Consider the following 144,179-nt stretch of genomic DNA (forward strand, 5'->3'; position numbering starts at 1 on the left):
AACAAATGTACTGTATAGATAATTTGTTGGTCAAGCAAAGATCTCAGGGGAAATGGAAGTCAACTTCAACATGCTTGGTGCGAGCATGGAACACTGGATGTGCATCAAGATATGTAGCACCTAGGTTGAAACACCACATTGCTGGCTTCGAGACAGGGAAGCCTAAATCAGCCAAAATAGACTGAATCCATAAAACTTCTGTTATGGTGTTAGCAAGAGACCTGAATTCTGATTCCATACTGGTGCGAGCAACAGTTTGTTGCTTTTTGGAGCTCCAACTGATGAGATGTCTGCCTAAGTAAACTACAAAACCTCTCGTAAACCGACGGTCATCCGGACAAATGGCCCAATCGGCATCTGTGAAGGCATTCAGATGTAGAGAAGTAGAGGAGGAAGAGAAATATAGACTGTGATCAAGCGTGCCTTTCAGATAACGCATGATGTGTTTGATAGCGAACTAGTGTTCATCGGTTGGTGACTGAAGGAACTAACAAACCATGTTAACTGAGAAGGAAATATCTGGTCTAGCGAGAGTGACATATTGCAGGGCACCAACAACACTCCAATATTCAGATGGATCGGAGAGAGGTGTACTAGATGCTCGACTTAATCATGCTAATGCCGCCATCGGAGAGCTACAAGGCTTGGCTCCTTCTAGTTTAGTGTGATGCAGTAAAACAAGGATGTACCATTTCTGAGATAGATGAAGACCATCAGAATTAAATTAAGCTTTGATCCCAAGGAGATAGTGTAAGAAGCCAAGATCTTTGATAGGAAAAACAATAGAGAGCTTCTAAAGCAGAGAAGTAATAGCAAAAGGAGAGTTCCCGGTAATGATGAAGTCATCAACATACACCAATATGTACAAGTGAGTGGAGTTACTCTTGTAAAAAAATAATGAGGGATCAGCTACAGAGTTTTGAAAACCCAAATTAAGAAAAGATGAAGTCAATCGAGAACACCAAGCACGAGGGGCTTGCCGAAGCCCATATAGTGCTTTCCATAATTTGCAGACATAATCCAGGTAGTCAGGGTGTTCAAACCCCTTGGGTTGACGAACATAGATATCTTCAATGATAAGACCATGGAGAAACGTATTATTGATATCCAATTGTCGAATAGGCCACCGTTGAGCTGTTGCAAGAGCTAAAATGGTATGGACTGTGACTGGCTTCACCATCGGACTAAATGTATTAAAGAAATCTACACCGGAAACCTGATGAAAACCTTGAGAGACAAGTTTGGCTTTGTCTCGTCCCATAGAACCATCTGACTTTCTTTTAATCTTGAACACCCTACTGTTGATATGTAAATTTTGGTCCCAAAATATGAAATTGAATGAAAATGAGCTATTGGCCCACTACGAAAATGATAACAGAATTTGGGCCCAAAAAAAGATATTGGGTAGGGCCCACTACAAATCAAAGTGAATAGCAATAAGCACCTACCACGTGGAGGCTTGAATTTTGAGACAAATCCCACCGGTGAGTGGCAATTACAAAGGTTTTCTTAAACTCTCAAAGAGATCCCCTTTAATCATCATGGTGGGACCTAATGTAAAGGCCCACTAATCCAACTCATCAATCAATGAATGAGATCCTTCGCCACATGTTGAGCCCCATTAATTAGCATACTACATCCTACAAGATTAATTAACAAATTCAGCCCAGTAGGGCCAATTAAATGGCAATCAAACTTGAATGAAAATTTATAGAAAAGGTAAGGTGGCTGGCCATAAATATCAAGAGGGATAGCTTGACCGAACTAATAAAATCTTGGGGTCAAACTCTTCCTAATTAGCCATTTCAGAAAGTTTCGCCAATCAATGTTGATTGGATTATACCAAAATTGGTTGAGGAAATCTTGCCAACAGCTATTTAAAGCTAATCTTGTGGGTCCCCCCAAATTAAATGCTTGATTCAGATCTGAATTGGGTGGACTTTTCACTAAAAAAGGGGATGGGGGACCTTTCTTGTTTGGATGGTCTTTCTTCCATTCGGCTTCTCCTTCAACTTCTCATTAGAAACATTTCTTGCAAGAAGAAGAAGAAGAAGAAGAAGAAGAAGAAGAAGAAAAAGAAAAAGAAGAAGAAACGGGCTGCATCAAGATCAAGGGAAGAAAAGTCAGAATTTTGGCTCCTCAACCATTGAAGCATTGAAACCATTACAACTCCGTACAACGTCGACAAAAGGATTCCAGCCTTTGAGTTGCTACAACCAAAAGCTCCATCAAATCACTACAACCAAAAAAAAGAAAGAAAATTCTCCTATCTTGCGCACATACAATTGATCATTGCAAGTTCTTTCTACAATTACAAGTTGTCAAGCTTTTCAGATCGTGTTTATAACAAGCTACAAGTACAAGTTTGGGTTGTGTTCGTGACAAGAGAATCAGAGGGTTCCCTTTGCCAGAAAAAGAAAAAAAAAGAGTTTGTATCCCACTTAAATTTCTGCAAAACAAAAAAGTTAATTAAATTTCTTTGAATTTGTCTGCATTTTTTGTGACCCAAATTTAGCACGAAATTTGTGCCGACAAATTTTTGCCACGCCTGGTGGGACATCTATCAGTTCCATTGGCAATAGAATTAAATTGTTATTGGCATTGTCACTTAATTTCATTACGAGTCAGATCACTAAGTAAAAGGTCATCCATTTCCTTAGCTATTTTTCTATTCAATCATCCATTATTCTCATTAACATTTGTTTGGTAGTTGTAGGTACATGTTGATCACCACAACCATAATAGCACAGAAGGTGCTAAACCGATGTCATAAAGGTACCCATGACGAGTTCAGGACTCGGCACAAACATGTGATGAGCTCTAAGTCTACACAGGCTTGTGATGAACTCAGAGCCTAAAACGAGCTTGCGATGAGCTTAGGGCCACTATAGGCATGCAATAGACCCATAGCTACAACACCGAAAACAAACTCTAAGCCATCACGAGCCTACAATGATCATAAAGCCACAGTGAGGATGCAATGAGCTCAGATCCATCACAAATCCCCGATGAGCGTGAGGTCATCATGAACCTACAATGAGTTCAGAGCCATTGTGATTTTTCAATGAGCTCAGAGCCATCACAAACCTACGATGAGCTCATGTCCATTGTAAATCAGAGACAAGCAAAGAAACACGTGATTCACCAACGCCGCGCATGACAGAACGCCCAATAAAATTAGAAAAGACGCGTGAGATTAGTATTGATGTCATCCATGCCACATTAGTCTAGGAGACTCACAAAAGGAAGTAGCATATGTGTATTATGAGAATCCTCAGACGAAAGGAAACCTCATCCATGAAATATTTCATAAGACACATGGTGAAACCCTAGCAGTGTTCCTTGACAACCAACACCGAATCAAATATTCCCTTCCCTAGTGAGAATCAAACACTTTTAGCTCCTTCCTTTTAAGACCTCAGGATTTCTCCCTATAAAAGGAGGTCTGACTCGTAACAAGAATAACATTCTGTCAATTATAGCCTTTAGCCTACCCTTTGCCCTCAGCCTTCCTTCGTCCTTCAAGGAGACCCCCTATATGTAGCCTTACCACACCACTCACAGTAGTATTATGTTCTTGTTCTTAGATAGTTTATATTTAGTCTAGCCCATTTCTAAAATAATCTTTGGCATTGTTTCTTCAGTTCAAACATTTACCCAGGCTAAACCCATTTGTTTACATTTTGTTCTTTGGCTTTCATAGTTTATCGGTCTCTTTTGTTTATCATGGTTTATTTCACAATTTTCATACTTTTATCTAATTCCATGTTTCTTTCCACATATGTGCTGCTTCATATATGTTCTTTTAGCCCATCAATTATTAAATTTTCCTTGAAATTTAGTGAAGTAGAGGCCGGTTAAACTACGCATGTACGGGGTGCCTAACACCTTCTTGCACTGTACCTTGGTCCCCAAACCCATTAAGAATCTCACCCCCATTGGGTCAACAGTCACCAAGAAAATGAGTTTTCTTGAAAATCTGACTTTTCCTAAGTTCCCAATTCTAAAAATTTTAATGGCGACTCCATGCAAAAAAAAAAGGTGAACCGGTCCAATTTGACCCCTTCCAAGTGGTGACCCTACAAAGGATATTTGGAGACTTTGATAAAATTTCACAAGTCTTGAATTGGGATTAAGGAGTTAGATCTTGGATTTGATGGTTTCAATTGTCGATGAGTATTAAAATAGAATCTAGGATTGATAAAGGATGAAATGATAGTAAGGGGATATGAGATTTGGAAAATGCATATCTAAGGGCGATTTTGGTCCAAGGAATGAGATGGTTATTCAATCTTATGGATGCGATATGAGATCTAATGGCCCAATGCATTTGAAACTAAGTGGATTGCCTAATCATGGATTTTAGATTGGAATCTTGGTCATTCCATGGGATAAATGAGGGAATTTCAAATGAAATTTTGGTAGAGTGGTAAGGATTCGAGTCACAAGGTTAGTAGAAGAGTTTGATTGCATTAAGGATATGTAGATCCCAAGTTTTAGGCTCGAGAAGTGTCGAAGTGTTAAATTCATTAAAATGGAATCTATGGTGGATAGATAGTGAAATTTCGGAGTTTAAAGGTGAAATTTGGTGTGATTAGGTACTCAAGGATCTTGTTTCATATGACGAAGTATGATTGTGTGATGAATGTGGCGATTGGGCACAATTCAAACCATTTAAAGAGAATCTTGTAGATTCAACGATGGATTTAGATGTAATTGAGTTTGTATTTCGTGCTCTTTGGGTTTTTTGGTGTTTAAGAGGGATTGAAATGGTATGATCAAGTGTTCAGTAATGAGTCGGGGTGTAGGCAAAGGACCATACAAAAATTAGATGTTGACAAAGGGCTTTGCAGGATATCTATTGCGACTGAGTATTCTTTAATGCAGCCATGGATGGTGCTAACAATAGGAGTTGTATTACTTGAACACTTTTTATTCTTTTTGTTTAACCACCTGTATACTCTTACCACTACTCATGGATGGTGGTTCTGGTTCTATTTGTATGGAGGCAATGGGTATGTAGTAACAAATTACCACAAATTATTTTTTGGCAATGATCTTATTCAAGTACTTTGGGCATAATGGGCCTATTTCTTGTGAAGTCATTTTTTCTAATTATCTCCTCACAATTTCTTTTTTATTTTTTAATATATGCCTTGTTTTGAAGTGTGATTAGTGCCAAAAACTTGTCCATTGGATTAATATACCATATTTTTTGTGCGTTAGTGTGTATAGATACCATATTTTGCAAGGTGTTAACTGGTTTGTTGGTAAGGCCTTCTATGGATTATAGCAAAGGCTTGGGATTGAATCCTGCCTACACCAAGGTTGGGGGTCATGGGCTAAGGGATGGGGTACCCCCATTGTGTTGCTCCATGGAACCAAAAAAAAAAGGTGGTACTAAATAAGATTTTTAGTCAAAACAAAGTAAAAGTTCTTAGTTAGCATGAGTATTCAACCAAACACCTTCAAGCCACTCCACCATCTCACCAAAGTTGTACGCACAACCCACTATCTCAAACCATCTTCCCTTCAGTATTTTGTATCACTAACCCTAGATTCAACCACACATTTATCACTACCTGCAAGAAAATTGCAGTTAGACCTTCAAAAGCTTAACGTACTCTTTGAGGAGGGGTGGTCAACCTCCTTAATTGGCTGCCTGACCTTGTGGGGCAGCCTTGTTTAATCCCTATCACAGTTACCAGGGTTCCTCATGGACACGCACACGCTCATGGGGACAATGCATGGATTGGCACTGCACAACACACTTCAATGGAAGGCCTTGTATGTGAGCATGGCCTAAGCATGACCCTACACCACACCAGCCTTGTGTCTAAGCTAATTGAGCTACCCCTTTTCCCATAGCATATGGGTGTGTTCAAGGCCCAGGGAGTGCCTCATACATCACCGGAAAAATGGTTGCCTCACACCATCAGCATTCCCCCTTTGGCACTTAAGCGGTTGCACCCATGGCCCATCAAGAGCCAACACAGAACCATACATAATGAGGTCATGATCCAGTGCCACTGACGTTGGTGGAGCAATCATCAAGCCAACACATGGCCCTTTCAGCACATTAGGCTTGTCATAGTCGCACATGGCCCAAACGACGCATGGGTTTCTTCCGCTGCAAACCTAACCTGTGACAACATGTTAATTTTGGCATTTAAGAAATTAAAAAATGTGGCATCAGCCTTTTTTTGTTATGATTTAAGGGTGTAAATGCAACGTGTCATAAACTTCAGGTGAGGTATTTTCTAGTAAGACTACTTTTGGTTTGGAAGAAAAGGTGGGGAAAGGAAGGAAAAAGTAGGGAAACGCAACCTTATTTTCCTTTCCCTACCCTTTCTTTCAAACCAAATACAGTTTTAGCAAAAAGCAGGATAGGTATCAACAACTATTTTTCTTTTCCCGGCAGCTATATCAACAACTGTTAGAAACTTCAAAGTAGGTTTCAGCAATTCACCCTTGGTTTAAATTTTTAATAACTTATATGTCCCTATTTGACAGTAGTTTCTTCATTTTCATACTAAGTTTTCTTTTTCTTTTAATTGCATGGTGATAACTACATTGCTTTAAGTAATATATGAGTGCTTTGTCTCCATTGAAATGTCTTGAATGCTCGATATGGAAGGAGTGCAAATACAAATCTGTAGTGCAAAACCTTGTATTTTATATTATTTTTCATGTGTTTATATTGTATATATTTGTATTTATATTCTTTCCAAACTGAGTTAGAGGTGCAATTTGGGAAGAGTATAAATACAAATATAGAGAGTGCAAATACATACAAATTAATACAAAATTCAATGTTTTGCACTAAATATTTGTATAAACGTAAAAAATTTCTCAACTCTTCAGGCTCTGTGTTGCATGTTAACCAAGACTAGTGCTGTGTCAATGGGTCATTCCTAGTCCAGGTCAAGATAGACCCACCGGGACCTAACCCATCTAGTAAATGTGCAGAACCGGTTCCATACCAGATCTTATTGGGACTGTTATTGGGATATGGAATCTGATTCAATAAGATCCGATTAAAATTGGCAATTATACTTTTAACCTATAAATTGAAAATAAACTTATGAAAAAATCTATGCTGCCAAAAGCCCAGAAAGAAATGATACCATGTGTTGGTGCTCGGAATGGCCGAGCACAACAAAGTAATTCCGCCCCTGGACTCCGAAGGCTGGCCAAAGGCTTTGAGGACTCAGAGAGGTCACCACAGAGGATGAGGTGTGGTGGACCCCGAGTACGGTAGAAGCCGAGGGTAGATGGCCGAAGTGCTGCAAGGCAGAAACTCGTCAGAGGCCCAAGGTGAGAACTCGAGGCAGAGTCTCCAACGGTCAAGTTAGTATAGAGTACGAAGGGAGAGTACCAGGATGGGATCCTAGTAGATAGTTATAGACTGAAGTCACTACCGCAGTTATTGCAATAGCGATTATGACAATAGCTATAAGTCTTGAGCTTTTGTAACACCCTTTACCTGGAGGGGGGTAACCCTATTTATACTTGAGTTGACTAGAGGTAGGTGGAGATGAACGCCTGAGATGGGAGTCGTATGAGCGCATCGTGGTTGGCTTCGTACGATGGGGGCAGGGTAACCCGTGCTGTAGTGGATCTCGCTCCCTAATCTAGCGCCTGTGGGCTGGGCCTCCCAGCCTCAAATGGGCTGGGTTGGGTCACCCCACATCACTTGCCCCCCACTCCCGAGGCCAAAGAGGAAAATTCGGCTTTGGCTGATGGGAGTAATAATGGTGAGCATCAGTGGGCCCGGCAGTCGAGGTGTACCCTGTGGTGGCATCCCCTTTCATGTCTCTGCCTGGTTCGTCTTTATGAGTTGAGCCGAGGATGCGAGTGGTTTATGGAAATGCGGCTTTGGACAAGTGATTCGGGAGGCACACTCAGTGCGGATGTTCTAGTGTCGTCATTTGGGCTGAGAGCATGGGGGGCCAAAGGTTGTTTAGGCCGAAGACCTATGGAGTCGAAGACTGTTTAGGCCTAAGACCTGTGGAGTCAAAGGCTGTTTTAGGCCAAAGACTTGTGAAGCCGAAGGCTGTTTTAGGTTGAAGGCCTGTGAAGCCCGAGGACCTGTGCCCAGGAGGGCTTTCCAGTCTGACCGGTGCATGCATTCGTGTGGCCGGGTCGCATAAGCCAGTGGTCCATAGTGGGTGGACATGTCGGTTCACTCAGAGCGTTGTTTCGCCTTCTGAGGGTGAGTGTCGTTTTATCTTCCGAGGGTGAGCATTTAGGGATGCAATGCAGTTGGATCGCAGGTGAGGAGGCGTTTCGCATCCGTTGGATAAGGGACGATCCGAGCGGTCGCTAGCGCATCGTTTTGCCTTTTGAGGTTGAGCATCACGGGATGCGCCATGATTGGATAGTGGAGGTAGTGGCTTCTTAGCCGATGGATCTCGAGAAATCAGGGTCATTCGTTCCTCTTTAATTAGGGCCCTTAGCAGCAGCATTCTTGTCATTTGCCTATAAGCGCCTTTGCCATCAAGTGAACTCAGCTTCCAGACTCTCCAAGCTTCAACACTTTACTCTCACTTTTTCTTCCTCCACATTTCTTAGGTAACTTTAAACAATGTCTTTCTCAAATTCTGGTCGTGAGTGCTATGATCTTCCACGTGAGTCGGAAGGGAGCTCTTCCCATACCCCTTCTCCCCCTTTCCCCCTTGAGTCCTTCTACTCTTGTCCCCCTTCGGCAAGAGATCATGGTGCTCTAGGGAAGGGTAGCCCCTGAGGGTGCCGAAGGCAGCCGTCGAGGTGAGGACCCTCCCTGTGAGAGTGTCGCTTCTATGACACCAAGGGAGGTCGAAGGGGCCTGCCTAGCCAAGGGGGATGGAACCCTAGACCATGTTCCCGGAACGAGGGCTGCCTAGGTAGTAGCTGAGACTGATGTCCTCCACCAGGGTTTTGAGAACTATATGGATGGGGACCAGGTCAAAGCTCTAGCGATGCAGTACTTCATTCCCTCGTCCTATGGTATGAGGGTGCCCGAAGTAGGCGAACGGCTGTCGACTCCTAAGGAGGGGGAGATCTACGTCTACAAACATTTCCTCCAATTCGGTCTCTGATTTCCCCTTCATCCATTGATTTTCGAATTGTTGAGGGCGTATGGGATTACTCTCAGTCAGCTAGTGCCCAACGCCATTAGGACCATAGTGGCCATGCTGGTGGTGGCTTGGTTCTAGCAGTGGAGCTGACACTAAGGCTTTTTCGAGCGTTGTTTGTGCCAAGGAGGCATTCTTCTGAAAATGGCATGTACTACCTCCAACCCCGTCAGACCAAGCTGATAGACAACCCTTCTTCCATGTATAACTGGAAGGGAAAATTCTTCTTTCTATCATGCCCAGAGGGTTGGTCCTTCAAGTCGGGGTGGGGAGAGGTTAGCCAGGCTACAGAGAAGAGTGTCCCCGTGCTCACAAGTGAGGAGAGCGATGATCTCGCATAGTTGCTCAACCTGGGGATAGTCCGAGCTCAGCCCTTGGTGAAGGAGGAGGTCCCACTAGTTTTTGTGGGGCTCAACCCTGCTCCCCTCGGTAGGAAAGACCCTGCAGTCCTTTAACACGACCTTTTTCCCCCTCCCTTTTTCTTCTCTCTTCTCCTTTCTTTTGGTTGCCTAACTGATGGCTTTACTTTGTTTACAGAGGTGCCAATGGAATGGATGCCCGCAAGGCTGCTCTGGAACGTGCTCGCACCATGTAGAAGGAACGGGCCAAGATGCCTCAGAGGCCTTCCATGGGCAAAAGGAGAAGGTCTTTGCCCCTGCAAAGGGGGGGGGGGGTCTTCCCACCAGGTCCCTACCAAGGGGGCGAACGCACAGGTCCCTACCAAAGGGACTTCCTCCATCGAGGAGGGCCAACCGGAGCGCGAGGAGCAAGCACCGCAGAAACCTGCTGAGTTGCCGAGAGAACCTGCCGACGAGGTTGAGGCAGGGAGGAAGAGGCCGGTCGAGGGGGCCATGGGGGATCAACCGCAGCAGAAGGTGACTCACACCAGGAGCTCTATTGGTGATGCCTCGAGGGGGTCCCACACGGAGCAGATGGGGTCATTTCTGCTCCCATGTCGTTGGAGGAGCCCAGCGATTTGATTAAATCTTTTGCCCTCAGTGGGAGGTCTGCGAGGGGGACTCGATCCACAACGTGGGAGTTGGCCCAGTGCTGGTAAGCGAGTCCCTGCTATCTCAAGACGACTTCCAGATGTTGGGGATGACCCCTTACAAGCTGTACGACAAAGGGTTGCAGAGCCTGGCCGAGGTAACAGTTTATTCCTCTTTGCTTTTCTTTTTTCTTTCGTTCTTTTTGCTGGGTACTGACTGTTTTCTTGTTGCAGGTCTGCCTTCATTTGGTTGGTCTAGGGGATCGGCTGAAGTTGACCCTGGCTAATATGAATAACCTAGAGGCTGAGAAAGACAAGCTTCAACAGACTACCGCCAACGCCGTGGAGAAGTGCTGCGAGATGCAACAGTTCTTCGCTGATGAACAAAAGTTTTGCAAGGAGGCCGAGGAGAACCTGAAGAAGATGCAGGATCTTCTTGCCAAGGAGCAGATTGAGAGGGCCCAGGTCGAGAGCCTCATCTCCGAGGCTGAGTGGCGACTCCATCAAGCCGAGGAGAGCATGTCTGAGGTGAACAGGTGGGTGGTCGTGGCAGAACGGAGGGCCGAGGAGGCAGTAAAGAAGGCTGCCGAGGCTGAGTAGAAGGCGGCTGGTGCTGAGAAGAGGGCCCAGGAAGTAGAGAAGTGAGCTGATGAGCAGGCCGACGTCACTTCTGGGGCTTATTTGGATGGGATCGAGGACACCAAGAAGGCACTCTTGGCGGTGCTTCTGGACTTCAATGTTGAATCTCTAAAGGTGATTCCCTATACTCTCAATGAGGCTGCTGGCTCCGCACTTCCTCTTCTAGCTGGTGGCAAGGCTTAAGCCAGGCTTCTTTCTCTCTTTTTTTTTTGTATATGTATTCAGCCTGAGGGGCCATAATTTTTTGTAAAGTCAAAATTTTTGTAATGAGTGAATATCAATGGGCATTTTTTGACTTCTGATTTTCCTGTTGTGTACTTGTGTTTGCTACATTATTTTTCCTTGTGTTTTTTGCGTTTTTGTTGTACTTATGCTTTTGCTTTGTTGTCGAAGGGTCCTTGCCCCTCCGAAAGGGAAATCACAACATGGGGCCATGGGGCCCCAATAGAACTGAGGCTCCCTTGGCTCTTGTATCCCTGCACGTTTGTTTCGACAAGGTCGAGCACAATGCTCCAAGGAGGCTGGCTTCTTTTGTTGGTAACGCTAAGTATGAAAGTCCAAGAGGTTAGCCTCTACCGAGATGGGGCGTTGAGGCCCGTGAGGCCTCAGCTGTCCTAGCATATTCTTGACGCATTAAGTTTTTAGCTAGGGTGTTCGCTACTTACTCATCAAATCCTAACGTTGGTCCAACGAGGGGGTATGGTCCTCAAAGGAGGCTATGCGACCTTGCCAGTCACGAAGCCGAAGAGTTGTAAGAGCTTAGTAGGTACATGCACTGAGCACTGAGGTGAAGAGGAACTTTGCTTCATCCGGTCGTTTTCCGAGTTCCATGTCCTAGGTACAGGTCTTCCATCTAGGTGCTCCAGGTGAAAAGTGCTAGGGTCGACGACTCTCTTGATTCTGTAGGGGCCTTCCCAATTGGGGCTCAACTTCCCTACTCCGGGTTCGGGGACCATGACTTTTCTAAGGACAAGGTCTCCCTCTTGATAGTGTCTTTCTTTGACCCTGTAGTTGTAGTAGCGGGCCACTCACTGCTGGTAAGTAGCTACCCTTATCTGTGCTTCCTCTCGGGTTTCTTACAGTAGGTCTAAGTTTTCTCTGAGACCTTCATCATTCTCGGCTTCATCGTATGCTTCAACTCGGAGTGTCGGCTGGCCAATCTCTACTATGATTACTGCTTTTGTTCTGTAGGTTAAGCCGAATGGAGTTTCTCCCATTGTTTTCTGAGGCATAGTTCGGTAAGCCCAGAGTACACTGTTCAGTTCTTCAGCCCATAGGCCTTTAGCTCGGTCCAATCTAGCCTTCAGTCCATCCAGTATTGTCTTGTTGGTGACCTCGGCTAGGCCATTGGTTTGGGGATATCCTATCGAGGTGTACTATTGCCTGATGTCGAGGGAGGCACACCACTCCTGGAACTTGGCGTCATCAAATTGCTTCCCGTTGTCAGTGACTAGCATATAGGGTAGGCCGAAGTGGCAGGTGATGTTTTTCCAAAAGAAGTTTTGGATGGCTCGCGCCGTGATGGTGACCAAAGGCTCGGCTTCTACCCACTTGGTCAACTAGTCTACTACAACAACGAGGTACTTTATGCCTCCCGTGGCCGGAGGAAAGGGGCCAAGGAGGTCCATGCCCTATTCGGCAAAGGGCCATGGGCTGCTGAGGGCTAAGAGAGTGGTGGCCGGCCTATGGCATAAGTTGACGTGCCTCTGGCAAGGGTCACACCTTTGCACCAATCTAGTTGTGTGCTTGTGGAGGGTAGGCCAGAAGTAGCCCTGCCTTAGAGCTTTTTGGGCTAGGGCTCTCCCGCCGAGGTGGTTACCACAAATTCCTTAATGAATTTCTTGTAGCACATAATTGCCCTCCTCCGGGTGGAGGCATCAGAGGCAAGGCAAGGTGAAGGATCTTTGGTATTGCTTTTCCTCCAACAGGGTATAGTGGGTTGCCTATCATCTGAGTCGCTTTGCCTCATTTCTGTCTTCGGGTAGTCATCCAGTTGATAGGAAGTTGACGATGGGATCCATCCATGAAGGTTCGACCTCTATGGGGAGCACTTGGACTTCTTTGATGGAGGGCCAAAGTAAATTATCAATGTGCGTGGTTTGGTCGAGGGATCTGCTCGAGGTACTTGCTAACTTGGAGAGAGCGTCGGCTCATGTGTTCTCGGCTCGCGGGACCTGTTGTAGGGAGAAGCATTGAAAGTGGCGGGCTAGATCTTGGACTTTAGCGAGGTACTTGGACATGCCTTGTTCTCTGGCCTCGTACTCACCATTCACCTGATTCACCACCAATTAAGAGTCGCTAAAGACTTCGACATGCGAGGAGCTGAGGTCCCTAGCAAGCTGGAGACCAACAAGGACGGACTTGTACTCGGCTTCGTTGTTCGATGCTTGAAAGTTGAAAACCTTAGCGCATACACCAGGGCAATATCATCTGGGGTGAGGAGGATGAGGCCCGCTCCACTTCCTTTAGCATTGGAGGAACCATTGACAAAGAGCTTCCATCGAGGTTGAGCCTCGTCATCCACATGATCCCCCTCAACGTCTTCTAGGGGCTGGCGAAGGGCTCGGCTGAAGGTGCACTCTACTATGAAATCTTCCAGGGCTTGTGCTTTGATCACTGGCCTCGGCTGGTACTAGATGTGAAACTCCAACAGCTCGATGGCCCACTTCGTCAGGTGTCCTGAGGTCTCAAGTTTGGCAATGACAGCCTTGAGGGGCTGGTTAGTCAGGACCACTACAATGTGAGCCTAGAAATACGGTCGGAGTTTCCTTGCTGAAATCACAAGGGAGAAAGCTAACTTTTCTATCTCAGGGTACCTAGTCTCGGTGTCGTAGAGGACCTTGCTGGCATAGTACACCGACTTTTGCACGTCGTATTCCCTGATAAGGACTGAACTGACTGCTTCATCCCAGGCCGAGAGGTATAAGTACAAGGTTTCCCCCTCGATCGGTCGGGCGAGAAGGGGAGGCAAAGTAACTTATGCCTTGAGCTCGTCAAAGGCACGTCGGCACTCCTCCATCAACTGGAACTCTTTCAACTTTATGATGGCACAGAAGAAGGGTAGGCAGCAGTCGGCTGACTTTGACATGAAGCGAATAAGGGCTACTATTCTGCCGGTGAGTTTTTTGGGTCTCCTTCACTATCCACGGGGGTGCCATACATAGTATGGCCGGTATCTTCTCAGGATTAGCCTCAATGCCTCGCTAAGTGACGATGAAACCTAGGAATTTGCCTGATGTAACACCGAAGGCACACTTGTTGGGGTTGAGTTTCATGTTGTACTTCCGCAAGGTGTTGAAGGTCTCGGCTAGGTCTGAGACGTGGGTCTCGGCCTTTAGGCTCTTTACTTCCACGTCATCCACATAGGCTTCAACGTTCCTCCCCATCTGCTTTTTGAACACCATGTTGACACAACGCTGGTAGGTGGCCCCCACATTCTTCAGGCTGAAGGAAATCACACGGTAGTAGTATGTGCCATGCTCGGTGATGAATGAGGTTTTCTCTTCATCATCTAGGTGCATCTTTATTTGATTGTATCCGGAGAAGGCATCCATGAAGATAAGCAGCTCGTACCCTATAGTGGCGTCAACAAGGTGGTCTATCCTCGGCAAAGGAAAACTGTCATTAGGGCAGGCTCGGTTAAGTTCTGTAAAATCAATACAGATCCGCCATTTCCCGTTATCTTTCTTTACCATAACCACGTTTGACAACCAGTTAGGGTAGTGTACCTCTCAGATGAAGCCGACATTGAATAGCTTTTCAACTTCCACCTCTACGGCCTTCCAACGTTCCGGTGCAAAGTTCATCTTCTTTTGCCGAAGTAGCCTAGAGCTTAGCTCCACGCTTAGCCAATTCAGATAGGCTCTCAGGGGGAAGGTTGGACCGACACAAACTGTTTTGTCGGGTTCATCCTCGTCTAGGGGGACCGAGACAAGGTCCTCAGCCGACTGGCCTCGACATGTTGGTTGCTCCCTAAGGTCAAGACCCTCTAGTGGCAGAGCTTCATTATTCTTTCCCTTCAGCGCTGCCACATAGCACTGGCGGGCAGCATGTTGGTCCCCACAAACAACCCCGACGCCACGCTCGGTGGGGAACTTCAAGGCAAGGTGGTAGGAAGAAATGGCTGCCCGGAGTGCGTGAAGGGTTGGCCTCCCCAAATGAAGGGATGAGAGATCCATCCTATGGACGCCCAAAGATTGCGGAATAAGAGGCGAATTTCAAAAATTTTATCTCTCCCTTCAACTGGGAATCGTATTCCCTATTTAGAAAATCATATTTTCAAGGATCAATCTTGAACCATAAACTGAACCAGATCTGAACCAAAAGGAGTGGGAGAGGATTATACCTGATACGGAGAAATACTATCTCCCAATGGAGGTGTTCACGCCCAAGGAAGGATCCAAAATCTGCTCCCACTGAAGATGGCGTAGTGAAGGATGGAGCAGAATCAGCAATGTTCTTCAAAAGAACTTGACCCTTCGCAAGAATCAACTGGACGGCTTGTGAGTACAGCTCCAACCAATCTTTTCCCAAAAGATTGAGATCAAGATCAAATCTTGATTGCTCCCAAGAACTGGAGATCAAACTGAAGGAATGGCAATGGCAGGAAGGTGGCGGCAGGAGAGAATTCACAATATGCAGGAAATTTCTCAATCTCTCTTTCTTTAAGAGAAGAATGCTGTTGATGATTTTGTGTGATTCAAGGCTGCCGCCCACTACCCCTTTTATAATCTTAAAGGGATCAGCTCCTAATCAGATTAGGAGTTGCTAATCCAAATCATATTTGGGTTAGAAGTCCCTTAATGATAAGGGATAATCCTTATCTTATCTGCAGATCAGATCAGCTGTCTCCTAATCTAATTAGGAGGTTACCATATCTAAATCTTATTTAGATCTTGGACTCTCTTAGTGGATAGGGTCTAAGCCCAATCCTTTTAGCTGACCCACTTCAGAATTCGCCCCCTTTAAATGACTGATCAAATCAGCCCAGTTCGGAATGGGCTTAAGGCCCATTTAAGGTTATGTACTCAAAAAGCCTTCCAAACTGCTGCCCAGTTGGACTTCCTTGTATGGCGTGGGACCCAAGCATTGATCTACACATCAGCCACATGGGTTCAGCCCAGCCTTTGTTACAAGGCCTGGCCGAATGCACTGCTGAAGACAGTGTACCCCCTGAAACCCATCAAATGAGCTCTATGGGCCCAACACTTACACTAAGTGGTCCCTGGGCCAAGCCACCTTGTAACACCCAGGGACTGTGGGCAGATGCAAGATTAGCCCATCAGGTATTATCCTCAATGGTCTTACACTTAACCTCTCAGCCCATAATGATCATACACTGCCCGACAAGAGAGGACCTCTCCCTCGGCTGCAAGGAACAGTGTTGCACTCTCCACTTATATGGATCCCGGGAATTAAAACCTTCTTGCAAACAACTTAGAAACCATACATATATACTTTTATATCTTATATAAAATATATTTTGCAAAACAAATCTCAACGGTTGAAATCGGCTACCGGCAGTCTTGGTTTCCATCAGTGAGAGTGCATCCCCGATCATTACCTTTGTCCGACAAAGGGGCCGATCCTGTCACTATGATCACCCACTCAGATGAATTCTCGGACTGTCCCAACATACCCAGGTTTTGACCCCCGCTAAGGATCTCACTGATTGGTACATCAAAGACAGCCCAATCCGACACCTAGTGTTCTATCATAATCGAGTCTAGGGGTCGGGTGTAACTTTCCAGTTTTGCCCATCAATCTCCAAGGTCCAGGGCAATACTGGAAATCTGGTCCAGTTCAAGGATTCAATTAATTCTACACTGTATGTGCCTAGGGTCTCACCCTGGCAGTTGAGACAGGCCACCCCAACCGACTTGGTGGCACCACAGTGTCAGCCTTGTCAGGATAGGTCTCCCCAGACCGACCCCCTGGCTGTGAACATTCTAAACTAACACGAGTCTCATTAAGTGTCCTGTTTAAGGGTATTACACAGAAACATACCAAGGGAACATGAATCAAATATGTATCTTTATTCATTTACAATAAACTCATAAAGTACATCATTCTGATTGAAGCTAAGGGCATACAAAACTGTCTAACAGATCCCACTTGCACTTAGGTCCAATCAGGTACTTGCCGGAGTCCCATGCCTTCCACGTGTTTCTCAAACACTTTCTGTGATAGTGGCTTAGTCAATGGGTCAACCACATTCTCCGCTGATGCTACCTCTTTACACTATCCTCCTGTAGGTCCAGCGTTGTCATACAACAGTGCAATGGGTGATGTGCTGAATTCCAAATTCAGGAATGAATACCTTCATTCATAAGGCAGCCTCACTTACGGCAATGCTTTCGGCTTGGGTTGTGGACTATTAATTTGCTACTTAGGACCCCTGTTTGCTGACATTCAGGAAACAACACACGATCCTATCGTGAAACCATATCCAGATGTAGACTTTCTATCATCTGGGTCTGACTGGAAATCGGTATCTGTATACCCTTGGATCTGTAGTAAGCTACCGTCGAACACCAGACAAAACTCTTTTGTCCTTCGAAGGTACTTAAGTATGTTTTTCACAGCAGTCCAATGCTCCTGCCCTGGGTTGGCCTGAAATCTGCTTACTACACTCACTGCCTGAGCTATGTCAGGACGAGTGCACAGCATGGCATACATGATGCTCCCTACGGCTGAGGCATAAGGAATGTCTTTCATGCCATCAATCTCCTCAGAAGTCTTGGGAGACATCTTCTTGGAGAGAGTGACTCCGTACCTGAAAGGAAAATTTCCTTTCTTGGAGTTTTCCATGCTGTATCTTTTGACTATTTTGTCAATGTAAGCAGATTGGGATAATCCTATTATCCGCTTCGATCTATCTCTATAGAGTCGAAGACCCAGTATATAGGAGGCTTCTCCAAGATCTTTCATGGAGAATTGCTGCGAAAGCCATACTTTCACCGTACTTAACATTCCTACATCATTCCCAATGAGTAGAATGTCATCTACATACAGAACCAAGAAGGTAACCTTATCCCCACTGTACTTCCTGTAGACACAGGGTTCATCCGGATTCTGCTCGAAGTCAAACGATTTGACAGCAGAGTTAAAACGGATGTTCCAACTTCTAGAAGCTTGCTTAAGCCCATAACTGGATCTGTTAAGTTTACATACCATGTTTTCCTGACCTGCAGCAATGAAGCCTTGCGGCTGCTGCATATAGATATCTTCAGTAAGATCTCCATTCAGGAATGCAGTTTTGACATCCATTTGCCAAATCTCATAATCATGGTATGCTGCTACAGCTAGCAGGATCCTAATGGATTTAAGCATGGCCACAGGCGAAAAGGTTTCCTCATAATCGATGCCCTCTTTCTAAGTGTACCCTTTCGCCACCAGACGAGCCCTGAATTCGTCAGAGAGATATTCGCCACCTCGATCGGATCGAAGGGCTTTAATTTCTCTCCCTAACTGTTTCTCGACCTCTTGTCTAAACTCTTTGAACTTTTCAAAGGATTCGGACTTGTGTCTCATTAGGTACACGTAACCATATCGTGAAAAATCATCTATGAAGGTGATGAAATACACGTGTTGATTTCGTGTCCTAACACTCAGGGGACCACATACATCAGTATGTATTAGGTCAAGTGTGCCTGTACATCTTTCAGGCTTACCATTAAATGGCCGTCTCGTCATCTTGCCTTGTAGGCAAGGCTCATAGGTGGGAAGATCTTCTACAGCTAGAAAATCCAAAGGACAATCCTTTACCAACCTTGTGATTCGGTCAACACCGATGTGGCCAAGTCGGTAATGCCACAGACACGTGGGATTAAGTGTATCACGGGCTCTCTTCTTGGGGTTTTCAACCGACGTAGTTTCGGTTATGTTAGTTTCTAGAGAAGGACGTAGAACATAGAGACCATTCTCCAGGTCCCCGTATGCGATGAATCGGTTATTTCTTTTAATAGTAATCGTATTACTAAAGAAGACAGAATAACCATCTGCACACAGTTTTGAGACAGAAATCAAATTTCTTCTTAAATTTTGTACGTAAAGACAATCTTTCAGTACAATTATTCCTTCTCTAAAAAATAGTTCCACGGTTCCTATGGCCGCGGCTGCAACAGTTGCAGTAGTCCCCAAGTAGAGTGTGACTTCTCCTTCACTCCGCCTTCTGCTGACCTTGAACCCCTGCAGTGAGTTACACGCATGAGTTGAAGCCCCGGAGTCAATACACCAGGACGCAGAAGCTACCAACAAATTGGTTTCTATAACACAAGTTTCGAAATTACCTTTCTTGGATTCCAGGTAGGCAGGACAATTCCTTTTCCAGTGGCCAGTCTTCTTGCAAAAATGACAGGCATCTAATGCCTTGTCCTTCCTCTGTTTCTTGGGTTTGGCAGACTTTTTCTGGGGCTTTCTCTTTGCCTTCCTTTTCTTGCCCGATTTGCCAGTTTCAACAAACATGGCAATGGGCTCATCCTTTTTAATCAATTCTTCGGCCCTCTGCAACATATTGCTGAGTTCCTGCAAGCTGACGTTCAGCTTGTTCATGTTGTAATTCATAATGAATGGATTAAAGGATGGAGGCAGAGAGTTGAGAATAGCATCGATCTGAGTTACCAGATCCAGCCCGGATCCAAGAGCCTCCAGTTCGTTGATATAGCCCATCATCCGGAGACAATGGTCGTGAACTTGTTGGCCCTTGGTTATCTGCGCGGTCATGAACTGTTTCAAGACCTTCTGCCGAGTAGAACGATTCTGCTTTTCGTACATTGTCCTAAGACTGTCCAATACGTCCTTAGTAAGTTCGATCTGATCGAACTGCCTCTGAATTGGATTGTCTAAGGAGGCAATGATGTAGCAGCGGGCAAAGGAGTTTTTCTCCTCCCATTCTTGGTATTCTCTTCTTCGGGCCTCAGAAGCCCTATCCCCCGGACGATCCGGGGCAGGATTCTTGGCTACCTTGTCCAATTTCTCAGAGGTTAAGACCAACATAAGGTTTCTATACCAGTCAGCATAGTTTGGGCCCTTCAACTTGTTGTCATCAAGTAGCTTTGCAAATGATCCGTTTGCCATTTTCTGATAAAAGAGCAAACATCAGTCCACGACCTAATTCGATTCATGTTCATTTCATAGATATGGATTTTAATCTATAATCCATTTCCATTTATTCATCTCTGAGATTTCCCTCCTTTCTCAGTGACGGAGACTACGGGTTGTCTCTGGAAATGTGGGAAATCACATAGGGTGCATGAAGCCAACTGTTTCAACTGCATAACCCCACCACCTTTCTGTGAAGGATCATATCCACTCATCATATGAGTTTTCCCTATGGCCTCTGTCAGACAAGGTTCAGAGCCGTTTTCAGGTAAACCTTTCTGTCCAGTGAGTGCTTACCCATCTGAAGGGATGAGAGATCCATCCTATGGACGCCCAAAGATTGCGGAATAAGGGGTGAATTTCCAAAAATTTTTCTCTCCCTTCAACTGGGAATCGTATTCCCTATTTAGAAAATCATATTTTCAAGGATCAATCTTGAACCATAAACTGAACCAAATCTGAACCAAAAGGAGTGGGAGAGGATTATACCTGATACGGAGAAATACTATCTCCCAATGGAGGTGTTCACGCCCAAGGAAGGATCCAAAATCTGCTCCCACTGAAGATGGCGCAGTGCAGGGTGGAGCAGAATCAGCAACGTTCTTCAAAAGAACTTGATCCTTCGTAAGGATCAACTGGACGACTTGAGTACAGCTCCAACCAATCTTTTCCCTAAAAGATTGAAATCAAGATCCAATCTTGATTGCTCCCAAGAACTGGAGATCGAACTGAAGGAATGGCAAAAGCAGGAAGGTGGCGGCAGGAGAGAATTCGCAGTATGCAGGAAATCTCTCAATCTCTCTTTCTTTTAAGAGAAGAATGTTGTTGATGATGTAAAAGGCTGCCGCCCCCTTCCCCTTTTATAATCTCAAAGGGATCAGCTCCTAATCTGGTTAGGAGCTGCTAATCCAAATCATATTTGGGTTAGAAGTCCCTTAGTGATAAGGGATAATCCTTATCTTATCTGCAAATCAGATCAGCTGTCTCCTAATCTAATTAGGAGGTTTCCAGATCTAAATCTTATTTAGATCTTGGACTCTCTGAGTGGATAGGGTCTAAGCCCAATCCTTTTAGCTGACCCACTTCAGAATTCGCCCCCTTTAAATGACTGATCAAATCAGCCTAGTTCGAAATGGGCTTAAGGCCCATTTAAGGTTATGTACTCAAAAGGCTTCCAAATTGCTGCCCAGTTGGGCTTCCTTGTATGGCATGGGACCCAAGCATTGATCTACACATCAGCCACATGGGTTCGGCCCAGCCTTTGCTACAAGGCCTGGCCGAATACACTGTTAATGACAGTGCACCCCCTGAAACCCATCAAATGAGCTCTATGGGCCCAACACTTACACTAAGTGGTCCCTGGGCCAAGCCACCTTGTAACACCCAGGGACTGTGGGCAGATGCAAGATTAGCCCATCAGGTGTTATCCTCAATGGTCTTACACTTAACCTCTCAGCCCATAATGATCATACACTGCCCGACAAGAGAGGACCTCTCCCTCGGCTGCAAGGAACAGTGTTGCACTCTCCACTTATATGGATCCCGGGAATTAAAACCTTCTTGCAAACAATTTAGAATCCATACATATATACTTTTATATCTTATATAAAATATATTTTGCAAAACAAATCTCAACGGTTGAAATCGGCTGCCGGCAGTCTTGGTTTCCATCAGTGAGAGTGCATCCCCGATCATTACCTTTGTCCGACAAAGGGGCTGATCCTGTCACTATGATCACCCACTCAGATGAATTCTCGGACTGTCCCAACATACCCAGGTTTTGACCCCCGCTAAGGATCTCACTGATTGGTACATCAAAGACAGCCCAATCCGACACCTAGTGTAGTATCATAATCGAGTCTAGGGGTCGGGTGTAACTTTCCAGTTTTGCCCATCAATCTCCAAGGTCCAGGGCAATACTGGAAATCTGGTCCAGTTCAAAGATTCAATTAATCCTACACTGTATGTGCCTTGGGTCTCACCCTGGCAGCTGAGACAGGCCACCCCAACCGACTTGGTGGCACCACAGTGTCAGCCTTGTCAGGATAGGTCTCCCCAAACCGACCCACTGGCTGTGAACATTCTAAACTAACACGAGTCTCATTAAGTGTCCAGTTTAAGGGTATTACACAGAAACATACCAAGGGAACATGAATCAAATATGTATCTTTTTTCATTTACAATAAACTCATAAAGTACATCATTCTGATTGAAGCTAAGGGCATACAAAACTGTCTAACAGCTCCCACTTGCACTTAGGTCCAATCAGGTACTAGCCGGAGTCCCATGCTTTCCACGTGTTTCTCAAACACTTTCTGTGAAAGTGGCTTTGTCAATGGGTCTACTACATTTTCCACTGACGCTACCTTCTGAATCAGGACGTCCCCTCTACCAACAATCTCCCGCAGTACGTGGTACTTCCTCTCGATGTGCTTCGACTTCGAGTGGGCTCGTGGCTCCTTAGCCTGAGCAATGGCTCCATTGTTGTCACACAACAATGGGATGGGTGATGTGCTGGACGGAACAACTCCCAACTCGTGAACGAACTTCTTCATCCACACAGCTTCTTTGGCAGCCTCACTTGCGGCAATGTATTCGGCCTCGGTCGTGGAGTCTGCAGTGGACCCCTGTTTGCTGCTTTTCCAGCAAACAGCACACGATCCTATCGTGAGAACATATCCAGATGCAGACTTTCTATCATCTGGGTCTGACTGGAAATCGGCATCTGTAAACCCCTGGATTTGTAGTGAGCTACCGTCGAACACCAGACAAAACTCTTTTGTCCTTCGAAGGTACTTAAGTATGTTTTTCACAGCTGTCCAATGCTCCTGCCCTGGGTTGGCCTGAAATCTGCTTACTACACTCACTGCCTGAGCTATGTCAGGACGAGTGCACAGCATGGCATATATGATGCTCCCTACGGCTGAGGCATAAGGAATGTCTTTCATGCCATCAATCTCCTCAGAAGTCTTAAGAGACATCTTCTTGGAGAGAGTGACTCCGTGCCTGAAAGGAACATTTCCTTTCTTGGAGTTTTCCATGCTGTATCTTTTGACTATTTTGTCAATGTAAGCAAATTGGGATAATCCTATTATCCGCTTCGATCTATCTCTATAGAGTCGAAGACCCAGTATATAGGAGGCTTCTCCAAGGTCTTTCATGGAGAATTGCTGCGAAAGCCATACTTTTACCGTAGTTAACATTCCCACATCATTCCCAATGAGTAGAATGTCATCTACATACAGAACCAAGAAGGTAACCTTATCCCCACTGTACTTCCTGTAGACACAGGGTTCATCCGGATTCTACTCGAAGTCAAACGATTTGACAGCAGAGTTAAAACGGATGTTCCAACTTCAAGAAGCTTGCTTAAGCCCATAAATGGATCTGTTAAGTTTACATACCATGGTTTCCTGACCTGCAGCAACGAAGCCTTGCGGCTGCTGCATATAGATATCTTCAGCAAGATCTCCATTCAGGAATGCAGTTTTGACATCCATCTGCCAAATCTCATAATCATGGTATGCTGCTACAGCTAGCAGGATCCTAATGGATTTAAGCATGGCCACAGGCGAAAAGGTTTCCTCATAATTGATGCCCTCTTTCTGAATGTACCCTTTCGCCACCAGACGAGCCTTGAAGGTCTCAACTTTACCATCGGGGCCCTTCTTCCTCTTGTAAATCCATTTGCAACCGATTGCCTTAACCCCGGAGGGCGGATCTACTAGAGTCCAGACTCCATTGGTCTCCATTGACTCCATCTCTACCCTCATGGCCTCCACCCACTTCTGGGAATCTATGTCCAACATAGCTTCCGCGTAAGTCACGGGATCCTCCTCTCTAGTCAAGGTTTCCACCAGGTAACTATCCTGGTCATAACCATAACGGACTGGTGGCCTGGATGCCCGAGTGGATCTTCTAAGTTGGTCACTACCTGGAACTTGTGGGACATCTCCCACTGCTCCTGAGCTCTCCTCATCAAGAACAACTTCCTGACGATGGGTGTCCAGGATATAGTCGGTTTTCAAGAATTGTGCATTTCGACTGCAGAACACTTTCTGCTCACTTGGGTCATAGAAAAGGTAACCTACAGAGCCTTTTGGGTAGCCCACAAATAGGCAACGGCTGGTCTTGGATTCCAACTTGTCTGCACTCGTTCTTTTAACGTGTGCTGGACAACCCCAAATCTTCATGTGTCTGACACTTGGTTTCTTTCCGGTCCAAAGTTCATATGGAGTATTCGGAACCGATTTGGTTGGAACCCGATTCAGCACATAAATCGCAGTCTCTAATGCGTAACCCCAAAAGGATGTGGGTAACTCTGAGTGTATGAGAAGCGACCGGACCATATCTAATAAGGTCATATTTCTCCTCTCTGAAACACCGTTAAGTTGTGGTGTAGCAGGAGGAGCTAATTGTGATACTATCCCATTGTCCTTTAAGTAGTCCCTGAATTCGTCAGAGAGATATTCGCCACCTCGATCGGATCGAAGGGCTTTAATTTCTCTCCCTAACTGTTTCTCGACCTCTTGTCTAAACTCTTTGAACTTTTCAAAGGATTCGGACTTGTGTCTCATTAGGTACACGTAACCATATCGTGAAAAATCATCTATGAAGGTGATGAAATACACGTGTTGATTTCGTGTCCTAACACTCAGGGGACCACATACATCAGTATGTATTAGGTCAAGTGTGCCTGTACATCTTTCAGGCTTACCATTAAATGGCCGTCTCGTCATCTTGCCTTGTAGGCAAGGCTCATAGGTGGGAAGATCTTCTACAGCTAGAAAATCCAAAGGACAATCCTTTACCAACCTTGTGATTCGGTCAACACCGATGTGGCCAAGTCGGTAATGCCACAGACACGTGGGATTAAGTGTATCACGGGCTCTCTTCTTGGGGTTTTCAACCGACGTAGTTTCGGTTATGTTAGTTTCTAGAGAAGGACGTAGAACATAGAGACCATTCTCCAGGTCCCCGTATGCGATGAATCGGTTATTTCTTTTAATAGTAATCGTATTACTAAAGAAGACAGAATAACCATCTGCACACAGTTTTGAGACAGAAATCAAATTTCTTCTTAAATTTTGTACGTAAAGACAATCTTTCAGTACAATTATTCCTTCTCTAAAAAATAGTTCCACGGTTCCTATGGCCGCGGCTGCAACAGTTGCAGTAGTCCCCAAGTAGAGTGTGACTTCTCCTTCACTCCGCCTTCTGCTGACCTTGAACCCCTGCAGTGAGTTACACGCATGAGTTGAAGCCCCGGAGTCAATACACCAGGACGCAGAAGCTACCAATAAATTGGTTTCTATAACACAAGTTTCGAAGTTACCTTTCTTGGATTCCAGGTAGGCTGGACAATTCCTTTTCCAGTGGCCAGTCTTCTTGCAGAAGTGACAGGCATCCGATGCTTTGTCTTTCTTCTGCTTCTTGCTTTTAGTGGCTTTCTTCTGAGGCTTCTTTGCCTTCCTCTTTCTCTTGCCTGTCTTGCCAGCTTCAACAAGCATGGCTACAGGCTCATCCTTTTTAATCAGTTCTTCAGCTCTTTGCAACATATTGCTGAGCTCTTGTAAGCTGACATTCAGCTTGTTCATGTTATAGTTCATGATGAACGGATTAAAGGAAGGAGGCAAAGAGTTAAGGATAGCATCTATCTGGGTTGCAAGGTCCAGCCCGGATCCAAGAGCCTCTAGTTCATTGATGTATCCCATCATCCGAAGACAATGGTCGTGAACTTGTTGGCCCTTGGAAATTTGTGTGGTCATGAACTGTTTCAAGACCTTTTGTCGAGTAGAACGATTCTGCTCTTCATACATCGTCTTGAGACTGTCCAATATGTCCTTGGCAAGTTCGATCTGATCGAACTGCCTCTGTATCGGATTGTCTAGCGAGGCAATGATGTAACACCGGGCAAGGGAGTTTTTCTCCTCCCATTCTTGATAGTCTCTCCTTCGGGCCTCAGAAGCCCTATCTCCCAGCCGCTCCGGGGCTGGATTCTTTGCCACTTTATCAAGTTTTTCAGAAGCAAGGACCAGCATAAGGTTTCTATACCAGTCAGCATAGTTTTGGCCCTTCAACTTGTTGTCATCAAGTAGCTTTGCAAAAGATCCGTTTGCCATTTTCTGATAAAAGAGCAAACATCAGTCCACGACCTAATTTGATTCATGTTCATTTCATAGATATGGATTTTAATCTACGATCCATTTCCATTTATTCGTCTCTAAGATTTCCCTCCTTTCTCAGTGACGGAGACTACGGGTTGTCTCTGGAAATGTGGGAAATCACATAGGGTGCATGAAGCCAACTGTTTCAGCTGCATAACCCCACCACCTTTCTGTGAAGGATCATATCCACTCATCATATGAGTTTTCCCTTTGGCCTCTGTCAGACAAGGTTCAGAGCCGTTTTCTGGTAAACCTTTCTGTCCAGTGAGTGCTTACCCATCATATTCGTGAACGCCAAGGTACCGTGAGAGAGTTCCCATTTTCTGGTGAAGCCCCTCCCACATCGGTCTATGACGCCCCTATCATCTTATGAAACACTTAGACAAGCCCAACAGCAAATGGATAGCCCATTTTCTGGTGCGTTACCTCATTATTGAAGGACCCATCTTCGTGCTAATGATGGAAGGCCTTTAGAGAGTTCATCATATGAATCTCCCTATCACATGCACTCATATTATCTGGAGGGAACAGATAATTACGCCCTAGTTTTATCTTTAGGTCAAACCAAAGTGGCTCCCACTGACTTTCATAAAGCCAAATTTTGGTGGGCCTAAATCGGCTAGGGTTCCGCACGAGACCTCATGATGAGGTGTGGGGCCCACCACGGAGGGAGGTCATCCAATGACCAAAAGGGACACCAAGGCAATGATGTGCATTCAGCCATGGTGTGCGCAAGAGCCACTGTCGATTGAGCATGGGCCAAGCACTTATGGCCCATGTACGTAGCACATCACACAACCATACATCACATGCAGGGATAAATTGATCCAATCAATTAATTATCTGTAAAGCCCATTTGAAGCCCATTTTAAATCCATAATATTAACCATTAACATTATCTAGGTATATGGGCCAAACGGTTCAACCCATATAGCTTTAAGGGTTAAGTGGGCTTTTAGCAGTTTTAACTGTTTAAAACTGGGTCTTTACAGGTTGGGCCGAATTAACCATTCAATTAAATATCAATCCTTAGGCCCATTAGTGGGAAAATTAGGGCTGACTTTCAGCCTTGATTAAACCCTAGATTTGCTCCAAACAGTTTGAACCAATCTTTGTTCGAATGGGTCTAGGGTTTGATTTTTAATTAAATCTTTAATTCAAGAAAATAATCTGAAATTAATTACTGATAAAAGAAAAACAACAATCAGTCAATCAGGGCTGTTCGTACAATCCATCCTGCAAAACAGAGGTTAGATCACAGAATGCAGTTTCACAAACTGCAAATCGCAGATAGCGATTCTCCCATCTGCGAAATCTTCTTCTCTGCGATTTCTCCCTTTCTGCGCCGCCATCTTCGATCCAAAATAAAATAGAAATCCTATTTCTATTAATTATTACATCAGATCGAATGCCTATACATTGAGTCTAAAATTAAAAAAAAATTATTTACAGACCAAATGTAATAAATAAATCAGGAAACTGCAAATCTTGCAGGTTCCCTGCGCAAACCAAGATTTCGATCTCCTCTTGTACGAACAGCCCATAAATCAAGAAAATCATAAAGAACAATTCTAAATAATAATCAGATTTATAAAATTAATTTCAGATTATTCGCCCATTAATTTTGGGAACAAAATTTCCCAATACCCATATCTGCGCAAATCGGGTAGAACACCTTCTGCCCATTTGCGCAGGTTCTGATCTGAAACAAACTGGTTCAAGATTTGAAACATGGCTCTGATACCACTGAAGGGATGAGAGATCCATCCTATGGATGCCCAAAGATTGCGGAATAAGGGGCGAATTTCCAAAAATTTTTCTCTCCCTTCAACTGGGAATCGTATTCCCTATTTAGAAAATCATATTTTCAAGGATCAATCTTGAACCATAAACTGAACCAGATCTGAACCAAAAGGAGTGGGAGAGGATTATACCTGATACGGAGAAATACTATCTCCCAATGGAGGTGTTCACGCCCAAGGAAGGATCCAAAATCAGCTCCCACTGAAGATGGCGCAGCGCAGGGTGGAGCAGAATCAGCAACGTTCTTCAAAAGAACTTGATCCTTCGTAAGGATCAACTGGACGACTTGAGTACAGCTCCAACCAATCTTTTCCCTAAAAGATTGAAATCAAGATCCAATCTTGATTGCTCCCAAGAACTGGAGATCGAACTGAAGGAATGGCAAAAGCAGGAAGGTGGCGGCAGGAGAAAATTCGCAGTATGCAGGAAATCTCTCTATCTCTCTTTCTTTTAAGAGAAGAATGCTGTTGATGATGTAAAAGGCTGCCGCCCCCTTCCCCTTTTATAATCTCAAAGGGATCAGCTCCTAATCAGGTTAGGAGCTGCTAATCCAAATCATATTTGGGTTAGAAGTCCCTTAGTGATAAGGGATAATCCTTATCTTATCTGCAAATCAGATCAGCTGTCTCCTAATCTAATTAGGAGGTTTCCAGATCTAAATCTTATTTAGATCTTGGACTCTCTGAGTGGATAGGGTCTAAGCCCAATCCTTTTAGCTGACCCACTTCAGAATTCGCCCCCTTTAAATGACTGATCAAATCAGCCTAGTTCGAAATGGGCTTAAGGCCCATTTAAGGTTATGTACTCAAAAGGCTTCCAAATTGCTGCCCAGTTGGGCTTCCTTATATGGTGTGGGACCCAAGCATTGATCTACACATCAGCCACATGGGTTCGGCCCAGCCTTTGCTACAAGGCCTGGCCGAATACACTGTTAATGACAGTGCACCCCCTGAAACCCATCAAATGAGCTCTATGGGCCCAACACTTACAGTAAGTGGTTGTTATCCTCAGGGACTGTGAGCAGATGCAAGATTAGCCCATCAGGTGTTATCCTCAATGGTCTTACACTTAACCTCTCAGCCCATAATGATCATACACTGCCCGACAAGAGAGGACCTCTCCCTCGGCTGCAAGGAACAGTGTTGCACTCTCCACTTATATGGATCCCGGGAATTAAAACCTTCTTGCAAACAATTTAGAAACCATACATATATACTTTTATATCTTATATAAAATATATTTTGCAAAACAAATCTCAACGGTTGAAATCGGCTGCCGGCAGTCTTGGTTTCCATCAGTGAGAGTGCATCCCCGATCATTACCTTTGTCCGACAAAGGGGCTGATCCTGTCACTATGATCACCCACTCAGATGAATTCTCGGACTGTCCCAACATACCCAGGTTTTGACCCCCGCTAAGGATCTCACTGATTGGTACATCAAAGACAGCCCAATCCGACACCTAGTGTAGTATCATAATCGAGTCTAGGGGTCGGGTGTAACTTTCCAGTTTTGCCCATCAATCTCCAAGATCCAGGGCAATACTGGAAATCTGGTCCAGTTCAAAGATTCAATTAATCCTACACTGTATGTGCCTAGGGTCTCACCCTGGCAGCTGAGACAGGCCACCCCAACCGACTTGGTGGCACCACAGTGTCAGCCTTGTCAGGATAGGTCTCCCCAGACCGACCCACTGGCTGTGAACATTCTAAACTAACACGAGTCTCATTAAGTGTCCAGTTTAAGGGTATTACACAGAAACATACCAAGGGAACATGAATCAAATATGTATCTTTATTCATTTACAATAAACTCATAAAGTACATCATTCTGATTGAAGCTAAGGGCATACAAAACTGTCTAACACCATCATATTCGTGAACGCCAAGGTACCGTGAGAGAGTTCCCATTTTCTGGTGAAGCCCCTCCCACATCGGTCTATGACGCCCCTATCATCTTATGAAACACTTAGACAAGCCCAACAGCAAATGGATAGCCCATTTTCTGGTGCGTTTCCCCATTACTGAAGGACCCATCCTCGTGCTAATGATGGAAGGCCTTTAGAGAGTTCATCATATGAATCTCCCTATCACATGCACTCATATTATCTGGAGGGAACAGATAATTACGCCCTAGTTCTATCTTTAGGTCAAACCAAAGTGGCTCCCACTGTCTTTCAAAAAGCCAGATTTTGGTGGGCCTAAATCGGCTAGGGTTCCGCACGAGACCTCATGATGAGGTGTGGGGCCCACCACTGAGGGAGGTCATCCAATGACCAAAAGGGACACCATGGCAATGATGTGCATTCAGCCATGGTGTGCGCAAGAGCCACTGTCGATTGAGCATGGGCCAAGGACTTATGGCCCATGTACGTAGCACATCACACATCCATACATCACATGCAGGGATAGATTGATCCAATCAATTAATTATTTGTAAAGCCCATTTGAAGCCCATTTTAAATCCATAATATTAACCATTAACATTTTCTAGGTATATGGGCCGAACGGTTCAACCCATATAGCTTTAATGGTTAAGTGGGCTTTTAGCAGTTTTAACTGTTTAAAACTGGGCCTTTACAGGTTGGGCCGAATTAACCATTCAATTAAATATCAATCCTTAGGCCCATTAGTGGGAAAATTAGGGCTGACTTTCAGCCTTGATTAAACCCTAGATTTGGTCCAAACAGTTTGAACCAATCTTGGTTCGAATGGGTCTAGGGTTTGATTTTTAATTAAATCTTTAATTCAAGAAAATAATCTGAAATTAATTACTGATAAAAGAAAAACAAAAATCAGTAAATCAGGGCTGTTTGCACAATCCATCCTGCAAAACAAAGGTTAGATCACAGAATGCAGTTTCACAAACTGCAAATCGCAGATGGCGATTCTCCCATCTGCGAAATCTTCTTCTCTGTGAAATCTCCCTTTCTGCGCCGCCATCTTCGATCCAAAATTAAAATAAATAAAAATCCTATTTCTATTAATAATTACAACAGATCGAATACCTATACATTGAGTCTAGAAAATAAAAAAAAATTATTTACAGACCGAATGTAATAAATAAATCAAGAAACTGCAAATCTTGCAGGTTCCCTGCGCAAACCAAGATTTCGATCTCCTCTTGTACGAACAACCTATAAATCAAGAAAATCATAAAGAACAATTCTAAATAATAATCAGATTTATATAAAATTAATTTCAGATTATTCGTCCATTAATTTTGGGAACAAAATTTCCCAAAACCCATATCTGCGCAAATCGGGTAGAACACCTTCTGCCCATTTGCGCAGGTTCAGATCTGAAACAAATTGGTTCAAGATTTGAACCATGGCTCTGATACCACTGAAGGGATGAGAGATCCATCCTATGGACGCCCAAAGATTGCGGAATAAGGGGCGAATTTCAAAAATTTTATCTCTCCCCTCAACTGGGAATCGTATTCCCTATTTAGAAAATCATATTTTCAAGGATCAATCTTGAACCATAAACTGAACCAGATCTGAACCAAAAGGAGTGGGTGAGGATAATACCTGATACGGAGAAATACTATCTCCCAATGGAGGTGTTCACGCCCAAGGAAGGATCCAAAATCTGCTCCCACTGAAGATGGCGTAGTGAAGGATGGAGCAGAATCTGCAATGTTCTTCAAAAGAACTTGACCCTTCGCAAGAATCAACTGGACGGCTTGTGAGTACAGCTCCAACCAATCTTTTCCCAAAAGATTGAGATCAAGATCAAATCTTGATTGCTCCCAAGAACTGGAGATCGAACTGAAGGAATGGCAATGGCAGGAAGGTGGCGGCAGGAGAGAATTCACAGTATGCAGGAAATCTCTCAATCTCTCTTTCTTTAAGAGAAGAATGCTGTTGATGATTTTGTGTGTTTCAAGGCTGCCGCCCCCTTCCCCTTTTATAATCTTAAAGGGATCAGCTCCTAATCAGATTAGGAGTTGCTAATCCAAATCATATTTGGGTTAGAAGTCCCTTAATGATAAGGGATAATCCTTATCTTATCTGCAGATCAGATCAGTTGTCTCCTAATCTAATTAGGAGGTTTCCTTATCTAAATCTTATTTAGATCTTGGACTCTCTGAGTGGATAGGGTCTAAGCCCAATCCTTTTAGCTGACCCACTTCAGAATTCGCCCCCTTTAAATGACTGATCAAATCAGCCCAGTTCGGAATGGGCTTAAGGCCCATTTAAGGTTATGTACTCAAAAAGCCTTCCAAACTGCTGCCCAGTTGGGCTTCCTTGTATGGCGTGGGACCCAAGCATTAATCTACACATCAGCCACATGGGCTCAGCCCAGCCTTTGTTACAAGGCCTGGCCGAATGCACTGCTGAAGACAGTGTACCCCCTGAAACCCATCAAATGAGCTCTATGGGCCCAACACTTACACTAAGTGGTCCCTGGGCCAAGCCACCTTGTAACACCCAGGGACTGTGGGCAGATGCAAGATTAGCCCATCAGGTATTATCCTCAATGGTCTTACACTTAACCTCTCAGCCCATAATGATCATACACTGCCCGACAAGAGAGGACCTCTCCCTCGGCTGCAAGGAACAGTGTTGCACTCTCCACTTATATGGATCCCGGGAATTAAAACCTTCTTGCAAACAACTTAGAAACCATACATATATACTTTTATATCTTATATAAAATATATTTTGCAAAACAAATCTCAACGGTTGAAATCGGCTGCCGGCAGTCTTGGTTTCCATCAGTGAGAGTGCATCCCTGATCATTACCTTTGTCCGACAAAGGGGCCAATCCTGTCACTATGATCACCCACTCAGATGAATTCTCGGACTGTCCCAACATACCCAGGTTTTGACCCCCGCTAAGGATCTCACTGATTGGTACATCAAAGACAGCCCAATCCAACACCTAGTGTTGTATCATAATCGAGTCTAGGGGTCGGGTGTAACTTTCCAGTTTTGCCCATCAATCTCCAAGGTCCAGGGCAATACTGGAAATCTGGTCCAGTTCAAGGATTCAATTAATCCTACACTGTATGTGCCTAGGGTCTCACCCTGGCAGCTGAGACAGGCCACCCCAACCGACTTGGTGGCACCACAGTGTCAGCCTTGTCAGGATAGGTCTCCCCAGACCGACCCATTGGCTGTGAACATTCTATACTAACACGAGTCTCATTAAGTGTCAAGTTTAATGGTATTACACAGAAACATACCAAGGGAACATGAATCAAATATGTATCTTTATTCATTTACAATAAACTCATAAAGTACATCATTCTGATTGAAGCTAAGGGCATACAAAACTGTCTAACACCATGATGGTGTTATAGGGTGAGCCAATCTTCACAACCAGGAACTCTGTCATCCTTGTCACTTTTGGGGCTCCGTCCCTACTGTGACCGGTAGGGAAATCTTGCCCTCTGGATTGATGATGCTGCTAGAGAAGCCGACTAGTGGGGAATCTACTGGTTGGAGGCGCTCTAGAGCTATCTTCATCTTTTCAAAAGTTTCGTAGAAAAGGATGTCGGTTGAGGAGCCACTATCAACAAAGATCCTTTTGACTACGAAGTTCGCAATGATGGCTGAAACCACCAATGCGTTGTTATGGGGGACTACTACCCCCTTCAAGTCCTAGTCCATGAAGGAGAGGGGTTCTTGCTTCTGTTTCTTGGGGGCCAGCCCCTAGATGTTGAGCTTCCTGATGTAGGCTTTGCGAGCCAAAGGTGAGGCTCCACTCAAGGGGTTGCCTCTCATTATGACATCGATGATGCCTGCTGCTAGCTAGTGCTGCTGCTATTGTTGCTGAGAGGACAAGGCGCCAACCTCGCCTCCGACGTACTACTTGAGGTGGCCCCAACAGATGAGGGACTCTATCTCATTTTTGAGATTGTAGCAGTCTTCAGTGTCATGGCCCGTACCAAGGTGAAACTTGCAGTACTTTTTGGGGTCTCCCCAATGGGGGTTCTTCTTCAACTTTCAGACCACTTCATAAATTTCTCTTGCCCGATCTGCATCAAGATCTGCGTGTGGGTGGAGTTGAGTGGCGTATATTGATTATAAGCCAAGGTTGGGGCCGAAGGCTTTCTGTTGTTGTTGTTGCTACGGCTCCGATTCCCATTTTTTCTCTTCTTCTCGGGGGTTCCATCCCGATGCTCAACACCCCTTTCATGGGCGTCCGTGGCCGAGGCCTCTTCAACCACAACATACTTCTGGGCCTTTTCTAGGAACTCCAGCTTCATCTTCAGTTGGCTTTTGGCCACGGAGCATTTGAGGGCAAAGCCCGGAGGAGCCCATTGATAGCGGCATGCATGGAGACCAGGGGGTCGAGGTCGCGGAGCTCAAGTTCTTCTTTCTTGAAACGGTGAATATATGACCGCAAGCTTATCCCCCACTTCTGCTTGATAGTCATCAGCAAGACGACACTCTTCTAAGGGCATTGGTTGTTGATGAAGCGTGCGTGGAACAAGCTGGAAAATTGGTCCCACGAGTTGATGAACCAAGGTGGAAGGCTTGAGAACCACCACCGAGCGGCTCCCTTGAAGGTTGCTTGGAAAGTTCGGCAAGACAAGACGTTGGAGTACCCATATAGGATCATGAGTGCCCCGAAGCTCTCCTGGTGGTCATTCGGGTCAGAGTTCCCGTCGTACATCTCCAAGGCAGGAGCCTTGAAGTTCGTGGGTAGAGGCTCGGGAATGATATCAATAGAGAAGGCATCCATTCTCCCTTGATAGGAGATTTGTCCGGATGAGGTGTTGGTTCAGCCCACTTTCACCTGTTTGAGCTCATCTTTGACAGCTCCGAGCTCGGCTTGGAGTTCGGCGAACATGGGGTCGGACATGGCCTGTGTGCCATCCCGATCTTCATGAACATGGTGGTGCTCGGCATGGACTCTAGAGTGCTCAGAGTTGAGACCGCATGCTTCGCGTTTAGCACGGCGGTCGTTAAGGACATCCCGGAGGTCCGAGACGTGAGGGGAAGAGGCTTGACATCGGCCCTTGGCCCTGGAATGGGTACTGGAATGATCGCAATGCCCGATCCACGTGGGTCGGCCGGGCGATTGCTGCTAGACTCTTGAGGGCTCGGCCCGCTCCACGTGGCCGAGGTTGGGGGCCGACTGGGTGGTAGACCCGCACTGGCCTAGCTGTGTTGACAACTCGGTGGGGTGGTCACCTTGGGGGTGATTGTTAGATAGTGTACGCCCTTAGCTCCAATCGGAATGATGTACATTATGACATTTATTGTAAATTAATAAAGTACATATTTGATTCATGTTACTGTGGTGTGTTTCTATGTAATACCTTTAAACTGGCCACTTATGAGACTCGTGTTAGTTCAGAATGTTCACAGCCATTGGGTAATTCTGGGGAGATTTATCCTACCAAGGCTAACACTGATATGCCGCCAAGTTGGTTGGGGTGGCTTGTCTCAACTGCCAAGGTGAGACCCGAGGTACATGCAGTGTAGGTTTACTTGAAACCATGAACCGGACCAGAATTCCAGTATTGCCCTGGACCTTGGTGATTGTTGGGCAAAACTGGAATGTTAATCCTGACCCCTAGACTCGATTATGATACTGCACTAGGTGTCGGATTGAGCTGTCTTTGATATGCCAATCAGTGAGATCCTTAGAGGGGGTCAAAACCTAAATATGTTGGGACATTTTGAGAATTCATCTAAGTGGGTGATCATAGTGACAGGATCAGCCCCTTTGTCGGACAAAGGTAATGATCGGGGATGCACCCTCTCTGATGGAAACCAAAGTTGCCAGCAGCCGATTTCAATCGTCGAAATTTTTTTTTGCAAAATATATTTATACAAAGATATACATATATGTTATGGTTTCAAAATGTTTGCAAAAGGTTTTAATTCCCGGGATCCATGTGAGTAGAGAGTGCAGCAATGTTCCTTGTAGCCGAGGGAGAGGTCTTCTCTTGTCGGGTAGTGTTTGATCATTATGGGCTGATAGGTTAAGTGTAAGACCATTGAGGGTAGTACCTGATGGGCTAATCTTGCATCTACCCACAGTCCCTGGGTTTTTATAAGGTGGCTTGGCCCAGGGACCACTTAGTGTAAGTGTTGGGCCCATTAAGAGCCCATGGTGATGGGCTTAGGGATTCACTGCCCATAACAGTGAATTCGGCTAGGCCTTGTAACAGAGGCTAGGTTGAACCCATGTGGCTGATGTGTAGATCAATGTTTTGGTCCCACGCCATACAAGGAAACCCAATTGGGCAGCAGTTTGGAAGGTTAGTGAGCACATAGACTTAATGGGCCTAAAGCCCAATTCGAACTAGTCTAATTTGATTAGTTAAAGAAGGGGCTGATCTAGGATTTTGATCAACAGATAGGATAGGGAGTTATCCCTATCCACTCAGAGAGTCCAGATCCAAATACAGATTTGGATTTGGAAACTCCTAATAAGATTAGGAGGGCTTATCTAATCTGCAAATAAGATAAGGGCTTATCCTTATCTCTTAAAGAGAACGAACCAAAAACAGATTTGGATTAGGAAACTCCTAATGAGATTATGAGCTCTCTTTAAGGCTATAAAAGGAGGAGGGGGCAAACCATTCTACACAACATCACAACTGATCTCAGATCACAGAAAGAGAGAAGACAACTACAATAAGACTGTGCCATCTTTTGCTCTTGCGCCCTCCTCCTACTGTCGCTACTGCCAGTTCGATCTCCACTGTAGGAGCGATCAAGAAGTGTTCTTGATATCAGTCTTTGGAGAAAGACTGATCTGAAGTCGTGCTCACACTCCCTCCATCGAATTCTTGCAGAAGGATTCGGTTCTTATGAAGAACTTGTTGATTCTACTCCACCCTACACTGTGTCATCTTCAGTGGGAGAAGTCTTTGGAGTTTTCCTTGGGTGTGAACACCTTCGTTGGGAGTTACTGCTACTCCATATCAGGTACATCCCTCTCCTACCTTTTTGTTTCAGATCTGGTTCGATTCTTGGTTCAAGATTGATCATTGAAAATGCAGATTTTCTAAAACAGGGAATGTGATTCCCATATGGGAGAGAGAAATTTTTGAAATTTCGCCCAGCCTACCTGTAGGGTTCGGCCATCCATATGATGGATCTCTCATCCCTTCAGTGGTATCAGAGCCATGGTTCAAATCTTGAAGCGAAATAGATCAGATCTGAACCTGCGCAAATGGGCAGAAGGCGTTCTACCCGATTTGCGTAGATTGTGGTTTTTTCTGGGAAATTGTTTCCCATATCAAGGGCGAATGATCTGAAATTAATTCTTTATAAATCTGAATTTTATTTAGAATTGTTCTTTATAATTTTCTTGATTTATGGGTTGTTCGTACAAAGGAGATCGAATTCTTTATTGGCGCAGGATATCTGCGATTTGCAGATTTTTACATTCTGGTTTGTAATTAATTCTTTTTTATTTTTTAGACTGAATGTATAGAAATTCGATCTGATGTAATATTAATAGAAAAATTAGGGTTTTCTATTTATTTTATTTCATGATCGAATATGGCTACACAAGAGAAGGAGAATTCGCAGATGGGGAAATCGCTATCTGCGATTTGTAGTTTATGAAACTGCAAACTATGATCTAACGTCTGTTTTGCAGATTTGAGATGTGCGAACAGCCCTGTTACTGATTTCTGATTGTCTTTGATCGGTAATTAATTTCATATTGTTTTCTTGAATTAATTCTTGAATTGAAAATCAAACCCTAGACCCATTCGAACCAGATTGGACCAAACTGGTTGGACCGAATCTGTGGTTCGATGGGGGCTGATCTCAGCCCTAATTTCCCACTTTTGGGTCAAGGGATTGATGTTTAATTGTGAGACTTAATTCGGACCACACCTATAAGGCCCAGTTTTAAGGAGTTAAAACTGCTAAAGCCCACCAACTGTAGAAAAGCTATATGGGCCGAACTGCTTAATGCTATTCAGCCCATGTACCTAGATAGTATTAATCAGTAATATTATATATTAAATTGGGCTTTAATAATGGGCTTTACAGATATTAATTTATTGGATCAATTCTATCCTTGCATGTGATGTATGGATGTGTGATGTGCAACGTACATGGGCCATAAGTACTTGGCCCATGCAGATACGATAGTGGCTCTTGCACACACCATGGCTGAATGCACATCATTGCCATGGTGTCCCTAAAGATCATTAGATGATCTCCCTTCGTGGTGGGCCCCACACACCTCCCTAAAGAGGATCCGTGCGGAACCCTAGTCGTTTAGGGCCCACCTAAATCTGGCTTTATGAAAGTCAGTGGGAGCCACTTTGGTTTGACCTAAATTAAACTAGGGAAGAACTTTGTTCCCTCCAGAAATATGAGTGCATGTGATAGGGAGATTCATATGATGAACTCTCTAAAGGCCTTCCATCATTAGCATGAAGATGGGTCCTTCAATAAAGAGGAAACGCACCATAATATTAGGCTATCCATTTGCTGTTGGATCTATTGGAATGTTTCATAAGATGATAGGGGCGTCATAGACCGATGTGGGAGGGGCCTATCATAAAATGGAAGACTCTCTCACGGTACCTTGGTGTTCACGAATATGATGGGTGAACACTCACTGGACAGAAAGGTTTAACCTAAAATGGCAATGAACCTTGTCTGACATAGGCCAAAGGGAAAGGTCATGTGATGAGTGGATATGATCCTTCACAAAAAGGTGGTGGGGTTATGCAACTGAAACAGTTGGCTCCATGCACCCTATGTGATTTCCCACATTTCCATAGACATAAGTCGCTGTCTCCGTCACTGATATGGAAGGGAAATCTCAGAGATGAATAAATGGAATTGGAACATAGATTAAAAGCCATATCTATGTAGACAACATGAATCAAATTAGGTTGTGGACTAATGTTTGTTTTTTACTAGAAACGGCAAACGGGAAATTTGCAAAGCCATTAGATGACAATAAACTTAAGGGCCCAAACTATGTTGACTGGTACCGTAACCTTATGCTGGTCCTGACTTCGAAGAAGTTGGACAATGTGGCTAAAAACCCTGCCCCGGAGCGTACGGGAGATAGGGCTTCTGAGGCCCGAAGGAGGGAATACCTTGAGTGGGAAGAGAAAAATTCCCTGGCCCGGTGCTATATCATTGCCTCCCTAGACAATCCGATACAGAGGTAGTTCGATCAGATCGATCTTGCCAAGGACATATTGGACAGTCTAAAGACAATGTATGAAGAGCATAACGTTCTACTCGGCAAAAGGTCCTGAAATAGTTCATGACCGCACAAATGTCTAAGGGCCAATAGGTTCATGACCATTGTCTTCGGATGATGGGCTACATCAATGAACTTGAGGCTCTTGGATCCGGGCTGGACCATGTCACTAAGGTAGACACCATCCTAAATTCTTTGCCTCATTCCTTCAATCCGTTCATCATGAATTACAACATAAACAAGCTAAATGTCAGCATTCAGGAACTCAACAATATGTTGCAAAGGGCCAAAGAACTAATTAAGAAGGATGAGCCTCTTGCTATGCTTGTTGAAGCTAGCAAGTCAGCCAAGAAAAAGAGGAAGGCAAAGAAGAAGCCCCAAAAGAAAGCCACCAAGTCCAAGAAGCGGAAGAATGACAAAGCATCGGATGCTTATCACTTCTGCAAATAGACCGGCCACTAGAAGAGGAACTGTCCTCAGTACCTGGAATCCAAGAAAGATAATTTCGAATCCTGTGTCATATAAACCAATTTATTGGTTACTTCTGCTTCCAAGTGTATTGACTCTGGGGCATCAACTCATGCGTGTAACTCATTGTAGGGGTTCAGGATAAGTAGAAGACTGAATGACGAAGAAGTAACTCTTTACTTGGGGACTTCTACAAGTGTTATAGCTATGGCTATAGGAACCGTAGAGTTATTTTTCAAAGAATGATCAGTTGTACTGAAAGATTGTCTTTATGTACAAAATTTGAGAAGAATTTTGATTTCTGTTTCAAAATTATGTGCAGATGGATATTTTATTGTTTTTGGTAATACGATTACTATTAAAAAAAATAACAAATTCATCGCATACGGAGAATTTGAGAATGGTCTCTATGTTCTCCATCCTTCTCTGGAAACTAACATAGCCGAAACTACGTCAGATGATATCCCAAGAAAAGAATCCATGATACAGTTAATCCCACGTGCCTGTGGCATTACCAACTTGGCCATATTAATATAGATCGTATCACAAGGTTGGTAAAGGATGGTCCTTTGCATTTTCTAACTGTAGAAGATCTTCCCACTTGTGAACCTTGCCTTCATGAAGAAATGGTCATTTAACGGTAAACCAGAAAGATGTACAGGCACGCTTGACCTTATACATACTGATGTATGTAGTCCCCTGAGTGTTAGGACTCGTAACCAGCACGTGTATTTTATTAGATTCACCGATGATTACTCGGTATGGTTACGTGTACCTAATGAGACGCAAGTCTGAATCCTTTGAAAAGTTCAAAGAGTTTAGACAAGAGGTCGAGAAACAGTTAGGGAGAGAAATTAAAGCCCTTCGATCAGATCGAGGTGGCGAATATCTCTCTAACGAATTCAGGGACTACTTAAAGGACAATGGGATAGTGTCACAATTAGCTCCTCCTGCTACACCACAACTTAACGGTGTTTCAGAGAGGAGGAATAGGACCTTATTAGATATGGTCCGGTCGCTTCTCATACACTCAGAGTTACCCACATCCTTTTGGGGTTACGCATTAGAGACTGCGATTTACGTGCTGAATCGGGTTCCAACCAAATCGGTTCCGAATACTCCATATGAACTTTGGACTGGAAAGAAACCAAGTGTCAGACACTTGAAGATTTGGGGTTGTCCAGCACACGTTAAAAGAACGAGTGCGGACAAATTGGAATCCAAGACCAGTCGTTGCCTATTCGTAGGCTACCCCAAGGGCTCTGTGGGTTACCTATTATTCTATGACCCAGGTGAACAGAAGGTGTTCTGTAGCCGAAATGCCCATTTCTTGGAGGAATATTACATCCTGAACAATCATCGTCAGGAAGTTATTCTTGATGAGGAGAGCTCAGGGTCAGTGAGAGATGTCCCACAAGTTCTAGGTAGTGACCAACCTACAAGATCTACCTGGGTTTCCAGGCCTCCAGTCCGTTTTGGCTATGACCAGGATAGTTACCTGGTGGAAGCTATGACTTGTGAGAAGGATCCCGTGACTTATACAAAAGCTATGTTGGATATAGATTCCTTGAAGTGGGTAGATGCCATGAGAGCTGAGATGGACTCAATGGAGACCAATGGAGTCTGGACTCTAGTATATCTGCCCCCCGGGATAAAAGCAATTGGTTGCAAATGGATCTATAAGAGGAAGAAGGGCCCCGATGGTAAGGTTGAGACCTACAAGGCTCGTCTGGTGGCAAAAGGTTATACTCAGAAAGAGTGCATCGATTATGAGGAAACCATTTCGCCGGTGGCCATGCTTAAATCCATTATGATCCTACTAGTTGTAGCAGCATACCATGACTACGGGATTTGGAAAATGGATGTCAAAACTGCGTTCCTGAATAGAGATTTTACTGAAGATATCTATATGCAGCAACCGCAAGGTTTCATAGTTGCGGGTTAGGAACACATGGTATGTAAACTAAATAGATCCATATATGGACTTAAGCAAGTTTCTAGGAGTTGGAACATCCGGTTTGATTCTACTGTCAAAAAGTTTGGCTTTGAGCAAGATCCATATGAACCCTGTGTTTAAAGGAAATCCAGTGGGGATAAGGTTACGTTCTTGGTTCTGTATGTGGATGACATTCTACTCATTGGGAATGATGTAGAAATGTTGACTACGGTGAAAGTATGACTTTCACAGCAATTCTCCATGAAAGATCTTCTAGAAGCCTCCTATATACTGGGTCTTCGACTCTATAGAGATAGATCGAAGAGGATAATAGGATTATCCTAATCTACTTACATTGACAAGAAAGTCAAGAGATACAACATGGAGAACTCCAAGAAAGGAAATTTTCCTTTCAGGCACAGAGTCACTCTCTCCAAGGGGATGTCTCCCAAGACTCCCGAGGAGATTGAGGGCATGATGGATGTTCCCTATGCCTCAGCCGTAGGGAGCATCATATATGCCATGCTGTGCACTCGTCCTGACATTGTTCAGGCAGTGAGTGTGGTAAGCAGATTCCAGGCCAACCCAGGGCAAGAGCACTGGACTGTTGTGAAAAATATGCTTAAGTACCTTCGAAGGACAAAAGAGTTTTGTCTGGTATTCGAGGTAGCTCACTACAGATCCAAGGGTATACTGATGTCGATTTCCAGTCGGATCCAAATGATAGAAAGTCTACATCTGGGTATGTTTTCACGATAGGATCGTGTGTTGTTTGCTGGAAAAGTAGCAAACAGGGGTCCACTGCAGATTCAACAATCGAATCCGAATACATTGCTGCAAGTGAAGCTGCCAAAGAAGCCGTATGGATGAAGAAGTTCATCATGAATTGGGAGTAGTTCCATCCAGCACATCACCCATTCGGTTGTTGTGTGACAATAATGGAGCTAACGCTCTGGCTAAGGAGCCACGACCCCACTCGAAGTCGAAGCACATCGAGAGGAAGTACCATGTACTGCGAGAGATAGTTAGAAGAGGGGACGTCCTGATTCAGAAGGTAGCATCAGTGAAGAATGTAGAAGACCCACTGACTAAGCCACTGACACAGAAAGTGTTTGAGAAACACGTGGAAAGTATGGGACTCCGGCTTATACCAGATTGGACCTAAGTGCAAGTGGGAGTTGTTAGACAGTGTATGCCCTTAGTTCCAATCGGAATGATGTACATTATGACATTTATTATAAATGAATAAAGTACATATTTGATTCATGTTATTATGGTGTGTTTCTGTGTAATACCCTTAAACTGGACACTTATGAGACTCGTGTTAGTTTAGAATGTTCACAGCCATTGGGTAAGTCTGGGGAGATTTATCCTACCAAGGCTGACACTGATGTGCCGCCAAGTTGGTTGGGGTGGCTTGTCTCAGCTACCAGGGTGAGACCCAAGGTACATGTAGTGTAGGTTTACTTGAAACCTTGAACCGAACCAGAATTCCAGTATTGCCCTGGATCTTGGTGTTTGGTGGGCAAAACTAGAATGTTACACCTAACCCCTAGACTCAATTATGATACTGCACTAGGTGTTGGATTGGGCTGTCTTTGATATGCCAATCAGTGAGATCTTTAGAGGGAGTCAAAACCTGGATATGTTGGGACAGTCTGAGAATTCATCTGAGTGGTTGATCACAATGACAGGATCAACCCCTTTATCGGACAAAGGTAATGATCGGGGATGCACTCTCTTTGATGGAAACCAAAGCTGCCAGTAGCCGATTTCAATCGTTGAAATTTGTTTTTGCAAACTATATTTATATAAAGATATACATATATATTATGGTTTCAAAATGTTTGCAAAAGGTTTTAATTCCCAGGATCCATGTGAGTAGAGAGTGTAGCACTGTTCCTTGTAGCCGAGGGAGAGGTCCTCTCTTGTCGGGCAGTGTTTGATCATTATGGGCTGAGAGGTTAAGTGTAAGACCATTGAGGGTAGTACTCGATGGGTTATCTTGCATCTGCCCACAGTCCCCGAGTTTTTATAAGGTGGCTTGGCCCAGGGACCACTTACTTTAAGTGTTGGGCCCATTAAGAGCCCATGGTGATGGGCTCAGGGGTTCACTGCCCATAACAGTGAATTCGGCCAAGCCATATAAAAGAGGCTAGGTTGAACCCATGTGGCTGATGTGTAAATCAATGTTTGGGTCCCATGCCATACAAGGAAACCCAACTGGGCAGTAGTTTGGAATGTTAGTGAGCAAATAGACTTAATGAGCCTAAAGCCCAATTTGAACTGGTCTAATTTGATTAGTTAAAGAAGGGGCGGATCTGGGATTTGAATCAGCAGATAGGATTGGGAGTTATCCCTATCCACTCAGAGAGTCCAAATCCAAATACAGATTTGGATTTGGAAACTCCTAATAAGATTATGAGGGCTGATCTAATCTATAGATAAGATAAGGGCTTATCCTTATCTCTTAAAGATAACTCCTGGTCCAAATACAGATTTGGATTAGGAAACTCCTAATGAGATTACGAGCTCTCTTTAAGGCTATAAAAGGAGGAGGGGGCGAACCATTCTACACAGCATCACAATTGATCTCAGATCACAGAAGGAGAGAAGATAGTTATAGTAAGACTGCGCCATCTTCTGCTCGATCAAGAAGTGTTCTTGATATCAGTCTTTGGGGAAAGACTGATCTGAAGTCGTGCTCACACTCCCTCCATCGAATTCGTGCAGAAGGATTCGGTTCTTGTGAAGAACCTACTGATTCTGCTCCACCCTACGCTATGTCATCTTCAGTGGGAGCAGTCTTTGGAGTTTTCCTTGGGTGTGAACACCTTCGTTGGGAGTTACTGCTACTCCGTATCAGGTACATCCCTCTCCTACCTTTTGGTTTCTGATCTAGTTTGGTTCTTGGTTCAAGATTGATCCTTGAAAATGCAGATTTTCTAAAACAGGGAATGCGATTCCCATATGGGAGAGAGAGAAATTTTTGAAATTTTGCCCAACCTACCTACAGGGTTCGAGCATCCATATGATGGATCTCTCATCCCTTCAACGACCTCCTGCCTGGGGGAAGTTCTGCTCGACTCGCTGTGTCAAATATTCCAGGCAGTCAAGCACGGCTTGGAATTGTTCATTGGTGACAAGATTTTGCGTATTTCTCGTTCTTCGTACCATGCTGATTCGTTGGAGCTTGGGGACTTGTTAACTTGCTATAGTTCTTTCGGGGAACGTATCAGTGTCGTTCCCACAGATAGTGTCAATTGTTGGTGCTCGGAATGGCCGAGGACAACAAAGTAATTCCGACCCTGGACTCTGAAGGCTGGTTGAAGGCTTTGAGGACTCGAAGAGATCGCCGCTGAGGCCGAGGTGTGGTGGACCCCGAGTACTCTAGAAGTCGAGGATAAATGGCCAAAGTGTTGCATGGCAAAGACTCGTCAAAGGCCCCGGGTGAGAACCCGAGGCAAAGTCTCCGATGGTCAAGATAGTACAGGGTAAGAAGGGAGAGTACCGGGACGGGATCCTGGTAGATAGTTATAGACTGAAGTCACTACCGCAGTTATTGCAATATCTATTATGACAATAGTTGTAAGTCTTGAGTTTTTGTAACCCCCCTTACCTAGAGCGGGGTCCTCTATTTATACTTGAGCTGTCTGGAGGTAAGTGGAGATGAACGCCTGAGATGGGAGCCATACAAGGGCCTATAGCGGGTTTGGCAGGGTCAGGTGAGCACATCGTGGTTGGCTCCGTACTATGGGGGCAGGGTAATCCCTGTTGTAGTGGATCTCGTTCCCTAATCTGGCACTCGTGGGCTGGGCCTCCCAGCCTCAAATGTGCTGGGTTGGATCACCCCACATCACCATGGTTTTCAAAACTGGACCGGATCGGATGGTCGGACCGGAAAACCGGAAACCAGTTAGGTAACTTGTTCCGATTTTCCCCAAAATTGGATATTTGCAAAAAAAAAAAATGTTGATTTGGTCAGCAAACCGCTGACCCGAGTGGTTGAACCATTCAACGGTTTTGACTGCTTTTTTTGTTAGAATGGGACAACCGTTGGGTTTGAACGGTCGAACCATTTGACCCAAGAACCGGACCCCTAACCGATTCGTTCTCCGGGTTAGTTTTAAAAACCTTGCATGATACTTAAAAAGCTTTGATCAATCAAAATCCTCGCATGAATTTTGATGAATACTACCTGATTGATTATCACTTCTATTATATTGGTTGATCGATTCCAACTGTTTCCGGTAACATGTCTTTTTTTCTGACGCTGTTTTGGTTTTCCCTACCTTTTCTTTCAAACCAAAGATAGTATAATTTTTTGTTAAAATGACACTTCTTTTGGTAAATAGTTAAAATGAAAAGGTACTTCTTTGGTGAAGAACCAAAAATAGAAATTAGATTCGAGTTATCTTTATACATTACAAATTATATATACAACAAAATATATGGTGGGGTGTGGTTTTTTTCCGGTTCAAAAGAACCAAAACTGATCCCGACACAATTATAAATTGGAGACAATTCAATCCATTTTTTTATTGAATAAAACTATCAAGAAAATCATTCAGCGTTGGTAAATTAAAACTCACAATGGTCAATCTCAAAGACAGATTAGGGGTAGGAGATGGTAATAGGTAGTGGGAATTGTAAGGATTGATTTGAAAATGGTTAGTCAAGAAAGCCATCATCCAGTGTTAGTCAAAGCTATGTGGAAAAAAGAACGGAATACAGACCTAACCTATGGTGTTTTTTTTTTCTTTAATAAAATGGTCATTGTTAGGGTATGTTCATTTCCTCTGAACTCTTATCTTTTAAAAAGGAATCTTTTAATTTTAAAGAAAATTTAGTTCTTCATTTCCTCTTATCTCCTATCTCTTAAAGTGCAATCATACAATTATTTGCTTTTCAATGATACCCAAAAGAATAAATAATAACTCTCATATATGGTGTCAATGGATATTTGGTAGTTTTCAAAATTCAGAAATCAAAATTCAGAACAACATTCTTTGTACTCAGAATTCAAAGGAAAAAAAAATGGTTCACCAATACCAATATACCTCTTAATGTAATTATTACACATACAGATGACTTGAGAGCAAACGAACAGGCCCTTAGACTTGAACCCATCCTATGACACTAATATATAACCGACCAAAAATAAAATATTATTAGTATTGAAGAAGAAGACGTAGCTAGGACCTGGGGAGAGAGAGAGAAAAGGCTAATAAGGATAGGCCACAATTACAGATTGAACGGCAGATATATGTGTAATCTTAAATACAGGGAACCCTGCAGCATTCAAAAGCTTCTTCCATTCTGCCTCAGTCCTCTCTTTTCCTCCAGTGGTGACCATCATGTCCAAATCCAAGCTTAGTCTAGTCTTTGTTAAGGGATGCTTAGATTCCAAATCTACTACTATGTCGACGATGATAACTTTTCCACCCTCTCTAGGCACTGATTCCTTGCATCGCTTTAGAATTTCAATGCATTCACCATCATCCCAGTCATGGAGGATGCACTGAACCACAGTACCCAAAAAAAATATCAGTAGAAATTACAAAGAATGAATGCTGAAAATTACAGAAATTTTAATACTAGTAGGGCTGCAAGGCCAAACCCAACCCAATCTGACCAGAAAAGGGGAAGATTGGATTAGGACTAGGGTTGAGAAATGCCAATTCAACATAAAGTTGAGTTGGGTTAGGGTGGAAAAGATGACCAATTAAAGCAAACCCAAACCTTGATTGATTTATCCTGACCATAAAAGAAATCGCTTGCTCTTATAGTTTGTCTGCTAATTAAGGAATTAAGAAGTTGTGCTACATGGTGAAGGAAAGTTCGAATATCAAATTCTGAGTCAAGAATGATATGAAGAGATCGAAACAAATTCAATTTATTTACCTTCAATAAGATGGCATCGGCACTAGGAATGTGTTTGAACATGTCGCCTGCAATCCGGTCGACCTCAGGGTAATCAGGGGAGTCGGCAATGACATGAGGTAGATCATAAATTGTACATTTTAGGTGGGGAAAGGCCTTGGCAATGGCTCTCATGGCAGTTCCAGTGCCTCCACCAACATCCACCAACGACATTATTCCTTGGAATAAATCCTTGCAGTCTTGAACCAAGGCTGATATGAGGAGTTTGGTATCACAAGCCATTCCTTCATTGAAGAGCTTATTCTTCTCCGGATGATCAGCCATGTATGTCCATATGCTCCTCCCTAACGCCTTCTCAAAAGCTGTCCCCTCGCCGCACAAGCTATCCTTGAGGCAGTGCCAGGGTGCCATGAAATCCTTGTCGGTGACCACTAATATGATTGACACTATGCTCTTGTCCCACCCTTTTACAATGAACTTAGCCGGTGGAGCCAGCCCATATCGTGCTTCGCCATCTAGGGTTTCCTTGGTGAAGATCTTCATGTGCACCAAGTAACGCATTAACCTGTGCAAGTGATCGGTGTTGACCGGTTGCACAGGAATTTGAGCCCCCAGTTCAGAGAGCGTCAAGGGTTCTCCCTGCTTATGGATTATGTCTGCAATTCCGAGGTCAATGGCACATCGGAGGACTAAACAGTCGGCAAAGCCATAAACGAATTTCCAGATTTTAGCCGCCGCTGCTTGACCTTCCTTCTGAATTTCCATTCTCCTCTCTATTCTATGCCCCTCGTAAACTCAAAAGCCGGTGCCCTGAGTGAGATAAATTACTAAACTTAATTAGAGCTCTTTCTGTCACTCAGGTGCTAAGTGCAAGTGCAAGTAGTCACGACACAGCCTTCCTTTTATATGTTTACACTTCAGTGTAATAGGAAGTCTCCGATGTAGACGTAGTAGTACATTCCTTTTGACCGCCCACGCGCTAGAGCATGAACCACGTGGGCACACCATATTTGCTCGTGAGTGATTTAGTTAAATTGAAGGGTCGAATCAATAGGATGCACGTGCATTCTGTACTTGCTAACGTGGAGCGTAGTAAAATGAAATGGGATAAACATTGAATGCTGAGATTTTGTATTGAATTTTTAGTAGTAGATTCATAATAAAAAAAGGGTTTTTAACACATATATAAGAGCAACTTTTTGCCTTGAATATCAATAAAAGATAATATTTTTATAAGATAATAAAAATAGAGTAACTTTTTTATGAAAAATATTAAAGAAGGGCAATGATACTATTCATTCTCTTCCTCTACCTCTCTATTCATCCGAATACACTGGACTGAGACAAAGCGAGTCGTGCCGAACTGTGCACTCGCTACACCTCACAAACACGACCGTTCTGGGTTTCTCCCCATCAAGCCACTTTAATATTTTGCCCCAATCTCCTTCCCTTTCCTTTGCTTCTGTGCTACTCGGCGCCGGTGGAAGCAGACCCACTGCAATCACCGGTCTCCACCATATCTTCTCGACCAGGTTCAGATAATCTGGTTCGTACTCCGAGTAACTACGGATGGCCACGGCCTACATGCTTCAACAGCTACAACCACTCGCTCGTTGTTCGTTATACCGAACGTATTTTGCCCAAAGAACCTAGCAAATGTGGTGTTTGCCTAGTGGCGCCGAAGGCAACCGATGACGGGAACGTGACCCACTCCGGTGAATGCTTTCCAGTGACGTCCAGTATTTTGCATGGCCGTCATTGGTAAGGTACTCCAGGGGTCCGTGAAAGCACAGCATAGGAGCAGAGTAGACAGCGAAGGTGATTAATGGGACGTCGTATTCTCATGCGATTTCGGCCATCCAGCAGGGGATGAAATCTTGGATGATCTAATCGGGTGATTCATTAGCGATGAATTGCTTGACCTGATGGCGCAAGAGATCGTAGGCCGCCTTGAGGTGCTGGATTTCATCCATGGAGACGTCGATGATGGCTTCAGCTCCAAGGGGTAGCCCCTCGACAATGGGTAAGCGGAGCTCAACAAAGCTTACGAGAGCAGCTAAATTTGGAGGAACTTTTGGGAGCCTTAGGACGTTCCTGGGAGTGGCGATGAAGGAGGCGCGGATTCCAGCCTTGGCCAGAGCCATGGAAAGTTAGAGAAAAGGGATCAGATGGCCGAAGGCCAGCCACGGAACCATGACGACATGTAGATTGCTGTTAGCCTTGTCCCTCTGCTAATTTTTCTATGGCTGCTTGGACCAGTGTATTCAGATGAATACAGAGGCAGAAGAAGAGGAAGACGATGAACAGTATTATTGCATTTTATTGATATTCAGGGCAAAAAGTTGCCCTTATCTGCTAGAAACCCTAAAAAAAATTGCTTGTTATTGTTCTAGAAGAAATGAAACAAAATATATGGTAGAATTAGGACGGTTTTTTTTTTTCCTTTTGTAACGAATTAGGACGGTTATTGATACCTCTTTCATCAGCTATACCTCCTTTTTGGTTCCTTCTTCCATAACTGGTGACCGAATTGATTATCTTAATGGATAAGGAGAAGATTTTAAAATCATCACAAACCTTGTGTTTTTATCTTTTCTATTGAAATTTCCCCATTATTATATGACGATTTCTTAACTCTTCATATATACAAATAGAAACAGATAGACTATAAACGGCATCTCTTATGTCAATGACACCAAAGGGATATTAAATGAACGAAATTGGGATATGGATGGAATATAATGAAATAGAGCCACTTTGAGATTCCCTATGAAATGAGGCATGGAATAGAATCACAACTAAGAAGTTCCGAGAGTTACAAAGGAAGCTTTGGGCTCATATTAATCTTGGGTTGAGAATGGAAATTGAACTCTATGAGATCTAATCTCTTATTGTTCCTCAATAACTCAATGGTAGAATAGTCGATTGTTAACTAACTAGTCGTAGGTTCGAATCCTACTTAGGGATATTTGATTCATTCTAAATTAAAAGAATTCAGAATGAAACGGCTCACTTTGACTGTTAGGAATAGGTAATCCGTTCCTTGTCTTTGTTTCTATTGCAGCATTTGTTTTCAACAACTAGCCAATTAAAATTTTTCAGATGTACTAGTACTAGCAATGAATTAAAGATGCAATCATCAATTTTCGCGCTAAGTGATAATTCAACATAGGTTCTACATCTTAGAACCAAGCCAATTTTAAAACAGCTTTGTGATAATGGAACCAACTAGAAAAAAAAAAAAAAAAAAAAACATTAACGCTACAAAGACCAATGCACCAATTGCGGTACAATAGCATTGTAATCCGCTAGTTATTTCAAATGCTCGCCAAATCTAAAAAAAAATCAGAGGTTATTTGTATTCCTTGGAAACCTCCACCCACATCACCATTCAATATTTCTTGGCCCACTATTGGCCAAACCACCTGGGTGTTGGGTCCAATGTGAGTAGGATCGCTTAGCCATACTTCATAATTGGAAAAACAGGCACCATGGAAATACATGCCACTCTACCAAAGAAAGATGATGAAGAATTGGCCAAAATGAGCACCAAATACTTTACGAGAGATCTCCTCCAAATCACAGGTATAACTATCGAAAACGTAAGCATCAGCACGTAGGTTCTAGACCCAACTGATAGTCTCAAAGCCCTTAGCTATTGTTCTTGAGAAATGACAAGGTCTGGCCCATTCTTGGGATCCCTATTCACCAAAATTTTAACTTCTGATTCCGATTAACAAATAATCATTGAGCCCTCTTTCCAAACAACACCCGCCAACAGTCAAGTAATCAATGAACCTATGAGAGATATTTAGAATTAGTTCATTTCTTTCCTATCACCCATCTACCTATTTTCTCTAGTTATTCAATAAATCAATTATGATTTGGAAGTCGATCCAGGTCAAGTGTTTGGATCTATTATGCATAGCCATGAGATGCACAACGTACCTTTTTAATCTTGTAAAACCCTTTCCCAGCTTCAAGTTGACGCAAAAACAAATTTTTGATGCAACATTGTGTATTTAGATCTCAATGTATAAGTGGCCAACTGAAGCAGCTACTTGATATCTTACATGGAACATATTACTATATACTATATTCCAAATCACGGAAGCAATCATTAGTCATCAATAAGAGAGACTCCAAAATGTGTATCTATACCTAAATTTAGTTTTGTCAATCGAAGGTCGTTATGAGTATTGTATTGTATTAATTTGAATAGTGGAAAGGAATATATTATATGTTGTAGAGCCAACAAACATTTATAAAATATTAGAATTTAACAAAATAAATAGAATGTTCTTATTCAAACCGCCTCGTGATCTTCAACCAATTATGTGCTTCAATATAATTACCTGGAGTAAGCACTATAGCTTGTTTCCAATACTCAACAGCTTTGTCAAAACCAAGTCTATGCAATTTCACAATCTCCCTGTTGAATGGTCTGTGTAAGTACATATGTTCCCCTACAACGATGACTGCAATAAAGGCATCAAATTAACCCATGATGGACCCACAACCATTACAGGGCCATTGTGAACCTGCGATGAACCCGTAACTCATCAGACACTCGCGATGAGCTCGAAGTCATTGTGAACCCGTAATGGACAAAGGACCATCACACGATTGCAATGAACCAAAGTCACTCACGACAGGACATCTAGAAAATCAGTAGAACACGTCAAACTAACTCTGGCGTCACCTACGCTATGTTAATACAAGAGACCCGCGAAGGGAAGTAGCGCACGTGCACTATGAGAATTCTCGGACAAAAGGAAATTTCATCCTATAAAGATCTCACGTCACACATGGCGAATCCCTAGCACTGTCCTCCTGACAACCGACACTGAATCGAATATCCCCTTTCCAAATAGGAGTCAAACCCCTTTTGGCTCCTTTCCTTTAGGGCCTCGGGATCTCCCCTTATAAAAGGGGCATCCACACCTACTTCTATTACCCAAGACCCCTAGCCTTTCTTCGTCCTTCAAGGAGACCACTATACTCTACCTTTGCACACCACTTACAATTTGTTCTCCTCGGTCATAATAGGTAGGTAAATTCCTTCCCTTAGAATCATACTTGAGAGTTTCCTACCTCATACGGCTCAGCAGTCAATTCTTTTGGTGTCCCATCCTAATCTACCATATCTAACTAAATGAGATTTCTTGTAAATCTGTTCCATTTTTCTCAAATTAACCGAAAGGGGGGTTAATTACATGAGTTTCAGACTTTTGATTAATAATCAGTTGTCTTTTCTCCCACCTTCAGATCAAAAGAATGAAGCATAAACATCTCCCTCTATCGTTAGAGTTTTCTGAAAAGTAACCATCTTGGTTTCATATATAAATTCATATAGAATCTTTGAAAAAGATTTACTCTATAGGAAAGAAAAGACTAAGACCTCATTTGGCACACCTTTTTACATGTGCTATCACTTGTTTAAAAGCTCGACAACCCACGTTTTGATCTTTTCCCGTTTGGATAGAAAATGATCTAACAACCAAAAGATGACTCCCCGAAAATATGCATAAAGCCTGTTTTGAGTTATTTTCGAGAAGTTCCAAATGGAGTTTTTCCAACTTTTTTCTTCCATATTTGCACTGAAAGACACGCAAGAAGGCATGCCTTAGAAAAATAGTCTTCAAGCTATTAAGAATGCAAAATCTCACATCACCTTTTCACTTACAAGTCTATCGAAAGATCTTTCAAAAAAATCTTGCCAAATGGCACCTTACTATCTTTGAGATCTAATAACACACCACTGCTCAATACCTTGAGTGGATCAAACCTGTTACATGCGTTGATTCCTAACTTTCATTTCATATCATAAGTATGCAGTTCTTATTGTATTGGCCTAAAACCTTGCTAATTTATCTTTATGGTACTTTCTCTATCAACTAGATCCCGTATCCATAAAATATAGTATATAGGCATATCTATTTCTTATATTTAGGCTTCTATCAAGTCTCTTCACTAATGCTTCGGACAATGCATATGTAGAAAGCCTCTTTTGTTTTTATTATTTATTATCGGATTTTATCTTTTGTTCCTGGAGATACTCGCACGTAATGACAGATCACGACCATGTTATTAAAAGCATGTGGTAAATGGGAAAATGAGAAAACCTAGCACTTCAATTTTGTAGGATGCAGCACTTCAATTTTGTAGGATGCAGCACTTCAATTTTGTAGGATGCAGTTCTTGGGCCCACAGGTAAACCCAAATGGGAAATTGAGAAAGCACAGGGAGCATTTTTTTTTTTTTTAAACCATGAATAAAGGTCGCCACCATACGTCCAGACTCCAGATCCACTGCAAATTACGGAAAATGATAAAGTGATTGTAGAAGAGAGCAATTCAACAAACAAAACGGTGTTAATATTTACATGGACAATTGTCTTGGCTACACAGTGAATCCTGTCGATATTTTTACCAACCGAATACAAGAAAAAGAGAAATTAATGTGGGTAATTCCAACTTACAATTGAATGATAGCTTGGATACTTAAGAATGATACCTGATCTATAACCAACTCCCGCACCAACACAAGGACGGCTTAAAAGCAGGACGAATATTCCACAAGAGAAGCAAAGAATAAAGCTTCAATGATCTATTTTCAATCCAAATCACCTGATTATCTATTACAATTATCTTCTGTTGAGGATGCCTCAGAAGCAGTGTCGTCCACTGTTGAATTTGAGATGGTCTCCAATGAATTTCCGTTTTCATTATCTGAAGCACCAGAAGGCCTCTCTTCAATTGGTTGTCTCAAGAACCAATACATGATGCTTGCTGTCAAAGTGAGGATCATCTTTGGGTTCACCTGATGATACAAACCACCACGTCTTAAACTTAATTTGAGGTCAAAATTAATGACCATTACTGAACATGACTTCCTGCTAATTCCTACCTAACGTATTGATTGAAATAATTCTTAATAGTGAATAATAGGGAACAGCAAACAATTGCAGAAAATATGGGCAACTGACTCCTGAAATAGTAGTAGTAGCAGTAGCAGTAGCAGTAGTAGTAATAATAATAATAATAATAATAATAATAATAATAATAATAATAATAAAACCCCTTACTATTTAAATAGAATATAGGGCAGAAAACCATGTGAAGTTACAATACTTAACATTGCCATCAATTGCAGAAAATATGGGCAACTGACTCCTGAAATAGTAGTAATAATAATAATAAAACCCCTTACTATTTAAATAGAATATAGGGCAGAAAACCATGTGAAGTTACAATACTCATCATTGCCATCAACAATCATTTGTGTGTGATAAAGGGACACTGAAGGAATGGAAATGATACTAAAATAGCCATAAGTTAATATTCATCACCGGCTTACCTCTGTTATGTCTTCTGGGAGCAAAAATATGGAGCATCCAAGCTTTCTTGCAATACTGATAATGTAGGTCGCATTCATTTTTTTCTCCTCATCTGCATTATCCACATTAAGTTACTTAGATCATCATAATATCGAATAACATAAATCACCTCCCCCCTCCCCAGAAAAAAGGAAAAAAAAAACTTAAAAAAATATCACACACACAAATCAGGTCAAGTTGGGAGCTTCCCTACACAACCTTTGTTTAATCCTTAGTCCTCAGTTACGTAACCTACCTTGAATTGTTATTTTTTTCTCAAGTAATATTAGCCACTCAACTGGTGTCTTGCCACTTTGGGAGGTCAATTTGGGATTGGGCTTCCTCCTTATTTGGACGCAGTTGGAATCCCCCATCAGACTTGCAGGGCCTTTTCTCCCCTACCTTTTTCAGGTGGCGGATAAAAAGGAGAAGGATAATGTGTTCTAAACTGTCGGCCAGAAGTACCCTTGCCTTAGTGCTTTTTGGGCCAAGGCTCTGCCTCCAAGGTGGTTTTCATAGATGCCTTTGTGGATCTCTCAAAGCATGTACTCGCCCTCCTCTTGGCGGAGCATCGGAGGTAGGGCAAGGTAAAAGAGATTCAATACAGCTTCCCTTCGGGCAAAGTGTAGTGGGCGACCTGCCGTTAGATTCGTTTGGCCCGGTTTTTGTTGTCCGGTAGCTACTCGGTCAGGAGGAAAGCAATGATAGGACCCATCCAGGACAGCTTAGCCTGTACTGGGTGAACTAGAACTTCTTCAATGGAGGGGTGAGCTAACTTCTCCACACGGACGGTCGAGGGTTACGTCGGAGGTGCTTGCCAATTTCAATAGGGCGTCATCTCTCATGTTCTCGGGTCGCAGAACCTGTTGTAGGGAGAAGTGTTGGAAGTGGCGGGCGAGCTATTGCACCTTAGCTAGGTATTTGGCCATGCTTTGCTCCCTAACCTCGTACTCATCATTGACTTGGTTCACCACCAATTAGGAGTCATTGAAGACCTCAATATGCTGGGAGCTAAGGTCTTTTGCGAGCTGTAGTCCGGCAAGGAGGACTTTATACTCGGCTTCATTGTTGGATGCCGAGAAGTCAAACCTCAACGTGTATTCTACTTCGGTGTTGTATAGGGTGAAGAGTATGAGGCCGGCTGCAGTATGTTGGACATTGTGGGAGGAAAGAAACTCCAGGATATTCTCAAAAACCCAAAGAGGAGCAACAGATCTGAGGGCTATCATACATATTAGGGCAGTACAGTGGCTGAAATATTTGGAACTATTCACAGATTACACTGTGGATGACATGTTGAGGAAGTGGGGTAAAATTGCAAATTGCACACAGACCAAGTCAATAATGAAAGTGGTTTGAGCTCCCCCACCTAGAGGATTCTTGAAATTAAACTTTGATGGATGCAATAGGGGAAATCCGGGGCAATTGGGGATTGGAGGTGTTTTTAGGGACGAAAATGGGGTCATCTCTGCCATGTTCTCAGGCCCAATTGGAGTGGGTGACTCCCTTAGAGCTGAGATCCTTGCAGTTATGGAAGGAGTCCGGAAAGCCAAGGAGTTGAACATCAAGAAACTCATAATTGAAGGGGATTCAGAGATGGTGAAGGAAGGCTGACTAAAGATCAAAATGGTTTATGGAAGTATAACAATGAGAGGAGCAAATTTATATGGCTGGTGCGGGAGATGGAAGTTAAGACATGTTGGGTTAAAAGATCGGCTAATTCCCTAGCTGACGATTTAGCTAAACAAGGGACAGAAAGGGATTCACTGTTTTGGGCTAAGCTGTAACTTTAGTGTATTATTTTCTCTTTTTCTTCTTTTTTCTTTCTTTTATGAGGCTCTTAGTGACTCTTGGAAGATAAGTGTGTTTGTCTTCCTCCTGTAAATTTTCTACTGATGATTTAATGAAAGTGTTATTGATCAAAAAAAATATATTAGCCAATCAACTTCATAATTGCAAATATAAAACATGCCAAAAAGGAATGGACTATTAATGGATGTGTAACTGTTGACAATCTCGGGGCTGAAATTTGATCCATTAGTAGAGGATGGAGAGAGCAACATGTTTAAGTACTTTGAGCACTCACCACCTTTTCCAGTTGCCGCATTAGAGGTCCCTGGGCCATTTTAATTTCATAAAAGACCCAACTAGCGAACCCAACAACCACATAATTTGTCAAAGTTAACAAATTCCACAAACTGAAGTGTTTGTGAAGTTGTACAATATTATGTAATAGAAGCAATTTCTTGCTGAACAACTAAATTATGCATGATTGATGGCAGATTTTTTAAAATGTGTTACACTACCAGGTCACTCCGTCCTTGGTGAAATTTAGCATTCTAAGATAAAGAAACAAAGAAGATAGTACTAAAAATGAAAGAGAAAGCATTCATCAGGATTCAGGACCTTGTAACAGCCCTACCATTTTTTAATTGTTAACTGAACTTTTGTTGATTTATGAAGAAAGAATCAGGTATATATGTATGTTGGTTTTAGGGTGGTATAGATCCCCACTCCATTACTGTTTACCCAGAATAACATGACAACCCTACCCTTCAATAGTTGCATCTACACCAATTAGAGGGCATCATAGACTGTTGGGGAAATATATACCTATCACTCAGGTGCACAATGAATCATTAGGGTAGTTCTACTGCACAAGGTTTTCCTCCAAAAGGGCATTCACAGTGTTCATGCACATGGTTCACATTATAAATTCCTCAGTGTCTTTTGGTCTGACAAATGCTCCATTCACCTTCTAATTTTGACCAATGATATATTTTCCCCCAGTAATTACATTCTGGTTTCCTTATAAGTCATGGAATAGTCCTCTACATGGATGGCCAGAAAACCTTATGAAGTTAATAGATTCAAGGAGAAGTTGGCATGTGGGATTGTTGTGTAAGGTGGATATGGAGAAGGCTTATGACCATGTAAACTGAAATTTCTGACGACATGCTGAAGAGAATGAACTTCAGGGAGAAATGGAGAAATTGGATAAAGATGTGTTTATTTTCTTCCTCTTCCTCAGTTCTTGTGAATGGGAGTTCTTGTTGGATGTTTAGAAGTTCTAGGAGCCTAAGAAAAGGGGACCCACTTTCTCCCCTCTTATTTATTTGCATGATGGAAGCCCTTTTTAGGATGGAAGAGAAAGCATGGGTGGGAAGACTGTTAGAAGGCTTTAAAGTAGGCAATGGGGAAGTGGATATAGCACTCCTTCAATTTGCATACGACACCCTCTTCTTCTGTGATGCCTCTTGCGAACAAATTTGGAATGTGAAGGCAATCTTAAGATGGTTCGAGGTGGTAACAGGCCTGCATATTAACATCCTGAAGAGTGAAATAATGGATGTTGGAGAGGTGACAAATTTGGAAGAGTGGGCAGATGATTGGGGATGTAAAGTTGGTAATCTCCCACCTAGACACTTGGGCATGCCTTTGGGGGAAAGCTGTAAATCCAAATCCATTTGGGAGCCCATCATGGAGAAGGTGGACAGAAAATTGGCATGTGGAAGACCAAATACTTGTCCAAAGGGGGCAAAGTCACCTTAATTAAAAGTGTGTTGTCCTCCCTCCCTGTATTCTACCTATCTTTATTCCCAATTCCAGATAAGTGGGCTGCAGCGTTAAAAAATAGATGAGGGATTTTTTTGTGAAAGGGATGGAAGGAGGAACCAAATGTTACTCGGTAAACTGGAAGAAAATCTGTTGTTCCAAAGCTAATGGGGAACTAGGGATCACATCAGTGAAAGATGTAAACACTGCCTTGCTGGGAAAACGGTTATAGAGATTTAATAAGCAATCGGATAGTCTGTGGAGAAGGCTAATAATAGCCAAATATGGGTTTAGTAGCAGGGAGTGGGAAACAGAAGAGGTAAGATCATCCTATGGATGTTCAAATTGGAAGGTAATTCAGAAAATACAGCCTCAGTTTTTGAAGGGCATAAAATATAAAGTGGAAAATGGCTGGAGGGTTCTCTTTTGGAAGGACCACTGGTGTGAAGGCCCTTTGTTGAACATATTCTCTGATCTGTTTGAAATAGATACAAATAAGAATGCTACAGTATCTGAATATTTGGAAAGGCAGAATGGATATTGCATGTTGAACCCTCAATTCAGGAGGAACTTAAACAACTGGGAGGTGACATCTTTAATCAGCTTGCTCCAGATCTTATGACTCAAAGACAACTGTATAGGGGAGGATAAAAGAAATTAGGTTTTTGAGAAATCAGGTGTTTTTTTCTGTAAAATCATTTTTCAAATATGTATCAAGGGAGGATACCACTTCTTTTCCAAGTGACAGAATATGGATCAGAGCTGTACCATCTAAAGTGGCTTTTTTTGTATGGTTAGCAGTGTTGGATAAAATCCTAACCAAAGAGAATCTAGTTAAAAGAGGCTTAGAGGTGGCGGATATGGCTTGTCCTTTATGCAATAGAAATGTGGATTCGTCTAGCCATTTGCTGATTCACTGCGATACTCACTGGGTTAGGTTAAGAATGTTGGACCTGTTTGGTGTTAAGCAGTGTTTAGCAGCTGATGTGAAGGGATTCATAGAGGCATGGTGTCTAGGAGGATTAAGTAGGGCTGGAAAGGTAGCATGGAGCATCCTTCCCTCAGCAGTTTCCTAGGCTGTGCGGTGTGAAAGAAATAGTAGAACCTTTGAAGGGAACCAGACCTCAAAGGAAGAAATCCTAAGTAAAATACTGGGGGTTCACTCATAGTCGGAAATTCACCCTTTATTTAGAAAGACATTCTAGTTCTTTTTTCGATTTTGATTTCCTTTTTGTAAGAGTGGATAGATTTTTTTTTGGGGATTTTGGCTGTAATGGGCAGATTTGTATATCCTTTGTTCAGTCTCTCATTGTACAGGGGCTTCATTGTATTTTGGCCTTTTGGTTTTAATGAAATACTTTACCTTACAGTTTCAAAAAGAAAAAAAAAAAAAAAGAGAACGCCTTTCCTGCCATACTATTAGCTGACCTGTTAGTAACATATCCATTGATTCACTTTAGTCAGTTTAACAGTCCAGGTAACTTGTCAAGTGTCAACCTTCCCTATCCTGAAAGTCATGGAAGGATTGCTTCCTGCCCTCCAACTAAGGGTGCAACTTGGTTAGGCTTGGGTTCATTCCAATGGACCAGGCCCAGCATAAATTCTTCAAGCTCGTTACCTGACTTGTGCCAATACCGACAACATTTCAATTTTCCAAATTAAAAAAAAAGAATAAATAATACAGCATTATAACACCTCCAACAGAAGGAATCACTTCAGCACAAGGGATGTAATGAGATTATGCAATTAATGTTTCTTTTAGCAAGCTGTTTGTTTTCCTATGGCAAAGAATCAGAGACATGCAACCATATTTTGGCTAGCTGTTAACCCATCAATAATGGAAATAGTTACTTAGGGAGGCATTAGTGTGTTAAACATGCCTACAAGGATCTCCAAAGACACCTCAAACTTGGTCCTAGAGGAAAGCTAGAGCTATCATTGTATGTGAATCTATTTGTAGGTAGCGAACCATGTCGCCCATGCCTAGTTCAACTTAATATACTGATGTCTCACCATTCCAAGGATTGCATTTGGTGGGAGTCTTGAATATACACAAACCATTTCTCCAAGGATCTTGGTGCAGGTCCAAAGAAAAGTAGTAATCCTCAAATATATGTTCCCAGTAGGTTGCACTTGGGGAAAAATTGATGGTGTTGTACTAAACATTGGCTGCCTAGATACATGGCACAAATATGCCAATGAAGGATTATAAACTTGGCTTAGATTTTGGGATGTCCTCAGATTGGGCAGCATGTTACATACAGTGAGCTAAATACTGTGCTGCATACTTCGGTTGGGAAACCCCTTCCTTTGGGAAATATGGTAATTTGAAATTTGAAGTTTGTACTACTAGTATCATTAAGGTCCAATGTGCCATTGGCTTATACTGCAGATAAGGGCTTGGCATTCGAATACCATTAATTATGGTAGCCTAAGTAAGAATATATCAATTCAACAAACCTTTGATGTTTGTGCATAAAAACATGTATTTGTGAATGTTAAAAGAACAAATTCTTAGAGAAATGATGAAACTTGACCATAGAATATAAGGACACAAGTCCATATTAGTTCTTTTATTCTGGATCTAGCATTGGTATTAAAAAGCTTCAACAAAATATTTTTCCAGCAAACTGATCAAAAAAAATATATTTTTCCAGCAACACAAATGTTTCTTGTGAGTTTATAAATTGGTTAAACTCTAAATTAACCCAAGGAAATACACATCAATGCATGTGGCATGTCCAATTCCTTCATTTTTCTAGCTTTTTCTTAATTAAAATTTTCACTAACCAAAACATAAAGAAAGTTAATAGTAGGATATCTTAATCAAATGATATCATCGGGTTATACATGGACTATGAAACTATGTTCATATGAAAAGAATTTTTTTAATTACAAATTAAAGCCACTTTGCAGAAATATAACCCAAATTTTAAAATTTTAAAATCCCTATCAGCTTCCTTTCTTTTTCTTTTATCAGTATTAAGGCTTCTTCAAATTGGTGCACCGCATCAGGGCATACATGAATAGAGAGAATACCAATAATATGCCAGCTAACAATTGTGTTGTTCCAAGTTAATGATAAGTTCATGATGTATTAATAGGAGCAGATATGAGATAATGCCTTGAGGGGAAGTTGTTTCTTCTTCATCATCCTCAGTTTTGAGACCAATACATCTATTCTTGGTCCCTCCTCTTGGGACAGAATTTAGAAACCATGACAGCAAGATAGTTGCCTCATAGTCAGGATCTATTGGATTTGATAACTATATAAGAGCAGAATTATTGACAGCCCTTCATAGACTGAGAGTTGGAAGGGATCAGCAGTTCAGCCAGTTGGTAGTGGAAGGAGATTCAAGGACTATTGTTGGGGATCAGGCAAGGGAGTGAGGGAACTTGGCAGTACGGTTTTATGTTCAGGGAAATACAGCACCTTGTGAGAGCACTGAGAGCTACATTCCATTGGATTAGCTAAACAGAGGACTAACAGATCTCAAATGTAATCAGGGTTTATTTCGGAAAGGGATGGATGATATGTAACTCATAAGTTTAGTGGACTGTAGATGGATAGCAATGCTAGTCCAAACCAAGGGGTACAACGGATTGTACTGCATATAACTCTCAATTCTTTTAAAACCTGAACCCTATCTACATAGTATATGTCAAGCAATAAAAGATACATAGTAAAGTTCTTGTTAATGATCAAAAAACCTAATCGAGCCAATAAGCCTATTACCAGAAAAGAAAAACAGAGCCCTATATACATAGTAAATGTCAAGCAATAAAAGATAAAATCTCCACAGAAATTCCAGAAGAAACATTCACTTCTCAAATAACAAGAGAATTGAGGTTACCAATTTCCCCCTTTGTAACAAGACTCCAATTCACAACTCTCGGTTCCACAGCACTAAGAAGCTCAAGGAAAAAGATCCCATCAGATAGCCTCTTATCCTGCAAAATTTGGAATCATATAACAGGTAAGTTAAATTTTACATTCAGCACTCAGCTCTGTTTGAAATGGCAGAATAATAGTCAAATTTCAAGAATTTTGAAATACAGTAGTATTAGCAGTCACGTATCTATATCTACACTACTATTAAAAGTACAGATGATGTAAAAATATTTTTCTTGACTAAAATACCATTATCTTAATATTTTGTCCCTCTCAATTTAATGTATCAACTCCAATTCTCTCTCACTAAATCCTATATTCAAGTTTTTTTTCACACCAATATATTTCTACTAATTAGATCCAAATTCAATACTTTTAACAATATCCATGTTTTTTTTTAAATCGACCCAGGAATATAACTATTCTTCCATCTAGGTGGTCTATAAAAAATTCAAACATTTGGGTCAAATGGATCACCCCACTATATTATAGTTAAACAACGAAAATTTTTAAATAAAAATAAATACAAACATTACAAAAAACAAAACAAAAAATCTGTAGAAAATTTTGGACACATCTCTAGTATTTTTTATTAATCGTATTGAAGAAAAATAACTGTGATTAACAACACTTATTTTTATTAACGATGGACATAAAATACAAAATTTAAAACCAACCCAAAAATGAAATTGCTTTCTTGTTTGGTAGTGAGTCAACAATTGAACCTTCTGGTTCAAATGTGTCAACAATCAATGTCATAATTAAATAATAAAAATTAAAAAATATAAAAAATTATAGAAAACATTTGGGCACATCTTTAATATTTTATATTAAGCATATCAATGAAAAAATGAGTGTGATCAAAGTAGTCGATCAAGACTACAATCAGTCTTGAATTCGAAAGTCAAGGAAAAGATTTCAGAAGAACAAAAGAGGAAGAAAAGAAGAAGAAGAGAGGGAGAAAAGCAGAAGCACACGAAGGGTTTTAGAAAAGAGAGAGAGGGTCAATCATAATGATCTGCCGACCCACTCTTAATATTTATATATGTTGACTAATTGTAAAAGGGCTGAATTGCCCTTATTGCTTACATGGCAAATAAACTAATAATAAAGCTGAAATAACAAGTTGTAACAACAAACTGAAATAACCACCAACTAACAAAAAATATATGCTATGCTGCCATACGAACACAGTGGAGACCACAGCAGTGGGGTCCACATCAGTTCTCTGCACTCCCCCTCAAGTTGGGAGTAGATATTTGTCATTCCCAACTTGCATAGGTCTGCCTCTAATTTCTTCCTTGGAACAGCCTTGGTGAGAAGATCTACGAGCTGCATGCTAGAGGTGATATACAGGAGACACACTTCTTGAGACGAAACCCTTTCTCTGACAAAATGTCGATCGACTTCGATATGCTTAGTTTTGTCATGTTGTACCGGATTATGAGCTATATTAGTAGCAGCCTGATTATCACAATACAACATTAAGGGCTTCTCATAATCAATACCCAACTCTTCAAATAATGACTTCAGCCATAGGATTTCAGCCACACCATTAGCCATAGATCTATATTCAGCTTCAGCACTAGAACGAGAAACAACACTTTGTTTCTTACTCCTCCAGGAGACAAGGTTACCTCCTAAAAAAGGCACAATATCCAGAGGTAGACCTTCTGTCATCAACACTCCCAGCCCAATCAGCATTTGTATAGACCTCTATCTTCATGTGATCATTATTCTTGAATAATATACCTCTACCTGGACATCTCTTCAAGTATGCTAATATTCTCTCAACTACAAGGAGGTGAGTAGTTCTAGGAGAGTGCATATATTGACTGACAACGTTGACTGCATAACTGATGTCCAGTCGCGTGAGACAAAGATAGAGGAGTTTTCCAACCAACCGTTGGAACATAGCTTTGTCTTCAAGAGGCTCTCCACCCTCTGCACTGATGTTGTGATTATGTTCAATAGGTGTATCTGCAGGCTTAACACCCAACTTTCCAGTTTCTGCTACTAGATCTAGAACATACTTCCTTTGAGAAATAAAGATCCCGTGTTTAGATCTAGCAACCTCAATACCCAAGAAGTATCGTAGCTCTCCCAGATCTTTCACCCCAAACTCTTGATGAAGGAGTTGTTTAAGAGACTCAATCTCACTGTTATCTTTCCCTGTCACCACCAAGCTCTGGGGGACTGCTTTAGTCCATACAAGGCTTTATTCAGCCAGCAAACTTTCATACCTGTCTTTGCATCATAAAATCCAGGAGGTAACTGCATGTAGACTTCTTCCTGTAAGTCTCCAATGAGGAAGGCATTTTTAACATCCATCTGGAACAAGGGCCAAGAATAATTGGCTGCAAGGGATAGCAAAACTCGAATAGTGGTCATCTTTGTCACTGGAGCAAAAGTCTCCAAGTAGTCTATACCATAAGTCTGAGTAAATCCCTTTCCAACTAACCGGGCCTTATACTTTTCAATGGAACCATCAGCATTATGCTTCACAGTAAATACTCATCTACATCCAACCGGTTTCTTTCCTTTAGGCTGGTCAACTAGCTCCCAAGTATTATTCCTCAGAAGGGCATCCATTTCAACCTTCACTGCATCTTTCCACTCAGGAACTGACAAGGCTTCCTGCACTGTTCTGAGAATAGGAATATCAGCAATGGATGTGAGAAAGGACTTGTAAGAGGGAGACAGGCAATCATAGGACAGAAACTGGGAAATGCAGTGAGCTGTGGAAGTGGTGCAACGTCGTTTGCCTTTATGGACTGCAATAGGGAGGTCAAGGTCATCAATAGCAACAGTGGAAGGTATCTCAGGGGAACCTGGATCTGATAAAGGGACTGTGGTACCTGGATCTGGATCCGCAGAAGGAACTGGGGCTGGCCTGGACTGCTGATGACCGAAATCAACCTGCCTCCACCGCCTGTGATAGACTCTCAAATCCTGACACCTCTGACAACCCTCCCCATTACATCCCTCATCACTCAATGGAATAGGTAAAGGAACTTCTGATGAGTTAACCCCACTCTCACTACTCTCCCCCTGAGGAGAAACCCTAGGGTAATAGGGTACCTCCTCAAAGAAAGTAACATCCATCGAGACGAATCTCCTCTCGAAAGTAGGTTCATAGCAACAATAACCCTTTTGAGTTTGTGCATAACCGAGAATTTGGAACTATGAGGTCCAAGAATCTAAACAAAGCAAGTGCAATCAAAGGTTTTAAGGGGAACAGTAAATAATTCTTTATCGGGGTATAGAAGGGTAAAAGGAGGCTTCATGTCAAGAACCCGTGAAGGAACTCAATTAATGAGATACACTGTTGTAAGAATAGCATCGCCCCAAAAACGGATAGGCATATTAGAGTTAAACATAATGCTTCTAGCCACCTCCAATATGTGCTTATTCTTCCTCTCGGCAACCCCATTCTGCTATGGTGTATAAGGACAAGTACTCTGGTGAATCTTCCCATGATCAAGTAGATAAGAGGCCAATGGCTTGGTAAAGTATTCTTTCGCATCATCGGATCTGAAGATTTTGATTTTGACCCCAAACTGGGTTAAAATCATTTGATGAAAGATCTGAGTCAGAGCAGGAACCTCATCTCGAGAACGCATAAGGTAAACCCAAGAAAAACGGGTATAGTCATCAACAAACAACAAGAAATATCTGTACCCCCCCCCATAGAAAGGATGTGATACGGGCCCCAAACATCAGTGTGCACAACATCAAAAGAATTACTACTTTTATTACTCAAGGAATAAGATGTTCTACAATGCTTTGCAAGCTCACAACTCTCACATCTCAAATTTGACATCTGAACAGACTCAAACAAATTAGGAAACAAACTCTTCAAAGACCGAAAGGACAAATGACCTAACCAATTATGCCAAAGCATAACCGGACTAACAGACCAAGAAACAAAAGACTTCCTATCTTCATGATCTTTCCAATGAGAGCTCTCTCCAAGAAAATAGATCCCATTCGTCTCAAGGCCAGTCCCAATCACCTTCCTTGTCTCCAAGTCTTGAAAAATACATTGGTCAAGGAAGAAGGTTACTGAACAATTCTGATGTTTTGTAATACTACTGACTGAAAGCAAGTTACTATCAAGCTTAGGAACATGCAAAACTGAAGATAAGGAAATGGTATCAGACAACTTGTTGTCTCCCTTGCCAGAAATGGGAACAAGGGAACCATCAGCAATGGACACTTTATCTCTATCAGAAGATAAGTGATAGGTAGTGAACAGTGATGGCAAGCTAGTCATATGGTCAGATGCACCTGAGTCTATTACCCAACAATGTTCAGTGTTACCTGGAGCTGAAGCATGGTAAGTTGAGGCCCGAGTACCTGAATGAGCAAAGGCTGATATGGAAGGAGCTGATGATGACTGAGATGATTGAGCTGAAATCCCAACTTCTTTTTCCAACTGTGTTAGGGCAGCCCGAACAGTAGCTAAGGTGTCTAGAGGCGTGCCTTTTGTGCTCGATGAGGATGCAAAATCGGTATTAACAGCCATATGGGCATTACCCCTTTTGTTCCTCATTTTTGTTGGAACTAGATGAGGGTGCAACTTCCAACATGTGTCTTTAGTATGCTTAGGTTTCTTGCAATGTTCACACACTAGATCCCGCTTATCTTCCTTCTTTATATCCCTTTCTGTATCACCCCCAGACTTAGGTTTAATTGCTGCCAAGGCTGGTGGGAATGGCTGATGCTGCATCATAACCTTTCTCCTAGTCTCTTCACTATGTACCAATGAGTAGGCTTGAGATAAGGTCACATTGTGTTAATAGTTGTTGTCTCACAATATCATCGTCAGGATTCAGACCAACTAGGAATTCAAAAACCCTATTAGTTTCAATTTGCTTTCTATGAGTCTGCGCATCCTTCTGACTTTCCCACTCAAGTGTTTCTAGGTGGTCAATTTCATGCCACAAAGATTTCAAAGTAGAAAAGTAAACGGAGACTGGTTTCTCTCTTTGCTTAAGGTAATTAACCTCACACTTCAATTCATAGGCCCTACCAACATTAAGGGGTTGGGAGTAGGTCTCTTTCATGACATCCCAGATTTCCTTGGCTATTTTTGCCCACAAATAGTTTCGGATGATATGTGGCTGCATAGAGTTGCACAGCCATGTCATAACCAAATAGGTAGCTAAGTTTTCCTCTACCCCCAATAGCCATTATGGCCGATTGGGCCCATTCTAAGTAGTTGGATCCATCAAACTTCATAGTTGTAATCTAAAATGCATTCTCAGACATGTTACCAGAATTGCTAGTCCCAAAAGCACCTTCCCCCTGATTCTTGAACTCCATTTTTGGTTAAGAATTAGCAATAAAAACTTTTGAAGCTACTGTAATAGAAAACAACACCTAAACAACTGATAACAGCCGGCCTAGGTCTTCGACAAACAAGGGAAAACAGAATTCTATATGAACCCAGTTCAGATCTGATCTGAAGCCGACAATTCTGAAATTTAGGGTTTTCTTCCAAAACCCTAAAGAGAAAAAGAAGGTTTTCTAGCCGCACCTCTCAGAATAGACCAAGATGGTTCTTTCAAGGTTATTCTCAAGCAAAAAACTTACTTTATGAAAGAAAATCTCTGGCTGCCACCTTCTGTCTGATGCAGAACCCTAATCTTGGGGATCCGAAGCCTTTTCTAATTCTTCCTGACTACTGGAACTCTCCCAGCCTTCTACAATCTTCTTAGTAGTAGCCGCACACTACCAGTAGCCTCCAAGAATCAGCCGATCCTCCTCCTTAATCTTCCAGCCCTAGGCAACTCTCATGTGGTTTTCTGGATCAGACTCACATGAGAAACCCTAATCCTTGCTTTGAGACCAAGTAGTCGACCAAGACTACAATCAATCTTGAATTCGAAAGTCAAGGAAAAGATTTCAGAAGAACAAAAGAGGAAGAAAAAAAGAAGAGAGGGAGAAAAGCAGAAGCACACGAAAGGTTTTAGAAAAGAGAGAGAGGGTCAATCATAATGATCTGTCGACCCACTCTTAATATTTATATATGTTGACTAATTGTAAAAGGGCTGAATTGCCCTTATTGCTTACATGGCAAATAAACTAATAATAAAGCTGAAATAACAAGCTGTAACAACAAACTGAAATAAATACCAACTAACACTAACATAACTAACAAAAAATATATGCTATGCTGCCATACGAACACAGTGGGGACCACAGCAGTGGGGTCCACATCAGTGTTCTCTACAATCAATAAGAAATGTTTTATTGATGATGGGAATGAAACACAAAATTTAAAAATGACCCAAAAATGAAATGGTTTTTCTGTTTGGTGGTAGGCCAACAGTTCAATCTTTTGTGTAAAATGTGACAACCCTTAACGTCATAATTACAAAATAAAATAAAAAATAAAAATATTACAAAAGTATATGGGTAATACAGAAGTTTGGTAGAAAACATTTAGGCACATCTCTATTATTATATATTCATCATACTAAACAAAAATAAGTATGATAAATCATAATTACTTTTATAGACAGAAAGAAAAATATAGATGTAAAAAATAAAAATAAAAAAAAAATTGGGCACATATTATTGCTATTGTCATCATCATCATCTAAAATTACCATGTGCAAAGCACTTGCACATTTAATAGTGTAAATCAAAAGGGCCATTGCCCCCAACACTCATCCTAGCTATCTTATCTTGGGTCTTGGGAGAGAGGACATGGACCCAACCACCTTCGGGATTTTCCTACATGAAGTGGTGTTGCTCTCAAACTCAAGCACCCAATTCACAAAAGCAATTCAATTAATTAAAAAGAATGGAGCAGAACTTTGACATATATAAGCTCTCAAGAACATTAGACCACTGACCACCATGATATCTCATTAAGAGTATGAAATAAAATATTTCAGCTCAGTTGTGATTACATTATTACAAGGGTTAGAGATCTAACTTCACATGGCCAAACCAGATCTAGTGGCTGGCCAAATTTTAATAATTTTTCCAACCCAACTTGAGAACTGATTTCCTGATACTTTGAAATCTGAAACTTCAGGATCAATCTTGCACTGAACCGGACCAGATTTGAAACCCAAATTAGTTTTTGGTCATACCTGATACTGAGCCCACAAAAGCAGCTCCCAGAGTGGTAATTCACACCCAATGCCAGACACGAACCAACCTCCAACTGAAGATGGCACATTGCAAAGTGAAGTCGATTCAGCAATGTCCTTTTTTGAAAAACCGGTTTCCAAACTGTCTTCGATATGTTGCAGCAGTGTAAACGTGAGTGTCTTGGGTTTTTACCAAAAATACAACAGAGGGTTGACCAATTTCATCCCCCACCACATCTGGTTCAAACTAGGGTTTGTTGGAAGCAAGGAAGAGGAGAAGAAGCAAGAGGATGGAGAGAATAAAGTGAATTGTTCCTCCCTTCTTAGGCCCGTATATAGAGCACTCTCTCAATCCTATTGGAAGCTAATCCAAATCAGAATTGGATCAAAACTTCATCTCTAATTAGATAAACATTATCTCCTTAAGAGAATGGGGGCTTCATACCCAAATCCATACCCATTTTCGAAATGGGCCTTAGGCCCATTTTCTTTAATGGCTCACTAACTTAGGCCCATTTTCTTTAATGGCTCACTAACTTAGGCCCATTTTCTTTAATGGCTCACTAATTAGATAAACATAACTAAACACATTAGAAATGGGCCTTAGGCCCATTTTCTTTAATGGCTCACTAACTTAGGCACTGCAATGCCAAATAGGCTTAACCTAGAAAAGGTTAAGCCAAATTAACTGCCTAAGGGCAGTGAACCCCTGACTCAATCAGCTTAGGCTCAATTTGGGCCCAACATTTAAACATGAATGATCCTTGGATTCAGCCACCTTATGAAGACCCAAGGATGATAGACTTATGTAGGTTGAAGCCCACCAAGTAATCAGTCCTGTAATAGTCTATTACACCTAACCTCTTGGCCCATAATCATCAAAGCACTGGCGACAAGGAATGAACTCTTCCCTAATTGCAAAATGCAATGCTACACTATGTGCTCAAATGGATCCCCAGATTAAAACCTTTTGCAAAGTTTTTCATAAAATAATAATATAACATATAAATACATTTTGCAAATCACATTTCAAATACAATTGAAATCCACTGTCAGCAATTTAGGTTTCCATTAAAGAGAGTGTAAACCCTGATATTCACTTTTTCTGACAAAGGGGTTGATCATATCACTATGATCACCCACTCAGGTAATTTCCCTAACAGTCCTAACATGCCTAGATATTTGATCCTTGATGGATCTCATTGTTTGGCATATTCACAACAGTTTAGTCAAAAAACCTAGTGTAGTATCATAATTAAGTATGGGTAAAGTGCAACTTTCTAGTTTTGACAATCTATCTCCAAGGTCTAGAGTATAACTGAAAATTGGTTCGGGTTTAGTGCTTCTTCCAAACACCTACTGGCTATACTTGGTGTCAAACCCTAGCAGCTAAGACAAGTTGCTCCACTAATTAGACAACACACCAGTGTCAACCTGGTTAGGATAAACTCCCCAAGTCTATCCAATGGCTAAGTACTTTCTAAACTAACATGAGTCTCTTAAATGTCCAATTTAAGGAGTAATTCACAGAAACATACTAATTTGATCATAAAACAATAATGTACTTCCTCTATTCACTCGAAATGTTTATGTACATCAATCTGATTGAAGCTAAGGGCCACTATCCAACATACATCTATGCACTATTTCGCGATCATGCTTTAATACAAATAAACCAAAGCAAAACAACCTATAGAAATAAGAACAAAGCATAAAGCAGTCCAAAAAATAATTACAGATGTTTTAGTAAACACAAGAATATACATAAACTGGTCATCTTCAATAAACTCCTCCAAGTTGCAATAGCAATGGTAGTAAAAGATGCTCAACAAGTTAAAATACATATCACTTTGAGGAAGGCTAGGTAAAACTGTATTGGAGGAATACTTTGTATCCAATGTTTTAAAAGCGCAAGGCACAAAAAAAGCACAAGGGCCAATTTGCTCCAGAGGCGTAAGGTGCAAAATAAAAATAAAAAAATCCAAAAAATAAAAAAAAAGTCAAAAAAATAAAAAAAAAATACCAAAATATAAAAAAATGCAAAAAATATCAAAACATATTAAGCATAATGTTAATAAAAACTATAAACTTAAATTTTAAAATAAATGTTTTAAAAAACCTATTATCTTAAATTAAAATACATAAATATAACATGTAAAGCAAATTCAAATGAAAATTTAAAAATAAAAGCAACCATATAAAGCATTTTCAAGCATGTAAAACCCACAATCTCTTTTTTTCCTTAATTGCATTGCTTCAAGTAGCTAATGTGGTGTAAAACATATTGCATTCTTGATTCTATGAGTCGCCTTTGCACCACACCCCTCGAGGCGAGCCGGAACAAGTTTATGTTAGGGTCTGAAATTCTTATTTCTCACATAAAAAATAATGATTTTATAACTTTCACTACCTTTCAAGAAGATATTTTATTGCAATGAATGAATGAACAACATTAGCAAATGGGGGTGTAAAACATATTGCATTCTTGATTCTACGAGTCGCCTTTGCACCACACCCCTCGAGGTGAGCCCGAACAAGTTTATGTTAGGGTCTGAAATTCTTATTTCTCACATAAAAAATAATGATTTTATAACTTTCACTACCTTTCAAGAAGATATTTTATTGCAATGAATGAATGAACATTAGCAAATGAAGGTGGTGCCTCAAGGGGTCCAAGGGCGTGGTTGGGCTTGCCTCGAGGAACGTGACAGGGATCCAAGGGGCTTTGCCCCCAACCTAGCTGTTAAACTCAAAAAAAAAAAGCAAAAAGTGCAAAATTTTAAAAAGGCGCGCACCTGGGCTAAGGCGCAAGGCGCATCAAGCGCACGCCTAGGCACACCAGGCATGCACCTTTTGAAAGGTGTGCGCCTAGGACCTGGGAGAGGCGCATGCCCCAAAATGCACCTCACCTATGCGCCTAAATGCACCGCACCTGAGGTGCGCCTTTTAAAACACTACTTGCATCAGCATGGAAATTATGTTCCCTAAATATGTAAACCCATGTAAGAGATGTAGGTTTGACATAGAATTTGATATGATCAATACACATGACTTCTAACCAAGTAAATACCTTAAACCACCCAAAGGAGCTCTACTACACCCCTCCTTTGAGTATAGCCCTTTAAAAAACTACACAATAGTATCTGAAATTTCTCCATGGTCTTCTACCTCTCTCTACCCCATACTCAGATGTTATTCTTACTTCTTCTCACTAAAGCATAGCTATGGAAGAACTTTGAGTTATTGTCTCCCTCCTTCAACCACCTCACCTAAGACCTTTGTGTCTCCCAAAAACTTCTTCCTTTCTTACAAGCTTTTCTCACTTCTTTCTAGGAATTTCCCTTCTGCTTCTACCCTCTCTATCCAAACTTCCCATTTGCTCTTTCTAATCCAAGTCATCTAATTCTTGAATTAGCTCATTCTTTTCCTCCACATGCCCTTTAAACTCCTCTTTGCCCCAAGCTTTTAGCTTCCTCTTTAAATATTTTAACTTTTGCAAGAACTAGAATCCTACCAACCCAACCACCCTGCATTCCTCCCACCAAGAAGCTACTTTTTGCTGAAACTCCTTGTGGGTAGTCCAAACCTTCTCCAACTTGAAAGGTGCTTTTCCTTTTCTCATTACTTCATTCTAGAGGACTATTGGCCAATGATCAAAAACACATCTAGGCTTAATTGTTTACAAGCAATTGGGAAAGTGTTCCTCCCAGTCATTGGTCATGAGAAACATGTCCAGTCTACTGGTTACCACACATTCCCACATGTTTGACTAGGTAAAAGAGTCATTACTAAGAGGGGGATCTCTAAGATGATGCCTCGCAGTAAATTCTGAAAAGTCCGTCATGCTTCTTGTTAATCTCCTACAATTAGAGTTGTCGTTGCAAAATCTCGTGACATTAAAATCACCATTGATGCAGCAAGGCAAGTCATCAAATTCATGCAGAGTCCAATTCTTCCGACATCCTCTCTCTAACGGAGAATTTAGGCCATACACTCTGGTCATAATACATTTAAAACCACAAAAAGTACTCGTAAAGAGGATTGAGATGGAGAACTCTACTTTATCCACTTCTAACTCAGAAACCACCTCTTTCCAAACAATGATGATCCCACCTAATGTTCACGTTGATGGAACCTCTTTCTTCCTCTGATTCCCCAAATTGCATTAACTAATTTCCTATCCACAACTTCTTTCTTTGTTTCTTGTAAAATTACTATGATTGGGTTTTCTCTCCTTAGAGTGTCTTTAACCAGACTTCCCTTCAATTTCTTCCCAACCCCCTTACATTCCAACCCAATATCTTCATTGAAGGGGATGAGAGATCCATCATATGGATGGCAGAACCCTGTAGGAAGGTTGGGCGAAATTTCAAAAATCTCTCTCCCATCTAGGAATCGCATTCCCTATTTTAGAAAATTGCATTTTCAATGACCAATCTTGAACCAAACCGGACCAGATCTGAAACCAAAAGGAAGGAGAGGGATAAACCTAATAGGGAGTAATAGTAACTCCCAATGAAAGTGTTCACACCCAAGGAGAAATCCAAAAACTGCTTCCACTAAAGATGACACAATGTGAGGTGAAGCAGGATCAACAGGACGACTCTTCAGCAAGAACCCAATTCTTCAGCAAGAATGGGGTAGCGGGCTGGTGAGCACGACTTCAAAATGCCTCTTATACCAAGAAGCAATATCAAGAACAATTCTTCATCACTCACACAAGTGGAGATTGAACTGGGTAGGGTAGGCAAGAACAGGGAAGAACTCTGTAGACTACTGTAATGTCTGTTGTGTGTTTTGCATGTTCGCCCTGCTCTCTTATTTATAACCTTAAAGAGACAACCTCCTAACCTGATTAGGAGTTTTTTGATCCAAATCTTTATTTGGATCTGGACACTTTAAGTGATAAGGATAATCCCTTATTTTATCTGCAGTTTAAGATCAGCTTAATCCTAATCAAATTAGGAGTTTCCTGATCCAAATCTTTATTTGGATCTGGACTCTTTAAGTGGATAAGACTTATCCTCTTATCCTTATCCGTTGATCCAAACCCAGATCTGCCCCTATTTAATTAATCTAAATAACCCAGTTCGAATTGGGTTTTAGGCCTATTAAGTTTATGTGCTCACTTAACCTCTTAACCTGCTGCCCAATTGGCACTCCTTGTATGGCGTGGGACCCAAACATTGATCTACACATCAGCCACATGGGTTCAGTCCAGCCTTTGTTACAAGGCCTGACCGAATTCACTGTAGGAGACGATGAACCCCTGAGCCCATCACTATGGACTCTTAATGGGCCCAACATTTACACTAAATGGTCCTTGGGTCCAGCCACCTTATGAAAACCCAAGGACTGTGGGCAGATACAAGATTAGCCCAGCAGGTATTACCCTCAATGGTCTTATACTTAACCTCTCAGCACATAATGATCAAACACTGCCCGACAAGAGAGGACATCTCCCTCAGTTGCAAAAAACAGTGTTGCACTCTCTACTCACATGGATCCCTGGAATTAAAACATTTTGCAAACATTTTGAAACCATTATACATATATATATATATGTGTGTACCTCTATATAAATATATTTTGCAAAACAAATTTCAACGGTTGAAATCAATTGCCGGAAGTTTAGGTTTCCATTAGAGAGTGCATTCCCCGATCATTCCCTTTGTCCGACAAAGGGGCTCATCCTGTTACTATGATCACCCACTCAGGTGAATTCTCAAACTATCCCAACATACCCAGGTTTTGACCCCCTCTAAGGACCTCACTGATTGGCATATCAAAGACAGCCCAATCCGACACCTAGTGCAGTACCATAATCGAATCTAGGGGTCAGGTGTAACATTCCAGTTTTGCCCATCTATCTCCAATGTCCAGGGCAATACTGGAATTTTGGTCCGGTTCAGGGTTTCAAGAAACTCTCACTGCATGTACCTCAGGTCTCACCCTGGCAGCTGAGACAAGCCAACCCAACTAACTTGGAGGCACATCAGTGTTACCCTTGGCAGGATAAATCTATCCAACGACTATGAAGATTCTAAACTAATACGAGTCTCATAAGTGTCCAATTTAAGGGTATTATATAGAAACACACCACAATGGCATGAATCAATTATGTACTTTATTCATTTACAATAAATGTCAAAAGGTACATCAATCTTATTGGAGCTAAGGGCATAACTGTCAAACATTCATAACGCCTCTACTACAGCCTTTCCCTTACATGACTTTCTATGACCGTCACTTGAAACACAAGAAGCACAAGGAACACAATGAGGCTCAAATGTAGAAAAGAAAGGAGAGGAAATTGCATAGGAAGAACATGTTAAAGGGTTCAACGAAAGGCCTAGTAAAGTTTTGTTGCAAGTTCAAACTTCCCTCCTCTCTCAAGGTGTCTAGGGTCACAATGATCGTAATCTGGGTTAACAAGTTGCATGGGCTTCAAGATTCCCACACTTCCCCAGTTTTCTCTACTCTCGAATAAGACTTGAGATCTTTCTAGAGCCACTTCCCAACCATCAACATCTGCCTCAAATTCGTATGAGCTCAAAACCGAGTCGGTTTCCTCTTCAAACTCTTCCTAGATGAAATCGAGCTTTCTATAGCATCAACGTTGGAGGACACTTGACATCTTATACACCACCTGCAACGGAAAGAGGTGTATCTGGAAGGTCTTCACCTATGAACAAAGGAGTAGCAGGGGGACTATCGTGCTCGTCTTCCTTACGAGCCCGAGAGGGATGGGCTTTTGTCTTTATGTGGTCCACATTCTCAAGTCTGAAATGGGAAGTAGCTGAGACTCAGGTAGCTCGCTCGGGTCGGATTTTAGGAGGTCCATCCACCCAAATCGGACTTTCTTTTTCCCACCAGACTCCACTTCGTTTAATATTTGAAATTTGAACAAAGTTTTCTTTCTCTACCCGAACTTCTTGCACACTCCTGCGAGATTTCCTTTTAAGGATCCTTCTCGAGGCTTTTCTTCTAACTAAAGTAAACTCCTCTATAGCTTGTTGATCTTGCAAAACACAACTTTGACTGAGAGGCATTTGGCACTACAGATCCCCTGACATGCACCATGTACTAGAAACGATTTGGTGGGTTGACTCAAATGGTTTTTGCTCTAACTCATTCATCTTCTCCATCTCAGTTGAGCAATAGAACCAAATGTCATTGTCAAGGATGGCAACCAAGTGAGAACTACATGCCTCTCGTTCTTTCATCAATGACCTCAAGTCTACCACAAAGGCTTCCTATCAGATTACAAACCTCCACTATCCATAGACGGAAGGGGAGGCCATGAATCACTAACCAGCCATCAAAGCTCAAGTTCGCAAGGCTTCGATTCACTTTCAGCCACCACCATTCGATCAACACCTTACTTCCATATACGGACACTGATCCCAGTCTTGCCCAGCTACTATCTCCTTCAACCACCTTGTTTGTATCAAACGGCTTCAAAGATAACAATTCCAATGTGTGAAGATTTGTAGAGAGTCCCAACTCCACTTCCCTCCAACTTATAGCCTCTGGCTTGGTGCAAATAGAAGTTGTCTTCCTACTTCCAAACAATCTGAGCTAATGAACAATGGAGATAAATGCCCAAACTCCTACGACAACCACTCTGCTCCTACCTTTCTCCAAGCTTGGAAAGTCCTCTATAGAAGAGGCAGCCATTTTTTACCTTTCCTTACCAAAACTCCATCGCCAAAAGAACGGCTTGAATCTAATTCGAAAGTCTTAGACCCAATAGCAATACAACAGTGCATGCTCCCCATCAATAATTAGACATTAATCATCGGTTGCTTGTGCATTTTTTAAGCCAATCCATCCTAACTGTTCAATATATTTGTCATTTATATCAATTTAAGGTTTTCAACTTACATTACATGTACATAGATATCATCCTATTAATTTTTTCTAATATGATTCATTTCTTTAAAGCCATTAATAGTCATCTTTTCAAGTTCAAAATTATAGATTATTTTTTCATTTTTATTTTACCCAACAAAATGTTTCTTAAATCTTAATTACACAATTTAGTTAAATATAGTTGAAGTTTTAATACTTTAAATACTTATGAAAGAAATAAATATAGGAAACATATTCATATTCACATCATGTTTCTATTAAATAAAAATAAACAAAATAATATTTATAAATCAACAATGGCTTCTAAATAATAATTTTTTTGAATCCTTAAAATTATCCTAATTGGAGGAAGAGGACATTTTGAAAAGGCATGGTTGTTTTAAAAAAGAAAAAAAAAGAAAAAAAAAAGAGAATTAATATCTAACATGGGACCTGCTAACCATGTCAAAAAGCGACCTGGTTCAGCAATTCAACCAGCTAGGTCACTCACTTATTTATTGAGTGAACGGCTTTTTGCAGGTGAGAGGTGTGGTGATGAAACAGATCCAGAATTCTGGCTAAGTGATGGGTCAACCAGTCCAATCAAGCAGTTCAACCGCAAGTTGAAAACACTAGATCAGAAAATTAAACTTGAGGTCAATCCAAAGGGTCCTCTATGATGGACTTTAAGCTCCGTTTGGTTTGTGGGAAGATTTGGGTGGTGTTGAAGTTTGACCTGCCATAGAATTCTGTCTTGTTCGTTGACTGTAGAGTAAAGTAGACAGCAAGAAGTAGGAGAGGAAAGAAGAAAAGAGAGAAGAGAGAAAAGAGAGAAAGGCTGGTTCGAATTAGGGAAAAAAGTTAATCCCTTGATTCGGCCAGACCTATTGTTATATTATTGACTTATTGGAAAAGGCTTGAGTGCCCTTCTTTAAGTAAGAGGCACTCGAACTAACATAACAGTACACATCAGCATTCTCAACAAGTACAAAGACTGAAATACCCATTCACTAACACCACTAACACTCCCCCTCAAGCTGGTGAGTATATATCATATAATCCCAGCTTGTTACATATGTAGTCCACTCTCCCCCGACTCAAGCCTTTTGTAAACAAGTCTGCCCACTGGTTTCCCGTACTAACATATGCAGTTTCTATCACCCCATTCAGCACCTTCTCTCTCACAAAATGACAGTCAACTTCGATGTGCTTGGTTCTTTCATGAAACACTGGATTGGAAGAGATATGAACCGCTGCCTGATTGTCACAGTAGAGCTTCATTGGAGTACTGATGTCATATCCTATCTCCTGTAGAAGGTTCCTCAGCCACACTAGTTCACAAGCAGTATGTGCCATGGCCCTATATTCCGCTTCTGCACTGCTTCTTGCCACAACTGTTTGCTTCTTACTTTTCCATGTTACCAGGTTACCCCCCAGAAAGGTGCAACAGCCTGTGGTAGATCGTCTATCAGACATAGAACCTGCCCAATCAGCATCGGTGTATCCTTCTACTACCAGTTTTCCACCACTTCTGTACAGCAAACCACGACCAAGAGCTCCTTTCAAATACCTCACAATCCTTAGCACTGCATTCCAATGTGGGACCAAAGGTTTCTGCATGAACTGACTCACCACACTAACCGCAAATGAAATATCTGGCCGAGTAATGGTTAGATAGTTTAGTTTGCCTACAAGTCGTCGGTATCTGCCAGGCTCTTCAAACACTTCACCTATATCACTGCTCAGCCTCGTATTTGTTTCCATAGGTGTCTCAGCCGGTTTAGTACCCAACAATCCTGTTTCTTCCAGTAAATCAAGCACATATTTCCTCTGGCACAAATTAATGCCATGCTTAGATCTTGCTACCTCTATGCCCAAAAAGTATTTCAACTTGCCAAGGTCCTTTGTCTGAAAGTGTTCCTGTAGGAATGCCTTCAATCTGTCAATGCCCATTTTATCATTCCCAGTCACAACGATATCATCCACATACACCACCAATATTATTTTACCTGCCGAAGAGTCAAGACTGAAGACAGAGTGATCAACTTGGCACTGTTTCATACCAAACTTCTTGACCACCTCACTAAACCTACCAAACCATGCTCGAGGGGACTGTTTAAGTCCATAAATAGCCTTCTTAAGTCTGCATACCTTACCATCCTCCCCCTGAGCAACAAACCCGGGTGGTTGCTCCATGTAGACCTCCTCGAGCAAATCACCATGCAAAAAGGCATTTTTGATATCGAGCTGATGGAAAGGCCAATCAGACATAGCTGTAAGAGAGATGACGACACGAACTGACCCTATCTTAGCAACCGGGGAGAACGTCTCCGTGTAGTCAATGCCATAGGTTTGGGAGTACCCTTTGGCAACCAGCCGCGCCTTCAGGCGCTCAACACGACCATCTGGCAAGTACTTAACACTATACACCCACTTACAACCGACAGCCTGCTTCCCAGGAGGAAGAGCGGTGAGATCCCAAGTGTGATTATGATGCAAAGCAGAGAGCTCTTCTTCCATAGCACGGCACCACTCTGGAGAGGTAAGGGCTTCCTGGACATCCTTAGGAACAACCACGGAGGATAACAAAGATATGAACTGGCGATGGGAAGCGGAGAGGTGGGTAAGTGAAACAAAATTGGAAATAGGGTGAAGGGTGCAAGTACGCTTACCTTTCCGTAAGGCAATAGGAAGATCTAGGTCGGAGGCTGGTGTCGAAGCTGGAGCTTGATCTATCGACGGTGATGAAGCTGGAGGAGCTGCAGCCGGTACACGTGGGCGATGTGTATACACGTGACGGATGGGTGGACGGTCAACCAATGGTGGCACCGGAGGCAAGGACGTAGGCATGACTGGAACCAGAGGAGGTGGATCAACCACAGGAAGAGGAAGAGGAGGTGGTGATGTGGGGGAAGCAGCAGCACCGGACCCCACGAAGAACGGAGTAGACTCAAAGAATGTAACATCAGCACATACCAAGGAACGACGAGAACTAGGATGATAACACTTGTACCCTTTCTGAGTTCGGCAATAACCAAGGAAGATACACTTCATGGAACGTGCATCTAACTTGTCAGTCCCGAGACTCAGATTATGAACGAAGCAGACACACCCAAATACCCGAGGAGAAAGCGGAAACGGAGACATGTTGGGGAATAAGACACTAAAAGGAGAACGACCATCAAGGATAGACGTAGGCATCCGATTAATTAAGAAACAAGAGGTGAGCATTGCATCGCTCCAAAAAGTTTTGGGAACATTCATGTGGTGAATGAGGGAGCGTGCCGTTTCTACAAGATGGCGGTTCTTTCTCTCAGCAACCCCATTTTGTTGCGGAGTATAGGTACATGAAGTTTGGTGTATAATGCCATGTTGGTCCAAGTATTCTCGAAAAGATGAAGACAAGTATTCACGACCATTATCAGAACGGAAAATTTTGATGTGAACACCAAATTGATTGCGGATCTCAGCATAAAATTTCTGGAAGATGGAAAATAATTCACTTCTTTCTTTCATTAAATAGAGCCACGTCATTCTTGAACAGTCATCAACAAAAATAACAAAATATCGGTATCCATTATATGACATCACTTTATAAGGACCCCAAACATCTGAATGAATTAAAGAAAAAAGACTCGACACACGGTTATCGACCCTAGAACGAAAGGGAACACGATGGTGTTTCCCAAATTGACAAGACTCACAATCTAAAACAGAAAGTTGACTCAATGAAGGGACTAAGGACTACAACACTTTCAGCGAAGGATGACCAAATCTACAGTGCCACTGGAGAGGAGAAATGGATGACTGAAGAGCCGTTGACGTTCGTCCACCACCATCAAGATAATACAGTCCACTGGCTTCATGCCCTCCACCAATCTTCATCCCCGTCTTGAGATCCTGAAAAACACACATAGAAGGGTAAAAAGTGATGGAGCACTTAAGTGACTTGGTCAGCTTACTAACAGACATAAGATTAAATGGAAGCTTAGGTACATATAAAACAGAGGATAGGGATACAGGGTCTAGGTCAACATTACCAACACCACAGATAGATGACGTGGAGCCATTAGCAAGGGTAACAGATTGTGATGTTGAGCAATGAGTGAGAGATGAAAACACACCTGGAGTTCCCGTCATGTGATCGGAGGCTCCAGAGTCGATAATCCAGGGGTTGGGTGTGGATGCCAAACAAGCCATACCTGAGTGTGCAAAGGAAGTTGTGTTCTGCTACGACTTGGATTGAACAAACCTCTCATACTCATCACGAGGAACACTCACCATCTCCTTGCCTGGACCATCTGAGGGAGTAGAAGGCATCGGGTCAGCTGACCGTTTCTCCTGTGTAGGGCTGAAACTGGTGTCACTAGTCATGGCATGGTTGGCCCACGTCGAGGGAGGACCATGTAAGTCATAGCAGTAGTTAATGGTATGTCCATCCAAACCACAGTGAGTACACTTCCGTGGACCCGAGCCACGTCCTCTACCACGAGCTCCCCCTGAATCTCTGCCTCCAGTACGACCACCACCACGGATATGTGTAGATCCACCACTACCACTCCTGCCAGGCTGGGTTCCTCGAGTCCCACTTCTGCCACCTCGGCCTCTTGACACTGCAAATGCTGATTTATCGGAGACATTAGAGTCCATAGATCCAATGGAAGCCCTCCGAAGACGAGCAAACACCTCCTCTAAAGATGGAAGAGCAGATCCCCCTAGTATCTGGGCTCGTACTGGTTCATACTCAGACTTCAGCCCCACCAGAAACCGTGTTACATCAAGCTGCTCTCGCTGTTGCTGTTGAACTTTGACATCTGAAGTGAGAGGATGATAGACATTTAACTCATTACGGATATTCCTCACATTGGCATAGTACTCCTCAAGGCTCTGATTTCCCTGTTGCAGATTGAAGTATTCCTGATACAGTTGATATACCCTAGTGGTATTATCCTGACCTGAATACAGTTTCTTAGCATGATCCCACACCTCTTTGGCTGTGTCAAGAAACATGAAGTTCACACTGATTTTGGGTTCCATACTGTTCCACAACCATGTAATGATCTGTGCATCTTCCTGTTCCCAGTCTTCATACTCCTGAGAATTAACGGGGGGTTTCTCCTCTCTTATATGCTTCACTTTCTTCTTCGCCTTCAGAAAAACCTCTACAGACTTGGCCCAAGGGACATAATTCTCTCCATTCAGTTTAATGGAGGTCATTTGGACATTCAGGTAGTCAGTAGATATCATGACACTAGGTTTACTATCACTGTTATCTGCCATTGCCGAACTCCCTTAATTCTGAGCACTGAATTAGGAGCACTATACACTGCACACTACACACAGACACTTCACCGAAATCTGCACACTAATTTCAACAGCTGAGAACTGCAACACCACAAACCCTACTCACCGAAATCTGTACACTGATTTCAGCAGTATTAAATGTTGAAAACTACAACACCACAACCCCTACTCACCAAGGTCTACACACTGATTTCAGCGATATCAAAAGCTGAAAACCACACTTGTAACACCACCAACATTAATCCACAACTATAGGAAGCTTCACCATTAAGTAGACACTATTGCCATTCGAATCACACACAAACCAGAATAAACCCTAGCATACTGCAATCTGAAAACCCATCATGCGAACTGTACTACACCTCTCATGTATTCCATAACAAAAAAAATATATAAAAAAAAACTTTACCTCATCGCCTGAAGGCCAACCATACGAAGGGCTGAGACACCACTGCACCACACGTACCAGCCCTAACTAGGGCTTAGAAACCACAGCAACCAATCACCAACGACACAATCGGAGGCATAGAGACCTCCTAGGGAAGAGGGCGATCACTCCTTTTCAGCCCTTTTCCCAGTCTCCAACTCACAACTGAGAACCCCAAGTGAAACCCTAATTCGAATGCGCAGAAGGCAGAATTCTAGCAAGTCTGATTTGGTGAACCTAGCTCTGATACCATGTTGAAGTTTGACCTGCCATAGAATTCTGTCTTGTTCGTTGACTGTAGAGTAAAGTAGACAGCAAGAAGTAGGAGAGGAAAGAAGAAAAGAGAGAAGAGAGAAAAGAGAGAAAGGCTGGTTCGAATTAGGGAAAAAAGTTAATCCCTTGATTCGGCCAGACCTATTATTATATTATTGACTTATTGGAAAAGGCTTGAGTGCCCTTCTTTAAGTAAGAGGCACTCGAACTAACATAACAGTACACATCAGCATTCTCAACAAGTACAAAGACTGAAATACCCCTTCACTAACACCACTAACAGGTGGGATAGGAAAAGATGGGATGGGATGGGAAAGTGTAAAAAATTAAGTTTCGATTGTTTGGTTTTACTGGGATGGGATGGGATGGGATGGGAAAATGTAAAAAGGGGGAGAAGTTTACAAAGGAACACTATTCACCCTCGTCCTCCTCTCAACCGAAAGAGCGGTGACTAGGAAGAGAAGTGGCGGATCTGAACCCTCATCCTCCTCTCTCTTCTCCTCTCCCTCCATTTTCTCTCTCGCTCCATTTCGTCATCGCTGCTGCAACAGATTTGCACATCCCGTCTCTAATCTCTCTCTGTCTTTCGTCTCCACTACTTTTTCTTCTTCTTCTTTTGCTTCTTTTGCTTCTTCGTTTTTTGTCTCCATTACTGTCACAACCAAACCAGAAATGACGAGAGCGGCGGCGGCGTACCAGTGGATCAGCATTGACTTCAGCATGGTTGTTTTATAGGAGCGGCGGCAGCATACCAACGGATTCCTTCTATGTTACAGGAGGAGGGAGGGATGAGGGAGATGGAAACTCGAGTTTTCTCATCGAGGTCGCACTGTTTTGGTGCGACTCCGAATCCGCGATTTTGGGATCTCACATCCCACTTTTTTCTCATCCCATCCCCCTCTTTCCCTCAAAACAAATATGAGAAAAGGGAATATTTTTGGAATATTCCCTTTTTCTCATCCCCATCCCACAAACCAAACGAAACCTTATGGATTGACCACATCACCCATCTACATGGCATAAATGGAGTAGGTACTATTCATTACCAAGAGATATAAGAAATATACAGAAACCTCAAACTCAAACCTAATCACTTGTCAAATCATAAAGATCTATGGTGATGGGAACTTGTCTTCATCAATGCCCATCAATTCTTCATCAAATATATGAATCCATCCATAGGATCAAATATCACTTAGAGATGATCAATCATGCATGATGCACATATACTGTAGAGATGCCTCCCCTTGATTGGAGCAACTGACCCTAATAGTGCATCTTAAAGTGGCATTACCTTAAATTGTGTAACCAATCATCTATTAGACCTCATCATACTCAAAGTGAAAGAGTATTAGACACAGTACCTTAAAAGTATCCATACGGCTCTGTCTTCCTGCATCCTTAACTTTGTTGTTAGCCCATTCTAGAATATCAGCATCAGTAATCTCTTTCCCATGGGAATGAAACCTCAAGTTCTTCAGAAGTTGGAGGATATTGAACCGCATCAATTGCCACAAATAAGCTGTAGGAAAACACTAATATTATTTCATTAAACAAGAGTTTTTAAAACAATTAAACATATCAAAACAAGAATCTCTTCCAAAGACACACTAAGTCATTAAACAAGACGTCAAAACATTCATTCAGGTCAGTTAAAAAAACAGTTCTTTTAAAAGAATTAAACATATCAAATTATTGAATGCAGAAAAAAAAAGAGAAACCTCAGGCAAGATTTGCACGGATAAATGAGATGTTACTCCACCTAAGGTTTATTTATGAAGATAGATGTGGTAGGAGGCATACCAAGTATAAGTTTCTTATTTCCTTGTACAATATCATTTCCAGCAATGTTAACCAGGGAAAACTTCAGTTGTTTCCCAATCTTCACAACTTGGTTACAGTTTTCAACTTTTCTGAATGGCATCTTAATTGGAGGCTTGGTTGCGATTTTCCAGTTAACTATACCAGGTGATACTTTGTCAAGGGCCTCCAAAAGTACCCATCTGCATAAAACAGGTCACCATTACTAACAAATAAATGTAATAATTCAAGGAGGTCTTTCTGAATAATAGTGAAAGATATAACAATTGAGATATTACTAGCTCACCCATTTCTAACATCTTCAAAGACGTTGTCAATGTATACAGAGTTTCCAAGACTATTTATCCAAAGGCGAAATGCTTTCTCTTCTCTGGAGACTTGTGTATCATCTGGGGAAATTTCAAGAAAGGATATTTGTTTTGTCTGGGAAGAGAGCCCATTCCTATGTACAATGAAAGTGCATAATTAGCTTCAAACAGAGAAGCTGTATCAAATAATGAAAATCAAAGCAATGGGACAAAACTAAATAAATCTACACAAAGATCAATCAATCAATATTAAATAATAAATAACCAAATATAGACAAAAAAATGCAATGCTTATCATTTTGGTTCCGGGTTGTTGCTATAGTAAAGAAAGGTTACTTATGTTATCGTTCTTGCTTGCTTATGTGGACAACTTATGGGTTAGCACCTTATATTAGCCTGTCTAACGGCCACATGGAACCAAATGAATCCAAAATACTACCATTCTTAAGCTTAAAAACCAGTCATTGTAGGTCAAATTACACAGGAGATGTGCACCTCCTTTTTAATCCATGAAATGATTATTCTTTTGATCCATAGAAATTCAATTACATTGATTAATTATATGTAAAAACAGTACAATTTGATGACCATAACGTCCTCCCCAATATTACAACTATGTTACAAGGATGCCCAAAACAGTTGCTGCATTGTTACCCCTTGTTTAGTAAGGGGGCCAGCTAACCCATTTGCACTTCTAACCCACTTGAATTCAGCATCCAATTCTCTTGCAGTCCTTTCAACTTCCCTATAAGCATTCTTGATAGTCCAAGGAATATTTCTATAACATCTTGCCCATGAAATAATTACTTTTGAGTCCCCTTCCACCTCCAACTGTCTAAATCCCAATGGCTTAACTAACGTGAGACCATGTAGTAGAAGCCACCAATTCAGCCTTTATAGAATTAGCCACACCAATTTTCCCTGAATAAAGAGCCAATAACCTGCCCGCCAAGTTTCTAATTGCCCGCACCTATTCCTGCAATACCCAGTTTAACCACAAGGAGCTTCCATCAAAGTTCAACTTCCCTTTACTGCCTTGTGGGGGTTTCCATTCCATTCTTACTCTATCTTTATCTCTACAAGACTGTGCTACCTCCTTCCAAGCCCTTAGAATGTCATTAACTGTGAAACTCTGAAAGCAATCCAAAGTTTTAATCCATATTGCTACCTTCACTTTTATGTTCTCTATTACCTCCACAGTTTACTTTTTCCATTAAAGATTCTGTTATTCCTCTCCTCCCAAACCACCCAAATAGTTGTTGTTTTAGTAACTCTTCTCATCAATCTCTCCCTTTTATTTGGTTGCCTTGGGAAATTTGGGATGAAAATGTTCGCCACCTATTAGAAAGGGACCCACCTGCAGCCAAAAGAGAACAAAAAGAAAAACTCCCCAAATATGAAGAACAAAGGAAGAGGAGATTAATAAGTGGGATAGGGTTTCTCCACTTTTCCTACACAAGCAAATATGAGGAGAGAGGCATGAAAATGGCCTTCTTTTTTGCAACACATCATAAGTATTTACCATCCAAGGAAAGATTCCCAGCAGAAGGCTTGAACTTTTGGTGGGATAGGCTTAGGGCACGTTTGATAGGGGTGTTCACGGGTCGGGTTGGGTCGGTTTATTGGGGTTTTCCCAACCGATCCGACCTAGTCGGGTTATCTGAGGTGGAAACCGAAACCGACCCACTGATAGGCCAAACCGACCTGGTCGGTTTGAGTCGGGTTGGGTCGGTTTCGGTCGGTTTCGGTTTTGCTCCTGTACAAAAGGACACCTAATTGAATTCTAATTGTAATTGCCTAATCGGTTGCCTATTTGGTGTAAAAGATTATAGAAAGTTAGAAACTAGGATAGATTGCTTATTCTAATTGTAATTGCCTAATGGGCCTTCTAGTTCTAGTAGAAGATTAGTTATAGTTAAGTAGGAAACTACTCAAACTAGGAACTACCGAACTAGTCTTCTACTAGTTCGGTTCGGGTCGGGTTGGTTTCGGTTTTCACACAAGAAAACCGAAACCCCCGATATATCGGTTTATATATTTTCCCAACCCGAAACCGACCGGTACTGATGAAAACCCGGCCGACTCGGATTGGGTCGGTCCGGGTTGGTCGGTTTGGTCGGGTTGGGCATTCTTATGAACAGCCCTAGCGTTTGATAACTCTTTTCAGACGTCTGGTGTCTGAAAAACTTGCTTTTCAGACACCAAACGCGTTTGGTGATGCATCTGAAAACAGATCTGAATCTCGTTTTCAGATCTGAAACATTAATCATGCAGTCCGGCTCTTAACGCGCTCAGACGCGTTTAAGAGCTAGTAAAAGGTTGAAACTACCCCCCCTATAATTTTCTAAATGGCGTGCATATGCCCCTGATTACCCCCAAACCCAAAAAACAAAAACCTAGAGCATTTTGTTTCAGACACGCGAAAGACCTCTCTGCTCATGAACATTGCAGAAGCCATAAGGTATTGTCTTCTTTTGCGTCAGGCGCAAAAGAACTTCGTTTTGGCCGTAAGAACTTCATTTTGCGTCAGGCGCCTAGCGGCGGTATCGTCTTCTTCTTCTTCTTTCCTATTTACAGTTTGTTTATTGAATGTCTCTGCTATTTTGTACGATGCCTTAGTTGTTTATTGAATCTGAAAACACCCATGCTTTGTTTATTTGATATGTTTATTGAATCTCGAGGACTCCTCTTATTTTTCTTTAAATAAAGCAAGGCTGTTATTTTGAAATATGAAGAGACATAATCAGCTATATTTTCAAATGACTGAAAGAACAGACCACTTTTATCTATTATTTGTTTGCCTTCTTCAAGGATGAGGCATTGGATTCTTTTATTTACTTTCTTATTCATTGATTTTAATTCATTTCTTTTTGTTAGGTTCTTGCTAACAGTATTGCTTCTGTGCCTATGATGGGCTTAAATATACTATGAGTTACTACTATGAAAAGAACTTAATCTGAGGCCACTTTTTCCTCTCTGCTACTCTACTGTTTTGAAAGTTTGTTTCTGCCAATCGGTCTTGTATAACTGATGTTTTGACATTCGGTTCGTGCAAGTGATGATAGAACAGACAGGGACATCAGCACTCTTTAGGAGTATGATGACTCGTCTATGGGAATCTCTCTAATGCATATTTTTGTATGTCAGCTAATTTGACAGGAATCCCTTCCATGCTTACTTGCTTCAAACCTCAAACAAAATTGATTTTGCATTTCTTTTCTTGTATCTCTGTTCTTGGGATCTGATTGTCATGTACTAAATTATTAATTATTAATTAGTAACCATTAATTTGTATTGATTATTTTAATTTTTATTAAATTTTAATTATTTTATTATTTTTAATAGTGATTAATTATTTTTTATTAATTTAATTGTGTTACTTATTATTTACTAATTATTTTTAGTAATTATTATCAATTATTATTTATTTCAATATTTTTTGTATGATTTCGATAAAACTAGTCTATTCTAGGGGTAATATAGTAAAATCAGGGCATTTCAGATGTTAAAGGATGGTCAAACACAAACAAGCTTAATTATTCAGAGCCTCTAAAAAGAAGAAAAGCATTAATGCCTCTTTTCAGATTTCAGAGACTTAATATCTTTTTAACTTTTCAGATTTCAGATTTCAGATTTATCAAATGCCACCTTAGTCCACACTTCTTTCACCAAGAAGTCCACCCCTTGTGAAGCAAGGAAAAAGAGGAACAAGTAAAGAGTCCATCGAGTGAGAAAGCCAAAATTCTAGAGTCTTTCAAGGTAGGATCCAAGAAAACTGCCTCTAAGATGTCAAGAAAGTTAATCATAGAAAGGCACTCACTCACCCTTAGACTTCTTCTAAAACCAAGGTCCCAGTTGATGCCTAACGGAGAGGAAGTCACAATCTGGACACAGTTTCACCCATGAGGTTAGAGAGGGCAAATTGTCCAGGGATTTGGTCTTTTAAAAGGAGCTTCCCCTATCCAAAGGTCTTCCCATAACCAAATTTTGTCACCCCTTCCCAAATCATAGCAGATATAACTGAGGAACAATGGGTATACCGTGTGAATTGCTTTCCAAGGAGAAGATAAAGTTGAGTGAGGACTGAATTTAGCATCCCAACCATTACCCTCCAGACCATGAATACATGCTATTACCTTATGCCACAACCTGTCTGAGAATCTCCGTAACCATTTACCCAATAGGATAGTGTTTCTGATAGCAATGTTTCCTACCCCTAGGCCCCGTAATTCCTTTGGTTTGCAAACTTACTCCTACTTACCCAAATGATCCTTCTGTTCCTCACCTGGTCCCCACAAAAAATTCCTCATATACTTCTCTAATTGTCTCGCTATTCTAAGCAAACCTCTCTACTACTAGCTTCCCAAAACCATCAAACTTTGTGGGTTCCCCCCAAAGGTAAGTTACACACCAATTCCTCACCTCACATCCCAACACCTCTACCAAACTTGGAAATTCCCTTCTTCCAAATTGATTCCAACAATTCCACTTTTGTTCCAATCAAGGTTCAAAGTACCGATATGTATCGGTTGATACGTATCGTGTCGATGGCTTCCCGATGTGCCCCTCTAGGGGTTGTATCAGGTCAGACACTGGTTCAGAGGGTAGTTGGGCCTTAAACCAACCCCTCTGAACCGGTTTCAAAAAAAATAAATAAAACCTAAAAAAAAAAGTACCGATACAGGCCGATACGCCTTAACAGCGTACCGTCTTGTGTCGATACTTTGAACCTTGGTTCCAATTAATCCTCAACATTGGAATGATCAGAAAGTTATCAATCAATAACTTCAAATTCCTCACCAATTTCTAAATCGACATCCTCACAAAACAGAATTGTGTCATCAACAAACTGAAGGTGGGAAACAACTACTTGATTCCTACCAATCCTTTGACCCCTAAGCAGGCCATATGCATTTGCAGCCATAATCATACTACTCAAGACCTCTGCCACTAAGGTAAAAAGAAAAGGGGATAAAGGGTCACTTTGTCTTATTCCTCTCTTAGCTAGAAAGAAATCTTTTGCTACCCCATTTATAAGAGCTGAATAGCGGACTAAGCTAACACAACCTTTTATCCAAGACCTTGACCTAGCTTCTCTAGGACTTCTAGCAGAAATTTCTAGTCCACTAAGTCATAAGCCTTTTCTAGATCCAGTTTCACACCAAACCCTGCACTCTACTTTTCCTTTTTTCGACAGCACATTCATTAGCTACTAGCATTTGGTCTACAATTTCCCTTCCTTCCAAAAAGGCCCCTTGGAATGGCAATATCACTGAAAGCAAGGTCTGCTTAATCCTCTCAGCCAGAACCTACGATATAAACTTATAAAAGACTCCCAATGAGACCTATAGGCTAAGGTCCTTTGGAGAGATTTCTTCCTTTTTAGGGATCAAAGAGATAAAGGTGCCATTTGCTCCATAAGGGATCTTGGGTCTCCCCCTTTAAAATAAAATTCAATAAAGGCTTGCAGAAGCTTAAATTTCAGGAATTCACAACACTCTTTGTAGAATGCCAAAGAAAAACCATCCAATCCAAGGGATTTAGAGCTATCCATTGAGAAGATTGTTTCCTTAATTTCTTCCATTGAGAAGATTCTTTTCAACAATTGTGATTGCTCCTTAGAGATTCTACTCCATTCCAACTCCTGTAAACCTTAACTAAAAGCATCTAATTCTAAGAAGAGTGACTTAAAATGATTATGAAAGATCCTTACAATCTTTTGGCTCTCTCTTACCTCTTGACCTTCAACCACCACACTATGAATGGCATTATTTAAAAACAACTCATTACACTATGACTTAAATTGGCATTATTTAAAAACCGCCACACTATGAATAGCAATTACTTACCCATCACACATTTCTTGCACCTGGTATTATTTAATTTAAGTCAATATTCATTCTCCATAGTGTGAAAGAGAAATGTAAACCATGCAAGAGATGAGCATATGGGTCTCATTATGGTTTTGTATTGCTTTCCCCTGTTAATTATTTTTTGTTTCTTTAACTGACATGGCGAGGCCTCTGTCATGCTGATTGTCTGGGTACCAGAGCTTTTATTATGCCAATTATCATGGTATCAGAGCATTAGGTTGCCTGACATGATATCAGAACACATGGTACCAAGTACCAACCTGGGATCTTTTCATCAGAAAAAAAAAAAAAAGAATCATTTCAGGAGTTCTTAAATTGGTATGAAATCTGCAACTCTTAAGAGTAGCAAAGGTCTATAACTGCTAAACATGTAGGAATATATTGTTTAACATTTTTCCTTTCATGAGTTGGTATATAATATTTCATGAATCCACCAGTGTTGCACGCATCAGATTCTAGCACTAAATAGATTCTTGAAGCATATTTCCATGTAAAAGTTTCCTTTCTCTCCTTGATTAATTGACACAAATGAACAGCTCATGTACACAACAAATGCCATTTTTCCTACGAAACGTTATCAATAACAAAGATAAACTTTCAAACCTTTTTTTAAGTATATAAACGCAAAAGCATGTTTCTCTGTGATTAAAACATAATACATGCACTATTGTGCTTAGATGCTCAATTAAATATTTCATATCATTTGAGTGGTCATGTTCCAGTGTTCAAATTGACAAAGGTAGCCATTTCAGATTATGATAAACTAAGTTACATAGAGAACATCCTTTAAATTTAAGTCTTTTTTCTGCTCACCTGTGCTGGAAAATATGTGCAACGAAAGCTAGGTTAAGGTTTGGAGAACCATCCACTATATCTTTTGGGGTCAAGTATCTTTTGCAGCCCATCCTATCTGCATGTTCAAGGATTAACCCTGCTCTTTGTAGAGGGTCCTTTACAGACAGTGTAGATGGGTTACTATGCTCTGGTGCAAGAACATTTAGCAAATGAGCATAAGCCTCTCCATCCTGCAAATAGAGAAAACTGCACGCTCAAAACAGAGAAACTATCGAATGTGTAGAGTTGTAGAGCAATAATATGTTATTTATGCTGCTGTTAGCATGTTAGTAGTGTCAGTAAGTTAGTTATTTTTCTGCTGCTGTTTATTTAATATGTATATTAACAGTAGGGACGATATTGTAAGTTTACTATGTTTTAAACTATTAACATAAATAGCTGAGTGGGGCGGCAATGTGTTATTGACCCACACACTTTTCTGAACTCTCTCTCTCTCTCTCTCTCTTCTGTTCTCTGAATTTTTCTTGTTGAACTCTCATCTAGAGTAGGACTGATTACAGTCTTTACAAGACAAGTTGGTATCAAAGCCAACCTAGGGTTTCTCATGTGAGTCTAATCAGGCCAACTGCTTGAGAACTTCCTAAAGTTGGAAGTTTTAGCAAGATCGGCCTATCAGCTGGTTCTTGGAGATTACTGGTAGAATGCAGCAGTTTTCAAGGGATTGTAGAGCCTTGAAAAGTGTCTGGTGATCAGGAAGAATCAGAGGGAAGGAAAGAAATTCAAGATTAGGGTTCAGACTGAGGATTGGAAGTGGCGGCCAGCCTGTTCTGAGTAAGTTTCAACTTTTCTTTGAGATCGACACCAATCAGAAACTGATTAGAGTGATCTGCAAGCAGCGGCTGGGTTTTTTCTGATTTCTCTGGATTTTTTTAGGGTTTTCCCAAACCCACGATCAGTTCTCTGATTTAAACCCTAGTATTCTAACTGTTATTAGCTTTTGGGTAACAGTTTGATCGGTTTTAGCATTTCAGATTGATTGATAATAATCTTTGGGAGATTATTAGGTCTGTTTCAACATTTCTGGGTGAAAATTACTTCAGTTTCAACATAAAAAAGAACTCTTTTTGATAAAGTAATTAATAGAGCTGGGGGGAACTAAGTTAAAGGCTCAAGGGGAAGGTGTTTTGGGGGCTGGAAACATGACTGGAAATACTTTTCAGATTATCACAGTCAAATTTGATGGATCAAATTACTTGGAATGGGCTCAGTCAGCTATGATGGCTATTGGGAGAAGAGGGAAATTAGGCTATGTGATGGGAAATGTAAAGAAACCAGCCAAGGTAGACCCATTATATGCCAAATGGGTTCAGGAGAACTATTTGGCCATAACTTAGCTGTGCAATTCCATGCAGCCTCATATCAGCCGAAATTACTTGTGGGCCAAAACTGTTAAGGAAATTTGAGACACCATGAGAGAAACATACTCCCAACCACTTAATATTGCTAAGGCCTATGAGCTGAAATGTGAAGTCAATAATCTTAAGCAAAGAGAGAAGCCAGTCTCAATTTACTTCTCCACTTTGAAATCTATGTGGCATGAAATTGATCACCTAGAGACAATTGAGTGGGAAAGTTAAGGATGCACAAACATATAGAAAACAGGTGAAACCAATAGGGTTTTTGAATTCCTAGCTGGTCTGAATTCAGAATATGATATTGTGAGGCAACAACTCCTCGACAAACAGAGTGTAACCTTGTCTTAGACATATTCCATAGTGCACAATGAAGAAAGTAGGAGAAAGGTCATGTTACAATATCAGCCTATGGAATCATCCCTAATAACAGCGAAACCAAAGTTTGAAGGTGACAAGGAAAGGGATATGACGAAAGAAGACAAGAGGGAGTTAGTTTGTGATCATTGCAAGAAACCAAAGCATATTAGGGACACTTGTTGGAAGCTATATCCACATCTAATTCCAACAAAATTCAAAAACAAAAAGGGGAATGCCAATGTGGCAATTACAATTGATGGTGTATCATCCTCTAGCACAAGAGCCACATCCCTAGACACTTTAGTTGTTGTTCGAGCTGCTCTGACTCAATTGGAAAGTGCAGTTGGCATTTCAGCCTCCTCATTTCAGCTACCAGCTACAACATCTGCTACTCCCACTTCGGCATTTGCTCATTTAGGTACAAGTGCTTCAATATCATGCTTCAGCCCCAAGTAAAAAAGAACCTTGTTGGGTTATAGATTTAGGTGCATCTGACCATATGACTAGCTAGCTTATCCTCATTGTTTACTACTTATTGCTTATCCTCTGGCAGAGACAAAGTGTCCATTGCTTATGGCCCCCTTGTTCCCATTTCTAGCAAAGGAGACATTAAATTGTCTGATGCCACCTCCTTTTCCTTAGTTTGCATGTTCCTAAACTTAGTACTAACCCCATTCATCAAAAAAGCTTAGTACTAACCTGCTTTCAGTTAGTAGCATCACTAAAAATCAAAACTATTCAATGACTTCCTTTCCTGAACGATGTGTTTTTCATGATCTGGAGACAAGAAAGGTGATTGGGATTAGCCATGAGACGAATGGAATCTACCTGCTTGGAGGACATTCACATGGGGAAGATAAAGAAGTGGGGAGGTCATTAGTTTCTCAATCTGTGAACCAAGTTATGTTGTGGCACAATTAATTAGGTCAATTGTCGTTTAGGTCTTTGAAGAGTTTATTTCCCAGTTTGTTTGAGTTAGTTCAAATGTCTAATTTAAAATGTAAAAGTTGTGAACTTGCAAAGAACTATAAAATAACCTATTCTTGGAGCAATAAAAGTAGTATTCCTTTTGAAATTGTGCATACCGATGTTTAAGGACCATATCACATTACTGTTATGGGGGGATACAAATATTTTTTGCTATTTGTTGATGACTACACTCGTTTCTCATGGGTTTATTTTATGCGTTCTCGAGATGAGGTCCCTACCTTGACTTGGATTTTCCATCATATGGTTTTGAACCAATTTGGGGTCAAAATCAAAATTTTCAAATCTGATAATGCTAAAGAGTATTTTGCAAAACCATTGGCTTCATATTTCATTGACCATGGGGTTATCCATCAGAGCACCTATCCCCATATCCCCATACACCTCAACAAAATGGTGTTGTTGAGAAGAAAAAATAGGCATATATTGGAGGTGACCAAAAGCATTATGCTGAACTCAAATGTTCCCACACATTTCTAGGGATGCTATCAAAGTTTTAAAGGCGACAAGGGGGGCCTTGTCACCTAGGCGAATGCCTAGAAATTGCCTAGGCAATGGATTTTTTTATGTAGAAAACATCGATCCTAGGGTAGTCCCCTAGGTACCATAATCCTTAATAATTATTCATAATTTTCAAAAGAAAAGTATAGAGTTCATGTTAAAGTATAGAACATCAACATATTCATGAGAAGAAAAAGAAGGAAAAAAAAATTCAAAAAATATAGGGATTGAACTCTTATTTTTGTTATAGGAAAAGAAGAAAAGAAAAAGTAGTAGACAAAATTTTAAGTTCTTCCTTACTTATTGGTTCAGGTTTAAAGACTTTGAGAGTTCAATACAGAATTTAGCAATGTTTGTATTGATTAAACCCTAACAAATAAGAAAAAAATAAAAAGAAATTAGTATATAAGCACACAAAATGAATATTTTAGTTTGATAGTGCCTATTTTATAATTATAATCTCAAAAAATAAAGAATAAAAAAGTATTTTATAATGCATAGTACAAAACCACTTGGCAATTAGGCGAGGCGAGACTCAAAGGGCACCTTGCCGCCTACGCGCCGCCTTGACAACTATGGATGCCATCCATACTATTGTGTACCTCATCAACCGAGTTCCTTCACGAGTCCTAGACATTAAAATTCCATTTAACCATTTGTATCCCAATAAGGATTTGTTTACTATTTCCCTTAAGACCTTTAGATGTACTTGCTTTGTTCAAATTCTTTGGTCTCATCACTCCAAATTTGATCCTAAATATTCAAAATGTATTTTTCTTAGGTATGTACAAAATCAAAAAAGATATTGCTGCTATGAACCTATTTCTAGTAAACGGTATGTTTTTATGGATGTCGCATTCTTTGAGGGCGTACCCTATTATCATAGAATTTCTTCTTAAGGGGAGAGTAGTGAGATGGGGGTCTCATTCATCAAAAATTTCATTACCTGTCCCAATCATTGAAGGGGAGTGTAATGAGGAGGGTTGTCAAGGATGCCAAGATTTGAGGGTGTATCACAGGCGATGGAGGTAGGTTGATTTCGATCTAGATCCAAGTACCACAATTCCTTTATCTCCCACTACAGATGAGATACCTCCCATTGTTGAGCCTTCTCCTCCTCCTTTGGATGATCTTGAACTTCCAATTGCAATCCGTAAAGGGAAGCACCATTGTACCTCATCTATAACTCATTGTATTTCCCAATTTCTATCTTATGATCATTTGTCTCCGTCCTATAAGTCTTTTATGGCATCTATTGCTGCTATTTCCATTCCCAGAACAGTGCAAGAAGCCTTGTCAATACCTGAGTGGAAGGATGCAACGAAGGTAATGATGAAAGGCTCTTCTAAAGAACAATACATGGAAGTTAGTTGATCAGCCTAAAGGGAAGAAACCGGTTAGGTGTAGATAGGTGTTTACGATGAAACATAATGTTGATGGCTCCATTGAAAGATATAAGGCCAAATTAGTTGCAAAGGGGTTTACAAGACATGGCATAGATTATTTGGAGATTTTTGCACCAACATCCAAGATGAATACTATCAAAGTTTTACTATCCATTGCAGCAAATTTCTCATGGTCATTGTTTCAGATAGATGTAAAAAATGCCTTCCTCAATGTGATTTGCACGAGGTGTATATGGAGTTATCTCTTGGATTCTATAGTATAGAAACGGGGAAGAAGGTTTGTCGGATGAATAAAGCCTTATATGTACTGAAATAGTCTCCAAGATCATGGTTTGATAAATTTAGACAAGCCCTTAAAAAATTCAGCTATGTATAAGCCCAATCAAATCACACCCTTTTCATTAAAAGAATGGATTCCTCCTTGACTTTACTTGCAGTATATGTGGACGATATTGTGGTGACAAGGAGTGATACCCGTGAGATTGACTCTCTTAAGCAATTGTTTCACCAAGAATTTGAGGTCAAATATTTGGGAGAACTACAGTATTTCTTGGGAATTGAGGTAGCACGGTTTAAACATGGGATTTTTGTCTCCCAAAGGAAGTATGTTCCCAATCTTTTGGAAGAAATTGTGAAGATAGGTGTTAAACTTGCTGACAAACCTATTTAACAAAATCATAAGATAAGTACAAAAGGTGGAGAGCCCCTTGAAGACAAGGTTATGTTTCAACGATTAGTTGGGAAACTCCTTTACCTTTGCCTCACACAAACAGACATTTCTTATGCGATCAGTGTTGTTAGCTAGTATATGCATTCCCCCAGAACCACCCACCTTCTTGCAATTGAGAGGATCTTTGCTTATCTGAAGAGATGTCCAAGCAAAGGCATATTCTTCAAAGATAATGGTCACATGAAAATAAAAGTCTATAAGATGCAAATCGGGCTAGGTGTGTTGATGATAGGAGATCCACCTCTGAGTATTCTACTTTTGTAGGAGGAAATCCTATCTCTTAGAAAAGCAAGAAACAAAATGTTGTTGCTCGTTTCAATCCTAAAGCTGAAAACAAATCTATGGCAAATGGTGTGACTTAAGTATTATGGTTGAAATCCCTATTTGAGGAATTGGGCATTGCTTATGAAAAGCCCCTAATGCTGTATTGTGATAATTAGGCCGCTATTAACATTGCTCATAATCCGGTTCAACATGATAGAACTAAGCACATTTAAGTGGATCGACACTTTATCAAAGAGTTGCTTCCCGAGAAGTGTGTCTTCCATATCTTGCCTCTGACATGCAGTTTGTTTATCTCTTCACTAAGGCAGTCCCAAAGACCAAGTTGGAGACAGATTTACACAAGTTGGGAATGATTGATATCTACTCCCAACTTGAGGGTAAGTGTAGAGTTGTAGAGCAATAATATGTTAGTTATGTTGCTGTTAGCATGTTATTTATGTTGTTGCTAGCATGTCAATAAGTTAATTATTTTAGTTATTTTTCAGCTGCTATTTATTTATGTTAACAATAGGGGCAATGTTGTTAGTTTACTATGTTTTAAACTATTAATATAAATAGATGAGTGGGGCGGCAATGTGTTATTGACCCACACTCTTTTCTGAATTCTCTTCTCTTCAATTTTTCTCCTCTCTCTCTCTCTCTCTCTCTCTCTCTTCTTCCTGTTCTATTCTCTAAATTTTTCTTATTGAACTCTCATCTATAGTAGGACTGATTACAGTCTTTACAAGACAAGTGAATGAAAAGAAGTTTAAATTCTAACAGCTTAAAACACTACCAAAAACCACCTGCACAAAACTATTGATTGTTTGGTCTAGACAATTATGAGGACAACAAAGACGGATTCAATTAACTAAATCCTAAAAAGTTACACTGAGCAAGTAATTATGAACTTCCATATTTCAGGGAAAGATGCTTCCTTGGGGAAAAATTAAAACAAAGGATAAGTGCACTTTAAAATAATCTAAAAATAGCATCTGTGATTAGTCAAGCAATAGAATGTCAGAATCATGTTTATGGATGCTCAGGTCAAAAGAGAGTATTGAAATTACTTGGTTTTCAAATCAAAATAATCTGCTGTCATCTGTAAGTTACCAGAATAGAGAAATAATCAGATGAAAAACATCAAAATGTAATGTTTTGAGAAGTAATTACATGATGCATCAGAATTTGGAAGCCTGGGGAAACCGATGAGACCAAAACAAAGAGGAAACTCTTAACTGAACTTGTGCGAGTTTTTGGGTCCATTTGGCTAATTATGCAGATAAGCCTTGTTACCTACAAAGCCTAATTGGACAAGATGGAAGTGACTATCTAAAAGCCATAAATGAAGCTTTTTGATTCATGTGCAGTTTTAACTTCAAGCCTTGGAGTACCAACCATTGCTTTCCAAATAGTTTGAGGTAGGTGTAAGAACAATGGATCAGTAGGTGGTCAACCATCTCACCAATGCTCCTACAAAGGTAGCATCAGTTGACAAACAACTATTCCTTTCAACATGAGGTGATCAACAGTTAGAATCTTGTCCCTGATTGTGTCCCATGTGAAGAAGTTGGTAAGGATGTTTGCCACATGCTCAAGGAATGATTGAACAAAAATCAAGAGATGGGCTGGAAATTGATTTTTCTTACGTATTCATTGCAGATCAAGGAAATCTTCAGTATATTGAGATAGTGGTTCTTGAAAATAAAGAAATTACTTTTTCCATTTCTGATTTCGTCATCCCTACCACTCTCTACACCAAACTTGTAGATCATGAATTTGTCTAATTAATGTTCTCCCTCACTTCAAAACTCAAATATGAGTTTTCTTGAATTATGAGGGAATACAATTGAACTTATGCAGGTAACTGTTTGCTGGCTGACAAGCGATTTTATATGTGAGCCTACTGCATTTGTTTCTAGATTATGGTGGTTTCTTGGTGTAGTGTGTGAAAAGAGACCTGAGATATGGAGAGGTATGACATAAATCAAAAAGATTGTTTATGGAGACAAGATGTGAATATTGAAGCAAAGATTTCTCCTTCGAAGAAGGTAGATATTATGGTAGGCAGATGTTAAAGATCAGAGAAGGAAAAGGAGCCAACATTTTCATGGTTGAGGAAGCGGTTTCACGGCTGAAGCGATTCATGGATGGGATGGCATTTTCCATCAAGAAACTGGTTGGAAAAGTGAAGTGAATGTAGTTGGGAAAAGTTTTGAAGCTGAGTTAAGAAGAAACATGAAAGGTTGGTTTGTTGAGATTAAGGAAAGCTATGGCAATAATAGAAAAGATATTATTTGTGTGCCCGAAGGTAGAGAGAGACCAGGTTGGAGAACATTTGCAGAGGTTTTACAGGAGTTCCTACTGATTGTCAAAGAGGGGCAATTCTCAAGATATTGCAACAAGCCAGAGAGCTATGACAAGCAGAGTTTCAGAGAAAAACTTAAGGCAGAAAAACAAGTCCGAAGGCCCACAAGCTATAGTTTGCAGCGACTTGAAAGGTCAAAGGTCCTTAGATGTAGAGAAGGGAGACTAGAAGAAGGTTGTGATTTTGACATCAGCCACAACAGTAACAGATTGGGGAAGGGTCATGGATGTGGGCGCCAAGAATTTCAAAATAAAAGTTTCTATGAATGTTAAAGCCTTCGACGATTCGAAGGCTGTGTTATTTGGAGCTGGCAAAGATAGTATGATTCCAAACACTGTGATGGTGGATTCTCCTGTTGGCAAGATAAGGGTGGAGAAATGGTATGTGTCATGCAACCAAAGGTTTTTCACTGAAGGAAGAAATCCTGAAAAAATTAATTCAATCTTTGGGTGGAGTTCTGGTAGCATGCAACCTCTGTGACCTTCACACCACAATAGTAAGAATAGAGAGCCTTAAACCCGAAGAATTTCCCAGATGCATAAAGTTGCTGGTCTAGGTGTCTCTGGATTAAGGTGTGGACTCTTCTGGAAGTTGCATCGTCTTGGTGGAGGAAGTGCTCCAAGGAAGAGAACAATGAAGTCATCAATGGTGGGATCACATGTGGAAGGGAAAAAGGAGGCTAAACATCATTGGAAAGTGGCCAGGTGTCGAAGGAAGTCAAAGAGACTTCACGTGGGTTAGCTGGAAAAACTCTGGGTAAGAACAAAAGCAGCTCAGATTTGTTGGAAAGTGGTGAATGAAATCGGGGCATGAATTCTTATGCAAAGGCTACTATGGGCGAAGGCAAAGCCGCATCACCTGTTCTATGAACCGGTTTCTGGTCTTGGTAGAGTTACTGAAGTTGGTTGAGGCAAGTACCCTTCATTTGTTTCGATAGGAGAAGATTTTCCCCATTTTTCTTCACTAGGTAGGTTCATTGATGGTTCTGAGCACGCAATCGCAGAAGAAGCTCCACAAAATCTTGTGGGTGCTGTCGAGGTTTGTGATGTACATATTCCTACAACTTCCGAAGTGCAGTGCCCTTGCAAGAGTTTATCATCTCACCTAGTGTTTTAAAAACCAGACCGAACCGGACGGTCGGACCAGAAAAACCAGGAACCAGTCACCTGACCGGTTCTGTTTCACCCCAAAACTACTTTTTGGACAAAAACCGTTGGTTTGGTCGGTGAACCACTGACCCAGGCGATCGAACCGTTGACCCAAACAACGTTTATTGGCAGCTTTTTTATTTTTTTTATTTTTTTGTCAAAACCGATTGTCCATTCAGACCTGACAGTCATATCATTCGACCCAGGAACCGATCCCCAGAACGGTTCTAATAGAACCCAAACAGGCCCAACAGTCACAGCCCAGGAAGTTCCTCTTCGGACAGGACCAGCCCAGGAGCAGCTTGCAAGACCACCCATTCGATTTGTCTATACTAGGAGGCCACGTGATGGTTATTAGAATGGGGAGAGAGGGTCTTGTGCGCGATGATTGCAATCAAGCCAATACTATATAAGGCCTATAGAGTTAGTTTTGTGCAGAGAGATATTTTCCCAGTTTTCTTCCCTCTTTATCTTGTTCAAGAGGCAGAGCTCCCTCAAAGCAGCTCCCCTATTGAATAATCATATCAGGTTCCCTGTCCTGTCCAGTTTTAAAAACCTTGGTCTCACCCATTAAGAAAGGTGGGCGGTGAGAAATGATTCAACATTGGCCTACACGTTGACAGGAAGAAATTTCGTTGCAGAAGGAAAGTCAACAAGAGAAAGCTGTTATGGATTTTCACATTACCAATGCTTGCCATACCCAGGTTTCCCATAGAGCTCCCATCAAAATTCAGCTTATGGCGCCTATTTACAGGTATCTGGGAGTCATAGTTGTTCTATATACTATGTTCTTATTTCTCAAGAAAATTGTAGTGAAGATGGGCCGAATGGCCCATAGCCCACAGTTATGCTTTATATTTTTATATGTTCTTTCTGTTAGTTAATGGGCTTTTTCTTACGGGCCTGTTTAATATTAGCTTTCTTTTGTCTTGTTTTAAATCAGTCAGCCGCCCCACTAAAGGCTTACTTGTAATTTACTGTTAGTGATTAACCTAATTAATTAAAAGATTAGGGAAGGGAGAGAGTACGATCAACTCATCTCTTTCATCCCGTTCTCTTCCATCGTTTCTTTCTTCTCTTCTCTCTTTGCTGTCTTCTTTGTTTCTTCCTCTTTATTAGTTTTTTGTTTTTATTTTTAAGACTGTTTTGCTTCTAAAATGCATGAAAAATAGTATACCTTCATCATGACAATATGCCCACCTAAGTGGGTTTGGCAACAAATATCCTGTTCCTCCACTCTGATTTATCCACTGGGTGAAGTCTCTAGCAAGGTTCAAAGTATCAGACCGGTACTCCTTGAACTCATTCATTTTATGGTATAGAAGATTATGTGCAGAAAGAACACCTTCAAAGCAGTACTCCTTGAACTCATTCATTTAACACCATACAAGGAGTTTAGAGAACAAAGGTTTTTTTTGAAGAGTAAGAACAATACTCTCACAACAGAAGACAGCAAAAAAAATTAAAAAAAAAAATTACAGAACAAATCCAGGGTCAAACTAAACAAAGCAACACTAACCCTGATCAAGATGAGAAAATCTCCAGCCAACCCTCTTGAACAATTCCAACAATAGCATCCACCTCCTCTAAAAACCAGCAGATCAAACTTTCACAACTCCTCCCATCAGTCGTACTTAGTCCTCCACATCTGAAATCCTGACCCTCTCCCTCATCCCACACCTCTCCACCTTCCTCTGGAGTGTCGCTCTTTCACCTCTCCTTCATCTCAAACTCTTCAAAAGCCCTTCTAGCGAAAGCTTCACCACCCAGGAAGAATAGACCTACAGATTTACCAACTTCAATATCACTCTCCACTAGTTTCCTTTAAGTCCACTCCACTCTTCCTTTCCCCACTATCTGAGTTCAAAAATCTCCATCATTCATCAAAGCTTTGCCCACATCCTCCTTTCTTTTCACCTCAAGCACTCCAATCTTCTTCAATTCCCCTACTTCAGAACTGCCATCAATGTTCATTTGACCGCTGGAGTTAATATCGACAAGAACCTTACAACTCGTAGCTCTAGAACCAACCTTCCTTGAAAAAAATTCTTATATTTATTACTGGGTCCAGCCCCAACAAGTCCCTCTTTTAACCTTAAAAAAAAGTTAGTAACATGCATCAGATGAGCTTTACTTGATCCTCTAGGTTTCCTTCCCAAATCAGCTCCAATCCTTCCAATTAGCACTTCCTCAACTGGTTGAACATTGCTGTTCCTTTGAAGAATAGCATTATCCTCCACACCAAGACATCTGATCCCCTGATTGCATGTGTTATCATCCCTACCTGCTTCAATGAAGCCTCTTCCACTGGTACTGGAGGATATTCCTAAGTACTTCATCCCTTTGCATCTTCTTATTGTTAAAATTTTTTTGCCATATCTCTTGCCAAATGACTGCTTTCAGTACAGAAGACAATATATCACTTTGCCTCTTTTGGAAATCCCAGGAATCTTTTTTTTTTATAAATGAATGAGATTTATTAATCAGCAGAGGAGAATAGTACAATATCCCAAGGAGAGGCACGAGATGCAACCTCTCCTGGTTAGTTAAGTACAGCTTCCACTATATTATAACAACTTACAAAGTAGCACAAAAAAGGACCTCCCTGGATACCCCCTGTTTAGCCAGAGAATCAGTCATAGTTTTAGCTGACCTACTTACCCATTTTACCTCAAATCTCATGTTCCTAGTTAACCACTTCACTTTTTTGATGAGTTTTTTGTAGCCCCAAATGGTAGCATCCGGGTTAAGCAGCCCAGCTAATTAAATCTTCAAAAAGACCAGTTTTGGACAGCAATGTTTTTTTTATTTTTTTTTGAAACAGGTAAAGTATAATGTCAAGAGAGAAAAGAGAACAAGAAACTGTACAACAAGAAACTGTACACAGGGATTTACAGAACACTGCCCAAGCAGTCCTATACCCCCCCCCCCAGCCCTGCTTTACAAAAAGATATTCTCATGCACAAAAAAAAGAGTTGTAATCCCTATCCTTGAACAATTTGTTTACAGAAATCCGAGACATCATTTTGCCCACTATTCTCTAAAGCACTGTGTCGGGAGAGCTGCTTCTGTTCTTAAATACACTTGTATTTCTTTCCTGCCATAAACACCAAAAAACAGCTGCAGGCACCATGTTCCAAGCCAACTATCCTTTCAAGGATAAACCCCCTATTCTCCAACCTATTACAAAATCCACAACCGACTCTGGGCAGCAGCTCTTTATTTCAAACAGGTTCCAGATTTTGAACCACACTTCTTGGGCAAAACCACAGTGTAACAGAAGGTGATTCACAGATTCCTCTTGAGCCTCACAGAAGACACAGATAGTAGATGTCAACTGCATCCCTTTTCCAACTAAATTGTCCCGGGTTAAGAGTCCATTCAGGCAGGTCAGCCACACAAAGAAGGCCACCTTAGATGGAACATTCTTGCACCAGACAACCTGGACTGGGATATTCTGCTCTTCCGACCTTGAGATAGCCTTATAGAAGATTTAACCGAAAGATTCCCAGATTTGACCCATTTCCTCACTCTTCTATCAGCATATAATCTTTGTAGAAATTCCACCATAGCTTCAACTGCCCAATCATTCAAAAGTCTTTTGAACTGAGGAACCCACACCCTGCCATTTAGCACTTGCATATTTTCAGCCACACTTGAATCTTTGCTCACTGCCACCACAAAAAGAGTAGGAAAGCTCTCCTTCAGTGGTCCCAACCTGAGTTGCTGAAGCCATACGTTGCTGCAATCACTCTCCTCCAGAGTCCTCCCTGATTGTTTCCAAACCTCCAATACCACTTGCCCAACAGGGCAGTGTTGATGTCCCTTACCCTATGCATGCCCAAACCCCCTTGATGTTTTGATTTACAGACCTTAATCCAATTGACTAAATGGAATTTATTCTTCTCGTCCCTCCAACCTCTCCACAAAAACTATCTCATTTTCCTTTCTATGTTATTTGCCACACTAGTTGGAATTGGGTACACAGACAGTGAGTGTATTGGTAGGGAAGGGAAGATAAGACACTTTTCAGCAATGTAAGTTTGCCTCTGTAAGGGATATTTTGCTTTCCAAATAACCAGTCTTTTATCTGTTCTTTCCAAGATGGGATATTTTGCTTGCCTCAAGGGGCGCACCAGGCATGCGCCTTTTGAAGGGGCTGCGCCTAAGACCTGGGTGAGGCGCCTACCCTGAAATGCGCCTCGTCTGTGCACCTAGGCGCGCCTTTTAAAACACTGACTTCTATCACACAAATGAACAAGAAAAGGGATAGAGGATCCCCTTGCCTTAGACCTCTTGAACTCTTGAATCTCCCACAGGAAACACCGTTCACTAAAATAGATAAAGTTGGGGTGGTGGTGCATACCTTCATCCAATTCCTCCACTTGGAGCCAAAATTCATTCTACTCAGCACATAGTCTAGGAAATGCCAATTAACATGGTCATATGCTTTTTCAAAGTCCACTTTACACAACAGCGCAGCCCTCCCACTTTGAAGCCTTGAGTCAATCACTTTGTTTGCAACTAAAACCCCGTCCACCATTTGTCTTCCTCCAAATAAAAGTTCCTAATGATGCTCTCCATCATAGGTTTAAGTCTCCTTGCCAACACCTTTATTATTTTATAAATGCTACCAACCAAACTGATTGGTCTATAGTCCCTAAGTTCTTCTGCCCCTTTCTTTTTTGGAATGAGGGTGATGAAAGTTGAGTTCAAGCTTCTTTCAAGAGCTGCTGACTCATAAAACTCCTCAAAAACCTTCATAATATCCCTGTTGGTTTTCAAGACTGCTATTCAGTCTTGACCACTAAGAGATTTCAGGTTCGATGAGAAGAAAAGTGAAGAAGAAGTAGAAGAAAGAGTGGTGAAAGAGCAGTAGAACACAGATTTTGAGGAGAATAACAGAATGTCAATATTCTGCCGCCGCCACTTTAAGTTAATATATATAGGTTATGCTAGTTACATGAAAGGGCATATCTGCCCTTGGTGTTTACATCATAACTGCTAACAAATAACAAACAATATAAAACTGAAACTAGAAATAACAGAATAGCAAAATAACCACAACTGTGACTAGATACATTCTACCCTACGGACAGAGTGGGACCACAGCTGTGGGGCCCACATCAATGTTCTCTACACTCCCCCTCAAGTTGGGAGGATGTCTGCTAGTTGCATACTGGATGTGATGTAAGGGAGGCATACTTCTTGAGATGAGACCCTCTCTCGCACAAAATGGCGGTCAACTTCAATGTGTTTGGTTCTGTCATGTTGTACTGGATTATGTGCTATATTAATGGCGGCTTGATTATCACAGTACAGCATCAGGGGCTTCTCATACTCAATACCCAACTCCTCAGTTAGAGATCTTAGCCATAGGATTTCAGCCACTCCATTGGCCATGGACCTGTATTCTGCTTCAGCACTTGACCGGGAGACAACACTTTGTTTCTTACTTCTCCAGGAGACAAGGTTTCCTCCCACAAGGGCACAATATCCTGAGGTAGACCTTCTGTCATCAACACTCCCAGCCCAATCTGCATCAGTATAGACCTCCACCTTCATGTGATTGTTGTTCTTGAAAAGTATACCCCTACCTGGGCATCTCTTCAAGTAGGCTAAGATTCTTTCTGCCGCAAGAAGATGTGTGGTTCTAGGAGCTTTCCTACCAGTGCTGGAACATAACTTTGTCTTCAAGAAGCTCCCCACTCTCGGCACTAATCCTGTGATTCTGTTCAATTGGTATATCTGCAGGCTTGCCACCTAACTTTCCAGTTTCTGCCAACAGGTCTAAGACATATTTCCTCTGAGATATAAAGATCCCCTGTTTGGATCTAGCAACCTCAATACCCAAAAAATACCGGAGTACACCAAGGTCCTTCACCTCAAATTCTTGGTGAAGAAGTTGTTTAAGAGACTCAATCTCATGACTATCATTCCCTGTGACCACAATATCATCAACATATACGGCCAGTAGTGTCAAAGAGGACTCCACCCTCTTGATGAATAGGGTATGATCTGACTGGGCCTGTACATATCCAAACTTCACAAGTGCTAGTCTGAATCTATCAAACCAAGCCCTAGGTGACTGTTTCAAACCATACAAAGCCTTATTGAGCCGGCAGACCTTCTTACCTATTTCTGCATCATAGAATCCAGGAGGCAATCGCATGTAAACTTCTTCCTACAGATCTCCATTCAGAAAGGCATTTTTCACGTCCATTTGGTATAAAGAACAAGTGTGACTTGCTGCAAGGGACAATAGAACTCGAATAGTAGTCATCTTGGCTACCGGTGCAAATGTCTCCAAGTAATCTATGCCATAAGTCTGTGTAAACCCTCTTGCAACTAACCAAGCTTTATACCTCTCAATAGATCCATCTGCATTATGCTTCACCATAAATACCCATCTGCATCCAACTGGTTTCTTTCCTTTTGGCAAATCAACTACCTCCCAGGTGTTGTTTTTCAACAGGGCATCCATCTCAACTTGCATTGCATCTTTCCATTCAGGGACGGATAGGGCTTCTTGCACTGTTCTTGGAATAGGGACATTGGAAATGGAGCTAAGGTAGGACCTGTAGGTAGGAGATAGGCGATCATAGGATAAAAAATGGGAAATACAGTGGGTTGTGGATGTGGTACAATGTCGTTTCCCTTTACGGACTGCAATTGGAAGGTCAAGATCATCTGTAGGGGAAGTCTCTGTGGGCTCTGGGACTGAAGTATCTTGACCTGGAGCTGCAGATGAGATTGGAGCTGGTCTGGACTGCTGATGATCAAGATCAACCTGCCTGCACCGCCTATGATAAACCCTCAACTCCTGATCCCTCCGACCACCCTCACCATTGCAGCTTTCCCTCAACTCCTGATCCCTCTGACCACCCTCACCATTGCAGCTCTCATCACCCAATGGAATAGGTAAAAGAACTACCCCACTCTCACTGCTCTCCCCCTGAAGACAAGAACTCAAACCCCCACTCTCACTACTCTCCCCCTGAGGGGCAACCCGAGGATAATAGGGTGTCCCCTCAAAGAAAGTGACATCCATGGAGACAAACTTCCTCCCGGAGACAGGATCATAACAGCAATAACCCTTTTGAGTTTGTGCATAACCAAGGAAGATGCATTTGGAGGCTTTGGGTTCGAACTTGGAGGGATGGGGTTCGAGAAGCTGAACAAAGCAAGTGGAACCGAATGTCTTAAGGGGAATAGAAAACAAGTCCTCACGTGGGTGTAGAAGCGAAAAAGGAGCTCGCATATCAAGGACCCTGGAAGGGACCCGATTAATAAGGTATAATGCCGTGAGGATAGCATCCCCCCAGAAGCGAATAGGGACATTGGAAATAAACATGAGGCTTCTAGCCACTTCCAAAATGTGCCTATTCTTCCTCTCGGCAACTCCATTCTGCTGAGGTGTATGAGGGCAAGAGCTCTGGCGGATAACCCCATGATGAAGAAGATAAGATGTCAATGATTTAGCAAAGTATTCCTTTGCGTTATCAGATCTGAGAACTTTGATCTTGGCATCAAACTGGGTTAGGATCATTTGGTGAAAATTTTGGGTCAGGGAAGGTACCTCATCTCGTGAACGCATGAGATAAACCCAAGAAAAACGGGTATGGTCATCAACAAATAACAAAAAGTATCTGTACCCACCCATGGAAGGGATATGATAAGGCCCCTAAACGTCAGTATGCACAATATCAAAAGAATTATCACTCCTTTTATTACTCAATAAATAAGGTTTTCTACAATGCTTAGCAAACTCACAACTTTCACACTGTAGCTGAGACAACTCAATAGACTCAAATAAAGTAGGAAACAAACTCTGTAAAGATCGAAAAGACAAATGACCTAATCGGTTATGCCAAAGCATAACCGGACTCACACTCTGAGAAACAAAAGACAACTTCTCTACTGACTCTCCCTAACGGAACCGCTCCCCGAGCAGATAGATCCCATTCGTCTCACGGCTAGTCCCAATCACCTTCTGCGTCTCCAAGTCCTGAAAAACACATCAGTCAGGGAAGAAGGTTACTGAGCAGTTCATATGCTTGGTAATACTACTGACTGAAAGAAGGTTAGTATCAAGCTTAGGAACATGCAAAACAGATGATAGGGAGATAGTATCTGAAAGATTGATGTCACCCTTCCCAGAAATAGGAACCAGGGAGCCATTAGCAATAGATACCATATCCCTACCAGTAGACAAATGGTAAGTAGTAAACAATGAAGGCAAGCTAGTCATGTGATCAGATGCACCTGAGTCTATTACCCAACAAGGTTCAGTAGTACCTGGAGCTGAGGCATGATAGACTGAAGCTCGAGAAACTGAATGGGCGAAGGCAGATGTGACAGGGGTTGATGGAGGCTACGGTGGTTGAGCTGAATTTCCAACCTCCTTTTCTAGCTGTATTAGGTTCAGCCCGAACTGCAGCTAAGGTCTCCAAAGATGTTCCTTTTGTGCCAGATGAGGATGTTGAATCAGTGTTCATGGCTACATGAGCAGTGCCCTTCTTGTTTCTTAACTTCGCAGGAACCAAGTGGGGATGCAGTTTCCAACATGTCTCTTTTGTATGTTTGGGTTTCTTACAATGTTCACATACTACATCCTTCTTGTCTTCCTTCCTCCTGTCCTTCTCTGAATCACCCCCTCATTTTGGTGTAGCCGCTACAAAGGCTGATGTGGGTTGCATCATAACCTTCCTTCTGGTCTCTTCACTGTGTACAAATGAGTAAGCCTGAGAGAGAGTCACACTATCTCTAGTCAAAATCTGTTGCCTCACAATATCATATTCTGAGTTCAGTCCCGCCAGGAACTCAAACACTCTGTTTGTCTCGATGTGCTTTCTATGGGTCTGAGCATCTTTGGGACTCTCCCACTCAAGAGTCTCTAAGTGATCAATCTCGTGCCACAGGGACTTCAAGGTAGAGAAGTAGACCGACACCGGTTTCTCTCCTTGTTTAAGAGTGTTCACTTCACATTTCAATTCTAGCAACATTAAGGGGTTGGGAGTAAGTTTTTTTCATAACATTCCATATCTCCTTAGCTGTCTTTGCCCACAAATAATTCCGGCTAATATGAGGCTGCATAGAATTACACAGCCATGTCATAACCAAGTAGTTTTCTTGCATCCACTTGGTATATGTCGGGTCTCCCTTGGAAGGTTTTTTCATATCTCCCAGGAGGTACCCTAATTTACCTCTTCCACCAATAGCCATCATGGCTGATTGGGCCCATTCCAAATAGTTTGATCCATCAAACTTTACGATCATAATCTGACCACCAATCTCAGAAATACCACCATAACTGATGTTCCCAAGACTGCCTTCTGCCTGAATTTTAAACTCCATTTCTGTCAAGTCTCAAAACAGCACTTGAATCACCAATCACAATCAAAACAATATAGGCATGATCTGTATTCTCAGTGTATGTGCACAAATATGTGCACAAAACCGAAATAATTCTGATCTGAAACCAACTAGCCAACACAGCAGTAGTCCCTAGATCTCTAACTCCCTTAGAACTCTGAGAACAGCCTTAAAAAAAAACTGATATGCTAAGGAAAGTTAGGGTTTTAATCAGTCCTGAAAGGAAGCAATTCAGTCGCACAGTCCAAACTATATAGATGAGCTTGCAGTAGGGTTTTAATCAGTCCTGAAAGGAAGCAATTCAGTCGCACAGTCCAAACTGTATAGATGAGCTTGCAGTAGGGTTAATAAGAAACCCTAGAATCTGATCGGACCTACCAATAAACTTAAGAGTAGCTCTAGGTAGATCACAGGGTTCAGTCAAACACTAGGGCTTGCCGCAGATCACTTTCAAACCCTAGAGTAGAGAGAAACACAGTTCGGCCAGGGTTTGCAGTAAAACCCTAGTGAATCGAAGAGAGAAAGAACTAGAATGGTTCGACCTTCCCCTCCAGATAGGTCCAACCTATCTTCTCTGATAGAACTTCTCTTAAAAAGTAAACAACTTACAAGGAAAAAATAGTTCGCTGCCTTCTAGGGTTACCTGAACCCTAGACTTCTCTGATCCTTCCTGACCACCAACACTCTGCAACCCTAGCAAGTTTCCAACAGCTGCTAGCACCTCTGGCGATCTCCAAGAATCAGTCTGTGAACTCCCCCTTTTCAGCTTTCAGTCCTAAGGAATTCTCATGCAGTCAGCTGGTATTAGACTCACATGAAAAACCCTAACTTGGCTCTGATACCATGTAGGTTTTCAAGACTACTATTCAGTCTTGACCACTAAGAGATTTCAGGTTCGATGAGAAGAAAAGTGAAGAAGAAGTAGAAGAAAGAGTGGTGAAAGAGCAATAGAACACAGATTTTGAGGAGAACAGAATGTCAATATTCTGCCACCGCCACTTTAAGTTAATATATATAGGTTATGCTAGTTACATGAAAGGACATATCTGCCCTTGGTGTTTACATCATAACTGCTAACAAATAACAAACAATATAAAACTGAAACTAGAAATAACAGAATAGCAAAATAACCACAGCTGTGACTAAATACATTCTACCCTACGGACAGAGTGGGACCACAGCTGTGGGGCCCACATCAATGTTCTCTACAATCCCTATTCAAGAAACCCCAACACCGTTTAAAGAAGGCTATAGTGAAGTCATCCAGCCCCGGAGCCTTGTCCCCTTCCATTTCCTATATTGCTCCCCAGACTTCCTCTTCCCTGAATTCCCTTTCTAGAGCTCTCGCTTGTTCCTCTGACAAGCCATCAAAAGGCAGTCCATTAAGTTTAGGTCTGACTGTCCACACTTCTTTATACAAATCCTCAAACTCGCAATATGACTCTTAATCCTGTTAGCCTCCTCGACCACATCTCCGTTTACTGTTAGACTTTTGATGGTATCGTCTCCTAGCACCAATTTCAGAATTTTAAAGTTAATTAAAGCAAATGACTTCTTAGCATAAACTAAACTTTAATGCATTTGATGCCATTACTACAAAGAGTGTGTCCTAATGTTGAGATTTAAACAAGTTGCAATTGAATATGCTCACTGATTGCAAACTTTCTTTTGTTATATTTGTGTAAGGAGGAGGAAGAGGGCTTTCCCATTACTGATCAAAAAAAGGAAGCATGTTCCAGTGTTCAGAGTATGGAAACTATAAAGTGCTTACTGCTAAGTGATTTCAATTAAATCAATGAAACATTCAGCCTGGTTTCCTGGTTTCTGTGATTCAAGCACCAAGTGGGACAAAATAAAGTTAAGCTATAAAGCTTCTTTCAGTTCTAACTGCCAGATATAATTAAATGATATTTCAAGTTTCAATGAATCAATAACCTCTTGTTTCAGATATCTCATGTCCACATTAAGATAGTACACTACCAAACTAAGTTTTCAAGCTGCTAAGAAAGTCAAAGGTAGGTTATAGTGATTATGAACACACAAACGAAATAAAGAAAAAGGGGGATCTATTAGCCCAATTTTAACTTACCTTCACATCAGATGAGAAGTTTGTAACTATTCTCTTGTAGCCAGCTTTCTTCAGTTGAAAGTTCATCCATCTCAGTAAGATCTTCTCAGGTGGTAGATTCATCAGCTCCTCCACATCCTAATGATTTATGAACAAAATACAACATATGAGCTAAAAAGTAGCAAATAACCTTTCATAAAAGTCACAAATAAGCAGAAAACTTCTATACAAAGGTCATTTCACCTTACTATCATCAACTAACTCCACCAACTGAGGTGTTTTCTTCAAATTGAGGTCCGCCAATAATTGTATCTATGATTAAAACATCAAAGTAATGGTTTCAATTACAGAAAATATAACTTATATAATTTTTAGTTTGTATCAGCAACATGTGCTCAAAATAGAAAAATGGCTTTTAAACAATTACAGCCCAGAATCAAGACTTAACACTCTAAAGTCTAAACAAAGCTCAAACTTCATTCATATGTGCTTTATAGATGACAACTAGAGCATACCTTAATGATTTGAGATATCAACCCAAGCACTAGATGACGCTGAAAATAAATAAATACAGAGAACATTAATATTCTTACTGACCAGAAACTGCTAGTACATAGTAGTACCCTACTAACTTCTGTAACTTCGTAGAGGGAAAAAATAAATTTAATCAAAATCAACATGATGCAAGATAAATCTATCTCAAATGTACATTTATTCATAAATTGCAATAGGCCAAGGTAATTAAAGAGGAGGGAAAAAACAAAAAAAAAAAAAGAGTTAGAATCGAACCAAAGTTGTTAGAAGGACCAAATAAAGAAAATAGAGTGTGCATTGCAATAACACTAAACATGTAACTTAACATTGTACTTACCAAGCAAGGGCAAAATAATGAAATAAACATAGATAGCAAACTCCAATCTTGTTTGAAGCTTATAGGCTTTCTCTCATGCACTTTTTAGGTAATTTCTAGGGTTCATATGAAAATAACCTAATAGATGGAAGTGGCTAACTCTGCTCCGACTCGGTTTTCTACTTCTCCTGTATAGCACCACCTGGCAATGGATTTATAAAGCTAAATTTTGATGGGAGTAGTGAAGGTAACCCAGGCCCTTCACTACATAATTTCATTAGAGGTGAGGATGGGAAGGTGATGGCAGTGCATTCAGGCTCCATTGGGGTTGGGGACTCTCTTAAAGCTGAAATATATGCTGTACTAGAGGGTATTAGAAAGAGTAAGGAACTGAATATACAGAAGTTAATTGTTGAATGGAACTCAAAGTTGGTGTTAAGCTGGTTACAGAGGGGAAGCGATCTTTGGAAGTTTGCTAATGAAAGAAGGGAAATCAAATGGATAACTAGGGGGATGGACATCCAATTTCAGTGGGTGAAAAGAACAGCAAATGCATTTGCAGATGCTTTGAAAAAGCAGGGGGTGGGAAGGGATCAATTGTACTGGGCTGTATTGTGAGTTCTTATGTTGCTATCTTGGAGAGAGTTGAGTCTTTTATTTCTCTCTGGATTGTTGTACCTATTTTTTATGAATCTAATGAAATTATGTTATTGATCAAAACAATAAGTTTTACTTCTTTGTACACTGGCATGGAACAGAATATTCAGAAACCTATTAAAAAACCTGGTGATAGGACCAAGATATAATTGAAAAGAACTAATGACTAAAACAGCATATATACTTACCCTTCCTTCAATGAAGTCTTGCGTGCCAATATTGACTACCGTACACCCAATAGCCTTAGCAGAATTGAGGCATAGTGTATGATTTTCGTTCCTTTCCCAAGGATTAAGAACCCTCTTTGTATTGATTGCTCGTTCATCAATAGTCCCAGGGACCGCCACATTGATAAGTTTACTGCATCAAAGAATATGCCTTCAGATTACAAAGTCCCAAAACCAAGAAAAAAACCATCTCCAAATTCAAATTAAAGCAAAGGGCTTAACAGGGAAATCACCATAGAAGAACGCCATCTTTTACAATCTCAAAGAGATCATTAGTGGAAGGATCTATAGGAAGGTATCTCCTCAAGAACTGATCTTCTGCTAGGTAGTTGTTTATATGAGCAACATAGGACGTTTTCTCAGATTCACTGATGGTGTGAAGCAATGTCGTCGTAGCAGCCTTCAGAAATGCAGTCGAATTCTTCGCTCCACTACCAATTCTAGCATTAACATGCGATTGCAGTTTCAAATAGACCTGTAACAACCATTTGCTCACTCTACTTACAAATCCTTAACCCCAGTATCAATTTCTCAACCCAAAACCATAAACTGCTAAAAATAACTGAATTAAAATTCAACGATTACGCTTTCAAGTTGCAGATCCTATAATAGTACTCACCCGAAGAAAGACTTCAAAATCCACCTCTTCGTCCATGTCCCGATACGATTCAAGCAAACACGCAGCCCTCTCTTCCTCAGTCAAAGACTCTCCAACGGTTTTCAGCTTCGACATCCTGGAAGGCAAGTGCCCGATTGTCACTCGCCCGAGCTCCCTCTTCATTGAGAGGAACTGCAGAAACCAGTCGCCAACGTTGTAGGTTCAAATGCAAGATCAAGAAAACAGATAATACATCAAAGTAACCCACAAACAAGAAAACTACTTGGGTTTTAGGGTTTTGAGGATTACTCACATAGGACTTCAAGCTGCGAAGCTCCACCTGAGTGAACTGGTTCTGAAGCCATGGATCTGACACCAGGATCCCAACGTACCCGGCCATTTGCAGGTAAGTCTAAGGAAATCGAGTGGTTGTTTTCTCTTGCCTCTTATTCTCCGAGAAGAAGCAACCGGACAGAAGAAGAAATGAACTGCAGAGAGAGAGAGATGAGTTGAATATTGAGACTGTCCGAACATAAAGGAAGGACTCTTTTTTTTGACAGCGATAAAGGAGGGACTCTGTCAGATTTGAGAATTCAAAATATGACGAAAAGGACCCTTTCGTAGCCGCTCTTAAGGGTCCGTTTGGTTCCGGATAAGATCGGAATCGAAATCTCCCGGAATTGGAATTAGAATTACTATTCCTGACGCTCGTTTGGTTAAATCAGCAATTAGTATTTTATAATAAGTTTATTATTATTTAATAAATGATATTCTTTTTATTATTATTTTCTTATTATTGTATCATTATTATTTAATAATTAATATCTCAGTATTTATCATTAATTTATGAATAGTTTATTAATATATCATTATATTATTATTACTTTAATTATATTTTTATTGTTATAATTTATTATTTTATTATTTTTCTTATTAGTTTATTAATACTCAACTACTTTTGTTTATTGTTTTAAAATTAATTTAATAATATTTAATAAATAATATGTTAGTATTTTTTATTACTTTAATGATAATATATTAATATTTTATTTGTACTTAACTATTATTATTATTTAATAAGTAATGTATTTACTTTTTATTAATATTTTATTATAGTATTATTATTTTACTTTCATAATATGTTATTATTTAATTATTAATTTTTTTATTATTACTTTAGGTATACTGTATTAATATTTTATTTTTACATTATCATGATTATATTTAATAATGAATATTTTTGTGTATTATTATTAATTTATTAATCTTTTATTATAATACTATTATTTTATTACTATTTTACTAATATTTTTTAATACTTTATTAATATTTTTTTTATTTAGCAATTTTTATTAATATTAAGGTTTTAGGGGCTTTTTGTCATGAGATTTTTACTTCTTAATATACTCTTGAGTGGGAATTCCATTCCTGGGGGGCTGGAATGGCCAATCCCCCGAGAATGGGCATAGGCATCCCATTCCTATCAAACAAATAATAGGAATCAATTGGAATGGGCTATTCTGATTCTGATTCCTGGCACTTATTCCTAGAAACCAAATAAATCCTAATATTTGAATTCTGATTCTGATTCCTGGCACTTTATCTTTTTGGTTTAACTCTGAAATCTTCACAATCCAATTCATTTACTGATGTGGGGTCACTTGATTATTTATTTACCTTGATTGCTGAATCAGAAGCAACACACAAGTGGGTTGTACATTTTTCGACATTTAATGGGAGCGGGATGAATCGGATGCTTGAACCAAGTCATTTTAATATATAAGGCAAAGTTTTGAATTAAAAATTTAAAACAGTATCAAATAAAGTTTTGAATTAATTTTACATTTTAAACATGGTTACATGGTTGAGCGAAATAACTAAAGGTGGTTGGACCATAATAATAATAATACTAAGTAAAACTTATATTCATAATGTAGATGAACTGTATTGTCTAAGGATATAAATGGATTGGATCAATATTCAAATAAGGGTATATTCAAACCCAATCCAATACATTGTAGATCTAATCGGATCTCATAAATACTAATTTGAATTTAAATTTGATCAGGATGTTAGATATTTGAATATAATTGATCTGTTTTAATTTAAAAAAAAAATAACTAAATATTAAAAGGAAAAAAATATAACAGTTTAAATAAATAAAAAATACATGTATTTTTTCAACTATTTTCATCATATATATACATGTTATTATTAAAAATAAATAAATAATATCAAAATTTACAAAAATGTAATATAAATAACATATTGTATATATAACACACACACACACATAGGGGTGATCTAAATCTAACCCGATTTTTAATTTGATCCAATTATCTGATCTGATCCCAAAATTTGAAATAAGGATATCTAAATCTGACAAAATAGGAACAGACTTTGGATTGGATCGAATCATGATCCGATCCATTTGCACCCCTATGTGTTGATAATATGGTTCGATTTTATGTATGATAAAATAAGGTATTAATTTCATATTAATGAACAAAAATTACAACAAGACTATAAAAATTTAGGAATAAAAATGGTCCCAACATATTTTTATGTTTCCAACAAAAAATCATATTTTTATGTTCTATATGCTAAATTTGGGACCAAAATAATCCATATGTTTGATCTAACTTTCATCATCATCATCTAGGCTCAGTTTGGAAGGAGTACAAATGCAAATATATAGAGTGCAAAACCTTGTATTGTGTATTATTTTATATGTATTTATATTTGCACTCTTTCCAAACTAAGCCCTAAGTTTTTCTAAACCGTATGGGGTGGTTACATGAATCTTGTTTCACCTTCCATTCTTTTTATATGACCACAAAAAAAACAAATCAGGATCCATGACTATGAGAATTTGGCAAAAGTTTTAGTGCAGACTATTCAACGTACTGATACAATATAGGATGTATTGAGCATATTATATCAGATATAAACTCATTGATACATTAAATCCTAATAGTTAAGACATTTGGCCACTTTGGAAGGATAATACCCTTCCTATAAATGTTGGCTCAATTCTTTTTCCAATTTCATTGCCCCTTTGAATCACACAATACATATTTTTTGTGTATTGGACATATTGACACTTTGAACCTTAGGGCTATGTTTGGTTTGAAGGAAAAAAGTAAGGAAAGGAAGGGAAAGGAAGTGAAATCTTTACAAAACTTGTGTAGATTTCCCTGCATTTCCCTTCCTTTCCCTACTTTTTTCTTCAAACCAAACATAGCCTAAATGCAACCTTCTTCGTTTTCTTCAGGCTTGAGAATGACAATGTAAGACAAGCTCACACAGCCCGAGTTATGTGTGTTAATCTCAAATTAAATATTTGAATATAATTTTTATCAAAATCCAACTTTTTTGGTATTAAAAATCCCAATCAAGATTATAGTTTTTAGCCATAATCAACGTCACCTTCAAATTACAAGATTTATCAAGAATTACTCACAAACTTTTAAATCGTTTGCCATTTTAGGTGTTTCTACAAAAAGAAATTAAGCAAATCATTATGCAATTTAATTAGAAATTGAAAAGGCTAAATAAGAGAAAACCTTAATTTGTTGGCCAGCACTTGGAGAGACACTTTTGTCGTAGAATTAAAGGACATGTGGGTCATTTGAAGAATTATGAAGGAGAGAGAGAGAGAGAGGGTGGAAAGGTTGATAGAGTGTCAATGCTATTTGAAAATCTGATTTTAAATTCGAGATTTGACATAATCAAATCGAATTTAGATAATTCGAATATCATAATTGATCAAATTTGAATATTCTATTCATACCGTTTAACTAATCAAATCGAATTCCAATGTCTTGATTTGATTCAACAAGTATTAGAATTTGATTGACTATTTAATTATTATATATAATATATAAAATACTAAAATGTTTTATATAATTTATATATACATATATATTTAATTAAATTGTATAAATAAATTAGATATTTATATATACATTATATAAATGAAATATTTATTTTATATATTTACTTTAACTCCTACGTACCATAGCTTCAGGCATGCAAGCCTGGGTAGTTTAGATCCAGTTGTTTCTAGAATAGGTCCTCAACCCAATTCTGTATGCTGTAGACACCAAGCCATTATAGAAGGAAATTACAGTTCAAGAACTGGATAAATGTAACATCTGCACACAGTATACTAGCAAAGTCAACTAGTTTCCCTAGATATAATTTGTTCCTTATATGTCATTCCATTTTCCTAGTTAATTTGCCCAACTTATTGAAAGTTTCAAAGCCTATCCCTGCAGCCAATTAGCAACTAATTTTGTAAAATGTCCATTGATCTTACACTTATAATTCTTTCTTATGTGAGTAGATGCATGATACTTGTTTTTAAGTGCACTGTATTCTTGATGGATTTATTGTATGAATTTTTTTTGAATTATTATGTTTTTAAGAAACTTGGTATGCTAATAGTTTTTGATTGCTGAATTAGATAGTGAAAAGTACTGAAGCCTTGAAGGAATGCAATATTCATTCATCTAAGGCCCCATTTGGTTTATAGGAATAGGGGTTTGGAATCGGAATGGCTGTTCGATTGAATGGAATCGGAATCCCATTCCCATTCCTGCTGGAATGACATTCCTCCATTTGAGGGAATGGCCATTCCCTGCCCCTCCCTAGGGAATGAAATCTCATTCCTGCTGATTTCAATTCCCATTCTCATTCCTATCTGAACCAAACAGACTATGTGAATGGGCCATTTCGATTCCGATTTTGGTGGATTTTGATTCCGATTCCGATTCCAATTCTGACTATGAACCAAACGGATGCTAAATATAGGATGGTATTAGGATGTGCCAGTACTTAGCATTGTTCACTAGACTGGACCCCTTTCATGACAATTTGAAAAGTTAAGTTGGTGATCCTCCTTACTGAAGTCTAAAAATTATAGGATTTGTAAAGCTTAGGATCCGTTTGGTTTGTAGTTGGAATCGGAATTGGAATCAAAATCTTCTAAACCGGAATCGTCCATCCCCATAGTCTGTTTGGTTCAAACAGAAATAAAAATGGGAATTAAAATCAGCAGGAATGGGATTTCATTCCCAAGGGAGGGGTAGGGAATGGCCATTCTCTCAAATGGGGGAATGCCATTCCAATAAGAATGGGAATGGGATTCCAATTCCACCAACCAAACAGTTGGAATTGGAATAGCCCATTCCGATTCTGATTCCCAACTCCTATTCCCGCAAACCAAACGGGGCCTTAATTTTGTCTAAACAAAAACAGGAGTTGAATGCCCAAAAACTACAGTTTATTTAGTTAATAGTAAATAATGTACCTTTAATAACTCTTTATCTGTGTCTGAGAAAGCCATTGGCATGCTCAATGTTCATAGCCTATTTTGTTAGGTTTGTTAGGTAAGCTGTTTGAGAAAACCATTGGGTGGAGGTGTTATTACAAGCTTCGTGTGGTTATCACACATATGTTTGTTTGGTTTAGTTCACTTAGGTAGTTTGGAATTGGTAAAGGTCATTTTGATTGTCTGGCCTATTAGAATCTCCATGTTGGTCTTGTAGGAATAAAATGGAAGAGAATGTTGAAATTGCTCTTAGGGGGTGTTTCTTTTTTTTGGATTTTGAGAGGGGGAAATCTGGTCAATGGGATTTTGGTTCCTATTGACTAAGAATCCTATGTTCTTTTTTTAGATTAATGTGAGGACCATGAAAATTTTATTTTCCTAGGTATCACTTACCCCCATCTTCTAGGTGGGTAAATAACTTTCCCACTTAGTTGGAAAATTTCCAACACTTGAATGAGACAAAAATGCCCCTTTTAATAATGAGTTTTTATGATTAAAATGGTCATTTCCTTTTTTACTTGGAAAATAAAAGAACATGTGTAAATACACTTACCTAGGTACATAAGTGCTTCTCAGGAAAAACTTACCCAAGTAATTGCATTTACTTGGATAAGTAACTTACTGAAAAGCAAACGGGCCTTAAAGAGTGGTATAACATGGTAAATGCTTGCCATGTCTTGAGGTTTAATGACTTCAGGAATATTCGGAACAAGTGTGATTTGTTCTATGGTTCAAAATTGGACACTATTGGATACAACCTCTTGCATCATCCAAAATTGGTAAGAACATGCTTGTCAAGATGATGCCCAAGTGCCAACCTAGTTTGTAAAATGTCCATTGTGCCAAACTTAGCCACTTAAATGTATGAGCAACATATTTTTTGAGGTTTCCTTATGCTTTATCATGCATATTGTGCTACATCAAACCATTTTGTATAAATAAGGACAAAAGTGGTAAAATGACAGTATAAAAGTAAAGTTTTTTATTTGAAAGAACCAAATAATGTTTTAACCACAATTAGACTTTAATTAGTAGCCTTCATCATGGTATTCTTTGTAAGATGCATCTTCGACTTCTACTTTCTCTCAATATTTGTAAGTTGATCCGATTTTGATAACTATGAAGAAAATGGACTAGTCCAAGTTTGAGCTTTTTGTATTAGACTAGTAATTAAGCACATGTGTTGCATGTGAAAAAAAATTTCTTCACATTAATTACTTGAATTTTTAGATATATCATAGTTAAGATAGAAATTGAAAATTAAAAAAAAAAGTAACAATATGATTAAAAATCAACTTAAATATTTATTATTTAATTATGATATCATGCGTTTTTTTGAAAAGTTGGATCATTGGCCCACCATCTAAATAAAAAATAACATTGCTTTTGGATTAGTTTTAAATTAGGGAAAATTATAGTCAAAGACGGGTGTACATTTAAAATTTGGTTACAAGTTGGTCCATAAACCAAAAAAACTCTAACAAACGGCTCTACATTTTAAGTTATAAAAACCTTTGCCATGCCATTGGAGGGTTATGTAGCTATTGCCAACATGGGACTCTTAATCCATATTGGACACAATAAAAAGCTTATACTGAAAATTCCCTTTAATGTTGGGTGATTGGAAAATAAAAAAAGGATTTTTAGTTTCTCTCTCTCTCTCTCTCTCAGTCTCCCTCACACTCTTTCACTCATTGTCATCTTTATTTGTTCAACGACTATGTGATTTGAAAATAAATAAAAATGGTTTTTGGTTTTTGTATTTACGTTCTCTATATCAATTTATCTCATTCTCTCTACCTATCATTCTCCCTCAATCTCATTCTCTTTCTTGGTCGATTTCTCCTTCTCCCTTAATTTCTATTGTTCCCCCTCAATTTCTCTCCCTCTCCCTCTTTCGTTTTTTTTTTTTATTTTTTTATTTTCTTAGACACTTATATGGTATTAATCAGATCGTATAAAAGAAATGATACCAACTTGGTATGGTTAAAAAATTATTACACCAAATTGATAAAATTCACAAGAAACTCTTGGCTATAAAATTTACACCAATTAGAAAACGATAGAGATTGAGGGAGAAGGAGATTTTGACTGAGAGGGAGAGTGGGGAAGAAGAATGAGAAAGATTTAAGGAGAACAATAGAGAGAGAGGTTTTGATTTGGCTACAAACCGAAGCAGAGAGAGTGGGAGAGACAAAGGGAGGGAGATCGAGAGACAGAGGGAGTGGGAGAGAAACTGAAAACCTATTTTTGATATAGGTTTTCTATCGTGTCCAACATGGAATAAGAGTCCCATGGCAACAATCACATAAGCCTCTGATGACATGGTGGGGGTTTTTATAATTTGAAATGTAGAGCTAGTTTTCAGAGTTTGGTTGGTTTCTGGACCAACTTGCAACCTAATTTTAAATGTACAACCAACTTTGACTATAATTTTTCCTTTAAATTATATATTTCATTTATATTATATAAAATATTTTTTACTTATAACACTTAATTGTTGTTTGTCTAAGATATCATTTTACTTAAACCACTAACCCACCATCTAAAAAGAAAAATTGTTTAATTTCTAGGTTGACATTAAATTTTGCATTACATTTCCATCATTGATAAAATTATTTCTTATGTATAAAATTTATTTTTGTTCAATATAATGAATGTACAATATTAGAGATGTACCTAATATTTTATTTTTTATAAATATATAACATTAGATATGTGCCCAAAATTTTCTCTTATCTTTTTTTTTAACTTTTTGATTCTTTGTATTTTCTATTATTAAAAATTTTATTATTTGACTATGACATCATTTAATTTATAGGCAGATTTTGAAATTGGATTTCCATTTTCATCATTAATAAAAATACTTCTTGCATTTCATAGTTATTTATTTTAAATTTTTATTATTTAATTATGGCATTATTTATTAATCCATTTGACCCCAAATGGTCAAATTGCTTGCCCACCACCGGGAGGGAAGAAAATGGTTTTGTTTTCAAATTACTTTTCAAAATATTTATTTTTATACTATTAAAATTAATATTGTTTAGTTACAAGAATTTAATGATGAGAAAAAATATATTTTAAATATAGGATTTAATGAGAGAGAATAGGAAAACATTTTTATTTCCAATTGGTTTTAAATTTACATTCCATTTTCATCATTAACAAAAACATTTTTTATTTAACATACTCATTATTGTTTAATATATATGTTAAAAATGTTCCCATTTTTTTAATTTTATATATTTCTTTGTTTTATTATTTAATCGTGGTAACATGGATTAACCCATTTGACCCAAAATGATTTAATTCCTTTCCACCACTTAGATTAAAACACTATTTTTGCTAGGTAGATTTTAAAGGTATGAGCTTTTTTGTTATTGGAATTATTAATTTATCAAGTATGAATTTAATTAATAAAACTTAATGATGAGAAGAAGTAAAAATGACTTAAATATATGATTGAATGAACATGAATGCAATTTAATAACTTAAATATTGGATTTAATGAGAGAGGATTGAATGCATTGAATATCTTTAAATTACCTCTTTTCAACTCATTTAATATCAAGAACCAATTACCCTATTTGCCCTCATTTTTTATCATTAAATTTAAATACAGAGGAATAAATATTGTCTTTAGAAAATTCCAAAAATATTCTTGAGGCCATTCATACTTTTTGAAAGTGGTATAGATATAGTGGTATAGGACCTTCAAAGTCTGAGGATCTTGATGCCATTGTTGAAGCTCTAATTTATAACTTTATATTTTGAATATTTGTTGCATTACAAATTAATCTTAGTCAATTGAACGACCATTATTAGTTGTTTTATTATCTATCATTTTGTATGTAGAAAAGGCTGCTGTGCATGGAAGGGAATCCATTGCGGCAACAGAATTTGACACATCATTGAACTTGACTTAGGACAGCCAAATCAACTTGGGCCCAACCGAGTTGCAGCTTATAAAAGATCATTGTTAGGTGGGAAGATAAATAAGTTGTTGTTAGACGCTTAGACTCAGTTTGAAAGAAGTACAAATACAAATATGTACAATACTAATACATACAAAATACATAATTTTACACTATATATTTGCATTTATACTCCTTCCAAACAGAACCTTAAGAGAACAAGAGGCGGTGGAAGAATGGATGGCGACAGAGTGGGTAGCTGTAAGGTCATGAGTGTATGTGTGGGGGGACGTTTTGGGGAATTGGGGGCTCCCTCGCCTATCTATGCCTTCAATCTAAGGTGGTCGGTTGGAATTATTTGAGGAAAGGTAGGGGCGAGCGAGTGGGGAAGCGATTAAAACAAACGGTGTGTCCGAGCTCATGAGTCATGACGTGTGTGCATGTACAAGCATATTTCATCTTTGCTACACACTTGCTTTTACACTCATGCAGAATTATTCTAACATCCATGCGGAGCACATGGACATTAAACAACCATCAACATGCACCATCTGAAATCTTGGGACCCACATTGTGAGCTTTACCATTGGGTGAAAATTTAAGCCCTTAATCCCATTGAAGAATATTTTAGTGATGTCTTAATAAGTGGGACCATTTTCCTTCTTTGATTGTCCCGTTTAATTAAATTCCATTTGATTGATAAAATATTTATTTTGAATCCTCTTTTCAATTGTTTTACATAAAGCATTTTTTGTTTTTCACATTCATCTTTGAGCTTTCAAGCTTACAAGATTTCAATGCAAGAGTTTTTCACGCACGTGGAGGTCCAGGTTGGTGGATCTGTACCTTTTATCTATCTGATGTAGGGCCCTCAAGATTAGCCAAATGTATAATGTGTTTGTCCATGTCAACCTATACAAGACAATGCTTTATTTCTTAGGCTTCGTTTTGTTTGTGGTGTAATTTCAAACCGGTAGTACAATTTGTATGCATTTGTTTGTAACTATTGTTGATTAGCACTTCTATTTGATGTAAAATTTGCATCGATTGGTTATATATTCTAAAAAATCTGGGGTCTATTTTCTGTCCATTTGATTCAAATTGGAATTAAAATCAGATTTTATAAGATGTGCATGACACACAAAGATGATTGACATAAAGAGAAAGATGAATCGGGGAAATTCCATAAGATAATCACGTTTGTTTATTTATTTTTGCCAGCTAAATAGGAGTTTCATTCCCAATTAGGAGCCCAGATTGGCCATCACCTCAAATGGGGTCTACTAGGAATGGGAACTGGAATCCCATTCTACCCAACCCAACAATTGGAAATTCTGATTCTATACCCCTATTCCCATGAACCAAATGAATCCTTACACCTTCCTCGTATCTCCACTCTTTCTTATTTTACTTCTCATTTAGCTGTTACCAAACAAACAATCTTCCTTCCACTTCAATTATTTTCCCATATAAAGTGGGGGCCATGCCATTTTACTTAAATAAAAAACCAAACAAAAATAAAAACTTGAAACAAAAGTAACCCATTGCACAGTAGTTCAACTATACATTACCCAACATCTTTTCTCTAAAATGTGATAAAGGGAATGGACTATGGGCCAATTTTGAACTACCGTCTTTGCCATACTACGTCAAAATTATTTAAGAAGATAAGATTGAGAACCTGCTCTGCATAAATTCTAAAGCTAACCTCTATTTCACAATTAAGAAATGCTTTTTAGTAACAGTTGGGAGTGTGTATTAGGCAAAGGGTGCATACCCTTTTGGTGATGTGTTATATTGAGTGTCAACCTTGGGTTGTCCCAATCTCAATGTGGCCCACCCAAGCTCATATGTTTGAGTGTCCAACTAGGCTGGCCCAATCCAATTCAACTTCATCTCGGCCCATGTGGTGCCAATATGTACATTGGGATGGGCTTGGGCTAGCAATAACAAACTCAAGTTTATACTCTGATTAGGCTGGCCTGTGGATTGGAAATCCATCTTTTAAGTTGGGCTTGTGCTGGTCATATGCTTTAGTTTCCCTAATCTGCAAGTTGCAACCCTAATGCTCATTGAATGAAACCCAAAGTGACAAAAATGTCCTCTTTTGGTAAATACATTGTATTTGCAACCATAAAAAGAAATATAATTAGTTCAATTAGTAACCTCAGCAAATTGAGCTGATTTTAATTTACCCAACCTTATGATCAATGTTTTTAAAACCGACCCGGAGAACGAACCAGTCAGGGGTCCGGTTCCCGGGTCGAACAGTCTGACTATTTGAACCAAATGGTCGGCCTGTTTTGACAAAAAATTAAAAAAATAATAATAAAAAACAGTCAAAACCATTGAACGGTTTGAACGCCCGGTTCAACGGTTTGCTGACCAAATCAACGTTTTTTTTTTTGCAAATATCAGGTTTTGAGGAAAAACATAACCAGTCACTTGATCGGTTCCCGATTTTTCCAGTCCAACCATCCGGTCCGGTCTGAACCATGCTTATGATTGTGCCTACCCATACGTTACATACTTAGGTAGGTGTAAATTCATACACTTAATATGATATATCTTTTGACATTTATTGTAAATGAATAAAGTACATAATTGATTCATGCCATTGTGGTGTGTTTCTGTGTAATACCCTTAAATTGGACACTTATGAGACTCGTGTTGTTTAGAATCTTCATAGCCGTTGGATAGATCTAGGGAGATTTATCCAGTCAAGGCTGACACTGATGTGCCGCCAAGTTGGTTGGGGTGGCTTGTCTCAGCTACTGGGGTGAGACCTGAGGTACATGCAATGTGGGTTTTCTTGAAACCCTGAACTGGACCAAATTCTAGTATTTCCCTGGACCTTGGAGATAGATAGACAAAACTAGAATGTTACACCTGACCCCTAGACTCGATTATGGTACTACACTAGGTGTTGGATTAGACTGTCTTTGATATGTCAATCAGTGAGATCCTTAGAGGAGGTCAAAACCTGGGTACGTTGGGACAGTCCGAGAATTCACCTGAGTGGGTGATCATAGTGATAGGATCGGCCCCTTTGTCGGACAAAGTGAATGATCGGGGAATGCACACTCTCTGATGGAAACCTAAATTGTCGGCAGTTGATTTCAAACGTTGAGATTTGTTTTGCAAAATATTTTTATATAGAGATATACAAATATATATTATGGTTTCAAAATGTTTGCAAAAGGTTTTAATTCATGGGATCCATGTTAGTAGAGAGTGCAACACTATTACTTGCAGCCGAGGGAGATGTCCTCTCTTGTCGGGCAGTGTTTGATCATTATGGACTGATAGGTTAAGTGTAAGACCATTGAGGGTAATACCTAATGTGCTAATCTTGCATTTGCCTATAGTCCTTGGGTTTTCATAAGGTGACTGGACCCAATGACCATTTAGTGTAAATGTTGGGCCCGTTAAGAGCCCATGGTGATGGACTCAGGGGTTCACTGTCTCCTACAATGAATTCGGCCAGGCCTTGTAACAAAGGTTGGGCTGAAGTGTAGATCATTGTTTGGATCCCATGCCATACAAAGAGAGCCAACTGGGCAACAGGTTAAGGGGTAAGTGAGTGCATAAGCTTAATGGGCCTAAAGCCCAATTCAAACTGGGCTTAAATTAGTTAATTAAAAGGAGGAAGATCTGATTTATAATTTGATTAAGATTAGCTGACAGGATAAGATAAGTTTTATCCATTTAAAAGTCTAGATCCAAATATCAGATTTGGATTAAGAAACTCTCTCCTAATTAGATTAGGAGGTTGATCCAAATAAGGCTATAGGGGGCAAATTCCTCAGTTTTAACATACACAACAACCTGTAGAATTCTCTCATATTCTTGCCATCCCTACCCAGTTCGATCTCCTCTTGGGGAATAGATCAAGAAAGGTTCTTGATATTGTTTATTGGGTGAAGAAACAATCTGAAGTCATGCTCACCATCCCCCATTCGATTCTTGCTGAAGAGCCATCCTACTGATCCTGCTTCATCACACATTGTGTCTTCAGTGGAAGCGGGTTTTGGTCTTCTTGGGCGTAAACACTTTGATTGGGAGTTACTGCTACTTCGTATCAAGTATATCCCTCTTCTCCTTTTTGGATTCGAATCAAGTTCAGTTTTGGGTTCAAGATTTTTCCTTGAAAATGTAGTTTTCTAAAATAGGGAATGTGATTCCCAGATGGGAGAGAGATAAATTTTTAAAATTTCACCCAACCTTCTTGTAGGATTCGGCCATCCATGTGATGGATCTCTCATCCGTTCAGTGGTATCAGAGCCAAGTTCAAGTCTTGAACCGAATTAAACCAGATTTGGATATGCGCAAATGGGCATAAGGCATTCTACCCGATTTGCGCAATCAGTGATTTTTTCTAGGAAATCGGTTCCCAGTTTTGGGTGAATGATCTAAAAATAAATCTTTATTATTATGTTATATATTTAGAATCGTTCTATTTTTATTTCATGAATTTTGGGCTATTCATATGGAGGAGATCGAAATCTTTTTGTGGCGCAAGAAATCTACGCATCTGAATTTTTTTTATTCATTCTTGGTCTGTGATTAATTTTTATTTTTTTTAAATTTTAGACGAAATGTATAGGAATTTGATTCTGATGTAATATTAATAGAAAAATTTGGTTTTCTATTTTATTTCATTGAAGAAGAAGCTGCAAGTGCGAAGGACAAAATTTTGTAGATTTGTGTTTGGAAATCTGCGATTTGCAATTTTTCAAACTGCAAACTGCGAACTAAATTTTGTTTTGTAGGGTTATAGCCTTACGAACATCCCTCTTTCTATTTTATTTCATTGAAGACAAAGCTGAAAGCGCAAAGGACAAAATTTTGTTGATTTGTGTTCGGCAATCTGTGATTTGCAGGGTTGCAGCCTTACTAACTTTTGATTGTCATGTATTAGTTTCTTTATTTTCAGATCATGTTTCTTGAATTGGATCTTGAATTAAACATCAAACCCTAGACCCATTCGAACTAGATGGGACCAAACTGGTTGGACCAAATCTGTGGTTCGATGGGGCTGTTCTCAGCCCTAAAATTTCCTTCATGGGCCGAGGGTTTGGTGGTTAATTGCAAGATGCAATTCGGCCAACATCTGTAAAACCTTGTTTCAATTTGTTAAAGCTGCTTTAGCCCAATTCAACATAAATGCTATATGGGCCGAACTGCAAGTTCTGCCCATATACCTAGATGATATTCTTTGATAATATTATGGGCTGAAAAGGTTTTTAAATTTTAATTATGGGTTTTACAGTTATTTTAATTGATTAGATCAATTTGTTTCATGCATGTGATGTATGGATGTGTGATGTGCTACGTACATGGGCCATAAATGCTTGGCCCATGTTAATTTGATAGTGGCTCTTTCGAAAATCATGACTCAATGCACAACATTGCCATGGCACCCTTAAGATCATTGGATGATCTCCCTTTCTCAGTGGGGCCCACTTCATTTTCTCCCTAAGAGAAACACCTCGGAACGCTAGACGTTTCGGGCCCACTTTGAATCTGGATTTATAAAAGTTAGTGGGAGCCACTTTGGTTTGACTTAAATCAGATTTAGGGGGTTTTCATTCCCTCCATTAAATATAAGTGCATGTGATAGGGAATTTCATATGATGAATTCTCTAAAGGCCGTCCATCATTAGTATGAAGGTTGGTTGTATTGGTGGGTGGAGATGCAACATAAAATTGGGTTATCCATCTGCTAATGCATTTGGTTGGATTGATTCATGAGATGATAGGGGCATTATAGACCGATGTGGGAGGGGCCTATCCTAAAATGGAAGACTCTCTCACGGTACCTTTGCGTTCACGAACATGATGGGTGAGCACTTAATGGATAGAAAGGTTTAACCTAAAATGGCTATGAACCTTGTCTAATAGAGGCCAAAGGAAAAGCTCATAAGATGAGTACATGAGATCCTTCACAGAAGGTGGTGGGGTTTTGCAGTTGAAACAGTTGGCTCCATGCACCCCATGTGGTTTCCCATATTTCCAAAGACACAACTATTTCCATCACTGAGATTGGAGGGAATCCCAGAGATGCCCAAAATGGAAATGGAACATAGATTAAAAGCCCTTTCTATGTGATGACATGAATCAATTAGATTGTAGACTTATAAATCTGCTTTGCCTTTACCAGAAATGGCAAACGGAAACTTTACCAAGTTGTTTGATGATAACAAACTCAAGGGCCCTAAGTATGATGACCGGTTCTGAAACCTTATGCTGGTTCTGACGTATGAGAAATTGGACATAATTGCTAGGAACCCTACTTCGGATCATCCGGGTGACAGGGTTTCTGAGGCCCGAAGAAGAGAGTATCAAGAATGGGAAGAGAAAAACTCTCTTGCCCGATGTTATATTATAGCTTCTTTAGACAATCCAATACAATGAGGCAGTGTGACCTTATCACAAGGTTTGAATTCCTAGCTGGTTTGAATTTTGAACATGATATTGTGAGACAACAACTTCTCATGAGAGACAATGTGACCTTATCACAAGCATACTCCTTAGTGCACAATGAAGAAAGTAGGAGAAAAGTTATGCTTCAACATCAACCCTTTTAATCAGCATTGGCAACAGTCAAACTAAATTTTGGGGGTGATAAGGAGAGGGATATGAAGAATGAAGATAAGAGGGAGCTAGTATGTGAATATTTAAAGAAACCAAAGCATAGTAAAGACACCTGTTGGAAGTTACATTCACATCTAGTTTTAGCAAAGCTCATAAACAAAAGGGGAAATGCCAATGTGGCTGTTACTACTGATGGAGCATTCTCATCGAGCATAAGAGCTACATCCCTAGACACCTTAGCTATTGTCTGGGCTGCTCTGACATAGTTAGAGAGTGAAGTTGGCAATTCAGCACCATTATCTCATCCATCAGTCACAACATCTACTACTCCCACTTCAGCATTTGCTCATTCAGGTACACGGGCCTCAGCTTATCATGCCTTAGCCCCAGGTAACATTGAACCTTGTTGGGTAATAGACTCAAGTGCATCTGATCACATGACTGGCTTGTCTTCATTATTTACTGCCTATCACTTACCCTTTGGCAGAGACAAAGTGTCTATTGCTGATGGCTTTCTTGTTCCCATTTCTAGCAAGGGAGACATCAAATTGTCTAATGCCATTTCTTTGTCTTCAGTTTTACATGTTCCTAAGCTTAATACTAATTTGCTTTTTGTTAGTAGAATCACTAAAATCCAAAATTGTTCAGTGACATTTTTTCCTAATCAATGTGTTTTTCAGGATTTGGAGACATGGAAGGTGATTGGGATTAGTTGTAAGACGAATGAAATCTACTTGCTTGGAGGGAACTCACATGGGGAAGACTGTGAAGTTGGGAGATCTTTTATTTCCCAGTCTATTGATCAGGTTATGCTTTGGCATAACCAATTAGGTCATTTATCTTTTAGGTTTTTGAAAAGTTTATTTCCTATTTTGATTGAGTCAGTCTAGATGTCCAAATTGAAATGTTAAAGTTGTGATCTTGCAAAGCATTGTAGAACAACATATTCCTTGAGTAATAAAAGAAGTAGTATTTCTTTTGAAATTGTGCATACTGATATTTGGGGACCTTATCATATCATTGCTATGGGGGGGGGGGGGTACATATATTTCTTGTTGTTTGTTGATGACTATACTCGTTTTTCATGGGTTTACGTTATGCGTTATTCAGATGAGGTTCCTACCTTAACCCGAATATTTCATCAGATGATTTTAACCTAGTTTGGGGTCAAAATCAAAATTTTTCAGATTTGATAATGCGAAAGAGTATTTTGCAAAACCCTTAGCCTCATATTTCCTTGACCATGGGATTATCCATAAGAGTACCTGTCCTCATACACCTCAGCAAAATGGTATTGCTAAGAAGAAGAATGAAGACATATTGGAAGTAGCTAGAAGCATTATGTTTAACTCCAATGTGCCTATACGATTCTGGGGAGATGCCATTCATACAACTGTATATCTCATTAATCGAGTTCCTTTATGGGTTTTAGACATGAAAGTTCCATTCACTCTCTTATATCTTGATAAAGAATTGTTCGCTATTCCCTTTAAGACCTTTGGATGTACTTGCTTTGTTCAAACCCTTGGACCTCATCATTCCAAATTTGATCATAAAGCCTCAAAATGCATTTTCCTTGATTATGCACAAACTCAAAATGGATATTACTGCTATAAACCTACTTCTGGGAGGAGGTTTGTCTCTATGGATGTCACATTATTTGAGGATGTACCTTATTATCCTAGGATTTCTTCTCAGGGGGAGAGTAGTGAGGTGGGGGTTCATTCATTAGAAATTCCATTACCTATCCCAATCATTGAAGTGGAGTGTAGTGATGAGGGTTATGAGAGGTGTCGGGATTTGAGAGTTTATCACAGATGGTGGAGGCAAGTTGATTTTGGTCATCAGTAGTCCAGGCCAACTCCAGTTCCTTCTACAGATCCATATCTAGGTACCACAGTTCATTCATCTTTCATTACAGATGAGATACCTCCCATTGTTGAGCCTTCACCTCCATTAGATGACCTTAATCTTTTCAATGCAATCTGTAAAGGGAAACATCGTTGCACTTCATCTACAACTCATTATATTTCTTAGTTCTTGTCTTATGATCATTTGTCCCCATCTTACAAGTCCTTTTTGGCATCCATTGCTGCTATTCCCATTCATAGAACAATGCACGAAGCCTTGTCAATCCCTAAGTGGAAGGATGCAATGAATGTAGAAATGGATGCTCTTCTGAAGAACAATACATGGAAGCTAGTTAATCAACCTAAAGGAAAGAAACTGGTTGGGTGTTTACAATGAAGCATAATGCTGATGGTTCCATTGAAAGGTATAAGGTTAGATTAATTGCAAAGGGATTTACTTAGACACATGGCATAGATTATTTGGAGACTTTTGCACTGGTAGCAAAGATGAACACTATTAGGGTTTTATTATCTCTTGTAACTAATTACTCATGGCCCTTGTTTCATATGGATGTTAAAAATGCCTTCCCTCAATGGCAACTTGCAAGAAGTGTACATGCAGTTGCCTCATGGATTTTATAGTGCTAAAATATGAAAGAAGGTTTGTTGACTAAATAAGGCCTTATATGGAATGAAACAATTTCCTAAAGCTTGGTTTGATAGATTCAGACAAGCTCTTGAAAAATTTGGCTATGTACAGGCTCAGTCAGATGACACTCTTTTTATTAAGAAAGTGGTTACCTCTTTAACACTGCTAGTTGTATATGTGGATGATATTGTGGTGACAGGGAGTGATACCCTTGAGATTGACTCACTTAAGCAATTCCTTCACCAAGAATTTGAGGTCAAAGACCTGGGAGAGTTATTGTATTTCTTGGGTATTGAGGTAGCATGGTCTAAGCTTGGGATTTTTGTTTCCCAAAGAAAATATGTTCTTGATTTGTTGGAAGAAACAGGGAAGCTCGGTGTTAAACTTGCTGACACACCTATTGAAGAAAGTCATAAGATCATTACAAAAGGTGGAGAGCCCCTTGAAGATAAAGTTCTGTTCTAACGATTAGTTGGAAAACTTTTCTATCTTTGTCTCACACGACCAAACATCAGTTATGCATTCTCCTAGAACTACTCACCTACTTGGAGTTGAGAGGATACTGGCATATTTGAAGAGATGTCCATGTAGAGGTATACCATTCAAGGATATTAGTCATGAAAATAGAAGTTTACATAGATGTTGATTGGGCTGGATGTGTTGATGATAGGAGGTCTACCTTTGGGTATTGTGCCTTTGTAGGGGGTAATCTTGTTTCTTGGAGGAGTAAGAAACAAAATTTTGTTGCTCATTCCAGTGCTGAAGATGAATATAAGTCAACGGAAAATGGTGTGGCTAAAGTATTATGGTTGAAATCCCTATTTGAGGAGTTGGGTATCACTTATGAGAAGCCCCTAATGCTGTACTATGATAATCGGGCTACTATTAACATATCCCATAAACCGGTACAGCATGGCAGGACTAAGCATAGAGAGAGAGTTTCTTCACAAGAAGTGTGTCTTCCATATATCACCTCCAACATACAACTTGAAGATCTCTTCACTAAGGCAGTTCAAAAGACAAAGTTAGAGGTAGACTTATGCAAGTTGGGAATGACAGACATGTATTCCCAACTTGAGGGGGAGTGTAGAGAACATTAATGTTGTCCCCACCTTGTTTATATATATATATTTTATTTATGATTAGTTTCAATTGGTAGTTATTGGTAGTTATTTTTATTTCTTTGTTTATGTAATCAGTAGGGGTACTTTGGGCTTTTCCCCTATTTTTATCAATATAAATAGCTGTGGGGCGACAATCAAAGCAACGGCCCACACTTCTTTTGACTTCTCTTCATCTTCTCCGTATTTTCTTCTATCCTTCTTCTCTTATTCTCGAACCTATTTTTCTTGTTTTTGTGCATTATATCTAGGACTACTGCAGTCCTACTCGACAACTTTTTATAAATTTATTTGGTATGCAAATGACTATTTTGATCTCCAAAAGAATCATACTTGGGCAATAATAGTCTTTTCAGAGACAAAAATTTGAGCAATTAGGGTTGATGAATGGAGATCAAAATACTAGTCACTTTCATAAACCAACCATGATTTGAAGAAAGACAAATAGGATTAATAGAGCTATAATGTAGGTTGTGGGCTGGATTGCCAATGGGCTGGCATGGCCTGGCACGAATTCAACACATGGGTTTTGCAAGAATATAGCCATTCGGGGCCCATTCCCAATGACTATAATAACTTTAGGGGATCAATATAACTTAAATGCCCTTAATAGTTTTAAACAACTAGTTTGGGGGTATTTGTGTATTTTGCCTTAGGAGCAAAAAGAAAAAAAACTTGGGGCCCATTTGGTTCGTAGTCGGAATTGGAATCGAAATCCTTTGGAATCGGAATCGGAATGGTCCATTCCCATTGTCTGTTTGGTTCAGATAGGAATGGGAATGAGAATTAAAATCGGCAAGAATGAGATTTCATTCCCAAGGGAGGGGCAGGGAATGGCCATTCCCTCAAATGGGGGAATAACATTCCAGTAGGAATGGGAATGGGATTCCGATTCCACCCAACCAAATAGTTGGAATCGGAATAACCCATTCCAATTCTGATTCCAGACCCCTATTTCTGCAAACCAAACGTATCCTTAAATGCCCTTCAACAACTATATAACAACTAGTTTTTGGGGCATCTTAGTTACATGATTAAATAAATTAAAAGACCAAAATACTCCTCCCAACAACTATAAATAGCTAGTTTATGATGGTATTTTACTCAATTCAATAATTTCCAACTCCTATAACACAACAACTCTCATACACTCATACTCTCTTATTCTCTAATTTTTAACTTTATTTCAAGGTTTAAGTTTTAGCAAGGATGAGGCATGCTCAAGTGTTTCAAATTAGCAATTTGAGAGGTTTAAAAACTCTATCAATTGAAATCAAGTTGTAATACTGGACCAATGGATTGGGTAAGGACTAAGGAGTAGTAGTTAATTTTTATTTGTTTATAAATTTTAAGGTTTTAATATTTTACATTCATTAAAATGGCCAGCTCTTCTCAAATTCCCTTTCTTTATGGTTTCGATGAGGTCCAATTATAGTATGATAGCATCAAAATTGGTGCTTGTGGTATTGCTAAAGGTGCTCTTAGTGTATCTAGGAGTGACAAGAGAAGAAAAATGTAAAAGTGATTTTAACTACCACAAAGTGGTGGCATTTTCAATTTAAGTAAATACATGACATCACACTTAAAGCAAAATGATAATTCAAATCAAACACAAGTTGTATGCACACTTGTTTTTTAGGTAATTTTCAATATTTTCATGAAAAAATAAGAAGAATTTTCCAAATATGTTGTACATGATGAACAATCATTTTTATTTTCTAAAAATCCTTAATAGATAGGTAACCTGAACTTTCAATTGCAACACTTGAGTACCCTAAACTCTCAAAAATAGACACTTCAGTCCATTTGTTAGTATCCTGTCAGTTAAACATTAGATAATATCAAAAATATGTGAGAAATGTATTTTTGAGATCACTCCACGGAGTAAAATCAACACCAAAGAATGTTGTCATCGAAAATTTTGAATCCTTTATTTGATGTCCATAAGAGAACATCTTCAAGGGGAGACGTTTAGTTACTTGAAAAAGGTATCGGAAATGCATTGGAAGGGTATTTTTGGCATTATATAATGTTTAACTGACGGAATACTAACGAATGGACCAAAGTGTCTATTTTTTGAGAGTTAAGAGTACTCAAGTGTTGCAATTCAAAGTTTAGGGTACCTATCTATCACTACCCCCAAAGTACAGGGTACCTATTTGTAATTTACCCAAATTTTTATAACAATTTGTAAATCTTGCATGTAAAAGAGTTTCTAGAAATACAACAAGATTTTTTGGTATTTGAAATGTAGCAAAAATGGATACTCAAAAAATTTTTCTTTCATATACACAAAATTTAATTTCTACTTTACAAATCTTAGTTCTAAAGTTTTACTTAATTCAAATATTTGAACTTCAAAATAAAGTATTAATTATATTTGTATCATTGGACATTTTATTGATGAGTCATGGTTTTTGCAAAAAAGAATTTTAAGTTTTACAAACTTGAACCACATATTAGCTCAACAATTTTAGAAAATGTTTTAAATACTCTACATATTTTTAGTGTTGAAAATAAAATTTTCTATTAATTTGGATAATGCTAACAACAATGATTTTGTTATAAATATTTTAAAATCCTAGTTAAAACCAATTTTAAATGGAAAATTGGGCATGCCATATTTTAAATTTGTGTACAAGAAATTTTAAACATTACTTCACCATATACTACAAAAATTAGAAATTGTGTTTTGTATATTAGGTCTTCTAGTGCGAAAGAACAAGAATTTAAATACTTATGTCATCAATACGAGAACAAATTCTTACCATGACTCATCAATAGGTGGAAGTCCACATTTTCTATCTAAGAGAGTTGCATCTCATATAGGAAGAATTCTTACCATGTTTTATAATGATAGAATGCCAAATAATAGAATAACTGATGATTATTGGGATATTGCAATTTTCATAAAAGATTCTTTATAACATTTTTATGATGCAATTAATTTATTTTCAAGTGTTTATTACCCAAGAGCATGTACATTAGTTAATACATTATATATAACTAATGATTATTTTCAAAATATAAATTGTTTGAAATTTTAAAAATGTTGTTGAAATAAGAGAAAATAAATTTAAAAATATAGAAAAAAATTTCTTCTTTGTATCGTTTATCTGTAATACTATACCATAGGATTAAAATAATTGGTGTAGATATTTTACTTGATTCTTTTCATGAAAATGTGTAATTGATATTGGATTAAAAAAAGAGGAAGTTAATTATTTATTATTTAAAATGTATGGTTTATACAAATCACAAACAGGACATATTAAAACTTGGACACACACAACAACTGAAAGTACTAGTGGTGAGCTTATCCGTGAGGCGTATAGCAGACGTGGTCGGCGGGAGTCCTACACCTCAGCGGAGTTGTCTTCCCATCCCTATCCGCTATGTGAGCTTATCCGTGAGGCGCATAGCTGACGTGGTCGGTGGGATCACAGTAATGCCATAGCTAACGTGAGGCGCATAGCTGCGCATAGTTGACGTGGCTGAGCTGTGACAGATGGACGTGGGCATATGGGCCAGCTCAACCATGTCCCCTACATCACTCCCCCAATTCCAAAGTCGTGGGACGATGTCCCTGCCAGAGGAAATTTCGGTTAATGTGGGCGATGATGTGTGCCAGTGCTTCGGCTTCTACCCACTTCATGAAGCAGTCCACTGCTATAAGGAGGAACTTGTTCTATGCAACCGCGGTGGGGAAGGGGCCGAGGATGTCCATTTCCCATTGGGCAAACGGCCATGGAATGGTGATCAGCTTCAGAGGGGTTGCAAGCTGGTGATGGAGATTAGAGTGACGCTGGCTACTATCGCACTTTCGAACTAACTGGGTCTCATTCTACTTCATCGTTGGCCATAAGTAGCCCGGCCAGAGTGCCTTATGGGCTAGTGTGCGTGCGCCAGGGTGATCTCCGCAAATGCCCTCATGTATCTCCCTAAGGATGTAGTCTGCTTCGGTTGGGGAGAGACACTTAAGGTATGGAAGCGTGTGGGAACGACGGTAGAGTTGACCCTGTATTAGGCAATACCTGGCCGCTCTATGTTGGAGCCTTTTCGCTTCTGCTCAATTCTTCGGGGAAGTGCCCTTTCGAAGATACTCGATTATGGGGTTCATCCAATATGGGCCATGCTGCACCGAAAGGATGAGGATGGCTGCTGGTGCGATGCTCAGATGGGCTAGTGTGTCTAACCGGACGGCTGAGTCAAGGTCAGTTTGCGGCATGCTAGCCAGCTTTGAAAGGGTGTCGGCTCGAGTGTTCTCGGCTTGGGGGATCTACTGGATATCGAAATGCTCGAGCTGCTGAATGAGCTCCTGCACCTTTTGTAGGTTGCTCGCCATAGAGGGAGTCCGAGCCTCAAACTGGCCATAGATTTGGTTGACCACGAGCTATGAGTCACTGAAGGCCTCGATTCGTCAGGCCCCGAGGCCCAAAGCAAGGGCGAAACCCAACAATCAGGGCCTCATATTCGGCCTCATTGTTGGATTCTTTGAACTCAAACCTAAGGGTGTGTTCCAACACTGCGTCGTCCGGGCCGAGGAGGTTAAGGTTGGTGCCGCAGCCCTGCTGGTTTGATGAGCCATCTACATGGAGAGTCGACATTGGGGGCAGTGGTGCCGACTTCTCGGTGGTAAATGTACATTCTGCTTTGAAATTTTCCAAGGTCTGGGCTTTGATTGCCATCCGGGGTGCGTACTCAATGTCGAATTCACTTAGCTCAACACTCTACTTGACTAGGCGACCCAATACTTCCGGTCTTTGTAGCATTTGCTTAAGGGGCTGGTTGGTGAGTACTCGAACGCTGTGGGCCTGGAAGTAGGGTCTGAGTTTTCTGGCCGCGGTGACGAGGGCCAGAGCCAACTTTTCAAGATTGGAGTACTGGGTCTCTGCGCCGCTAAGGACCTTACTTGTGTAGTAGATCGACCTCTGTACCTGATCCTCTTCTTTCACCAGTACTGAGCTGACGACCTCATCTCCGGCTGAGAGGTAGAGCAATAGCTCGTCCCTTGGGCTCAACTTAGTTATGAGGGGCGGCGAGCTCAGGTACTGCTTCAGTTCTTGGAAAGACTGCTCATACTCTTCTATCTAGTGGAAGTCCTTTGGCCATTTGAGGACTTTGAAAAAAGGGAGGCACCGGTCCGCTGATTTGGACATAAACCTGCCAAGGGGGCTATTCTCCCAGTGAGCCGTTGCACCTCTTTGTGGGCCCGGGGGGATGGCATGTCAAGGATGGCCTTTATCGTCTCTGAATTTGCTTCGATTCCTCTTTGTATTACCAAGAACCCCAGAAACTTGCCGGAGCCAACCTCGAAGGTGCACTTGGTTGGGTTTAACCTCGCTTGTACTTTCTAAGTGTGTCGAAGACTTCGCGGAGGTCGACTTGGTGATGTTTAGCCTTTTTGCTCTTCATGAGCATGTTGTCGACATATGCCTCCACGTTCCTACCAAGCTGTTCTTTGAATACCTCATTCACCAGCCGCTGATAAGTGGTGTCGGCGTTTTTGAGGCCAAAGGGCATTACCCTGTAGCCTGGTCGTCCGAGTCCATCCGGATTTGGTTGTAGCCTGAGAAGGTGCCTATGAAGCTTAGGAGCTCATGTCTGCTATTGGGTCGACGAGCTGGTCGATCCTCGGTAGGGGAGTGCTGTCTTTGGGACAGACCTTATTCAGGTTGGTGAAGTCGATGCAGATTTTCCACTTTCCGTTGGCCTTCTTCACCATCACTACATTGGCCAGCCAATCGAGCAGCTTCTGCATTTCATCAGCAATTACTTTCCATTGCTCTGTGGTAAAGATTCTCTTCTTCTGATTCATAGGTCGGTAACGGTTGTCGACGTTAAGCCGATGTGTGATAACTTCGGGGTCAATCCCAGGCATGTCCTCTACTGACCAAGCCAATACGTCGGCATTATTCCTCAGTAGTCACACAAGTTCCTCTTGGAGGTGGTCGCCTAGCAGGGAGCCAACTTGGACTGTCTTTTTGGGATCATCTTCAAATTGGGAGACCTGTACGAGGTCTTTCACAGGTTGGCCGCGCAGCGCCTTTACCTCATCACGGAGGTCATATGCTTTCGCCATCAACGTCTCAGTCATTGAATGTGGTCCCCTATGCCATACTTGGTTGGAAATTTCATGGCAAGGTGGTATGTTGAGACTACAGCCTGCAGGGCATTGAGGGTCGACCTACCGAGGATCACATTGTAAGAGGAGGGGCAACGCACCACGATAAAGTCTACCATGGCCGTCGCAGTGACATCGCCGTCTCCAATCAAGAGGGGAAGAGTTATCCTCCCAGTGGGCTGAACGGACTCTCCCAAAAATCCCATCAAGGGAGTGCTAACTGGTGTAAGCCGTTCTCTTTCAATGCCGAGCTTTTTGAATGCATCTTCAAACAATACGTCGACAGAGCTTCCTGTGTCGACTAGGACCCGCCGCAACTTGAAGTTGGCCACTTCAGCTGTGATGACCAAGGTGTCATCGTGCGGTGTCTGGACCCCTCGGAGGTCGTCATTAGTGAAGGTGATAGATGTGCCGTGCCTCCTCCCGTGATACAACATGGACCCCTTTGGCGGCGGCTCCTCCTGATATATCGTGGATGACGCCGACTGGGGGGCCTCGGTGCGGTGGTTGCCGATCTTCATCTGCTCTTCATTCCTCTTGGGCTGGTTTCTCCCTTTTATCTATGAAGTCATTAAGATAACCGTGCCTAATCAGATCTTCAATATGGTTGCACAGGTCGAATAGTTCTCCGTGTCGTGGCCGTGGTCCTTGTGGATCTCGCAATATTTGTCTCGGTTCCTCTTGTTACTTTGCATCTTCATCTTTTTGTGACACCTGACGTAGTTGCAGTCGCATATTTGCATCAAGATTTCAGACCGTGGAATATTAAACGGCATAAAATTCTGATAGGTCAGTGGAGGGGTGTGAGGTCTATGGTCGGTCAGGCGATCTTGTCTCTTGTGATCTTTGTCTGACCTCTTAAACTTTCGCTCGTTGATCTCTCTCCTCTTTTTGTTGGGCTTCTCATCCTTGTCTCTGAGCTATGCCTGGGCCTCTTCAGCGTTGATATACTTCAGTGCGTGGCTCATTATTGCGACCAATGTTTGAGGAGTATTTTTGGAGATGGAGAAGTTGAATGGGGAAGGGCGGAGTACGTGTTGTATGGCCGTCACCACAACTGATTGATTTACGTTTCTGACTTGGAGTGCTTCTTTTTTGAAACTCGTCGGATAATCTCTAAGGTACTCCTCGAACCTACATAAGGCTGGCCAAAGTTTTCCTTTGCTTCTGACTAGCGGTGAACTGTGCCAAGAACTGGGTCTCTAGCTAGGCCCATGATGTTATGGACCTCGGAAACAGAGAGGAGTACCACGCCAAGGTTGGGCGCTGCAGCATGGTCACAAGGGCTTTGCACATTAGTCCCTCCGACGCGCCGTGTAGCATCATCTGGGCTTTGAGCGCTGCAACATGGTCGAAAGGATCGGAGTTCTCGTCATACTTGTCGAACTGAGGAGCTCGCCATCCAAGAGGGGGTACCTCTTCTACGATGTCCCGGATGAAGGGCGGCTCCTTGGTGATATGCGTGGTGGCCTGCACAGGTTGGTCTACGACAAGAGTTACACTCTTGTGGGTTGGAGTGCGTTCTAACTCTTCCAAACTTTGCCAGAGCTCTTTGATCTCGCCATCTCTATTGTTTGGGGTTGTAGTGTGTATGGCCTCCCTCTTGGGTCGTTTGAGGTGATCTTTGACCGAACTTGACTCGGCGACAGAGACCAAAAAGGGCGGCATCCTTTTGTTGAGCCTTTCTTTGGCGGGGATGCGCACTGGCTGGCGTGTCTGGCTATGGTGGTCCTGTCCACGGGATCGGGTAGTAGAGGCGGGCCTTCGGGTCTTGTCCTGCCTTATACGCTCAGACCGCTCTCTCCTTACGTCTGACCGACGTGCTTTGGGGTCCTCAGTCCGAGGATCATCCTTCGTGCACATCGGGGCATGAGGGTAGACGACCCGGTTGGGTGGCGCAGTAGACCCTTGTGTCTTCATGAATTCAAAGATCTTATCAACCTTCTCTTGCATGGCTTGGAATTGCGCTGGATCTACGGTGGCCGAAGGTTGTGGGGCTTCTTGATGCGAGGAGTCACGGTGTCGGTTCTCCTGAGACGGGGAATGACCTACTGATCCTTCAGACTGGTTCTTAGGCAACTTAATCGTCTTTGAAGCTGTGCGGTGAGAAATTTTTTGGGAGAGGTTTTTGTTAGTTCCCAAAGACAGCGCCAATCTGATGCTACTAAATCTGAGGTGGTGCACGAACCGAGGAGGGAAACCAGATAGTCCTTACTGGCAGTGCGGGGCTGAGCTTCAAGGACGAGGCTGTGTTTCAAGACTTGTGATCAAGGAAAAAGTCAGAGGCCCAATGAATTATCCTCGAGTAAGTGCTCCGACGCTCAAGTTAGTAGGAGGTGGTGGATGGTCGGGCCGAGTTACTAGGGGATGAAGGTGGAACTTAAAGAGAAGTTTGAAGCCAAATATTGAATATTCAATAATGGTACAATACTTTCAGTATTATTGTAAATTTTGGTTTTCAATTTTATTTGAAAATTATTTTTGATTTTTTCCATTCCCATTGTAAATTTTTATTTTTAACTTTATTGTACTATTTTATTCTAATTTCATTTTGTTATTTTATATATGAACAATCAACAATTATACACATTAAATTTCAAATGCAATAAAATTTTTAGATTTGTTTTGAATTGTTGTTTGTCTTGTTAAGTTTTTTTTTTTTTTTTGTAAATTCTTCATTGTTCTTTTTTAATTAAAAAAAATAAAACAGAAAATCAATGGGCCCATAGGCTGGCATGAGCCTATCGGGCAGTGAGTCCAGGCTTGTGCCGTGTTCCCTTCTTTGCATATTCGTGCAAAGCAAGCCCCATCCACCACAATGCGGGTGACACGAAAAGAGTGGGCACTAGAATGCATTACAATTCTAATTGCATCAAATCTCTAGATGGAAAGTGAGTTAATGATGACCATGAGGAAATTGCAAAGGTTTTTGTGGAGGTGCGTACCAATGGTTTGGATTATGGAGTAGGCTCCTGATTGTAATGGTATACTTGTAATTATCTTTTAAACCTTTTGGAATGAAATGAGTGGTGATATTGTGGAGTTTGTTAAGGATTTCTTTTTTGCAATAAAATTATCAAAGAGGCTAGCTCATTCTTTGATTGCTTTAATTCTTAAGAAAAATGATTATTTTATGGTAAATTACTTTAGGCTTATTAGTTTATGTAATATTATTTTATAAAATTTTGACTAAAAGGCAAAATATTTTGTTTGATAAGTGCATTCACCCTTAATAAACTCGCATACATGTTTGTGTAAACAATAAATTATCTAAGGCAAGGAGAGCTCTAGACAAGAAATACATAGCAAAGAGTTGGACAAATTCTAAAGGGAGTTTGGCACTATAATGATTAAATGCTTGTCTAGTGATGATCAACATTGTGGTTTTAGAAAAGCTCCAATTATGGCACATTTGGGATTTCAACTAGGAAATGAAGAGAGTGTAGTGAAAGGAGACACAAGAAAGGAGGAAGTACTTGAAATTTCACTATAGTCATCACATGAGTAATAAATGTTGCATGAGTCAGCCAAAGGTGTTGTTTTAAGAAAGGAGAGGTAAAAATGGGTTAATATTTGTTATCTTATGATGAATTTAATGGTAAAGTCCAATTCTCCAATTGGGAGCCAAGCCATGTAACTCTATAATTACTATGAATGATCTTTTTCTTTTTCATTTAAAAATTACATTTAGGTACCTTGTACTTTGGGGATGTTGACACTTAAGGGCTTCAACTTTCAAGTATGACACATTGTACTTTCAGAAATTTACACTCAAGTCTAGCTCAATTA

The 144,179-nt window shown here is 40.6% G+C and overlaps 2 protein-coding genes, 2 non-coding genes and 1 pseudogene across 4 annotated transcripts; 2 read left to right on the forward strand and 3 right to left on the reverse strand.

Moving 5' to 3' along the window:
- Positions 1 to 46,395: 46,395 nt before the first annotated feature.
- LOC104587969 ((RS)-norcoclaurine 6-O-methyltransferase-like) lies at positions 46,396 to 48,146 on the reverse strand. The gene is made up of 2 exons (XM_010245752.3): positions 47,279 to 48,146; positions 46,396 to 46,895 (listed from the first exon to the last, which is right to left on the reverse strand). Exons 1-2 carry the CDS (start codon positions 48,020 to 48,022, stop codon positions 46,599 to 46,601), a joined length of 1,041 nt encoding a protein of 346 aa, XP_010244054.1. The 5' UTR covers positions 48,023 to 48,146; the 3' UTR covers positions 46,396 to 46,598.
- A 331-nt stretch (positions 48,147 to 48,477) lies between these two features.
- On the reverse strand, positions 48,478 to 49,773 carry LOC148803182 (UDP-glycosyltransferase 91C1 pseudogene; annotated as a pseudogene).
- A 3,839-nt stretch (positions 49,774 to 53,612) lies between these two features.
- On the reverse strand, positions 53,613 to 115,335 carry LOC104587971 (Actin binding Calponin homology (CH) domain-containing protein). Its single transcript, XM_010245753.3, has 14 exons — positions 115,111 to 115,335; positions 114,819 to 114,989; positions 114,433 to 114,674; positions 114,161 to 114,332; positions 112,981 to 113,019; positions 112,709 to 112,777; positions 112,487 to 112,603; positions 91,865 to 92,076; positions 85,157 to 85,312; positions 84,853 to 85,052; positions 84,414 to 84,571; positions 62,045 to 62,141; positions 54,617 to 54,708; positions 53,613 to 54,079 (listed from the first exon to the last, which is right to left on the reverse strand). The coding sequence occupies exons 1-14, from the start codon at positions 115,195 to 115,197 to the stop codon at positions 53,891 to 53,893; spliced, it is 2,001 nt and encodes a 666-aa protein (XP_010244055.2). The 5' UTR covers positions 115,198 to 115,335; the 3' UTR covers positions 53,613 to 53,890.
- On the forward strand, positions 88,078 to 88,146 carry LOC148803183 (small nucleolar RNA Z267). Its single transcript, XR_016081767.1, has one exon. It is a non-coding gene; the product is annotated as a small nucleolar RNA Z267 (small nucleolar RNA).
- On the forward strand, positions 88,227 to 88,311 carry LOC148803184 (small nucleolar RNA R44/J54/Z268 family). The gene has a single exon (XR_016081787.1). It is a non-coding gene; the product is annotated as a small nucleolar RNA R44/J54/Z268 family (small nucleolar RNA).
- Positions 115,336 to 144,179: the final 28,844 nt, after the last annotated feature.

Source organism: Nelumbo nucifera, chromosome 1 (assembly GCF_055504915.1).
Source record: "Nelumbo nucifera cultivar China Antique chromosome 1, China Antique-T2T, whole genome shotgun sequence".
Taxonomy (NCBI): Eukaryota; Viridiplantae; Streptophyta; class Magnoliopsida; order Proteales; family Nelumbonaceae; genus Nelumbo; species Nelumbo nucifera.

Excerpts from the sequence above, each read along its gene's own strand:
- LOC104587969 (XM_010245752.3), bottom strand. The coding sequence starts at position 48,022 with ATGGAAATTCAGAAGGAAGGTCAAGCAGCGGCGGCTAAAATCTGGAAA. Across the intron at positions 46,896-47,278 it reads CCGATGCCATCTTATTGAAG|TGCATCCTCCATGACTGGGA; the intron begins GTAAATAAATTG and ends ACTGTGGTTCAG.
- LOC104587971 (XM_010245753.3), bottom strand. The coding sequence starts at position 115,197 with ATGGCCGGGTACGTTGGGATCCTGGTGTCAGATCCATGGCTTCAGAAC. Across the intron at positions 114,675-114,818 it reads ATTTTGAAGTCTTTCTTCGG|GTCTATTTGAAACTGCAATC; the intron begins GTGAGTACTATT and ends TGGTTGTTACAG. Across the intron at positions 85,053-85,156 it reads TTTGAAGATGTTAGAAATGG|ATGGGTACTTTTGGAGGCCC; the intron begins GTGAGCTAGTAA and ends TGTTTTATGCAG.